The sequence below is a fragment of the Melitaea cinxia genome, chromosome 10 (genome assembly GCF_905220565.1).
Source record: "Melitaea cinxia chromosome 10, ilMelCinx1.1, whole genome shotgun sequence".
Lineage (NCBI taxonomy): Eukaryota > Metazoa > Arthropoda > Insecta > Lepidoptera > Nymphalidae > Melitaea > Melitaea cinxia.
In genome coordinates, this window is record NC_059403.1 from 3,197,621 (window position 1) to 3,327,812 (window position 130,192).

At 34.2% G+C, this 130,192-nt stretch overlaps 3 protein-coding genes across 3 annotated transcripts; 2 read left to right on the forward strand and 1 right to left on the reverse strand.

Annotated features, from left to right (window-relative positions):
* The first annotated feature begins 2,530 nt into the window (after nucleotides 1-2,530).
* Nucleotides 2,531-3,412, forward strand: LOC123657169 (pollen-specific leucine-rich repeat extensin-like protein 3). Its single transcript, XM_045592744.1, has one exon. The coding sequence runs from the start codon at nucleotides 2,531-2,533 to the stop codon at nucleotides 3,410-3,412; it is 882 nt and encodes a 293-aa protein (XP_045448700.1).
* Nucleotides 3,413-12,584: 9,172 nt separating this feature from the next.
* On the forward strand, nucleotides 12,585-32,764 carry LOC123656979 (protein CLEC16A homolog). The gene is made up of 16 exons (XM_045592587.1): nucleotides 12,585-12,787; nucleotides 13,541-13,680; nucleotides 14,395-14,543; nucleotides 17,542-17,684; nucleotides 18,031-18,117; nucleotides 18,340-19,005; nucleotides 19,177-19,412; nucleotides 20,745-20,931; nucleotides 22,830-22,956; nucleotides 23,556-23,694; nucleotides 24,956-25,116; nucleotides 25,763-25,921; nucleotides 29,071-29,209; nucleotides 29,710-29,812; nucleotides 30,868-31,003; nucleotides 32,560-32,764. Exons 1-16 carry the CDS (start codon nucleotides 12,585-12,587, stop codon nucleotides 32,671-32,673), a joined length of 2,889 nt encoding a protein of 962 aa, XP_045448543.1. The 3' UTR covers nucleotides 32,674-32,764.
* A 10,402-nt stretch (nucleotides 32,765-43,166) lies between these two features.
* Nucleotides 43,167-104,576, reverse strand: LOC123657170. Its single transcript, XM_045592745.1, has 7 exons — nucleotides 104,535-104,576; nucleotides 102,391-102,567; nucleotides 47,617-47,772; nucleotides 46,368-46,520; nucleotides 45,077-45,216; nucleotides 44,437-44,653; nucleotides 43,167-43,304 (listed from the first exon to the last, which is right to left on the reverse strand). Exons 1-7 carry the CDS (start codon nucleotides 104,574-104,576, stop codon nucleotides 43,167-43,169), a joined length of 1,023 nt encoding a protein of 340 aa, XP_045448701.1.
* Between the last annotated feature and the right edge of the window lie 25,616 nt (nucleotides 104,577-130,192).

The following is a 130,192-nucleotide window of genomic DNA, read 5'->3' on the forward strand; positions in this document are numbered from 1 at the left end:
TACGACACCCACGAGAAGAGAGGGGGTGGCTGTATTCTTTAATGCCGTAGCCACACGGCTAACCATATACAATTATACATATAAATGTTTATCACGGACTGGGCGTTTGTGCTTGTATATTGTGTGCGTTTCCTGAGCCCCGATACAGAAGGAAATCCAACTGGGGGCAGTTGAGTGTGAAGTTTTTATTAATTAAAAATAAACTTATGGATAGGACCAAAATACAATTAATTTCTTTCTTATTGTGGTTTCTTCTACAGTCTGAAATTTTTGAAATAATATTTTAAAAGAACGTGCCGCTATATTTTATGGATGACAACATTTGCCAGTCATAAAAGAAAATGTTAGCTTCTAATAGATACACAAGTCTGTAATGTATTCCTTATAGAATTCATCGGTAGCTATATTTATAGTTTTGTAACTGGATTCAATACTCAGCGAATCAATGTAGCTTCACATGAAAAACCGGTGTGAAAACGATCGTTTTACTCCAAAACTGATTTTTACCGCCGATAAGAGACCATGCTCATAAAATCCGTCAATTAAGCGACTAGTGCAATCACCGGGCAAAACGAATCTACTTCAAGTAGCAACAAATAAACTTAAGGATTATAATTGGAAATGAAGTTTGAGAAGAATTATCTGTGTTGCTCATTGTAAACGCGCTCTTGTTGTATCCAACGTAAATGGTCTTCATCTGTAATCGGTGCTCAGATGACGCTCAGTCAATAACGAGATATATGTGATAATTACCAGCTTTTTACCTTTATTTGCAACTAATAAGTGTAAAGGCATTTAAACAAATTACCATAATATAAACGAGCTATAAACTATTGGTTTTATGAAGTAGGTAATAATTTTAATGTCAAGTAAAGTGTGCGTAGGTATTTATTTTAATCATCAAAACCATGAGGGTGATCGTTTTTAGTTAAACAATATATAAAGATTAATTAAAAACGCAATTTTAAAGATTTTAATATGAGACAGTAAATAATCGAGTATTTACACTTATACCGGTCATCGGTATCACGCAATTTATATCACGCAGTTTTACGTTGTTTCAAAGAAATAGTCAAAAAGATATTAATTAAAGGTTAATTTATCGGAAATATGCTCGTACATAACACCGCACAACGCTTGGCGTTAAAATTCCACACGATTTTTTTCCAATAAATTAACAACTATGGACAATCTATAGTAAAGCATTGCAATAATACAATTTCTTACGGACATTCTTTCCCAGAACGAATGCTAATTTAAATGCATGCGTTTTTTTTCCCGTGACAAATTGAAAACCGCATCACAAACTCAATGCCATGTAATACGCACTTATCTTGTGCACAATGTCTTATGTTTAATAATCTATATTCGGTGACGACGAAATACGTAAACTGCAAAATATTCTGCACGAGAACACTATAAGACGCTTCATTTACTAGTTATTTAAATAAGAGGACTCGGGGCGAAAATCTGAGTCCCCGAATACTGTGCCAAAGAGCCACACAATTTCTAAACTATTATAGCATATTTATGAAGATTATCTCAACGTTATGAACGACAGACGCCTAACGGTACCGAATACCGGCTTTTCAGATATTAAGGTTTTTTACGACTAACTAACTGACTAACTTTAGGACGACTTTAAACGGCCTATACATAAAACATAGTCATTAATAATAATCATATGATATAGGTGTGAAAAGATTTATATTTACGATGATTATAACAAATATAAGATAGTTGTAAATGTGAGCAACCAGAAGTCTCAATCTTCAAAGTAAGGTACTAAAAAATTGTTTAAATTAATGTAAGTTCAAAACCTATGTGTTTTATTTGTTTAATGTAAATAGCTAGCAAATAAGCAGAGACTTCATCCCATTAAGTAATTACCAGTATCTATATAAATTATTACTAGCTAAAGGAATGTGAAAGAAAAGAAAGGAAGCGCCGGAGATTACACTTCCGGGTCTCTCAATGACAATAATAAAAGCCAACTGTAGCAACTTATCTACACTGATTTTAACATCATCTACTCCGGTCGAGTCGTCAGTTTAAGAAATGTAGTGAACTACCAACAACAATTTATTTGCATTTAAATTGCTATAATACATGTCCGTAATTATTATTATACGCATTGCTTCGAACAAATCTATTCAACTAAGGACGAATCTCTTATTTATTACTAAACAAATAACTATAAATCACATTTCAAATAGTCTACAGGAGCCAGGACGTAACAGATGAATGCTTATAAGAATGCATATTCCTTTACATTCGCTTGTAACACGTTCACTGCGAAACGATTAACACTCCGTACGATCCTTCTTGTAATTTATCTTGGTCTTGTTAAGCGTTGAAAAATATTACTAAGCTAAAAGGCTTCACAAATTACTTGCGCTACCATTATCGTTTTGTTATTTTTGTATGTATTTGAACAAACATACTTTCACTCGTTAATGTTTAAAACTTAGTTATTCGTATATGCGATGTATTAAATATTTTTCTTTTTTTCGTTTTCAGATTAATCAAGATGGAATATACAATCCTGTTATCAGCGCTCGTACTTTTCGCCGCTTTGTATCGAACTGAAAGCGCCCCTTCAAGAAGATCACGAGCCATTTCAACGCCCGAAACGGTTTCAGAACGAGAAAGCAAACTCGAAGATGTCTTTAAAGAGGGTACAACATCAGCTCCGGAGCCTACCAATAGGAGAAATAAGGCTCTCAACTTATTTGGAGGATATTTCCCATCTTATTTGTCTTCCGGTCTAGATTACATGGAAGACGATGATGATGACGTTACATTCTCCGTGAATGATGATCATTTAGACGATGATGATATTTCACGGACCATTCCTTCAAAACGCCGTCAACAGAATAAGAAAAAGAATGGAAGTGGTAACACCTTTCCCAATGATAATCTAAATTCTCTCCAATACGATAATTCCCCTATCTTTTACATCAGATTGCCACCCACCCCATACATGTTTGTACCAGGTTTGGGTTATGTGTCACAGCCTCCAACTCTTGGACCCGCGATGCCACCAATGATGCCTCAGGTTCCTCAACAAGTATCAGATCCTTTTATCAACCTACCCATAGACTTTGTATCTAACGGAAAACCAACAGGAGTTTACCAATGGAGCGGATCTTCTGGTTTTCCACCAGCACCTCAAATGTCAGTTGATCCATTCGGGTATGGACCATCTCAACCCATGCCACCAGTACATCGCCCAAGTTACAGCTCACCCTCGTACTCAAAACCAAAACCACAATCTGTTTCAAGTAATTCAAAGATCACCAATCTTAAGGGACCATACGTTTTTAATGGTAAACCCGGCGATAGTGTATACGTGCTTCGGGACACCTACAACTCTATATACTCTGATGCTCTTCAAAATTTCTATCCTTAAATATTTCATGGACTCGTATCAATAGGAAATAATGATGGCTCGTATCGAGTCGCAGTATGCTTAGAAGTTTTCTAAACGTCACAAGACAGTATCCACCCATTTCCTTAGTTCTAAGCGTACCTACACGTGCTTATAAACATAATATTTGTGTAATCATAAATACACAGTTACTCATTTAAAATAATAAAAATATTTATCTAAATGTCCTTTGTCATACTCGTATGTACCGAATTAATTAAGTACAAGTTTAGTAAGAAATAATAAATTAATAAGTACCTACTACATCAGTTAAGACATGATTGTGTATTATTAATGATAATTAAGTATACTTTAATTTGAATTTTTTGCTCAACGCTCATTCCATTTATCATTAATATTTAGTTTGTAGTTGCCCGATATGAGCGACAAAAACGACAAGAACTTTAGATACGCAATGCATACGACGTAATATGCTCACAATATGTAACTAAGTTAGTAAATTAACGTGACCACAGACTAAATATGACAAAATTATGTAGATATACGACGAGTACTATAATGACTATTTAATGATTTATTGTCACGTCATGTAGCTTTATTCCGTTGCTCATGTAAGACTATTGCAATTTCATACCTGATATAAATTTTTTAAATAATTCTAGTAAACATAAAATACTTTAAAATTTTAATTAAAAATTAATGAACATGTTTATTTTGTACCTCTTTTACGTAAACTGTAACTCTAAACCTTCTCGGTGAGTTATTGTCATTTTAGTAAACGTATAACAAATGCAACAAAAATATGTATAGCTAATTTAAGTATTTTAAAAGTAATTTTAAAAAATGTGATGAATCAATAGTAAAAGGATATATTTGTTAATAAACATTGATACAATTAAATTTTTAATCATTGTAATTTGGCTGATATCAATATGTCTACTTTTTAAAGTTTATTGAAACACACAGATAAGACTTTCTAGCCTAGGATTTAGTCACGTTAGTGTTTAAAAATAATCATTTTATAGTAATTTAAGATGTATTTATTTTATTATTTAATTTATTCTTTTAGAAATTAAGCTTTGTAAAATTTAAAATGAAAACATTCCGTCCCCTAATTATTTAATAAAATTAAATTAAACCAATTATTTAGGTATAAATCAAGTATGATTGTGCTTATTAAATTGTCAAAACAATGTCTTATTTATAAGAACAAATTGTCAAACCAAGAAGTTAAAAATTATGATGTTAAAATCGATCATAAATCAACTCTTATATGAAGTTTAAATTAATTCTCTTATATTTGAATGCTCAATTGTGTATATAAAATACACATATTCTATTTATTCCGTCCAATGTGCTAATTTTTTTTTAATTACATTATAATTGTTCGGTTTTTAATGTATGAAAGAAAATACTCTAAAAATAATTATTTATTTACACATAGGTACATTAAATATTGTAATATGAAGGCTCAAGCGGTCTAAGAATATAGTCTTTTACATTATAAGCTTCGAATAGGATAACAATAGGTAGTAAGATATAATTTTATAGCTAATTATTAAAATTCTTCTTTAAATAAAAATATAATGAATGAATAACCTTTGTTTTATTTTACCTATTAATTATAAGTTTTGTTAGGTTCATGTCTTGAAATGAACCGAGATGATGACATCCAACTGCTGGCTTTGAAATACACAGACCGAAGGCGGGCAGCAGCCAGTAATGCGGTCACCAACCCGCCTGCCCAGCGTGGTGACTATGGGCAAAACACATGAGTTCACGTTATTTTTGGCGTAAACTTGTGGAGGCCTATGTCCAGCAGTGGACTGTATAGGCTGTAATGATATGATGACGAGGATGTAATGTTTTAATAAAATATTTTTGGTTGAAATTTAGAATAGTTTGGCCCGTAGACCATTTTGAGGTATAAGTCAATGTCCGTTAGATTCCTCCCAAATAAAAAAAAAAAAGTAATAGAGTGTACTTAAGACCGTATGGTAGATACATTAGCTTGTGTTGCGAGTTATGAGAGACCAGACGCGGTAAAGCTTTAGATTAGGTAAAACCGAATTTCGGGACCGTGGGGGGATGGGGGGGAGAGGGTGGGGAACGCTACCCCTGGTACCACTATTACACCTCGGAACCCCATGGTTATGGAGATATCCATGGTTAAAGTTTTGAGGTTAGAAGAAGAATTTCGAAAGATAGAGGAACGCTTGGCTCCGGCGCTGCGGGAAGTGCAGCCCTTCCGCCCTTGCGTGCGAAAGCACGCTCACTTATGCTCCGTTTCGCAGCGGAGCTCCTCTACGCATTCGTTCGCGCGCTTTCGCACGGCGGGCGAGGGCTGCCCTCCCTCCGCGCCTCCGCGGCACAAAAAAAACACTCTAGGGGTAGGACAGACCAAGACCACGTGGACAGTGGGGTGCTCCGATTCGGTTTTGGGTATTTTTCGAATTTCTAAACCTATATTCTAGCACGCAATGTTACTAATTTTATTAGAATATTATGTCTGACGCGTTATTTTGTTTAAAAGTGTCGTTTTGTCACACAATGCAAACAGTACGAGCTCAAAGGTATTATAATAGCTTTAAATTCTTCTTCTAACCTCAAAACTTTAACCATGGACATCTCCATAACCATGGGGTTTTGAGGTGTGACAGTGTTACCTTGTATAGATTCCCCTACACCCTCCACCCTCCACACCCAAAAAAACCCCATAATTCGGTTTTTCTAATTCGGTTTTACCTAATCTAGATCTTAGCCCCAGACGCTCGCGCAAAAATTCGTGCCAAACGATTCTAAATCCAACCCTAATATTTCTTTTTATTCGATGGGTCTAATAGCAAGTTGGCTATTATTCGTTATATTAGTGCACATTATTCGGCGTCTCACGCGATGCACATTATCAATAAGAGTAAACGTGATCTGAAAACGATCCATTGTTATTCGAATTAGCCGCTCTGAGAACGATTATATACGAAGGTGGACGAAGTGCACGTAAGTTTGACGAACTGCCTTCATTACTTTCTTCAACAAATTTGCTAGCATTGCTCTGGTCTAAGTCTATATATAATGAAATATCAAACCAAACTACAAAAAACAAAGAGTATATTATAAAGGTACCAAACTAAACTAAAAGCAAATATCAGCTGTTAAATGGGCTGTCAAATAAAGCAGTGCTGCAAACTCAAAGTTGTAAAACTCTAAAAAACACGAAGAAAGTTACAAAAAGAAGCAAAACGAAACAGTTACAAAAATTAAGGTTAGATAAATAATTATTCTGTTATTATTGGTTTATAAAAACAGTTTTGTAAAATGTTTTTTTAACCGACTTCCAAAAAAGGAGGAGGTTCTCAATTCGACTGTATTTTTTTTTTTTTTTTTTTTTTTTTTATGTATGTTACATCAGAACTTTTGACCGGGTGGACCGATTTCGACAAATTTTGTTTTAATCGAAAGGTTTTGTGTGCCAATTGGTCCCATTTAAATTTATTTGAGATCTAACAACTACTTTTCGAGTTATATCTAATAATGCGTTTTTACTTGACGCTTTTTTCGTCGACCTACGTTGTATTATACCGCATAACTTTCTACTGGATGTATCGATTTTGATAATTCTTTTTTTGTTGGAAAGGGGATATCCCTAGTTTGGTACCGTGATAAGGAAACCAGAATCTGATGATGGGATCCCAGAGAAATCGAGGGAAACTCTCGAAAATCCGTAATAACTTTTTACTGGGTGTACCGATTTTGATAATTTTTAATTTAATCGAAAGCTGATGTTTATCATGTGGTCACATATAAATTTTATCGAGATCTGATTACTACTTTTTGAGTAATCTTTGATAACGCGTAGTTGCTTGACTATTTTTTAGTCGATCTACGTTGTATTACTTGTCGATGTAATTGAAGTCGGTTTTTTTTTTCGTTTGCGAGCAAACACAATTATTTTTTGTATATTTTTATACAACTAGAGTGGCAATCAAGCGTACTGAATCGGATGTGGTTGTCAGGTATTTTCAAAAATGTTCATAATGTATTCAGCCTGTAACGTCCCATTTCTGGAAATGGGCCTCTTTCTCCATGTAGGCGAAGGATTGGAGCTTAATTCACAACTCCCCTCCACTGCGGGTTCGCGGATATATTTTCTACTATGAGTAACGATCGCTATCAGGTATTTATGATAACAACTGGGAGCGACGGCTTAACGTGCTTGTACCTAACTAGGAGACCCACAAGGACTAACAACCAGACTGGAAATACATATTTGCACAAACACAAATATCCACTGCCAGCGGGAATCGAACCCGCAAACGTCGGTGTTTTAGGCGTCGCCGATACGGCACACGCACCATTACACCAGAGTGGTTTTTTAGTTAATGGAAATAATGCAGCCTTCTCACCCACAGCTGCAGGCTGGGTTTCGAAATGGCGACATCACCGTAGACTATATTCACGTTGTTCGGCAGGTTATACAAAAGACTAAAGCTACAACATGCATCATGTGAAAAATCAAAAATAAAAAACAACTGGGTTGATATTTTTCATATATTTTATTTATGTTTCTCGTAAGATTATTAAACACTTTTTTTTTTCAAAATCAAGTCGATGTGTCTTGACACACTATAGGCCTCTTTGATATCGCTAGTAGCGCTGCGTTGTGGCAAACTCAGGTAACACATGGGAGTTTGAGTGCGATCAGCTGTACGGCCTTCCAAGTACACTCTGTCCTTCGTACCGTAAGATCTAAGTTCATTTGAAAAATAATCGGTTCTTATTGGAAAGAAAAGAGGTAAATCAGGAAAACGCACACAGTAAATTTATAGTGTTTTGTAATTAAAAGTTACTAATCTTAAAGAGACGAACAGGAAGATAGCACAATAAAAATGTAGGTAGAATCAAATATAATATATGTAAGTAATAAAATTCCATTTTATTTAGATTTCTCTTGCTTTATAATAATAATTATTGTAATTCTCTTGTTCGTTTTCTTTCGACTTTTAAAAGATTCTAAATCATCATCATCATCATCATTGGCCTTAGTTCGTCTATTGCAGACGATTTAGACAGTGCTAGACAGACACTATGTTACCTAGGACACTCTTCAGGAAAACACAGAGTTGCCTAAGCTTTGCGCCACCCTCTCGACCTCACTGGCTAGGCCTATAGGAACGACGAATCGATACGTGCTCCAGTTCGGCTGCAAGAGTCTTTCGCATTTTAGAGCTATGCCACGAATGCTTAACGGATACCCCATTCCAGGTTTCAAATGAAGTTTTCCTTCTCCAGGACCCTGATGATTTTGAGCCAGGTTTATCCCTCGGTCGCCTTTTACGGCCCCCACGAGAAGAAAGGGGGTGGTGCTATACTACTCGGCCGACACCACACGGCATAAAAGATTCAAAAAAATATTTTGCATAATTTTTGTTAAAACCTTTTAAATAAGTTTTTTTTAATGAAATATAATATCACCTATCACTCCACTTCAGCCTATCGTAGTTTACTTTTGGACATAGGCGTTTGCCAACACGCCACGGCCTAAGTGTTTGTAAACGCAGTGTGGGACGCTCTCTGGCGTGCGACAAACAAAAGTGAGATTAGCTACATTTCCTATAACTAATAGGTACTACAGACAATGTGTTAAAGTTGCATAAAAATGATGCGACTGATGTCCGAAAGACAAGACTGACAATTAGTTATACAGTGATACAAATATTATTTAATGTACAAATATTATAAAAATAATAATTATTATTATTACAAATGAATGAGTTTTAGTTTGTGTTGGCTAGGTATACTTTTTTTTAAAAAAATCAGGCATGTATGTATAAACTAAAAAGGCATACAAAGTTAAGCGGTGAAGTGCAGTTGCCAGTGTTGCCAACTTTTTATGAAGTAAAATCTGTACTAGGTCAATAAAAATCCGTATAAATTCCGTATGTCTATAATATTTAATATAAAGAGGAAGAACAAACAAGATACTAAAAATTAATACCTACTAATATAGACAATTTATAGAAAAACCTTAATCTAAAAAGATTATTAACTTAGTATAATCTATACATATAAATAAATTTTAATATAAAAATAGCAGTTGCAAAACAAAAACACAAGATGTTATTAATGTTATTTAAGTACGTTTTAGTTTACATAAAAAAGATATGTCTAATGTTATTTTATGCCAAAATTAAAAGACATTTAATGCCAAAGATTTGACCTATTTAAAATCATACATTGCTTTCGTGTTCATTTTTTTTTATAATTGATGAATTTACCTCGAAATCAAAACAGTCTGCGCTGCCTAACAATTGTTTAGTATATAGCAGACCCTCTATTGTTTCAGTAGATAACTGGTTTCGTTGTTTCGTTTTTATAATATTGATAGCTGAGAAAATGCTTTCCACAGCTGCACTGGAATGTGGCAAATTTAGCAACGAAGTAAAAAATTTTGATAGTTGTGGATACAGCAAATTTCCATCAGCAGGATTCACGGTCGTGATAATTCTCTGCCAATACTTTTCCATATCTTCGTTTGTAGCTGCTTTTATCTTGGGATCATTTCTTAAATCTCTCCATTCTGTATCTAGCGCTTGCATATTTTCTTGTTCTACTAAATTTGGAAAGTGAAGCGCCATCTGTACTATTGACTCTATTCTGCGTGATGCCACTACTTCGGGGCTTAAAAATTCCAGGCCTTTAACTACCTCGTTCCCAAAATCATAGCGCATTTTCATTTGTCTTGCAGCTTCGATATAAAAATCAAGACATTTCAGTTTAAACGTTTTAACGTTGTCGTCAGTAAGATTCGAATCTGATAAATGAACAGCTACTTTAGTTCCCAAATAAATATTTTCGATCGATTTAAAATTTCGGGGGTTTTCGTTGTTAACATTTTTAAGTTCAGTTCTTGATAAATATGAATCATTCATATAACAATCTAATAGGTTACGGTATGTTCTGCATATGGTCTCGTGTAACTTGTGTATTTGTGGGTGTTCGGACTGCATAGTTTTATTAATATTGGTAAATATTTCCAGAGAGAACTCTAAAAATTCTAAATACAATTTATTGTAGGGGTTTTTCAACATATGCAAAATTGTTTCTGCTGATTTCAGTCTATCAGAAAAGGCTGCTTCTGTAAATAATAATATGAGGGCTTCATATTGTTCCAAAATACGTGAAACAGCTGCACGAAGTGAGAGCCACCTAGTTTGGCTTTGGTGTAATAGCTTATGGGGCTTTAAATCAACATATTCTTGAAATTCTTTTAAAGTTGCTATTCTTTTAGGACTGTTACTAATATAGTTGTAAACGTCTCTCATTAAATCTTCCGGTTCCCTGGGCAGTTTTAGGCAGGCGTATGATGCGCACAGGTGAAAGGAATGACAAATATATTTAACAACATATAAGTGTGGTATATCCGATTTAAATCTAGTGAGGAGAGAATTCACACTACCCATCATTGTGTTAGCGCCATCGGCAGCATATCCTATCATGTTGTCCTTATATGAAATTGCATTGTCATTAAAAAAAGTTATTATATGCTCGTAGAGCTTTTGGGCAGTGGCATCGTGGAGAGGGATTAAGCCTAAGAAGGCATCAATAACTTTACCGTCTTTAAAAAATCTCGCTATCATGCAAAGATGTTTTATACAGCCCCTATCTGTACTTTCGTCCAATAGCAGCGAAAATGTATTTAATCTTAAATGTTGTATAATTTGGTCTTTAGCGTATGCGCCTGTGACTGATTTAATTATCGCAGTAGTTTTAGTTCTTCCACACATAATTTTTTTTGCAATCTCCGAATCAGAGAATATTCTTTTAATTAATTTCGGAAGGTGTTCCATAGCGTTCATAGATATGTTATGCTCGGCCACAAAAGTTGATATCAGTATTTCGCCTTCTTTCACACGGTCCATGTCTTCTTTTTTATATACAAAAGAAGACATAGATTGTTGTGAGGTACTAGGAGTGGCATTCTGATGTTTTGCCGTTTTACTATGTTTGTAAATATCGTTTTTACCTCCTATAGCAATCGAAAGATCGGTCGAACATAGTTTGCAATAAGCAAAGTTGTCACCTTTAGTACTGCGTGCCAGCCAAGTCTTAAATCCAGCTTCTTCTAACCAACTAACATTGAAATATTGTAGGATACGTTGTCTTTTGTTCGACATAATGCACACCGTTCACTATATTAACACTTGATTATAAAGCGGATGAAAGCGTGAAAAGACGTCTCGCCAAAAGGAACAAATTAATTGAAATGAATGAAACAAAGCAAAGCTCTTCTATAGCCTTCGTTCAATTGGTAATTTCCCCCTATACTGTACCAGAACAAAGAATATTCGGGAATTCCCCGTTCACTATTAATCAATGTTGCCATATTAACGAATGAAATTCCCTAAAATAGAATACTAAATTTTCAACATGAAATGTGTTATTACCTTAAGTACCTATTGTTAATTAAAAAAATATCATTACTATTATTTTAATTCTGAACATAGAAATCCGTATAAAAATCTGTATGTGAATGTCATCCGTATGCGAAGTTCAAAATCCGTATAAATGCGGAGAAATCCGTATAGTTGGCAACACTGGCAGTTGCCTCCCCCTCACAGCATACTGTCCTGTGTTAAATTAAGTTACAGAATAATAATTGTGCTTCAGAAATCAAAATTGCTTCGTAATGATAACAAAATTAATTTTAAAAAAATAGGTACCTGCGACTAAAACATTTTAACAAAACAATTAAATTGAAAAAAAACAATCCTTGGTTTTTTGTAGCAAAAATTTATTTTAATTTTTTTTTTTTTGACAAATTTTATGAAATATTTTTAATCGTATTTTATTGTATAAATGATTTTAGTTGCGAAATCATTATAGTATCAAAACGCATACTTCACGCAAACGTCAAGCACTTGTCATGCAAACGTCAAAATTATATTAGCAGTTTAGCACGTATGAGCAGGAAGTGTAAAAATAACAAGGAGCATAAAAATAAAACAATAAACCTGTATGCAGTTGTTGTAGTTGATTGGACTTATTATTCATTTACTATTTATGAGAAGTGTGGTCTGACTGCCTTACGAAACATGTTAAGTAGTGGTAGTGTGTGGTGTTTAGTGTTTATTGCAATGTTAATGTACAATGCTCACTGATTTATCAATAAACCGTTCTATAAACTAGTGCCGTGATGTTCCGAAGTCGTAGTTGGTTCGGAGGTGGTTGGGGTCGACCAAAAAACCCCCATTCTTTAGAACGATTAAAATATTTACACAACATTCTCTGCAAAAATACTACTGTGTCTGAAAGCAATAGAGGTATATTGGTAGAATCATTGCGATGTATCGCAGAAATATTGATATGGGGTGACCAAAACGACAGTTCTGTATTCGAGTAAGTATACATAGGTATTTAACATAACATATATTTTCATACATCTAAAAAGTAGGTCTTATAAATATGTACTTGCATTCTGTTTGTAATAATTACAAGGTTAAACGATTTTGCACGGTACACTCAGACAAATGGAAATAAATAAAATTATTAATTAAGGCAATTAAGATAATTTGTGTACTATCAATATGTGCTAAAGCTAATGACTTAGGTGTTCAAACAATAGGTTTTTTTTCTAAACAATAATAGATAAAGTTCATTGTATACAGTGGCGTAGCTAGGGGGACAATGGCCCTGGTGCATAGGGAAAGAATCGGGCCCTCCTCCCCTCTTTCCGCGTTGTTTGAACTTGTATTGGCCTTTAAAATTATTGATAGGAATAAGAATAGGAAGCAGTGAGTTGAACTTATCCCTAGTAGGCTAAATCCATACCCCGTCTCTATTAGAATATCCATGTGTTTAATAGAAGAAAAAGGCAATAAATAAACAACGACGCACATGACAATATAGAATATTTATTATACAGATGAGATTAATTAAGGGAAAAAACGATTGCCTGCTCACAAGAATTTTTTTTTAATTTATTTTATTTTATTATTTTTTTTTTTCAAAGCTGAGGTTAGAGGGCCCCCTGAGCTCCGGGGCCCTGGTGCACTGCACCACCTGGCCCTATGATAGCTACGCCACTGATTGTATACAAGAAATGTGAGATGTTGTGGTTTGTTTTTGTTTTCATAGTAATTTTTCTTACAGCTTTTTCTTAGAGAAAAATATGCTATCATACTTTCTGAAGATTATGAGACAGAAGTGTGGCGGGTCTTCCTATGTTTGTGTGCAGTTACTGCAAACCCTCAATATACTGTTTGAGAACATAAGAAATGAAACATCATTATGTAAGTGTACAATTAACAAAATAATGTATCAGTATTTGAAGATAATCTTTTTAATAATTTGTCAATGCATATTTTGAAAGTATATATGAATATAATAATACAAATTGAAGTCACAGCCATTATGGTGTAAGAATGTATGTATGTGCCTAATTACCTGTGATCTTGGGTCAAATTCCTGCTCTGCATTTGTTTTCGGTCTGGATATCTGTCAATGTGATTCTTCTCACCGTACCTTGGAGAGCACATTAAGTTATCAGTCCCCGTTGTTATTATAGACACTTGACAGTGATTTTTATACTATATATATATGCAGTATATCTGCTAACTAGCAGTGGACCAGAGTGTTGGATTAAGCCCTTACTCTCCTCCTACATGGAGAAAGTGGCGTGTTCCCAATTAGTTTAATCAAAATATTTAAGTAAATATTAGGTTATTATATTCTTTAAAAAAAAATGTATACAAAAAAATATATACTTAGTTTAAATGATTTATCTCTTAAATATCAGTTATTCCTTTTTATTTTAAAATACATGATCGAACTTGTGATTGGCAAAATCAACTGTACTCATTTGGCACTATTGAAAGCCATTAACCCTAAAGAAGAAGAAGAAGAACTTGTGATACCAATCTGCCACTGAATGTTGATTTAATAAAGCTTTTGTGTTTTTAAGCGTAATTTTAATTGTATTAAAAAAAGAAAATTATATGTTTCAGATTATTTATTGAGTAATAATCACGTCAACTCTATAATAGTTCATAAATTCGACGTCTCGGATGAAGAAGTGATGGCATACTATATATCATTCCTCAAGACACTCAGCCTCAAATTGAACAATCATACAATTCATTTTTTCTATAATGAGGTAAGATTTAATTTTGATTAATCAAAAATCTATCTGAAATCAGGTTTCTGGTGTTATAAATTTGAATTTATACTCTATAAAAAAAAAAAATTATCAATAACATTAAAAGTAGTTATCATTTTATAAATATTAAAAATAATAATTATTATTAGAAACTAGTTCTTGACCCTGTTTTATTATACACGAACTTAAAAAATAAATGTCTCTATTATCATAACTACTTCGTAAGTGACAAGTGAGTATTAAGATAAAGCATAACATACTAAAGATAAAATAAGACTTGCTAAATTTGAAATCGTCAACTGTGTATTTGACGTTTTTTTTTTTTGAGCATTTAAATAATTTAGGAATCAACATAGACTAACAATTTTATTTTGCCATTAATTGATTAGTTACTTTTTATATTATTTTTCTTAAATGTATTATGAATAATAAAATAAAGTATTAATAAGAGAAAACCATTTACTGCATACCCTTATGTATTTTGATGTATATTTCATTCATTTTTATCACAATATGCACTTTTATTTCTACATCAATGTTCTGATGAGTGTGCATCTATCGGATGACAGTATAAGGCATATTCAAGTGATGATAATAATAACATATATATGTATTTTATTGGATTTACCTGTTTCTCATAGTATCCGTTACAATATTATAAATCTTAAATTAAATACAATAAAAACGATTATAAGCGAGTTTTAGGGTTTCATAGTGGTGAGCGAGTAGTACTTTTATCATATGTTTTGTCGATTAAAGACAAACTACGAGCAGTGAAACGATTCCTCACCAGCCAGCAGTGTGAATGTCCAACGATAAACTAGTTGAAACATCTCTTTTATTTACATGGAGTGTATAACTATTGGAATTTCCATGAGCAAGAAAATAGTAAGTAATTTCCTCACCGTCTGCGGGCCAACTGCCTATTTTAACGACGAATTAAACGATTCTTCTATCGCACATTAAGTCGATAATTTGTAGACAATTGACGTGCCCCACGGTTTTATTTTAGTCTAGTCTATGCATATGTTTATAATTCCCACGACTGTATCTATTTTATTATTTTTTGGTTTTTAGTACATTTATCTTAAACATTGCAATGTATGTTTAACATAAAACCGTTTAACTTAAAAGGTTTTTTTACCTATTTTTATTTTCTAGTTTTTAGTTTTTATTTCGCATTCTGTTTAATTCATTTAGTGCTTCATTATTGCAAGGCCCATCTTAAATATTGAGGTTGTATAGTGCACTGTATTCTTCTTGTCAAGCCCTTTTATTTGATACCCATATTGGTGGGATTGATAAAAAATTGTTATCAGACATTTGGTAGCGGCGGCCAGCTTAGATTTCAATTTTGCATAGTAAATTGTATTCTACTTGTTGAGACCTTTCATTTGATACCCATGTTGATTGGATTGATAAAACCTAAGTTATCCGCCATTTTGTAGCGGCGGCCATCTTGAATTTATAATGATAATGAATAAACATAATTGTATTGTCACCAAAATCCAAAGTGTATACAAAATTTCAGATTAATCGGTTGACAGGAAGAGGGTGAAATTTGAATTACTAAATTTGACCCAAGAATAATAAATAAAACAAACGGGGTGAGCTAAATAAAACCGTTTAAAAAAAATACACACAACCCTAAATTTTCACCCTTCTACCACCAACCCCTTTTTTAGTGGCGTTTAGCGGCAAGACTGCGTTCGCCGAGTCAGCTAGTAATATGATAAATTTTTATGTCTGTGGCTGCAAATTACAATTAACATTAAAATTACAGCAGTTTTCTCCATCTTTTTCAGTTTTGATTCTTGCAACGGAACTTAAATTTGGTGTGTGTGTTTTAAACTGTTTTGAGGTGTTTCATGTAATAATATACCTTATTCTGAATTCTACATAAAGTTACAAGCAAGTCCTATTCATTAGTAAAGATTACGTCATTTATGTATAAAATGTGATTCAATGCTTGATTGAATTTACGTAATTAACATACATATTCTAATACATACATACTCTAATACATACATGCTACTTCGTGAAGTATAAATTTATTTTTTATTAATGAGAATTGTTAAAGAACTTGTGGACCAATAAATAAATATTAAACATTATCATAGATAAACAAAAAAAAAAAAAAAATGCAATAATTAATATTTTTTTATTTTTATAATGTGTACAAAGTAAACATCTTCCTCCTTCCTTGGGGTATTCACATGTATAATAAAATTTCACATATAATTTTGCAATTGTCTCAATATAAATTTAAAGTTTTTATTAAGTAAATAGAAATTGATATATAAAGCGAATTATTAGGTGCAAGATTACATAGTCAATAAAGATGTGTTGACTTAGTGATGCTGCTGCTTTGTTGCAGGATATTACTAATTTTGTATTAAAATACAGTTTGTATACTATTTTCAAAAGAGTAACTGCGAAGTTTCTTGCTGATTCTTCTCTGCAGAGTGTACATTCCGAATCGGTGGTAGCTTTACTTTTAAAAACTAATAATCACTAAAATTTTAATTTATAACATGACGGTTCAGAAGTGCTTTTGAAGCCTATTTGAATGAAGTTGTTTTTGATGTTGAATAAAATAGTGCAGTATGGATATGTTTTTGTGCGTGTTACTTTTACCTTTTTTTTAATGAAAACAATGATTAAACTGGCTTAAGACATAATATATATATTTTTATCATGATTACATTCAATAAATAAGTAATAAATTTTAGTTGAATAAATAATAATGTACAAACTATAGACCAAGTGATACGTCGTTATAAATATATCAATATGGATGGCAGTTTGATAATAACTATAGATAATGGTAATTTTCATAATATCGAGGCAATGTAATTAACAAGGAACTTTAAATTATAATTATTTATTTACTCTCACTAGATTTTCATTATTCATAAAGTGCGGACATTATAAAAAGATGCTCCAAAGATATGTTCACCTCATAATTTGAGTATTTTTTTTTTATTATTTACAGCACACAAAGGACTTTCCCCTTTACACAGAGGCTATAAAATTTTTTAATCATCCAGAATCGATGGTTAGAATAGCAGTGAGGACTTTAACTCTCAACGTATACCGAGTACAAGATGCCAGTATGCTGCGTTTCATCAGAGATAGGTAATATAAAATATTTTACTATCTACATATTGCAATGAGTTGCTTTTTGATAAGTTCGTGATTCATGATTAGGTATGTGTAAATACTAATTGTAACTGTTTTTGTTTGCTTCCCCCTTCTACGTCTCGTATCGTGATATTTTATAGCCTATATATGAATTCCAAATCAACACTTTAGATCCCAAAGCTAATGCATTCAAACGAACAAACATTTTTGAAAATCGGCCACGAATTTGTGTAAAATCACATATTATTTAAGTTATTAATTTAAGCGCATTTTTTGTACTACATAATAGTTTACTATAGATTAATTTTTTAAACATTGTTTTTTATTTTTTTTATTACAGAACTGCAGCCCCATACTTTAGTAATCTTGTCTGGTTTATCGGCAAACACATTCTGGAACTAGACGCGTGTGTCAGAAACGATGCTGAGTGAGTAATTTAAATTATCTCAAGTGAATCCAGACTGTCTATGATCTTTGGACAGAAATGAATCAATGTTATCAGCAGTTAAAGTAGATCACGTTTGTGTTACGAATTAGTGTAACATGATTTTATTGCTAAAATGTGACTAGTACATGACATATCGTGAGCAATAAACGTATATCTTTTACTGTTAAGCCAAAAATAATATTTTTTCTTATCTATCCTCAGTCACCAATCTCAACAGAAACTTGCTGATTTAGTGGCCGAACATTTGGACCATCTGCATTATATCAACGATATTTTATGCCTAAACATTCCTGATCTCAACGATGTTTTAACTGAGCATCTACTGCACAAACTTCTAATACCTCTATATATTTATTCTTTGACGTCTGAATCTGCAAAACGTCCTGCTACGTCATCTCCATATAACCGGGACCATTTGCAAAGCATTGAAGTAATTACAAGGAATCTAGAAGCTATACTAACTGGAAAGAGTACGGATACGCCCCCAAGAATTAATTATCCCTTGCAAAGACTTGAGTCTGAAGAGGAGACAAAACCGTCTGTGTCTTGTGTGGTCGCTTTATTTCTTTTATCACAAGTTTTCTTGATAATAACACACGGTCCAATAGTCCACGCTCTCGCTTGGATCATATTACAATCAAACTTATCAGTATTCGAAGATGGCGCCACTAAAATATTAGATATGTATGTCAGTAATGCAAAGTCAAATGTGAAATTAGAATTCTCTAAGCCCCAATTGAGTCTGGAAAAGGCGTTAGAAAATACGTCTTGCGCTGACAGGGATTACACGACTCCAGAGTATGCTGGCGCAAAATCTTTTGGTTACGATACAGACCAGTCTAGTTGCGATCTTGACCCTGAATTAGTGTCGAATTCATTACCGTCCACATCCCATATAAGTGAAACTTCAAGTATCGCTCACGATTCAACAGAAGATTTGGTCACCCAAATTCAAACGATCAAATCCGGTAGTTCGGTAACTCTTGTAAAGGAAAATATGCCGGATTCACCTTTACCCGATTCTGGTATTGAATCTAGTTCCTCAAAGGCTGTGTCGGATTTTAACAATATAACGGATGAGGAAAAACAAAAATTGTTAGGAGTTAAAGCAAGTGATCGGCTTGCGAACGTGGAAAATGTATTGGAAAGAGAAAATAAAGATGTAGATAAGAGACCATTCTTAAAAACGATATTAGATTCATTAGATTGTAGCGAAAATGACTATAAAGCGCTTTTCGCGCTGTGTTTGCTTTATGCATTGATAAATAATAAAGGTGTGTATTTTAAAATGTGCTTAATAATAATATTGTCATAAAAATATTGTTACTTTATCTACATACTACTTTGTAACATAGTTCATTCATATTACATTGTTTACTACTACTGATTGAGTTGTTTAACACATTAAAAAGTATTTTTCTTTTTATTGCTTACGTGGTTATCAGTGGGTAAGATATTAATTATTTACTATTATTTGTAGTAATAACTTATAATGCTGTGTGGCTACGGCACCAAAGAATATAGACACCCCCTCTCTTCCCGTGGGTGTCGTAAGAGGCGATTAAGGGATAATAAGGTTCCACTACCACCTTGGAACTTAAGAAGCCGACCGATGGCGGAATAACCATTGAACCGCTAGCTTTGAAACACACAGGCCGAAGACGGGCTTCAGCGTCTTCGGTGCGACAAAGCCAGTACTGCGGTCACCAACCCGCCTGCCCGGCGTGGTGACTACGGGCAACACACATGAGTTCGCGCATTTTTGGCGCGAACTTGTGGAGGCCAATGTCCAGCAGTGGACTGCAATAGGCTGGAATGATGATGATGATGATAATTAATGAATTGCAAGTAACAAAGACTTATTTGATTTTATCTTTAGGAGTAAATCCAGATTTACTGGACACATTACTGTATCCTGACATAGATGAGCCAAGTAAAAAAAGTACATCAACGTCAAACGCAAATCAAGAAGCGACATCTAGCGACGACGCGGATGAAGTTATTAGATGTGAAAAGAAAAAACTCGATAGTTTCAATACACTTTTAATTTCTAAATTAATGATTATAGCGAATTTTAGTTGTAAGCCTGGTGAGTTTTTTTTTTGTTTTTTTTTTTTACTACTGTAGTTAAAGTAATTTAAAGAAATTAAATTTATCAGTCATGAGAAGAAAAAACTTTATTGCATGAAATTGTATAAAAGAGGAAGTCTTTTCAGTTTAACGACAACCAATCAATTAGTTCAAGTTACGTTTTAAAAGTAATTTATGAAAAATTCAATCAATTAATATATTTTTAATGATTAATGCCCGTTTGAGTATTTTTTCATAGAAACATGTTCAATTCCTACAAAGATATGAACCTTGTTGCCATATTGATAGGGCACAGCAGTATATAAATGTCTTACTCAAATATTTATGTGGCCCGACTGGGGAAGTAACTCGACTTTACAGAATATCACAGCTAAATAATACTGCTTTCAAATAATGCTGTGTTCCTATGGTGAGTAAGGTGGCCAGAGCTCTTGCTCGTTGTAACCGCTTATAATCAGGTGAACCGTAAGCTTGATTGCTACGATTGTATAATTAAAACAAAACTTATTTTGCAGCGTCTAAAGTACGACTAGTAACCTGTGAACTAAGCGTTCGTCTGTTACGAACAGCGATGCAAGGTAGTACTGGTGTTGCCAGTCCGAGGCATATTTCCACTGCGGACAATTTAAGAGCCCGAGCTGCAGCTTTAGCTAGGAACTTTTATAAGTGCGATGATATATTCTTGGACATGTTTGAAGATGAGTAAGTATTATTTAACCGACTCTCAGGAGCCTAAATCTTGACGTTGTGCGGGTTCGATTCCGCCTCCAGATGGGTATTTGTATTTGTAATTTTTTTTTTTTTTATTTTTTTTTATGACAAATAGGCAGGCATTTGACCACAATCTCACCTGATGTTAAGTGACGATGCGGTCGAAGGTGGAGCATGCCTGCCTAATAACAGCCTATTCACTCTGGCCTTGAAGGCACCCAGATTGTACCGTTCGGGAAACACAGACGCGGGCAACGAGTTCCATTCCTTAGCTGTGCGCATCAGGAAAGTAGATCTAAAGCGTTTTGTGCGCGTAGGTGGCATATCGATGACATAAGGATGGAACGATCGACCGCGCCTAGTGTCCCGATGGCGGAAGGTTGTTGGGGGAATTAGATCATGCAATTCCTTCGCACACTCACCGAAATATATTCTGTAAAACACCGACAGACGAGCTACCCTACGCCGATGATCGAGACTCTGCAACTTAGTGTCTGTCAGAGTAGGGTCACCTATGAGTCTCTTAGCTCGTTTTTCCACCGAGTCCAAAGTTGCCAGTTGGTATTTGGCGGATCCATCCCAAAGATGGCAGCAATACTCCATACAAGACCGAACTTGTGCTTGATATAGTTGGAGCAACTGTTCTGGAGTGAAGTAACGCCTGATCTTAGAGAGAATACCTAGTTTTTTTGCTGCAGTTTTTGCTTTGGACTCGATGTGTTGCCCAAAGTTCAGATTGGATGATAGCTCTACACCGAGGAGCTGTAGGGAGTCGGTAATTTCTACAGACACATCCCGGAAAGTCGGAGCCAGGTGTAAAGGGCTCCGTTTAGAGGAGAACATGACATCGCCCCATTCGGAGACTGCCTGGAGGGCGACGTTCAAGCGGCTGACCATATCCTCTCGACAAGACTGGATAAAATCCTTACTAGCCCTTGCACTCAAAAAGTATCTATCCGTCACTGTGCTGTCGTCAGCATACCCAAAGGTACCGGTGACGAGCAGATCGTATTAACATATGCAGCAGGAATAGGGTAGCGGACAAGACTGATCCCTGAGGAACACCGGCGTCGATAGCCTTTTGGTCCGACTAGTACCCGTCAAGGACAACTTGAATTGAACGTTCGCTCAAGAAGTCAGAAATCCATGTGCAAAGGCCAGGTGGAATACCATATGAAGGAAGCTTGCTTATAAGGCTCGCGTGCCAAACCCTGTCAAAGGCCTTCGAGATATCGAGAGACACGGCAAGTGCTTCGCCGTGTTTGTCAATGGCCTCACTCCATATATGTGTGGCATACACTAGAAGGTCCCCAGTCGAACGGTGCTGGCGGAAACCGTACTGCCGGTCGCTGAGGAGATCGTTACCTTCCATTTCTCTTCCATTTTCACCATTTGTATACGGTTTAGATGTCTGTCCTTGTCGAAGTCCACACTGTGCCTTGGAAAGCATGTTAAGCTGTTGTTCCCGGTTGTTATCCTAGACACCTGATAGCAATAGTTGCTCAAAGTAAGGAATATAGGTAGTGGAGCAGCGTGGTAAAATAAGCCCCAAACCATCTTTTGCATCGAAAAAGATAACAACCAGGACCGACAGCTTAACATGCTCTTTAAGGCACGATGTGGAGATCCACGTGGACATACATCCAGACCATAAATAAATATTTGTCTGATTACAAATATCAAAACCCGAGTGGGAATCGAACAAAAAACCCCCATTCTTAACAACAGAGCCGTTTTCAAAAATCAACAATACCTATTAAAATATATATAAATAAAGTAAAACTGGCGTTATTTTTGCTTCATAGCGATATTTTCCAGACATCCATACGGTATAAATTGGTTTAGATAAAAATTTTCATTGTTAATAAATTATCAATGTTTCTTAAAAGGTACTGCGAGATGAGTAAACGACCCCTAAACGTAGAGTGGTTATGTATGGATGCAGCGATTCTATTGCCCCCGACCCGCACACCAATGTCTGGAATAGCATTTGAAAAGCGAATACCCAGTGGAGAAGTAAGACATTAATTAATTGTTATGTATATTGACATATACCTATGAAATAATATGTATTTTACTGTACTTGTAATTTATTAAGTTTTGTATAAAAAGAATTAGAACAAGTAGTGTTACAACTGATAATCTATGGGAGTGGCGTAAGGCGAGATCGGTTTCCATGCGTTCGGAAATCCGTACTGAATAGACGTCTAACATTAATAATTAAAAACAATAACATATTAACTTAGTATTAATATATCCATCGCGTAAATCATACTGGTCGATAAGCCTACAATCATGCAGTTAGTTTGATAATTTCTTTTATTTTTAATCTACCTTCTTGTCAAAAGTGATTCTACTATTAATAGATCACAATAAAAAATATGTGTATTTATCTTGTCATATTTAGTATTTTATGTTGTTACGAGTAATAGTAAACATTTTGTAAACTTTGATAGGTGATTGTTAGCCTCATAACAGTGATTTAAATGTTTGACTTATATTGTTATACATTTATTATACTATTGTTACATTAAATAAAAAAATAAATAAAAATAATAATAAAATAATAATAATAATGTAAACTCATTTTCATGTTTTTTTGATAAATATTCCAGATGGAAAGGGCGCGTCGTGCTATTAGGACGTTCTTCCTTATAAGAGATTTATACCTTAAACTAACCGGAAAGGCTGAAACACAATTACCTTTAGCAAATCCCGCACCTTTTGTACAAGTCGGAGACACATTAGACCTTAGTAAGTAATCACAACCTATATACATATATACGTTTTTTGAAGTGAAAACTTCTATAGCCGCGTTGGCCACTTTTTGGTAGGGGAAACTCTTATAGCAGTATATCTGTAGCTATACAGCTGACGCATTGTGCATAAACATAATTTTCATTCAAACATTATGAAATTTGCAAGTTTTATTACTAAAAGTTCTAAGTTTTCACTTCAATCGTCAGTTTCTATAACTGCCAATATTTTTTATTTATTTTTATACCATATTTGCTTTGCTCTTAATTGCTTGAATAATTGCAAGGTTCCTGCTGTGGACAAAATTTAAATATGTCGTACATCAGTAAGAGCATAATTAGCATATTTAAAAGCTTACCATCTAGTAAGTATAATAGAATGTTCGCGAAAGAATACAGTGAGTAAGAGAAATTTGTTAAAATATGTTTGCTTGTACTAAAAAGTTTTTGCGTTGTGCAGAACATTTCTTTAAACTAACTGATGTGATTGGAAATTTTAATAATAATATGTTTTTTATTCGTTAACATATAGAGCGTTCAACTCCTAACTACGTTCCTTCAATGGGGGGTTCATTAGGCGTAATAGATCACATTTCACGTGAAAAAAAGAACTCCTAGGCCCCTTTAAATTTTAGTCGTCTTATAATACGAGCTACTCTGGCAAAGTAATTCAGCATAACTGTTAAATGAGCGCATAGACACAGCTATAATTTACAATAAATATCATTCTACGAGGAAGAGGAGAGTTTTGTCCAATAAGCAGTTCTTTAATTGTATTCATCGGTTAGTAATTATTTTCCTTTTAAAGGCGTGTGCGGTATCATGCAAGATGAGTCTATCAAAGTATCTCGTTTATTTAAACGAAGTCAAATTTAAAAATGGGCTGGATTTTTTTTTCACATGTCTATATGTCTAATGATATAATACATCTACAGATCACCCCATTTTAAGGAACGCAGTTAGGAGAGTTGATTGCCCTGTATAAGTCGCTAACAGCCTACAACCTAGCAATTATATAATATTTTACAGTAGATTGTTTTATGGCTAATCGTTTCCCTAACTAAAAGCATAAATATATATTGAATTAATCCATTTAGACCATGGTTTTTGTGAGATATCTTTATATATTGCTATTGATAATACAAGTACATCTTTTTTTAATGTTATCTAAATTTACAAAATTATTTTATACGTTAACATAAATTTAACGTTGCATGATACTCTTCTATAAAAAATGTTAGTTTATTTCATTTTCACAGACGATTCCGACCTGATATCGTGCGATATAATACAAAAGGATGGAACGTGGCATCACAGGTTCCTAGCCGTGGATAATATACAAGTGATCCTCGTTGAACCGGATAAGCAGAGGTTGGGGTGGGGGGTGGCGAAACTTGTGGGTAGCTTACAAGATTTGGAGGTGAGTATAGTATTAGTGTACTGTGTGGCTACGGTACTAAAGAATATAGCCACCCCCTCTCCTCCCGTGGGTGTCGTAAGAGGCGACTAAGGTATAACACAGTTCCACTACCACCTTGGAACTTAAAAAGCCGACCGAGGCGGGATAACAATCCAACTGCTGGCATGACCGAAGACGGGCAGCAGCGTCTTCGGTGCGACAAAGCCAGTACTGCGGTCACCAACCCGCCTGCCCAGCGTGGTGACTATGGCCAACACACATGAGTTCACGTTATTTTTGGCGTAAACCAGTGGAGGCCTATGTCCAGCAGTGGACTGTATAGGCTGTAATGATGATGATGATGATGATGATAGTAGTACTAGTGATTTATCTTAATATACCCGCGAAACCGCAGTGGAGTAGCGTGATGGATTAGGCTTCGATCCATCTCCTACATGGAGAAAGAGTCCTATGCAGCTGTTGGATATTACCGGTTAGATAAATCTATCAAGCTAACTTAAGCAACTCTCGTTTAATTCACTATTATGTAATAACTGTATAACTTAATCAGGAGTAAGCTCTTTTTTGTAATTAAATCTAGCGTCATTTCAACTGACTACGATATGATAAATCTATTTACATAATTAATTGCTAAATTCTCCCGTAGATACAAGGTGACAAGGAAGATCCACGTTGTTTACATTTAACAATACACAAACCGCGCGTAGGTGCTAGCGGTGCTTTACCACGGACGGTACTATTAAGGGCCAAATTCAAGTTCGACGACCACATACGAAGTATGGCGGCGAAACAGCGACTGACCAAGGTGCGTTTATCATATTTATTGAATAGAAAAAAAATATTATCTTCACTGTATTGCATTGATTAAAAATATATATAGAATTTGGTATTTTATCATGTTAAATAATCTACAGAATGATTGTTTGCGCGCAAGCGAAAAACAAACTGACTTACCATAGTACCTATGAACCGTAGGTAGTTGAAAAAAGTGTCAATTAAATACGCATTTGGGCGGGGACTAAAATGTGAAAAGCCGTGAGAAGGAGTCAAAAAAAGTCGTCAAACTCGTGTGACGACGTTCATAAATCAACTTTATTTATATACCAATTTATAACCCCTTAGTTAGTTGTGGGCTCGATTTTCCGCATTTAGACCCAAAGCTGGTCCGTTATGCGTGAAAAGAGAACTGACTAGTTGAGCCAGCCCAGCTTCTTCCAGAAGCTCAGAAGCCTCCTGGGGCGTTCACAGGCTTTTCGGAGCGTCCTTATTTCCCTAAAGATGGTTGCCCGGTGTGTGGCCACTCCCTCTCATTCCAGGATCACGTGGTCAGCTATTTCTTCAGCAGCCAGACATCCCCTACAAAGGGGACTGTCCGTTGCATTCATAATGAATAGTTGGTGATTGAGTACTATGTGGCCGGTAATCGTACCAACAACTATTCTGATGTCCAGACGGCTTAGACTGAGCAGTCGGCTCGATAGGTGTGGTGATACTTCCGTGAGTATCATTTTGGACTGTCTACCTGCCGGTTTGGTTTGCCCAAAGGGGCATTTATAACCCCTTACAGCGATAACTCGAGAACTACATTACAAGCGCCAGCTTTCGATTAAAAGAGAATTATTCAAATCGGTACATTCAGTCAAAAGTTATGCGGTTATCATTCATAGAAAAAAAAACATATAGTGTAATTGAAAACTTCCTTCATTTTTGAAGTTGGTTAGTAATACAGTTGAATTAGGATTTTCCGTTTTAATTTTTTTTTTCTGAAGATATTCACAGGCCATTATTATCATTTTACACCATATATAGTATATACGTGTAAATGTACAACGTTTTATTAATCTGGCGTTCTTTCATTTAACTGCGATATCAGAATCGATATTATAACCTGAATATGCAACTTACTTGTCCCAACGCTTTGTAAAAATAATAAAATTAAGTATTAATTAATAATTACGAGTATTTATAAAATTATCGCCGTGTGTACGAGTCTTCTTAATGATCGAAGTCACCTAAGTTTTACAGTTACTTATAGCCAATTTTTCCACCAATTAAGTAGTAATGAGCTGTATTTCCATTCATTTCCATCCATCAATTTTATTCACGTATACCCATAGAGGAAAGTACCACGAGGCCAAGCCTTTTTTTTACGTGGGGGAAATCCTCATGACTCTGGGGACACCCTCCTACGAGGGGGCACCGGAGGGGAGTCAGACTCTTACTGAATAAAAACCATCCACGTGTGAGACCTCCGTCTAAGTGGGCCGAGATGAGGTCGCGCTAGCATGCACCACCTCGCCCCGGCGGCCGACCCGAATGAAAACATCCGGGCCCCGGCACCCAGAGAGGGGCGGCACCCACAAGACCACCCATCCCGACGATGCGTGGGGTCTCAAGCCAGCCGAAGGTGCCCCGACCCCCCAGCCGACCACCCCACGTAAGGGACGCTCAACCGGACCAGTCTACCGTCTGCAGAATGAGGACACATGTCCAGGAACGTCCCCCTCCAAGCCAGGCAGGCCTGACCTCCAAAGCCTGACTTCACGGCGTTGGGGATTAGGCCCGCCCGACCTCCAACGCCGGATCGTACCGAGCAACCGAGCAAGCTCCAGGAAGCCCAGCGCGACCCAGCAACTACCCACGGGTCCGCCGGACTGCACCGACAACCCAGCTAAAAGTTCCAGGGAGCCAGCACAGCCTGGCCCTCACACAACTGGTCTACCGGATTGCACCAGCAACCGAGCAAGCTCCAGGGAGCCAGTACGACCCGGCCGGCATACCGCGCCTTAGCGCTACAGGGTGGGTGACCGAACCACCTGCCCCGTCCGTCCGCCGGTTTTTGGTCCACGGGGATCCAAGACCTAAGACCCCTACTACTCGTAGAAACCAGGCGAGTGGCGTTCCCCCATCTGCCACCTAGGGGATGCGCCCAGTAGGAGATCTGGCAACTTCTCCTAGGACCACGGGGCCAAGCCTGGGATAGGCTTGGCCCAGTCCTGGTAGAAGTCTGGAATGATAACGATGGGCCAGGCTTGGTTGCCAGAACTGAGCCATGCTTAATTGCCAAGACCTTCCGCTTGACGCAGGTGTTTACCGGTCACGGATGCTTCGGTAAACACCTGCACCAGATCGCGAAAAGGAAAGTTACCCCTACCTGCCACGAATGTGGCGCCCCGAACGATACGGCGCGCCTCACACTTGAAGAATGCGCCGCCTGGGAACCTCAGCGGAGGGCCCTCGTGGCAGTCATCGGCGGAGACCTCGCGCTGTCGAGCGTAGTCCGCTCCATGCTCGGGAGCGAGAGGTACTGGTCGGCCGTAGCCTCATTCTGCGAAGAGGTTATCTCGCTGAAGGAGGCCGCGGAGCGTGAGCGCAGCTCACGCCGACGCGCTACGAAGGAGGCGACCGGCGTGAAGGAGGAGGCGTCGCTACGCGCTCCTCCACCCTCTGCATCGTGCTTGACACGAGGGCACTCCGCGTGCCCCTCTCCTCCTCACGATAACGCGAGAGCGCTCTCGGTGCCCGTGAGCGCCCTACAATCGGAGGCGGCTTGCCCTGCACTGGCAGGCCTACCGTTGGGTCACGGTTGCGTGCGTTAGCGATCCCGTGACGTCCCACACAACGACGATGAAGGCACCGCTGGTTTTTAGTGGGTAGTCCGACATTGCACCTACCGCCGGGAGCCCCATACTCCCATCGCCCGTAGGCGAGTGAGTAAATGCATTTTCCAGCGATAAAAAAAGGTTGGATAATCATTGACATGGTTGAGGCTGGGTTAACCAGCCTTGGCCCACGCTTCGATCTACATTGAATGGCCAAGGCTGGCTTAGCCAGTCTTGGCTCAAGCTTGGGTGATCATTGGCAGGGCCAAGGCTGGGTTAGCCAGTCTTGGCCATGCTAGGTTTAATATCACGTACATAATTAGGAATACATATATTTGTGTTACGGCGCCAGGGTCGCACGAAGTCCCGCCAGAAGAAGATGCAGCAGATCGGGCGCCTGCTGGAGGTGTGCGGCGTGTCGGCGCCCGCGCCCGCGCCGCGCCACCGCCCGCTGTTCGCGCGCCCCGCGCTCGCCGCGCGCCGCCCCTCCGGTAGGCGACCGCCACTACTGACTACCGACTGCAGACTACCGACTACTGACTACAGATTACTGACTACTGACTACCGACTACCGAATACTGACTAAATACTCGATACTAACTAGTAACTAATTAATATATACTCACTACTACGTACAATCTACGCCTTTGCATACATTATTTGTTTTTGTATCTAATCATTCTAAAATGTATCTTCTTTTTTTTGTGTGCAATAAAGTAAAATAAAAAAATCTATACAATGTGTATTGACGAGGCTCAAGCCACGGGGAGTGAAAGAAAGATGGTCACTGTGTCACAGACCCTAATGATGGCGTTTGGAAATAGAAATAATTTTTAACAACTACCTAACTACCCTGTACTAGAAAACAGTTTATAACCACTGAAAATTGCGCAAAAGAGCTGATCGAACTATGAATAAAAGTATATATGATTTATATTTGACTTATTCATTTACGTCACAGGAAATTTAATATTTTTTACATATTATATAGGTATCGACGGCGAGCACTCGGAACGTCGCCTGAGGCGTCCGAGCGGACCTGTTCTCAAAGACGGCATTGTGATTTACCGCGAACGAACTACCAGTCGAGAAAGGTACTTTTTATACATGGTTTCGGATTTATTTCTTTTTGAAGTGAAACTTCCTTGGTACCGTTGTGATTTGATACTCGATGAAACGAAAATGTATCACGTTAGAGAAACAAACACATAAATGTATAGGATAGAGTCAGTGAGGGAATAAGATAGAATACGTTACTCAGTATTCTCGGTGAAAGAAGAAGAAGTTTTTCGTAGGCTACTTTTCACAAGATTCACTTCCGTCGTGTATGAATTGCACATACAATTTTTTCAATTGTCAGATTAATTAAAGAAATAATTGGAGCAGTATAAATTGACGCGTTGGTGAAACGGTCACAGCAGTGGTTTGTGGCTTTTGCGATGGCGGTTGCGGGTCCGATCCCCGCACATGACAAACATTTGTATTAGCCATACAGATTTTTGTCGTGGTCTGGGTGTTTGTGTAGCCCTTGTGAGTCTCCCCACCGTGCCTCGGAGAGCACGTTAAGCCGTCGGTCCTAGTTGTTATCATGTAACCTGATAGGGATCGTTACTCTTGGTAGGCAATATGTCCCCCAACCCGCATTGGAGCATCGTGGTAGATTAAGCTCTGATCCTTCTCCTACATGGGGAAAGAGGCCTATGCCCAGCAGTGGGATATTACAGGCTGAAGCATATATAAATTACAGCTTGATATGACCACCTTCAATAAACAGATTATATAAACAAAAAAGATTGTTAAATTAAAGCAGTTGAACTTAAGGTTTACTATACTTTATACAAACGAAAGCTTCTGTATGTTATCTATCTCTTCTGTATGGTATAAATAAATAGTTACGTTGTGTAGGGAATTACCGCGATTATTATTATGAAACCCCTGTTATTTCGGTGACGCCTGCAAAGGCGCTAAGGTCGAAAGTCAATTGGGTAAGTCCCGTAGATTTAAAAGTATAGACAAAAATAGTTAGCGAGGGTGAGGGGGAGGGGAAGAGGGAGAGAGACATGCACTTCTTTAACCATTTTATATTATACAAATGTTGAGAATATATTTTTTTTCTTCTAGAGTGTCCAATATGTTTAATTTCGTTCAGTAGCGTTTCGCGAAGCAGTAGCACCCACGGCTCGAGGGAGAATTCGCCGCGAGCCAGATCTGAAGAAATACCATTAGAAGATATAAGAAGAAGTTCTGGTTTAGCTGCGGCCATACCGTCTACTAGCTCACAACAGGTAGGATATTGAGGAGGCTGTACCCAGCAGAATATATCCCGCTCAAAATCTACCCACCTCCTTAACCTTAAAATAATATACAACAAAGCTCTCAAGCAGTTTTGTTCTTGCGGTGAGGTGGGGGTCCGCGGGTACGGTCGGCAACGCGCTTGCGATGCTTCTGGTGTTGCAGGCGTCTATAGGTTACTACTGTAACTGCTTACCATTAATTGGCCGTACGCTTGGTTGTCGACCTACTCGTATATAAAAAAAGAGATGCAGGCATTAGTCCTTAAATTTAATGTTATATCATATGATGATAATACATTGTGGTTGCATAACAATAACAATTCGTGTGTGCGTCAAACATTAATTAATAAATTACTAATGCGTTTATTACTTTGAATGATAGTTTCAAATTTATTTTCATTGAATATTTTATCTAATTGAAGCTGTGTTTCATTACCTTTGGTTATAGAAAGAAATACGAATGGGTACATGTTATATTTCACTAAAATAACAAATTAGTTCAGTAAAATATTAAATATAATACTTTATCAGTAATTTATTTTTAATAATGTATTTTTTCGTTTCTGATTTTTTTTAAACGCTTTGTGACTGTCTGTTTCGAAATGTCTTTTAAAATGTCTAAAGACAAATATTTATTGTATTTATATTTGCCTTACAAATATTAATACTGTAACCATCTCTTAAGAAGTTTAATTTACTACGCAGCTCTATAGAGGACTGGGTATTTATTAGTAAATATTAATTTAAGAGAAATGACTTTTCGCCCACATGCTATGAATAAAATGATAAATAATAAGGGGTAAATTATCGACTAGATTAACCCATATCTCTTTACTAACTTACGTATGTTACGTAACCCTATCTTAATAATAAAACCATGTCATTTACTTGTGTGTGTCAAACAACTATCATTTTACAGCCACTAGAGGGCGATACTGGAGAGTGAGGTAATTAATTTATTGAATAAATTCATGCTTTACCATTAACATTTTAATTTATAATTATGGTGCAATTCGATTGTTTTTGATATTCGTTATTTTCATTATATTAATACCACCCATTAATCATTATTATTAAAATTATAATTATAAAAATACCTCAAATCTCAGTATATCCATCTAAGAGGCGCATGCGCTAAATTAATTAATAACAAAATGCCAAGCTTATCAATAAATAATAAGAGTCCAGAATTCATTATCAACCATAACTTCATATTTTAAGTAATTAATTATTATTATTAATTAATAGTTACACATAAAATAATTTGTGTACGATTCGTTGTTACATATTACATACAATCATTTAAACGATTTCTATGTAAGCACACTGCTTGTCTTTGGTAAAATGTTACAATAATAGAATTTACTTATTGACCGCTTTAATTTCTATCAAATCGGTCTTGAGACTATCTTTATAAGTATTCGTTATTCCCTATAAAAGTTTACCTAAAATATCATTATATATATTTCTAATATATATAATGATATATATATATATATATGTGTGTGTGTGTGTGTGCTAAAATAAATTGTCTTTATTATTCACAGAGTACACCAAGCACACCTAAACACCAGAAAGTAACCGCCACATCGTCAGAAGAAACATCGTTCATATCAAGCGAACCGCGATCAAAACGGAAAGGAATCGTCGAGACGATATGATATTAGCCTAAATTTTTAGACCTGTAATAAATTACAAGGTAATATCTGACACTAATCTCTGTACACTTGACAGATGTAGCGATATTTTTTAAAAAATGTCGAAATCAATGACATTAATTTTCATCCGTATCCGTTGTTTTCAAACCGTCAAATTATGAACTAACACATACTAGCTGACATTCATAGGAATTCTGAATGTTTCAAATGGCAATTATGGACACACCATGTATATATGTCTATATGTCATATGTATATGTCTACTTTTTTTCTTCTCAGTTCTGTGAAATTGGCTTATTTATTGCAATTTTGGCACTATGGGAAGCGATTAATCCAAAAGAACGTATGACAATCAAAAAATAACTGTCCGATTTGTAGATATCAAATAACTTTCCGATTTGCAGATATAAAATAACTGTCAAATTTGCAGATATTTCTTGGTAAAAAATGTTAGACATTACAAACAGAATTCTGTAATTTTTAATTTTTCATTAGAACATTTTTAAATATCGCCGCCGTCCCTACTCTCGACCCTTCCCAGGAGCACTGGCCACCTTACCAACAGGAACACAACACTGCTTGAAAGCAATATTATTTAGCTGTGATCTTCTGTAAGGTCGACTTCCGCAGTCGGGCTCAGTTAAATTCTAACTTCAAGTTGATCCTATTCATTCTCATCATGGGATGTTACAGGCTGAAATATTCATATTTTAACAATCGGTTCATAATTTCGACGTTTACTTATACATTGTAGTGTGTAAACTCTATTAAAGTTCTAGCTGTTTTGTAAAGAAACAAAGGATTCCAATATTTGACGTTACACTGTTAATAGACATTTTTGAAAGAGTGGTGTACGATGAGTACGATCGTTCCTTTTGATTGACTCTTATAAAAAAAACTAGATAATTTGTGTATAAATTAATGAATTACAGTATGATGTAAGAACTATTAACTAAAAAGTTAATCAATTTTTTTTAGTCTCATGTTGTTAAATTTGTGGTATTTAAGGGCAAGGCAATGTTTAACAAAAATAAATTTCGATATTTTATTTCAAAATATTCTTATTTTAGTAAAGAGACTAATGTATAGTGCGCGTGCTGTGTACGCGCCTACCCACCAGCGGTCGCGGGTTCTATTCCCGCTCGGCTCTATTGGTTCGGTCTGTGTGTGTGTCCTTGTGGACCTCTCCAATAAGCTTCAGAGAGCACGTTTAGCCGTCGGTCCCGGGTAACATGTTAATAGTAGGAATATATCCGCCAACCGTTGTGGAGCAGCGTGGTGGATTGAAAAGAAAACTACATGAAGAAAGCCCATATGCCCAGCAGTGGGATATTACAGGCTGAAATAATCAAACAATAGTAAAGATAAATAAGTGAGACTAAATTATTATAATTTGGAAATGAAATTGTATCTATTTGGAGTTATAGGTTAAGATTTCCATTTCGACCCCTATAGTAGGTTTATTATTAATTATGAGAATTTGTGAAATGGTTTAAAACCACTGCATTGTGTATGTATAACAGGAATGTTTTAAAATAAGTGGCGTCCATATAAAAGTATTCGGACGTAATGTCCCTTATATATTTTTTTTTACTGACTAAATAAATTAAATCTCGGTTCCTATGTTCAAAGAAATGTGTTTGTTCTTAAACATATAAAAAACTGACTTCAAGTACGCATAATTAGGGATAACTCAAAAACTAAGCGTCAGATTTTGATCAATAAATGGGACAAAGCCCACCCCAATCAAATTGAAAACTTTCTTCTATTTTGAAGTCGGTTAGCGGTATTCGTTTTGGTCACGAACCGGGCTATAGTTTATTTGTTCTGTTAAAAAAACTACGGCTGTTAACGTAACGTTACTAAAATATTTAATTTTATTTTAAATGTTTAATATTTTTCGGTGGATGAATGATATTTCTAAATATAGTTATTACACTTTATCCAAAAAAAAAAAAAAACGATGTTAAGTTTTTTACAAATATAAATGTGTTCGACTCCCTAACTACGTTCCTTCGAATGGGGGGTTCTGTAGGTGTAGTAAATCACGTTCTACGATATAGACGAGCTACCTTGATAGACTCGTTCCGAATGATACCTTTTGTGAGAACATAACGGCTATAATTTACAAAGAAAAACATTTTATGAGTAAAAGAATTCAAAGTTGTCTGGAAGAAATCGCTTTTTAGCGACAAGGCCTAAAAGGCCCGACAAGTCCCTTTGTTAGGTACAATGAATATATTGTTAAAATTTTCTTTGCTATGTAATATTTCTTTTTTTTGTTTACAATAAAGTGTATTATTATTATTATTATTTATCGATGATTCTAGGGTGAAGACTAACTAGACTTAAGAGTATTGAACAGTTATGAAGTACGTTGCAAAGTAGCTCGTATATTAAAAAAGGGCTAAGAACTTTTTTTCATGTAGAACGTAATCCATAACACCTAAAGAACCCCCCATTTGAAGGAGCGCAGTTAGAAATCAAACATCTTTTATAATTTATTGGTGTTACATGTTTGTTTTGATAGTAATTGGTTCGTAATAGGTATTTTTTAAATGTGCTTTGAGTGATATATTGAATAAGTGGGGAAAATTGTACGTGTTAAAATTATTTATTATAAAATATTTTTACCATATTTTTCCTTTTTTTTTAAATAAAACTTTCCATCCTATATTCACTAAACCTCCAGTCCGTCTCGACAAATTCAACTAATAATTTTTTTATTAAAATTTGTATGTAAATCATGCACACATACAAGCATCGATGCCTATATATTTGATAGATATTTGTAGAAAAATATAATTTAAGTTGCTTCAAAATATATCGGTTTGAATATTATACAAATATAAGCGTTACTAAATACAAAAATGATGTACCTTTTTTTGGGATTTTCAAAATGAAGATTTTTTTTTTACCAAAAATAGATTTCCTGCTACCACTAGGGTATAATTCGCTTAATGGTAAGCGGTCGCCATAGCCTATAGATGCTTGCAAATCTAGAAATGTCACAAGTGCTTTTTCGCTGTCAACATATATCATTCTTAGGATAATTTGCTTATATCATATGCATTTTGATAATTTTTTTCTGTGCTTTTATCGCTAATACGTATATTTTCTTGTACTGCCGTACATTACTGTATTATATATTATATGTACTTTGCGTACTATCGCGTTTTTTTTTAGTGTTTTAGTAATTAAAGAAGAGGTCAGGATATTTATAAAAACGTAATATTGTATGTGTTACAAACAAAATATCTTTTATACATTGTGTTATAACAGGAAATATTGTAGTTAAATGTTAACTAAATGAACTCATATGTATCAACGAATCGTGTTTATTAGATATTCCCTAATCTGTTTTCCTTAATAGTCCCAAAACCCTAAAATTGCCAAAGCTAGCTAGATAGCTTATAATTCATATCATCTAGCATGCTGGTATTTTTCATCGCACACTAGTCGTATTTTTCCAGTTTCTTAGATTTGCCTTAAGTGCTTTAAAAGAATATGTATAGATTAGCTTATGTTTAAAGCGTAAAATCAGAGGAGTTTCGAGAGGGTTTATTTTAGTTTTTAAACTGTATGAAATCATTCTTAGAGTTAATTTTTTTTACATATATATATGTATATAATATTTATTTACGTAGTGATTATTGTTAATAAAAATTTATAAGAAACTAGCTGACCTGGCGAACTTCGTATCACCTTATTTTTTTCTGAAATATAATAATAACATAATATATCAAAATAAAATATAGCCTATCTTTTAAGTTGGATCGAACTGCACATGGTGTGCGAATTTTATTATAATCGGTTAAGTGGTTTAGGAGTCCATTGAGGACAAACATTGTGACACGAGATTTATATATATTAAGATTGTAGAAGTATATTTTTGATGTTACTTGAGTTTGTAAAAAACTTGTTTTAGTTAAATATTTTTTTATCTCATTTTTCATATGAAGCCATATTGAAAAAAAAAAGTGTGTGCGTCAGCTCCGATACACGACTGGAGTTTACTCCTTCAGGTCGACTATCTAAATAGGCACAAAAAGCGTTATTAGCAAACTTTGTTTACGCCTTTAGACTTTATCGATAGATGGCGTTACGAGAAACGTAACGAGGTCATACATTCAGTAAATTTTATCTCATTATTTCTTTCATGCCGGGGGCCGTATATGAAAATCGCTTCTTAAGAAGTAAAATCCAAAAAAAAAAATTGGTAAATTTGTCTTGAATTATCCTGAATGGATGAAAACTGTTGGTACGGTATTCTAAAAAATTGTTTACTAAATTGAAATAATATTATCTTTATGTACTTTAGTAAGTGGCAAAAAAAGTGTGATTTTCAGTCTACCATTAAATATACATATTATAAATTATATATTATGTAGCATTAATTTGGATTCGTTCAACATCATAGTTAGATACACTGGCCAAGATGATATTAGATGTCATCGATATCAAATAAATACTAAAAAACGTAACTTAAGAATGTTCAAAACCAACATTTCTTTTAATTACGTCAACTCGCATTGTGATAAGGTTCCACACAAACGCACTACATTCGTGGGTTACCAAATGTGGGTTGGAATGACTTATACAAAACTAACAAGTTACTATTGTCTGTGAATTAATGTGGGCTGACGATTCCATAATAGCAATAGAGGTTTAGTTAACTTATTTCGTATAATCATAATAGTAATAAAAATATATTTTATTATTATTTTTTAATGTTTAGTATTTAACGTGAAAAATTAAAAGTTAATTGTAAAGATAATTTATTTTATTTTAAAGGTGTAAATAGTTAACTATTAATTTTTGTTGTGATCTTTTTTTTTAAGATTTGTAATGACTGTAGACAATGTAAATAAATATATAACGTGTTACAACTTGTTTTACTTTTAAAATTCATTACTTACCAGCATATTTTTATATAGTGTCTACAATGGCTCAACGTTGGCAGGGGATTTAAGGAAAAACATACTTCAACTATATTTTGTTCTAATTTATTTGATTAATCATCTGCTCTATACACATGATATGCACCAATGCTTATAAATAATATAAACGATGTATGACCAATAATGGTATGACAAAACAATTATATACACACCAAAACAAAACAAATGCATTAAATTTTTTACCATATAAAAACTTTTTATATCAACTTGTGTAACTTATTGAGCGCAATGACAAACATTTTTTTTTAATTATTACAAAAAAGGTTTACTATAATTTACATATCAACACGTCATCGCCTTAATGGTAAACATTTCATAATCAACATTAAATCACAGAGATCATTCCATAGTATCGATTTCACTTGCACCGTAATGACTACCACAGACCGTCAAGAATGTTTTAAGACACTATGATTTTGCTGCAACAGTGATCGAAATTAAAATCTTAGTGTCCCAAAGCAATTTTGCGGTAAGGTACTTAACTACGCAGGACGTGTTCAAAGGCAACGACTGCTTAAGATGCAAGAAAATATATGATACAAAAGATTTACATAATAAGGACAATAGACAGATAAAGAATAAGAAATTATTTGTAGGTAACAAACCATTTTGTTTTAGATTTTATCGAACTAAACATGGTGAAGAAACTCGAACCTTCTGTCTAGACTACATATAAAACAATAACATTCAGAGGTATATATAATACTCGAAAATTTACACCTTATCGAAGAATTTTTGATGATTCAATCGTTTATCTTATTGAATATTTGAATAGGTTTATGAGATTTGTCTGCTCATCAGCAAATAAAGTTGATTGAAATTTTAAAATATTTATGCGTAAACTATAATCTTACAAAACTACAACTGATAAAATGCATCACGTAAAGGAACGTTTGTACAACTATCGAGGAAATCTTAGTCTAAACGAATTATAATAATTAATTGTATATTGAACATTTCCTTGGTCTCTGCGCAACTTATAATACTTAGTCGTCAATCGTCCGGCTACAAGCAGCCTTAGTTAACTTGTACAATATATTTATTACATAGTTATTTAAAACAATGTCAGCGACTCGTTAAGTATATAGTTTTTCCTACTATCAGATCTAGTTTATTATTTAATTAAAATAATTAACTAACGATATCTAATTTTAATCTGTCGCGAACGAAATGCTTAAAATTATAAGTTCTAATCAGACCATTCTTCAATCAAAACACGAGGATGTTTTAGGCCATGAAATTCCCAACTAGCGTAAAATATTTTATAATTATAAGCTACAGGCGAGTAAGAATAGGATAAGCGACGTCGCGAGCATTACGTGGAAGCACATATTTTTTTGATAAACAGATTACAATAATTTTGTCCTATGCCACATGGTAAACAAAATTTAAAGATTGGTGCATTAGTTCTTAAATTAAAATAAGTTTCGTAATGAGCATATTGATTTTTTAAGAAATTCTATGCTGGTACAGGTGTAATTCCAGTGAAAATTGTGTTCAAGACAGTCGAAGCGAAGGTGTAGATAAAATTTTTCCTATAAAAGGCTTATACCATTCTATAAATAAGCAATTTTTGTAAAAATACTTTCGATAAATGTGTGATATTCAAAATTTCAGAGTCGAATTAAGTTAGGTTTATAGTGTGACGACTCTATAAAATTTAATATTTGTTCGGTGATGATTCAGATAAAAGATTTATAGATCCAAAATACGCTTATTTGACCCTGAATACTATTTGGCGTCTGCTGGTAGACAAATATAAAACTTCAAACCCTGTCACCAGTTATGTGCGCTTGATATTAATAATATATAATACATATTGAAATTTCTTTGATGTGATAAAAGCTAAAAGCAAGAGACAGATAACGAAAATTTAATGTAATTTTAACATGGCAAAGATGTAAAGACGTATGGTGACGCTCTATGTACACAACACTGTTACACAAGCCAGTTAGTCTAAACGAAGCTCATAATTTTCCTTAACATCTATTTACGTGGGTATTTTGATTTACAGTTCGTGTTTCTTTTTTCAAAATTAACCTTAGTAACACACACTTAATATTAGCCGACCACACCGACATAACCTACTCACGTAAAATATTTTTTAACTGTATTGTGGTAGGAAATACCTACTTCGAAATATTTTCATGAAAATTTAACGTTGTTATCTTACTTAAAAATACAGATTTCACTTGTGAAAAAGTGATACGAAAGCTTATACTTTATAAGTTAATATTAAACAAAATAATGTTGGTAACTTACTGTACTGTACTGTGGAGGAATTGAATTAGACAAACAGAAAACGCTTTATGAATGTGAGAAGTGGTCCTCTTTATCTGTATAAATATATATAAAAAAAGAAAACGATGATAGACCTAATTTATCATAATTATATGTATTACCAAAATACCAAGATAGGGTAATTGAAAAAATCTTTGAAAATAAGTAAACAATGAGAATAACAATATTATGTTTATATATCTGTGGCATTTGGATCTCTAGGATTATTTTTGTAATATAGGGTATTTTTAAAGAGTGTTACATACAGGTGTGATAATATCATTAATGCAAACAAAAAAGAATATATTGTTGGAAATATATAGAAGATTGATTTGGATTAAAATCATAAACTTAAAAAAAATATAGTCACGAAGAACCGATAGGTATACAATATTGACAAAATCTTAGACATGAAAACAGTTCACACAAACACAAGGAAGCGTTAAAAGTTAAAACAAGCTAATTATCGAGTCTTATGCCAAAAATAATCAATAAGTAATTGACAATTCTTAGATTTAAATAATCCAAAACAACTACACATCTGATTACGAAGTTATAATTGACGAAACTAATCAAAATGTTTTACCACACGAATATTTCATTGATTTATAGGAATTTTAAAATCAAAGATATACCATGGAACCATTATTGTCGCGTTCGTTCGAATTTGATTCTTCCGCTCGTTTTATAGAGAAGTGTCCAATGAGCATCTAGAATTCTAGACGATGACAGTTCCATGACAGCTCTGTAGATAAGTGTAAACACTCGTTTCAAAGTGTTCCATCATAAGTATGTACTAGCTAAATCTGCTGATATACATTTAAGTATCCACTACTAAAGGTGCAAATATTTCTAAAATATATAATATATTAAGTATATAAACAGTATTTGACTATACGGTGCCATATACAATGCACACTTATTGTTCAATTATATTGCTAATACGAATTATTTTTTAATAAAAAAAAAAATATATTGAATAATTTCAATCAAATCTGTCATAATTCGTTTTATCTTTTGTAAAACGTATAAAAACTTAAATTTTTAACAGACTTCAAAAAAGGAAAAAAAAGGTTCTCAATTCCACAGTGTTTTTGTCACTTTTAAAGTTTTTTTTATAAAGAATAGTATTTTAATAAAATTCAAATGTACTTGAGTTTTTCAATACCAATTTCTACGTAGTTACAAATTACTATTACAAAGTATGTAAAACACATCAGATGAAAAGGGGGACATCCATTAATTACGTGAGCTCAGAATGGGCGAGGGGTTCAATGAAATCTCACCAAATCTCATTTAAACCGAGGGGGGATAATCGAAAATCTTACATCAACTTCAAAAAATATAAAATATAACACATATTTAAAAAAAAATGCTGAGTGTTCATTTTGCCCGCTAAAATAAATCTCATGGCTATTAAAATCAGTTAGTTCTTGCTTTGAATTTCATTTAATTTAAATAAATGAACTATAGTATACGTAAACAGTTCATTATTTTCCGTCAATCTCAACTATATTCAAGGTCAATCTCACATAAGGAGAGATTCCAGGCAAATCTCACTAAATCTCACGTAATTAATGGATGCCATAAGTAAATATTTGTTCTTTTTTATTTTTATATTGACTACAAACCAGACCTTACAAATTACGTTACATTAAATTAAATTATTATTTTTTTTATAATTATTGTTTAGACTGCGATGATGTGTCACTTGAATTAAAATCAGTGCTAGAGTCCTAAAGATTCACGAACGCTATAATATTAATAAATATACATTTTTCATATTAGTAATATAATTACAACGTATATTAATGTACATTCTAGTAAATTACTGGATTCCCTTACAAATCGTAACGTTTCTGTCAAACAGTATCACTCACTATACATCGATTAATTTATTAGCTAATTTTAAATAATTATATACATATATATGTATATTGGTGTTTCGTAGTTCAGGCGCCAAGTAGAAATAAATTATTTTTCTTCTCTATAATCAACTTTCTATTATAGGTAGGTACTTAGTAAATATATCTAATGCAAGAAAATATACGTCAATTCCATTTAAATAGGTTCGCGTTCTTTATATGAATATTTTATACTCACTATCATAAAATTAGATGTGTTCGATATTTTTTTAATAGAATTAGAACTGTAAGAAATTTTTGTAACTTTTATAAATTTTAGAAAATATTATAGCAGTCAAATTTAGATATATCGGCGTTTTTTGGATTTCAACAGATGACAGGTTTGATTTCCTGTGTTTAAACTTTAAGAGCTGGATTTGTATTCCAAGAAAGATTATACAAGGAATAATTTAATAACGTAACGAAAATAGACTATGTGTATGAGCTATTTATTAACGGTAATCTGGAAACAAGTGGGTACAACTTAACGATAGTATCATATTTTTCTTGTTTTCAATTTTCTCATTTTTATTTTAAAGGCTTACAGGTAAATTATTAGGTACAAGTAGGGAAATATTAATATAATATTTAGGTAATTTAATTTCTTCTAAACGACATAATATAAAATTTCTAATTTTTTTTTATAAAATAAATATATGTTTTTTAAATATATTCAATATTATATACAAAACACTTGGCGAATGAACTACTTTCGTTTGTTTCACGTAATTAATTAAATAAAAAAAAAAAACGCACATACGCCATAACACTTTATACATCAGTTAACAATCATTATTGTCAGTTATATATCTAGTTATATCCTTTATATTAAATATAAATTCGCACTAGTACAGGCAGTTTTAAAACAATTATGTTTATACCATATATTAAATATTGAATCACGACAAGGTGCGGTTTTTGACGAAAATCAGACAAGCATTTAGTTTCAATGCATTAATCGTTTCGGTTCGAATGATATATTTTATATAATTCTACTAATTTTATAAGTGAATAACCACAGAGTTAAGTAAAACCGCACCTCGTAGCGTCTAACAGACGTCGGCGTTGAGACGGATGGAACTAGCACATTCAGTATTAAAACTCTACGGATTTACAAACAACGCTTATATTACGACACGATTACTATAAATTATCAACTACAATATCCGTCGCACTACGAACTAGGGAGCTCAAACACTCGTTGCAAAACGCAGTCGAAATAATCGTAACTTATAAATAATAATATCAAACGTGCAAATCGATATCGCTGTCAGTCGACGCCGTCACGCGAGATCGTCGCCCGACCGAGTGTCGGTTCGTATAAAAAGTATTGCGAGTGTTTATTGCTTGGTTAGGAGCGCAACTGCGCGGGGCTGAGCACGAGCTCGCCGTCGGCCGCGCCCGCGAACGACACGGTGCGCGGCGGCGGCCGCTTGCCGCCGGGCGGCGCGGACGGGCCCGCCGCCGGCTGCGGCGGGGGCGGCTTCGGCTGGGGGCTCGCCTGGAATTATCAACTCGTTTCAGCCTGTCATATCCCACTGCTGGGCGTAGGCCTCATTCCCTATGCAGGAGAAGGATCTTAATACACCACGCTGCTCCAATGCGGGTTAGCGGATATATTCCCTACTATGAGTAACGATCTGTTACACCTTGGTTTAATTCGCAGTTAATGCTGACGCCGCTATTTTAATTCCTTTTAAATATTCCATTTTCCATGCGGTCGAGTCAGTTGCCGTTTACCATCCAGCGCGTCACTACCTATATATTTTATCCAGAAAAGAAAAGTGAGGTGTTTTAGGGACAGTTACTGTTAGTGTTTGGACGATATAATAAACTATATCAATATTCAAAAAACTTGTGTTTTTAAAGACTACCGGGAGGTGCCGCGTAACAGATCGCTATCAGGTGTACACGATAACAACCGGGACCGACGGCTTAACGTGCTCTCCGAGGCACGGTGGGGAGACCCACAAGGACTGCACAAACACTCAGACCACGGTAAACATCTGTATTGCCAATACAAATGTTTGTCATGTGCGGGGATCGAATCCGCAACCGCCAGCGCAATAGCCACAAACTATTGCTGTCACCGTTGCGCCAACGCGTCGTCAATTTCGCGAATTATCAATTAATGACGAAAATTTAATTTGAGCCTTTGACTCAATTTGCACTGACCCTACGTTCTGCTTCTAGGGTTGAGTTCCATTTTCATTTCGAGTTTGGGGGTAAACATACTTACACTTAAAAAGAATATAAGGGCCGTGGTATGAAAAAATTTGATCGCATCGAGTGGCATGTTACAGAGCGCTTAGCCGGTTATGCAAGACTTATGTATCATAGTACCCATATGAATAGCAAACGTCAATTTACGCTTTCGTTTAAAGTTTTCTTTAACTATTCTCTGTGTGCAATTCTTGCAGGAACCCCGCACTAACGCCAACCGTTTAATATCCAGACCACTATCTATACTTTTTTTATACAGACTTACTATCAATCGAAACCTCGTTATAATGATTATAACATTTTATACAGTGTATTCAAATAGTTTCCGAGTGTTTTTATTCAAAGTGATGAAACACCCTTAGTAGTTATAATATGAATGTAAGTATATGTAATCTTACCGGCTGCACATGCACCGTTTGCGGTTGTAGATGTGTAGTGGTCGCGCTGGCCGTGCGGTACCTTCGGAGACGCTCGTCTTCCTCTCCGCTGGAGAGGCTCGACACGTCGCAGGAGGACGTGTCGAGGCGCCTCGCGGGCGAGCACTGCGCCGGGCCGGCTCGCGCGCTCCCGCACCTCGCCAGTGGCATCTCTTCGCCTTCCACGCAACCGGACAGTCTGGAGTATATTGCATGATTATAGTGAAAACTCAATGTTATTGCAAGTTCCAAACCAAGCCTACAGTTGAGACTCATCGCTGTCATCGTATGAATCTATCAAGATACTCACTGATACAGTGATCACAGCAACTGGCTGTGTCGGATTTGTTTTTGGAACATTCTGTTGTATTTTTTCGGACCCTATTGGATTCGTTCCTATTCGGAAACGTTGCGTGTTAATTTTTCAACTTTTGAAGGAAAATCTGGATGTAACAGCAATGAAATAAAATAAGTGGTCGTTTTGTCTGGACACAAATAACTTTTTTTGTATAATTCCTTTCAATATTTTTCTATAAACCTATCATAGGATAATGTTTCATTATTTTCATAATAGGTCGATTACATTACAGGTAAGGTATAATTAAGAAGTTTAAATATGCACCTTCTGCTCTCCTTGTGGTTGGTCCTTCGTCTGCAGCAAGGCTTGGCAAATATACAGAACATAATACGTAGCAAGCAGCACGCAAGGCCCGCCACGATGAGTGATGGACCCACGAGTCGAAGTGCAGGTGTCTTGAAACCCTGGAAAATCAAACACAATAATTGTGTTTGCAGGCAAACGAAGAAAAACCGCCTTCAATTATATCGACAAGTATAAATACAACGTAGGTAGACAAAAAAATTGTCGAGTAAATACGCATTATCAAAGATTACTCCAAAAGTTGTAATCAGATCTTGATGAAATTTAAATATGACTACATGATGAATATCGGCTTTCGATTAAATTAAAAATCATCAAAATCGGTATACTCAGTAAAAAGCTATGCGGATTTTAGAGAATTTCCCTCGATTTCTCTGGGTTTCCATCATCAGTTCCTGGTTTCCTTATCATGGTACCACACTTAGGAAATTTCCTTTTCAACAAAAAAAGAATTATCAAAATCGGTTCATAAACGACGAAGTTATCCCCGAATATACATAAAAAATGAGCATATTCGGCCTGTGCATTTCAAAGAAATGCACAGGCCGAAGACGGGCAGCAGCGTCTTCGGTGCGACAAAGCCAGTACTGCGGTCACCAACCCGCCTGCCCAGCGTGGTGACTATGGGCAAAACACATGATTTCACGTTATTTTTGGCGTAAACTTGTGGAGGCCTATGTCCAGCAGTGGACTGTATAGGCTGTAATGATGATGATGATGATACATAAAAAATATATACAGTCGAATTGAGTAACCTCTTCCTTTTTTGAAGTCGGTTAAATAAGAAATTATTGCACTAAGGTCGTGTACATTTTATAGGTCTTAAAATTTAGACTAAATATTTCAGAACGCATGTTATCCAATTCCTTTATTATAACATACCTATTGTAAATATCTGCTGTTGGCAAAAGGTCATCTCTATTATTAAGGCCTGCAATTGGAGCTTAATTCACCACACAGTTATATTTGGAATAAATGGAATATTCTATTGCGAATGGGCATACATACAAGGCTTTGAATATCTAACGAGACATGCAATTCTTTTTATGATATTTTATTTCAACGCCAATCTCGTGATGTATGTACTTTCAAATAAGCATTTCTTGTCTTCAATGTTCAAAAATGCGTGTCTTGTCCAATTTGGATAAACCTTTTGAAAGGTGTTCAGTATTCTGTTGTTTTAATCAAGATTGCCCTCGACTTGGTTCAAGCGGGATTTCGCTTGTTTGGAAAAGATTATTTTAAAACAGACCTTGTCTCCAGTTCCGACGAAATACACAACGAGGCCAAGAGCGAGTATCGCGAGTCCAGCGTACAGGAGTCGTGCGACCCCCCAGGGCTCGCCGATCGCGCCCTCCCCCTCTCCCTCTGAGTCCGACGATGAACCGTATGATGCATCTCGGACCTGGAAAATTATGGAAATTATTTATTTCTGGTGCAAAATCATTCGCACAAAATTTCTCAGAGCATAGACCCACTCACAATAAGAAATTAAGTAATCTTTATAATCTATGTCGTTGTGGGACTGCCTTCCGTGCCTCAGAGACCACGTGAGGTTGTCGGTCCCGGTTGCTATCAAAGACACCTAAGACAAATCGTTATTCAAGCTTCAAAAATTCTCCTACATTTGTGGCTATTCAGCTCTTAAAAAGGTGAAATAGGGGTTGGAAGTTTGTACCGAAAGTCCGTAATTTTCATAGTAGGTACGTGAAAATTTAATTTTGAGCTACTGAATGAAAAAATATGAAAACGTATTTCAGTGTTTGTGGAAATGCTATCTATAAAGGAGTGAAATGGGGGTTAAAAGTTTGTATTTGCATACAAACTCGTCGATCGTGATTTTTGATAGTAAATTTATAAAATTTTGATGATGTGGAAATTATATTATTAAAGGGGATGAATTAGAGAGAGTTTGTACAGAAGCGTATGGATGTAGATGGATGACGTACAATGGAGTGAGATAACGGACGCTAAACGAAGTACTAACAATAGCGTTAAAATCCTTGAAAAATTTAATTTTGAATGCATATGTTTCGTGCGTTACCCATTGGAACAGACGACCGTGTGTGTATGTGTGTGTGTTATATCATCATCACGATGATCATTGGCCTCAGTCCGTCTATTGCAGACGATTAAACAGTATCAGACAGACACTGTCTCGCCTAGGACATTCTTCAGGAAAACGTAGAGTTGCCTAAGCTCTGCGCTACCCTCTTGACCTCACTGGCTAGGCTCATAGAAAGGACAAGTCGATACGTGTGGAGCCAGTTCAGCTGAAGAAGTCTTCGCATTTTAGAGCTATGCCACGAATGCTTGACGGAGACCCCATTCCGGGTTTCAAACGAAGTTTTCCTTCTCTAGGACCCTGATGATTTTGAACCAAGTTTATCCCTCGGTCGTCTTTTACGACCCCCACGGGAAGAAAGCGGGTGGTGCTATTCTACTCGGCCGATACCACATGGCGTGCTATATATGTATTTATAAACTGATCTGGTTCCTACCCGATTGGTTCGGTGCCACTTGCCGCGTGGGTCTCGCCTCGCGCCGGGGTGGTCGCCGAGCACGGAGCAGCGGCGGGCCGCGCCGCCCGCGCCGGCGCCGCCGCCGCCCACCGACAGCGCCGCCGCCTCCTGCCAGGCCGCCCGCCCAGCTGCGCACTGGAATTCAAATAACAAACGTTCATTATAAAATATACCTTATATTATTATTTTATTAGGTTGGCGTTGCACCCGCAACCTCTGATATTGCAGATGTCCATGGGGATGGGAAACATTTAATTTAATTCATATATATTCATTAACATATATATATATATATATACATGAATGTGAATTTATAGTCGCGTTACAAGCGTGGATAATATTAAGGATAAAAAAATGTCGGTAATTTACAGCGTAATTTCATTTATGATGATGCATTTTTTAATTCGCGTAGATCGTTTGTTGTATTATATATATATGTAAAATATGTTTTACATACACATAAGGTCATATGGTCGAGTGTAGGATACTTACGGCCTGTATTATAATTTGGTACTTATATTATTTTTGTATTAAACTATTTACTTTCTTATTTTCGACCGGTAGTTGGAACGCAATACCTTCTATATATGGGAGAGTGTATTTACCCAAGGGCTAAAAGGGCCATGGCCTGGAGGTCGGCATTCTAATAGGGGCGGGTCGAGCCGAGCGTTTTATATTTAATAATCTATCTATCTAATCTATTTATATAAAATAATCGTTTTTTAGCTTAGGTTGTCTGGAAGAAATCGCTCTTAGCGATAAGACAGCCTTTGTACACCTTTCTTTGCTTATATCACTTTTTTTGTAATGTTTCTTTGAAGTGTACAATAAAGAATATTTACTATTATTATTATCATTATTATTTCTATAATGGAGTTGTACGTAAAAAAAATGGAAGCCGAAATATAATGGGTTTTCATATATTGTTAGTTTCATCTAGTATTATTAAAATTATATTATGAATTATGCTATAAAAATAACAAGGAATAAAGCTTCCTATAAGAGTCAGCCGAAAAATATATCGACAAGTTTATTAATCAGTTATATTAATCGATTTATTTTACCGAGAAAATATTTTTTCCGAAAAGTCATATCCCGCTGCTTTTGCCATTTTCTCTTAATTTATGGGACGGTAAATTTTATTTACCCGGGGCGCTAAACTTCAAATACGCCACTGCTTCTATATGTATTCATATACTTACTTATGAAAGTTAAAAATATCTTTATTAGTATTTACAGTGCCATTAAGGGCTTTAAAGTAAGGGGAATCCCCCTTACTTTAATAATGTTTTAAAAGTATTCAATTCATGTCATAGTTTTACTGATTATAAGGTTTATGTTTATATATTTTTGACATACTGTATAATATGATAAGGAACAAATTCTTCATAATATTTACATTTTTCTAAACATAGTAATCGTAATTGTTTGTCATTTTGTTTTAAAATTAACCATTCTATGGTTCGTAATTAATATCTAACTCCAAATTACATATAAATAAAATCGAAGTCATATTTTTATTAATTGAAAAAATAAGAATAAAGTAGTCATTATTATTCATTAGCAGCTTTTTTAAATTATTATGTCTTCATTTAATGTGATAGGATGTCTGATAGAGATTGCTGATAGCAATAAGACCGGCTTTGCGCACTTAAATTATTATATATACCTATGTTTGTCTCGTTTCTATCTTATTATTCACTTTAAATGTACTGACTGCAATAAGGTTTCTATCTGTTTCTTATATTATAAAATGTCTGTAATTACATGTTGAAACATAATTTATAAACTAATTAGACACCAGGATCAAAACATTCATTCATATAATTCTATGAAAAATAAATTATTATCACTTTCCTATATTGTCGCTTTTCATCGTAAAAACAAGTCACGATTTCGATAAACAGGCAACGAGGACATATGGCCAATAAGCAGTGGATTTGAGACATTACTTGCCTATTGGCTTACGATAATATTTCATACTTATTTTTGTGGGTATTATAGAGTATATGTAGGAATGAGGAGGTCAGGCTGGTTAAGAACAATGTACCTAGGTTAACACAAGATAGTTATTAGTTGCCGCGCTGCGGTCTGCGCAGAGGATCATTGTGGTGAGAGTGATCCGGGGGTACCGTACAGTTTCTGGGGCTGCAGCTACTGTTGTAGCCGGCGACCCCCCGTAGGAGCTCGTGGTGGAGGTTACTCATACGTCTCGGGTAGGAGGGCTCTCGGTGAGAACCCCACGTTGGACAGGATCCTACGAGTGCGCCGGATGGGGCAATAAACGCTAATGCGGAGGTGGCGGGAGGATCTAGCGGAGCAGCCGTATGGCACACGTGTAACGACTGCCTTGCGCCCGGTCATTGAGCGGTGGATGCGCCGCAAACGCAAGCTCCTCACCTTCCGTCTGACGCAGGTTCTCACCGGACACGGCTGCTTTAGTGACTACTTGTATCGGACGGCCCACAGGGAGCCGATGACTGGATGTCACGATTGTAGCGCGGCGGTAGACTCGGCCCAGCACACCGAGGTGTGCCCGAGATGGGCGGCGATGCGTGGGTGCCGGATCCATCGTGTGGCAGAGGGAGAAACTCACAGCAGTTCCTAGGATTTGCAAGCTAGGTGTAGGTTTAAAGAGGCCCCCTTTGAGATGTATATCAAAACTCACCTTCACTGCTCGAGTTGCTCGCCCCGCCTAGTCAAATTATAGTATAGATAGATCGTAATATAATATCTAACAATTAATTCGTTTGCACAAATTAATTATTGAAAGTCTAGGTTAAGCTACTAGCAGGATACAACAAGTGCATCGTGCCAAGCCAGAGCCAAGACTGCCTTAGCCGAGCACCGATCGTTTTATACACGTCAGAATCGCGTAATAGAATGAGTGAGGGTAGGTGTCTATCGAACGATGTGCTCGGTGGCGTGATCGGTGCATCACAGTTTATAAATCTCTTGCTTAATTGCTTTCGACAGCACAGGTTCCGACATATATATCATGGGTAGCATAAGTTACTTTTTTATATTACTGTAGTTATTTTGATCTCTTTAAATAATAAGGTTTACCATTATGGACATTGATGTCAACATTGAAACTAATTTTTGTATTAAGCTGTTAATTAGCCCATTAGAGCACATGTGTTGTAACTAAACTAAAGTTCGGTCGAGTAAAATTTAGTTATATCGTGTTTTCCAGACTGAAAAACGGGATGGTTATTTGTTCAGATAAATGCATAAAAGAAGAGTGAGGTGTAGGGAATTTTTTTTACATACTGAAAACACAGTAAAGATTAAATTTTAGACGTAAAAAATTTAGAAAAAAATTGAAATAATTTAGTTAATAAACCTTTTCACACCAACACAAGTACTTATTTAAAAAAATATGTAAATTCAGAAATATTATACATACTTACATTTTTTTTATTATGACTCATTAAATTATTAATCTATATTCTATATATCTATCTATCTATATATATCTATAATATATATAAACGCGAAAGGTCATTCATCACGAAATCTCCGAAACTATAACATCTACAAACTTGAAATTTGGCAGGTAGGCTCCTTATAAAACGGAGGCATCCGCTAAGAACGGATTTTACGAAACTCGACCCCTAAGGGGGTGAAATGGGGGTTGCAAGTTTGTATGAACGTCTTATGATTTTGAAGTAAGAGACTTGAAATTTAAAATGTATGCTCTATAGATGATGAGAAGGTGTTCAAATAATATATCTTTAGAAATCAACTCCCTTTTGGGGTTGAATCGGGGGATGGTAGGTTGACTCACTCATCACGAAATCTCCGAAACTATAACACCTACAAACTTGAAATTTGGCAGGAAGGCTCCTTATAGAATGTAAACATCCGCTAAGAACGAATTTTACGAAATTCAACCCCTAAGGGGATAAAACGGGGGTTGGAAGTTTGTATGAAAGTCCCATGATTTTGAAGTAAGAGACTTGAAATTTAAAATGTATGCCTTATAGATAATGAGAAGGAGTCCAAATAATCTATCTTTAGAAATCAACTCCCTTTTGGGGTTGAATCGGGGGATGGTAGGTTGACTCACTCATCACGAAATCTCCGAAACTATAACACCTAAAAACTTGAAATTTGGCAGATAGGCTCCTTATAGGGCGTAAACATTCGCTAAGAACGGGTTTTACGAAATTCGACCCCTAGAGGGGTAAAACAGGGGTTGAAAGTTTGTATGAAAGTCCTATGTTTTTGAAGTAAACGACTTGAAATTTAAAATGTATGCTCCATAGATGGTGAGGAGGTCTCTAAACAATGTATCTTTAGAAATCAACTCCCTTTCGGGGTTAAAACGGGGATGGTACATTGACTCATTCATCACGAAATCTCTGAAACTATAACAACTACAAATTTGACGTTTGATAGGTAGGTTTCTTATAAAGCGTAAACATCCGCTAAGAACAAATTTTACGAAACTCGACCCCTAAGGGGATAAAACGGGGATTGGAAGTTTGTACGAAAGTCCTATGTTTTTGAAGTAAAAGACTTGAAATTTAAAGTGTATGCTCTATAGATGGTGAGGAGGTGTCTAAATAATGTATCTTTAGAAATCAACTCCTTTTTGGGGTTAAAACGGGGGTTCGTAGGTTGACTCACTCATCACGAAATCTCCGAAACTATAACACCTACAAACTTGAAATTTGGCAGGTAGGCTCCTTCTAAGACGTAGGCATCCGCTAAGAACGGATTTTACGAAACTCGACCCCTAAGAGGGTAAAACGGGGGTTGGAAGTTTGTATGAAAGTCCTATGTTTTTGAAGTAAGAGACTTTAAATTTAAAATGTATGCTCTATAGATGGTGAAAAGGTGTTCAAATAATGTAACTTTAGAAATCAACTTCTTTTTGGGGTTAAAACGGGGAATCGTAGGTTGACTCACTGATCACGAAATCTTCGAAACTATAACACCTACATACTTGAAATTTGACAAGTAGGTTTTGTATAGGACGTAAAAGATAAAACGGGGGCCGGAAGTTTGTATGAAAGGCCTATCTTTTTAAAGTAAGAGACGAAATTTAAAATGTATGCTCTATAGATGGTGAAAAGGAGTCCAAATAATGCATCGTAATCTATATATATATAAAAGAGAAAGGTCACTGACTCACACATCACGAGAACTCAAAAACCGCTGGATGGTCCATCCATCCAGGATGGACAAAGATGAAATTTAGCAGGGAGGTAGATTATAGTTAGTAAACGTCCGCTAAGAACGGATTTTTTGATATTCCACTGCTAAGGGCGTTTGATTGGGGTTGATAGTTTGTATGAAACATATACAGCAGCTATAAGTTCGCCTGCTAGGTTATTTATACTGCAGCCTGAAAATAAAACTAAAAATGTGGTGTAAAGAGAGGTTTGATACAAATAACTAATAAATTATACTAAATTGTGCCTTTTAAAAAATTACTCAGCGTGATAAGCATTTCAAGTGACTGAAATAAAAAAATAAGTTACTTAAACATCTTGATAGTAATGCATATCTTCATAACCACGCGAACGTAGTCGCGGGCAACAGTTAGTGTATTATAACAATAAGTCCCCAAAAGTGTATGTGATCGATTCCCTCAAAACTTACTGAACGGCTTTTCATGCGGTTTTACCAATGGAGAGAGGGCTTCAAGAGGAAGGTTTACGGAACGACTAAGCCGATTTTGATGAGATGCCGCGGGCACAGCTAGTAATTATATATAAATATATTGTTATATTGCGGAAAACCGGGATGTCTTGCGCGAACTCAGTGAGGCTTTGTCCAGCAGTGGACTGACTGACTGACTTGATATAACGCTTAAACAGATAGTCGATTATCTTAGTCGTCTCTTACGACACCCACGGGAAGATAGGGGGCGGCTATATATTTTATTACCGTAACAACACAGATATTTTATCCAAATGAAAGTCCAGTAATAAAATAAAAAATAAAAAATAAATAAAACAACTACCGCAGGTTAGCTGGAAGAGACTTCTTCTAGAGTTATCTCTACCGGCTTTCTACATATAAATTATATAATGTGTATAACGCCTGACTGAGCGCAGTAGTCAGTGGTCGTCGTCCGGGCTACATCTGACGCCTGTTAGCAATAGTTTTCATTCATTAGTTTTGTTTCATTGCATATTGGAAAATTACTAAAATCGGAAACATCGACATTTTTTTTATTGTCCGCTTAACTTAAACACGCCAATACGCGCCAACACGCCAACATGCCAAAACTCCAACACGCCAACACTCCAACATGCCAACACGTCAACACGCCAATACGTCAATGCGCCAACACGCCAACACGCCAACACTCCAACACGCCAACACACCAATACGCCAACACGCCAACACGCCAATACGCCAACACGCCAACATTCCAACACGCCAATGCGCCAACACTCCAACACGCCAACACTCCAACGCGCCAACACGCCAATACGTCAACACGCCTATGCGCCAACACGCCAACACGCCAATACGCCAACACGCCAATACGCCAACACGCCAATACGCCAACACGCCAATACGCCAATACGCCAATACGCCAACACGCCAACACGCCAACAGGTCAACACGCCAATACGCCAATGCGCCAACACGCCAATGTGCCAATACGCCAACACGCCAACAGTCCAACACGCCAACATGCCAACACGCCAACACGCCAACACGCCAATACGCCAACACGCCAACATGCCAACACGCCAATACGCCAACACGCCAACACGCCAATATGCTAACACGCCAACACACCAATGTGCCAATACGCCAACACGCCAACAGTCCAACACGCCAACATGCCAACACGCCAACACGCCAATACGCCAATGCGCCAACACGCCAACACGCCAATGTGCCAATACACCAACACGCCAACACGCCAACACGCCAATGCGCCAACACGCCAATGCGCCAACACGCCAACACGCCAACACGCCAATGTACCAATACGCCAACACGCCAACACGCAAATACGCCAAAACGACAGGACGCCAACAAAAATAACAAACCTGTTTAATAACGAACCGTTATTTATGATATTATATCTGTCCCGGTCCGGAAGAAGCCACTTCGCCATCTAAGGACATCGTGGCAAGTTTGCCGGGAAAACTTTGTGACACACTAATTTCAACGCGGGCAAAGCCGCGGGCACAGCTAGTAATTATATATAATTTTTACAACAGTTCAATCTATTCACATGACTGACGATGGTATGAACGTCACTGAAATATTTCGTTTCATTGACTTTAATAATCGCTTAATTTTTGCATTGAAATTTCTCAACAATACTAATTGTTGTTATTAACTACATCAAAGATAGTTAATTATCCAGGTTAAACTTTTCTGTGCGAGAAGTTGAGATAGACCTACCCCTTTAATTTCGCTAATGATCTCTACGTATATTTTGTTTCTATTTGACGAATAGAGTATAAGGATATTTAGTTTCATTCAATTTAACATTAAAGCTTAAACCATGAAATCATTACATTATTCAATTGAAATTAATTAATAATATGTGGTGAATGCTGTAAGTGCCTGTAAATGACCGGAATAAATTAATATTCACGAAGCTTTCCATTAGATTGTTCACTTAGATTCATTAATAATTTTATTACTAATTGAACGTATTTATTAATAACAATATAATTTAATCGAATGTGCATATTTATTTTAATATTTTTACCAAATCAGATATCATTTAAAATATTCTAAAATTTTAAAATTTGTATATATTACAAATTTCTAAAAAGTATCAACTTTGGGAAAATTGTTTCAATCGTGGCTTATCTAATTAAAATATTATTAGAGTAATATATTTAAAAAAAAACCTATTTCTACAATCTTAAAAGGTCTAATAAATACACACACGATTGTCTGTTCCTATGGTAAACAACATGATGCCTGTGTTATAGGCAACAGCCGACTGGTATAGCTAGTTTTTTTTTTATATATATATATAGATATACATAGAAAGTTGCCCTGTGGTCACCAACCCGCCTGCCCAGCATGGTGACTATAGGCAACACATGAGTTCACGCCATTTTCGGCGCGAACTTGTGGAGGCCTATGTCCAGCAGTGGACTGCGTTAGGTTGAACTGATGACTGATACATAGAAATAGAACAAATATAATTTTATGAATACAAATATTACACCCAGACTCAGGCGGGAATCGAACCCGTATCCCGCAGAGTAGTAAACGTAATGACGATTTAAAAGTATTTTTGTATCTTACTTACATTAGACAATTTTTGCTTGATTGAATTTCCTTCATATCTTCTCCGTTTTACGTGACGTTGAAGAAATAATCTGTACTAAATTGGCCTATAGGAAGTCATAAATCCAAAGGAATTAATGAATATAAAAACGATGATAACGTAAAACCGTGTCACGTGTTCGTTGAAAAGAAATACTGAATTTGGCAGTCTATTCTTATTGTCATGTCAATCAAATTTGAGACTCACTTCTAGTCAAAAGTGTTTGAATCAGTCTTTTTACTATACACCGTCGTTTTTGTAGCAATGATTTATATTTAGATAAAATTTCTAATACAAAGTTCGACGATTTGTCAAATAAGTTTATAACAAATAAACTCTTTTTAGTATAATTTGTTTTTTATTTATACACATTGTACCTAGTATGATGTCGTGTCTACTACGGAACATTAACATCTGACATCTACACCTATAACAAAACTCTAACTCGGTTATGTCTGTACGTAAAAGATATTTGTTTTTTTTTTATGTTGGTAGACACTGGGGCCAATGACGCCAAAATTGTTATTTTAGAAACTGTTTTCTCAGTTGTTTTGCTGGATACCCTAACTTAAAAATTGGTGCATATTTTATCTTAATACGCTGCTTAGAATAACTATACAGAAGCTGCTATTTACATAGTTACACGCAAAGTCACGACTGCAGCTAATATTCCAATAAGTTACAGTTATTTTGTGAATATCATACAACAATTTATTATTCTAAAAATTCATGAAAAATGTACAATGGGCGCGAATCACGCTACCGTTCGAATTAAATGACTCCTTAAAATTTATTTTATGTTCAAAATACTTATAAAATAATTAGAATACGTAGATTGTATGTGTAGTTTAGATTACTTTCGAGTCTTTCATACGTTTATACGGTGTTCTATAATTTTTCTAGGTGATGAAAAAGTGACAAATTACTTTCATGCGCTCCTCCATTATCATGTCACAACAACTTTTTGATTGCTCTTAAAGTAAATTGTGTCTTAAGTTATGTACAGAGATTTTGAGACGATTATAGACCATGTCATTTTGTATGGTTTTTGACGCAGGCATATCCGCAGCACAGCTAGTAGTAATACATAAATCTACATATATATATATATATATATATATATATATATATATATATATATATATATATATATATATATGTATATCTAAAATATGATACTGTTCTTACAGAAATAATAGACAAACACACACATTCAAGTTGCAATTGACAACTAAATCAATTGCAATTTGAATTAATTTTGATTTTTTTTTTAATATTTTAACACAAATCAAAATAGAAAACTAAATATTCAAGAAAATATTTATAATTATTTATGGTTAGTGAAGGCTTTACTATACTACTTAGGTCAAGTCAATTATGCGCGTTGTCCATATTATTAGTATCACTTAAAAAATGTACTTTAGTCATGCGATGGTTTTATGTTATTTTGAATTAAGGAAACGTTGGTAATTATTGGGGACTGAGTTTGTAAAACCCATTTTCTAACCAATTTCTAAAAATGGAGTTCTTTTTAAGATACATCTATCGATCTTGACGATAGCTACGCCCATTGTAATCAGCTTTGAGTACTTTTTTTTAATAGCTTGATATTGTATAAGTTTAAAATTAATACCTATCAATTCATTTGTGGTGAATTCCAGATTTTTTTATAACTTAAAGTCATGACTTTACTTTTTAATTTTAAATATATTTTTTAGCATTCTAGTGATGTTTTTAATATTTTTTTATATAATTTTTTATTGTCTAAATTGTAGGTATTATAAGTATTACTGGCATCAATACTTGGTACGTAAACTACTTAAGAATAAAAATAAATAACAGAAATTATTTTAAACATTTTTTAATATCATATCAAAAATCGACCGTTCCAGCGGGGATCGAACCTGCATCTCCGACTGACCGTGTCGGTGCTCTAGCCAATTAAGCTATGGAACGATGTACCGAAATAGATGTAGATCGAAACTATTGATATGATGATTTTATATTCGGTCTATGCGACCGTGGCGTAATAAATATAAATATATAGAAATTATTTTATTTAATGATTATTAAAAAATGTAAAGGTGTATTGACTAAACTATATTCATAAATCGGTCAAAATAAATATATAGCGATAAAATTTATTGTATTCAATGTTTCATTTAATTGTAGATAATTTTGAGTTTGAGAACCTGAGGTTTAACCTAACCTTAAGTTACTGTCTCATATTTCTCAATGTACTAAAATGAAAAGTCACGATATAAAAAATATAACTATTTATATTTTTATTAATATCATTTTTTTCTGTTCAGTATTTTTTTTTATATGACAGTAGTGAATTTGTTTTAGATAAACGGAATTTGCACAAACGAAAAGTGTAGACACGGAATATGAATACGACAACACTGTTTTCATACAAAATACGACAAAGTTGGAACTTTGTTGTATTTTGTATGAAAACAGCGCTGCAAACATCGTTGTCGTGATCAAAGAAATTGCACTTACGTACGATACGACTCTAGCGGAACCCTGGCCAAATATTATCATGTTATCATGGCAGGTAATATTATGATACCACGCTGAGGAAACTTGTAAGTAAAACAGCATAATTTTAAAATATGTTAGTAAACAATGTAATAGTGGATGTTTATTTTTAAAGTTGTCTTAAATAAATACTTGTGGTAATAAATAATCAAATGAATAAACGATGTTTAGTCTGGTCTCTTGTAACAGCGATTCCTTTTTGGGTATATTATAGAAACTATGACTAAATCATAAATTAATCTTTTACATTTTTTTTATATTTAACTGTTTTTGTTTATATTGTTTATTGTATATATAGTAGATATTATTAAAATATTTACATAGTGCTATATTTGATTTAGTTTTTTCTTATTCGTTAATTTTTAATTTTATTATTTTATCGTTTTAAATAAAATTTAATTTATTATTATTTTTAGATCTGTAATATTATATAATTAATATTAATATAGATATTAATATTACACACTAGCTGTATACTGCGTGCGTTGCTACCCTTTTTTTTCATTATAATTTTTATTTTGATCGGACCAACTCAGATACAACACTTTGCTGAAGATCATGACATGATAAAATGTATAGTTTACGATTCTATAAAGGAAATACAGACAAACATTATATATATATATATATATATATATATATATATATATATATATATATATATATATATATATATATACATATATATATATATATATATATATACATATATATATATATATGTCAACATAAATAGTTCTGTATAGTTACTAGATTGTGACAAAAATTTCAAAAAGTAAAAATTATCACAAAAATAAAGTTGAATCCAATCGTTTTGATTTAACCCATTGCACTTGTCAAACGAAATTTTTACTTGTTTTTAGGTAAACATTAGCTACAATCAAAGCAGGCTCAAAGGCCGTGCGGTACAACCTTGTGTTTCACTGTTTCAAAAAGATTTAATCGCATTTGAAGCAATCCAGCGTGTTGCTACGTGATTAAAGACTTTACAAAAAGCTTAGTAAATGAATATCGTATAATTTATCAATTAGATTCGTATCTTTACTCATACTGTAAAGTTAAAGATTTGTGCCAACACAGAGCAGCAATCTTTCCGCCTATTAGGAATTCGAAGCAATGTTTCAAGATCATCACCATCATCATCATTTCAGCCGATCACAGTCCACTGCTGGACATAGGCCTCCATAATTTCACGCCAGAATTGGCGTGAACTCGTATGTTTTGCCCATAGATAATACAAGATCAGGATAATACACTTAAAACTTCTGAAATATACTTATTCATTATCATTTGAAAATGTTGGTGATCAAATTTAAATTTACAAAGTAGTACATCAACATTGAATATAAATTACGCTTCAGCCTGTAATATCCCACTGCTGGGCATAGGCCAATTTTCCCATGTAGGAAAAGGATCAGAGCTTAGTCCACCACGTTGCTCCAATGCGGATTGGCAGATATATTCTCTACTATGAGTAATGATCGCTATCAGGTGTACATGATAACAACCGGGACCCTCCTAGCCACGGTGGGGAGACCCACAAGGACTGCACTAACACCCAGACCACAGTAAACATCTGTATGGCAAATACAAATGTTGTCATGTGCAGCGATTGAACCCTCAGCCGCCAGCGCAACAGCTACAAACCAGTGTTACCACAAAACTTATTAATCGTGCAAATATCTGTTGCTTATTTTCAAGTGCATTTTGCTTGTTTTATTAGTAGATTTTTGAATATTCTGACCTTAGTGTTTCGATTTTAACCGACTTCCAAAAAAGGAGGAGGTTCTCAATTCGACTGTATTTTTTTTTTATGTATGTTACCTCAGAACTTTTGACCGTGTGGACCGATTTCGACAATTTTTTTTTTAATCGAAAGGTATTGTGTGTCAATTGGTCTCATTTAAATTTATTTGAGTTCAACAACTACTTTTCGAGTTATATCTAATAATGCGTTTTTACTTGACACTTTTTTCGTCGACCTACGTTGTATTATACCGCATAACTTTCTACTGGATGTACCGATTTTGACAATTCTTTTTTTGTTGGAAAGGGGATATCCTTAGTTTGGTACCATGATAAGGAAACCAGGATCTGATGATGGGATCCCAGAGAAATCGAGAGAAACTCTCGAAAATCCGCAATAACTTTTTACTGGGTGTACTGATTTTCACTATTTTTTCGTCGATCTACGTTGTATTACTCGTCGATGAAATTGAAGTCGATTTTTTTTCGTTTGTGAGCAAACACAATTATAAGATGTATATTAATAAACGTTATATTTTTCCATGTTACAATTTAAATTAGTGTTAAAATAACACACAAAAACACATAAAGTTTAACTTAGTATCATTAGTTCGTTTGTAAACCAATAGATTTTCCGCCGTACCAGCTGAGCGCGGTTACTGATTGTTGATTGAAGATAAACAAGTATTGACTTACGGTACATACAAAGTAAGTATTCGTTATTTCGTTATTTAAAAGTTTTTGGAACGCTCTGAATTAAATGAAACGAAACCTCGGTAGGTTTTCTTTGTTCGAGGAATGAAATCAAGTTCGAATCAGACTGTAGATGAAACAAATTTTTCTGATTTTGTCGCGGTTTATTAACTTTTTAGATTTCCGACATTTTGGATACTTTACAGCAACCATGGTCACGGGAGGACTTACCGGACGGAGGACTTTGCGTAAACATTAGAAAACAATATCAGACTGTAGGACATAGTTCCAATATTCAATTACATTTTTGATAATAACTACACTTACAGTTGATGAGATATGACAATTGTTGTGTGTCTAATAAAAACTTAATACAATTTATATAATAGCATAGAATTCATTGTTACAAACTGCAACGTCCAACTTTTCGTAGTAAATCTGAGCAAATTTCATTCTATACTAAACGTACATAATTTCTATGCAAAAAATAATTAAGCTTATATCTTTACTATTTCTTTAATAGGGACAAAAAGCTTGTATATAAAACTAACTTTATATCGTTAACTAGCTTTTTACTCCCTATTTGGCCTGCGCAATTTTGGTTGTACAGTCATTTTTCGTTAAAATATAGCCTATGTTACTCAGTGATAACGTAGCATTGACCTGGTGAAAACTTTTTTAAATGGTTCCAGTAGTTCCTTATCAATTACAAATATTGAAATCACAAAAATATAAATATTTTTCTTTATAATATTAGTATAAATTAAGAGGTTTTTATAAGAGCAGTTTACTGAAAAATTCGATAAATTAATTAAATATTCATATTATTTAAACTTATTAGATAATAATAAAACACTGTAGAAGCTAAAATAAAAGTCATATGTAAAAATGAAAATATATATTTTTTTAATGATGTGTATTTTTAGACCAACAGCAGTCATTATAAAAAAATCAATAAAAAGTACGAAACTTAAAAACTTGTACTATTTCAATGCAAAGTCTTGAATGCCGACGTTAGCCGTAACGTTTTCATAGAAAAGTTGTGTATTATTTTAAATGTGTACGAAGCAAACAAACATATGCCTGATTTAGTTGCGACTCGACGCCATTTACCTGTCTTTTTCTAGGTACAAGCGTAGAGGATTACTTTTCAATCTGTGCCTTTTGAAAAATGAATTTTTCCTCTCGGGGAACATCAATAGACGTAATCAGTAAGCTAGGCGATGAGTTCGCTTACTTGCCTCGTATAATATGCAGGCGATGACTTCAAATTCCACAGAGTACTTATATAAATGTACGTACTTTTGACCTTCGTTTTACAAAACCTTGATACTTATTTAGAAACAATATCACAATAATAAAAGTTATAAATATGAATTCCAAACTATAACATATTATTTTTAAAAAATTATGACACAAATATTTATTTAATTGTAAAAAAGGTTACTTATCTCGAATCGAAAAAAAAAATACGAAAAAAAGCTTATAAATAAAGATAAACAAACAATTTCTTTCTTGAAATTTCGAATAAAAAATTTGTCCCTAGTAAAAATACTATTTGTTAAAGATTTGCATACATATCGTTTTTGCATTGAAAAAAGAAGTTCATAAAGAAAAAAAAATATATATATTTAATTATTCAAAACTATGTCAAGCTGTTGTTATCTTGCATCAAGGTTATGGAAATGACACCTATTTAAAAACAGATGTTATTGGATAATACTTAGGTGCTATGTATTTAAACACTAAACTAAGTATTAAAATATAGAATTTCACTTTGGTTTTTCTAGCGAAAAATCTTTTTCTAGTACATATTTGTAAGGCTTCCAATTAACCGAGAGCCGCGCCGTATTTACCATCACTATTTGCTGTATTCGCTTCGAACTCAGAATTCCCGATGATATTTTCCTATACGTATGCACGGAATCAGATATTTTGCTTGCATATTACAGTGATGCGCATCCTATCGATTTATCAATGTCAACACCTGAACAAACTGAATATCGAGTATTTTAAAATTTAAATTTATTTTAAATTTGTTTAACAATTTATTCGTTTCATCGACATTTCAAAAGCTGAACTAGTACATTGTTTTTTAACCTATTTTTTTGTGTCTTTTAACCCAACTGTGAGTAAAAATGAATCCTTATCGAGTGTGAATTGAGTATGTGACAGAGTCCTCTAAATTACTGTAATATAGAGGATATATTGTTTTATTACATTCGTCTAAAATGTACTAATCTGTATACTTTAATAGTTGTACGCGTGATAAATTCATTCAGACATATTTTAAATTATTTTCAATTATTCGTGTGATCAGTAATTGAAGTGTTAATCAAACACAATATTGTTCCTCTTGACCTGCAAGCGAACTGAAGATCAGTAGAGACGTCCACTGCCGTATAAATCCTCTATAATAAAAAAGATATAATTGTAATCGTGATGGTTGATACTGGCAGTTTCGGATTTGTATAAATTCAATCATTTACCAGCAACAACCTATCAATTAATAATTGTCTTTAAAATAGGGACGGTATAAAAAAAAATCAGTGCACATAGACACCATGACTATACCATAAACTATTGAAATTAAATAATTAACGACAAATTCGAATTACACAGATTGATACATATAAAAACATATTTATTTTACATTACGATACTTACATAAATAAGTACGCAGAGATCGAATGATGAAAAATATTGATATGTATATAATATATCATGTCTCAAAATCAAATCGTTAACTGTAATTATTGTTTTAACAGCTTTGGTATTCGACGAATTCATTCATTTATGACAGCCATACACGGCATTTTGTATAAACACTAGTGTTTTCTTCAAGTACTATAATAAAAAACGTATTTCACATGTTCGAACAAAAATATTACTTCGTATTCACCGCATTCAGCCTGTGATATCCCACTGCTGGGCATAGGCCTCTTTCTCCATGTAGAAGAAGGATCGGAGCTTAATCCACTACGCTTTTTCAGTGCGAGCTGGCGGATATGTTCCCTACTAGGAGTAACGATCGTTATCAGGAATTTACGATAACAACCGGGACCGACGGCTGAACGTATTCTCCGAGGCACGGTGGGGAGACCCACAAGGATAGACATCCAAAACGGAAGGAAATTATTGTTCGAATATAAATATGCCGACTGGGAATCGAACCCGCATTACCGTCGGTCTTTTAGGCGACTACTCTCACCACTACACAAGAGCGGCTTTTAATATACTAGTTAATTTTTTTTTTAATTTGACGACGCGTTGGCGCACCGGTCACAGTACTGACTGTTGCGCTGGCGGTCGCGGTTTCGATATTTGTATTGGCCATATATATGTTGTCGTGGTCTGGGCGTTTGTGCATATGTATTGTGTGTATTTCCGGACCCCCATCATAGGAGAAAATCCTACTGGGGGCCGTTGACTGTGAAGCGTTTATTAAAAATTAACTAATTTAAATTTTAATATTTAATTCGATAAATATTTTATTAAAATTTTTATCGAATTAAATATTAAAATAATTTATAACTTTTTGTTCAGTTTTTTTCACTTTATCACAAATGCGCTTATGAGTCCCGCGATAACATCTTCTCTCACCACCATAGGTAGACTGGTAGAGATCTCTTACAGAGATAAGTTCGCCCTTGCCAACATTCTTTCCAAAATTGACTTGTAATTATGTTTTTTTTTTTAAGTGCAATAAAGAATATATATATAAAACCATTTCATTAAAATTATTTCTAAAATATAACCTAACGTCCAATTCATTAATTGTCTACGTTAGTAATTAATTAATAATATCCATTAAAAAAAAATAGTAATATTTGAAAACTTAATAATAAAAACTTTGTAATAATTTGAAAGTCGAACACGAAAAAAAAATGTAAACAACTTTTTTTATCAAACTGCACTTCATAATTTATACAAAATATGTATTTAATGAAGTAAGTAATTTAGGTCAGAGGGCGTGAACCGTCAGGGTTGAAATCGAACACTCTAGTGGCATTTATGCAAATGTCCTTAGCTATTTTATTTAAATTTACTTAAAATTATACGAAATTTTATCCGTACTATATACTTAAATAATTAAATAATATGAACGGTATAGAGTTGAAAAATATTTATAACTAGTATTCTGATGTGGAGACTTAAACATTTTTTTTTTAAATATTAATTATATTGAATGCCTGTTTTACATGACTTCAAATATTTTGCAGTGATTACATTTATGTCGAAATATTTGTTGGATTCTGGATTATATAGAGAAGGAGTTCAGAATGCTAATATTTCTTTTACAATTATGCATAAAAATAAATTAAATCAATAAATAAATTATAGTTAAAAAAAATTAAAAAACCACGCTTTTATAGCTAATCGAAAAAAAAGTAGAAAATATTTTTTAATTACAAAAAGTTTATATTACAGTAGTAGAAGATCGAACAATCTAATGACTTCAAAATAAAATTATAATAAAATTTAAGTTATTAAGGGGATAATTCAGAGTTAAAAATGTCGGGTGCATTTTACTATATTTTCACAACTTTTTTTTACTATGTTTTTATAATTCTCCGCACATAGATAGTTGCAAGTAGAATAATTGTTACATTTAATATATCAAGCACCCCACGCAACATTAGCTATAAAAGCGTGGTTTTTTAGTTTTTTTAAACTATAATATATTTTTTATTTTTTAGTTCGATTTGTCGATTAATTATTTGCAGACATGGCATGCGCATATCGCGCGCTAGCTTTATCTCTTTTACTTCCTTACAGAGGATCCACGAAAGAATTTATTAATCCTGGCGGTCCTAATAAGGTCCTTGATATGTGTGCAAAGGTTCAAATTAATAATAAATATATAAAGAAATTGGTGAAAATTATGCTCAAAGATTCAATTACATACATACATACAACCCAAGCTAATAAAAGCGTGGTAAAAAGACATTAGACACACTACCACGTATTTTACACACACACACACACACACACACGCATATTATACTCTTATGTAGATTGTCAAAGTCTATAATCAAATTGAAAAATTTGAAAAAGTTTCTTTATTTTCATAACTTTTTCGTTTTATTTAATTCAAATTTTTAATTTTGGTCGAATGTCGACCCCCGGGCGACCACTTGTTATTATTATTCTGTAATAAAGAGTCGGTGGAAATAGCGAAGATCTTATAATTACTTCGACCGTTAAATAGCTCATCATGCCCTAAAAAATTAATCAGGCTATCAGCCACAAACAGATATTATTACGCTGTTTAATTACGTTACTTGTTTATTTGATGAGGGCGAAAAACAAGCACTCGACCTTCCTGATGGTAATCAGTAACCTTAGCCTAAAGGTGCCTGCAACACTAGAAGCATTGAAACCGCATTACTGACCCTACCCCTGAACCTCTCCAAATCCTCTCCTCTCAATTTCGATAATTTTTAAGCATTGAAACAGAGAGAGTTTCAAATATTTTGATTTTGAATAGTAGAAGGGATTTTTTGTAATTATTTCCACCGCGTTTTGCGTCGTTAGTCTAAATCAATACATTTCTAAGTACTTTACAAAAAAGCTCTTTTTTATCAAGTATTTTTCAAAGAATAATTTTTTTAAAGAATATAGCCACCCACCTCTCTTCCCGTGGGTGTCGTAAGAGGCGACTAAGAGATAACACAGTTCCACTACCGCCTTGGAACTTATAAAACGATGTTGGGATAACCATCCAACTGTTAGGCTTTGAAATACACAGGCCGAAGACGGGCAGCATCGTGTTCGGTGCTGCCGTCGGTAAAACACATGAGATCCCGCCATTTTTGGCGTGAACTTGTGGAGACCTATGTCCAGCAGTGGACTGTGATAGGCTGAATTGATGATGACGATGATGAAGTTATCATTCACTATGATTTTTTATTTTATAAATTTGACTTATGGCTTCACGTTTCATCATTTCAAGATTTCAACTCTCTAACTTTTCCGTTAATCTAGTATATAAAATTCTCGTGTCGCGGTGTTTGTAGTTAAACCCCTCCGAAACGGCTTGACCGATTCTCATGAAATTTCGTGTGCATATTGGGTAGATCTGAGAATCAAACAACATTTATTTTTCATCCCCCTAAATGTTAAGGGTAGTCCACCCCTAATTTTTTTTTTTAATTTTTAGATAAATTCTTTATTTTTTATTTTATTATAATTTGGCGGTAAAAAATACATACAACCCTAAATTGTCACCTTTCTACCACCAACCCCTATTTTTAAATAGCGATTAGCGCCAAGACAACGTTTGTCCAGTCAGCTATATATTTTGGTTTTATTAAATTATTAGCATTACAAATTAAAATAAAACACAAAAATGAAAAAAAAATTGGAGTTTAAATACTTTTATTTTATTTTTTTTTTCAATCTTTTTTTACTATTTTAATATTCGAATTTAAGTTAGTAATAAGCACGGTTTCGATTTGCGGTTAAATCTAAAATCGAGATAAAAGGCAACGAATATGAGTTCCGTTTTCTTTTTATTACTTTAACCTACTTTTATAGGTCAGTCCTAATATGTGGTTCACATTATCGCATGTTATTCGTTTATAAAAATGACTGCTACATGTGCTTTACGCCTGCAATGTCTCACAGTAGAACAAGGCTTTGAGAGAGTAACTGTGGAATTTTTCGCTTATTTTTACAATAGAATCTACATTCATATTTAGATGGTAGCTTTAAATTATCGAAATTATCTATTAAAATAACGATATCGTCTGTAAGCGATTCATTGTAATCTTCAGCAAAGAGTTGAATTAGGAAAGGTAATTATTGCATTTTTTAGCGATTTTGATTTGAAGAATCTTACAGAGAATTCGGAATAAAAATATTTTTCATGTGTAGGGAATCGGGGATCGAATACAAACCGCCTTATATTTTTAACAAATTGTAAAAAATAATGAAATTTTGACATCGTTGCTGATACAATTTTATGTTTGAGTAGGAAAAATTGTAAGAGCTTGGGTATATCACGATGGAATATTCACTGTAAAGTTGTGGTACGAAGTGACGCCGCGTATACACTACGTGATTAATGACGGACGTGATTTAACAAATGACCGTGACGCGTCATTTAAGTTCATGGATCATTTTCAACCAGTTCGAATGTTTGCTGTGTTGCAGTTGGGGATCATATTCTACAGACTAATTCTGCTCTGGTTTTAAAATAAAATATTGGACCATAAATATACGCATCACTTTTAGAAATTATTATTTTGGTTATTTTGTTAGTAGATGATATGCCATTAGATTACTATCAACTCATGTTAATAATGTTGCTGGTCCCTTCAAATCAACAAAATAAGTCTTCTATTTTGTAATATAATAAACGTAAGCAGTGTAAAAAAAAGAATAGGGGTAATTAACTTTAATAATGAGTTATTTAAACTATGTCGACCTAACTTGAAAAATTACCTCTTGGAAGACTATAAGAAGAAAGCTAGTTTCCGTACTCGAAGCCCATCAAAGTTTACTTTACATAAGATTTTGGAATTGTCTCAACATAAATTTAAAGTTTTTATTTAAAAGAAAATAGATAAAGCCTATTATTCGGTGCAGGATTACATAGTTGATAAAGATGTGTGGGCTTAGTGACGCTGTATTTTAAGCAAAATGTTACTAATTTTGTACTAAACACAATTTATATATTATTTTTCAAAAGAGTAACTGCGGAGTTTCTTTCCGATTCTTCTCTGCAGAATCTACATTCCGAATCGGTGGTAGCTTTACTTTTACAAAAATAATAATTTATTTTTAAAGTTTTAATTTGTAAAATGACGATTCGAAAGTGCTCTTGGGGCCTATTTGAATACAGCTGTTTTTGATTTTGATTTTGATTAAGAAATACGGATTCGCTTTTTATACAAATACAGTATTTACTATATTTAGTTATTTACGTAGATCGGTACAGTAATAAAAGAACTAAACGCAAATTGCGCTCCATTAAGCTTGCTCATTGAATTCGATCAGTGCCGTGGCTACGTCATACGCTAAATGTCAACGCCACCATTGTTAACCTTTGGCGATTGTATGGAGCAGAAAGTTAAGCCGAGTGAGCCATAATTTAACTAAAGCGTATTTTTGGACCGAAACCATTCATTCGTGGGGATTCATTCATTTCAACCTTAAAAGCCAACATATTAAATTTTTGTAGTCTTAAAAATTAAAACGAAATTATTATTTATTTAAGCTGAATTATGATTTTATAAAAATATTATTACAATAAGCAGTTTACATCCTTATTCCGTATGCTAACAAGATCTAAGATAAACTTGCTAATCAACCCAGCACCAAGTGCACGAATTTTTATATACAGTATGTGATAACATCTACCAATATAGTTTATACTATAGATGGCATCCGCCTTCGCCCAGTGCTAGAAATTGGTTTGAATAAGTAACACCCGAGAAAATACATGCAATATTTATTTTTATTTCTATATTTTATTTATTTTGTTTCAGACATAGTCCATATCTTAATGTCAGTATTACAAAAACAACATATGTTAGTAAATCAATATAAATACATATAGAAGCAAATAAAATATATATTCTATTTTAGAAATGAACGTACTACTAAACTCCTACTTAGGATTGTATGATTCTTATCATCAGCAACGTTGGAATTGATTTAATCGTTCTGGTATAACGATATTCACGCAATTTTAGAGTAAATTTGTGAACCAACATTATTTTCCCATTTGACCTCAGACTTGGACGTTCAGCTCTGCAGTGTTCGCGGTTAAAAATTCCTTAACTAACTGACGTTGGTATTGCTCGATTGGTGTATTTCAGCTACTTTTATATTGTCATGTAAAGACGACGGGTTGGCGCAACGGTCAGAGCACTGGTTTGTGACTGTTGCGCTGGCGGTTGCGGGTTTGATCCTCACACATGACATTAATTCGTATTGGTCTGGGTTAGGGTGCAGTCCTTGTTGCTCTCCCGACCGTGCCTCGAAGAGCACGTAAAGCAGTCGGTTCCGGTTGTTATCCCGGTTGGCATGTATACCTACCTGATAGCGATCGTTACTCATAGTAGGGAATATATCCGCCAATCCGCATTAGAGCAGCGTGGTGGATTAAATTTTGATTTTTTTCCTACATAGGAAAAGAGGCCTATGCCCAGTAGCAATAAATAATAAAGTAATAAACATTACAGTAATAAATATTACAGGCTGAAGCGTATGTCAAGATTGATGCTATAAGGTTCTGATGTTGAGAATATCAGAACCTCACAAGTTGTAATTACAGAAAAAGCTATTCCTCGCATACTTAAAATTGCTTTAACAGTTCATTTATAATAATATTATATATATTCACAAAAATATCTATCTTCTTATATTTTGATACAAAATGTAATAAACGAAGTATAAACACGAGAAGGGATGATAAAATTGTAACGAAATTACTGACTGCACAAAATAAATGTAACTTTTTAAGAAGCCATTTTTTGCATTTGAATATGAAACACACGTCATCATAAGTCGTTATAAGGTGTCCGCAAAATTACTGAAGACATTTATATAATTCATTACTTTTAAATGGAACACAATATTTTTAACTACATTAGTAAAAATAGCCTAAAAGCCGTAGTTGTTTCAAATGGATCGCTTGTTCTGTGACAAGCTTTAATCCTCTGAGGTTGCTTTTTGTCGGCGTCTAATTGAAGACTCGAAAGGCAGTTTTATTACTAATCCGTTTTACTGAGTTTGAGTAGTGTTGGCTTTTTGTGATGTGACTTTTTGTATTTATTTTATATGTATTAAATTATTGTACAAAATTATCGCTAAGTGAATATTTTATAGTTGGAATAGCTGACCCCGTAAACGTTTTTTTCTTTGCCATGTATGTTATTAACCCCCTAACCAAAGGGTAGGGCCCTTTATAACTTAAGGGTATGAAAAATAGACGTTGGCCGATTTTCAGACCTACCCGATATCGACACAATTTCATAAAATCGGTCCAGCCATTTCGGAGGAGTATGGTAATTAACATTGTGACACGAGAATTACCTATATATACATAAGATTTTATCTTTTCTATTGCAAAAATGAGTCTATATGAAAATTATAAAAGTAATTTTGAATAATATTTAGTACTTTTCTAATGTATTGATAGCTAAAACACTAGGGTTCGTTCAAGATTCCACAAATACTCTTAATAAATCTATATAATTTTAAGCTCGGTTAAGTAGGTTTTGTAAGTTACATGTCGCTTCAGCCTGTAATAATCCCACAACTGGGCATAGGCCTCTTTCCCCATGTAGGTGAAGGATCAGAGCTTAATCCATCACGCTGCTCCAATTCGGTTTGGCAGATAAGTTACATATATTAAAACCAAATTTTAAGGATTTATCAAGAGCTTAAACAGAAACTAGTGTTCGTCTCTTACTAGATTTATGCTATCCACCTTAGACTATCTATTCTAGAGCTTCATGCAATTTCTTAAGATCTCGTACCATAGAGCCGTAGAGCAGTTATACGATTTCATCTACAAATTAAAACAGGTTTCACGTACAACCAGTCTCAATGTATAAGTCTCTCAATGTATAAATTAAAAAAAAAATTAAATATCAGATGTTATCTTTTTTGTTACTTTGTATGATATTAAGAAACATTGTTATAAATTTGGTATATTTAACTAGCCGTGCCCGTGACTTCATCCGCGTGGAATTTAACAAAAAATTTATTGATACAGCGTTGTTCAGTTCGCAAAGTTATTAATACAGCGGAATAGCGCAGAGCTATAAAATAAATAAACTTCTAAAATAAAAGTAAGCTGTAGCTCTTGATTACATAAGTTATCTACCAGTGAAAGTCCTTTCGAAATCGGCACAGCCGTTTCAGAGTTCAGCCGGATCAAACACACAGAAAGGCGATAAAAATTGTAGAAAATGTTATTTTGGTATAAATAACGCAGCAGTTAAGCAGCAATAATTAGTAGTTATTTTAATATTGTAAACGAAAACAACAATTTTATTTATTTGTATAGATTTTTAGAATCACTACAAAAGTCAGGTATTACCTATCTTTGTTATGTTCAAGTTAAAAATAGAAACAGAGAAAATAAAGATTGTTTTTAATGTTTTTACTTATGTATATCACTAGGAAAAATGCAGTCTGTCTAATATATATAAAATAACGTATAGACCTTATAAATCCCGAATTTTTGATTTTTTTAAAAATTTTGATCCACGGGCTCAAAATGCCCATGCCTTTTGTTATATTTACTAAAGGCGATTTTTCTTTATTACTACAGATCGACAGTCCTGTGACTGCCTAGTAAAACTAGGACGTGGTCCGACGTTGACGGTTTTTTTTTCCTTACTAAATACTGTTTATGGAGAAGTATACACATAATTCCTTTCTAATTTCTGAACATTATTATTTTTCTCTATGTCTATATTTACACGTATTTGCTAGTTATCATGTATGTACACTTATTTCCTTGTTACCATATATGTACACTTATGTTCTACTTACAATGTACACTTAACCTATGTTACTGTTAGTAAGGGGTTTTTTTCTTATATATATATTTTTTATATATAGTTATTATTTATTTATTTTATTTTATTTTATAGGTACATCCACAGAATACATATAAAACATTATATATGATTCACTATTACATTATTATCTAATATGTATCCCATTACGGGGTACACAACATTCCACAATCCTGTATTGTAAGACTAGACAATTATTGTAAGTTCCTAGGCTTGGCTATTGAACATGCACTCCACGTGTGGCGTGCAAGCCAAGCGTTTAATATTTAAAAAAGACTGGCTACTAGCACTCACTTATTAACTTCAGTATATTTTAAGATTCACTATTGATTAGATTGACTATTGTGTAAGATAAAATTCTACAAAGGTTTTGTAAATAATTTCCTTCAAATCCCATAGTATTTAATTAGTCTTTAATCTTAAATTTGAACACTTTCAATCATTAATAGTGACATATAAACACTTTATTCACACACATGCATATACATATATACACAGTACATATATGCAGTATGTGCACCGATTAACTGTTGAATAAAAATAAATTGGTTGTCTGTAATGTTGGTGTACGGACAATAGTTTAACATGACAACGTCAGTGGAAGAGAGATAGATGTAGGGCAAGCGTACACTGAGCGTAACGGGACAATGCGTCATCCTTTTTCGTACATGCAGCCGGCGTTCATCGATTAGCCGTTGTTACGTCAAAATGCCTCTCTCTACGTCGCTTACGCTCTACGTTCCTTTTTTAAAGTTTTAGTTGGGTAGTTTTCACTTGTTGAACAATGGCGGCGCTGTTATTATACTCAAACAAAGCAAAGTAAACTAAAGTGTATGTGAACATAAACATTGTAGAAAATTAATTATTTGATATAAACAATGCAAATGTTTTTCACTCACTGTACATAATTTCGATTACAGTATGGATTTGTAGTCGATATTAATATGATAACAAGCATGCAAATCACTTATCGATTTATTTCAAATAATAATTAAATTAAACTAGTTTGTATTTTGCTTTGTTTCGGTTGCATAATAAATTAATAATATAATTAAATAAAACGTTTGGTTAACTTTTAAAGCGCTTTTAGCGATTGCTGTAATTTCGTATTTACAATTGGAAAATGTTACACTGTGTTGTTCAAGTATTGAAAACTCAAATTGGTTATTTTCAAATTTATAGTTACCGGTGCGCTTCTTTTAGTAGTAACTTGATGTTTTATAGCCTATTTTTTGCTTATAAAACACGTTTTCTGGTGTGAAAGGATGTAAAAATCAAATATTGCGTGTTTAATAAGAGTAATATATCATGTATGTGCAAATCTTTAGTTCTAAAAAAATTTTCAACCCTTTCATGGATTTAGATTATTGGTATTTAGATACGAGTGGCGTTAGACAATCGGAGATCTAGCTACGTGACTCACCTCAGAAACAATATTATTTTCTGACTTAAAGTGGCTATTTAATCTCGTTACTCTTACCACTGGCATTTGGGTGATAGATACGCATGTCACCTTGTACTAATATCATTTCCTGACCCTAACCTAAAATTTGTATCATATAAAATTGTAAGTGTACAAGATAGTAAAACATAATCTTGCGTCCAGTAATGTGTAAAGATTTTTTAATACAATGCTTATTATTAATATCATTATCATCACTATAACTTGGGTATCTTTAAATCAAGAGTGAATAGGCATCTTCTAGTCAAACGCGAACCATATTAGGCTGCATCTTCACTTACCATCAGGTGAGACCGCAGTCAAGCGCTAGTCTATATATATAAAAAAAAATGCTAATCACGTGTCATGTTTGACGAAAGCATTATGGAAAAAATTTGTTTTTTTCAATGAGTAATTGCGGGGTATCTTTCCAATTCTTTTTTGCAGAATCTATATTCCGAATCGGTGGTAGCTTCACTTTTAATGTAACTAATTTGTTAAACAAATATAATTTTAGTTTTTAATGTGAAACTTCTTAGGCGCATGATGGTAAAATTTTTACGGATGAAACGGCAACGTTTTAATTGATGAAACGGCAACGTTTTGATGAAACGGCAACGTATTTGTCGATGGCGCTAGAACGAAATCTAAAGCTTTAGATTTGTATAAATATAAACGAGACTTAAGAATTAGTTTGCCAAAGAAGTTTCACTTCTGATATGTGTACTTTCTACGCACGCACTTTTTTTTAAATAACTGATTAAATGATTGATGAACTAAATTTGAAATGATTCAAAAGTATTTTGACGCCTACTTGAATAAAATACTTTTTGATTTTGATTATTTTGTTTTTATTAACACATAACAGTATAAGCAGTACTTTCCATTTCTAACACACTAGCGAATATAATATCCCCAGAGATATCCCCAGAGGTTACTCATCCTTCATAACGAAACAGCGACTTGGAGCGATGCTATTTGGATTTCAAATAATTGGTGAATGGGAATTCTGACCCCGATGAGCCTGAGACTGGTGATTGGGTATTATGACCTTACAAACTTTGAGCTGAGATAGTACTCGTAGACAAAATTCAATACGGAATATATGGTATTTATGTTTTTTCTTATTGTTCCCCTTTGGTTTGTCTTTTAAATTATTTCATAATTTTCTTAGTTTTGGTAATAAAGGTAGCATTCTGGTATTTATTAGTATATTTTAATTAGTAATCTTATCGTATTTTTTATTTGTAGCATACGTCACTTTTCTCTAATTACGTAGTTTGTAGTCGTTCGTATTTCGCGCGATAGATGTCGCCACACGTTGATACACACGTAAAGATCCAAAAGCGTTCGTCGATTCTCAACAAGTTTATTTTATTTATCTAAATAAATATAAAAAAATAGTGTGTCCAATACTAAAGAAAATAAACTCTATAATTTCTATAATAAAAGTTAAATCGTCTTGAACGGTGATACGCAATCATTTTTAGCCTTTTAAGGTTTTAGTTCAAAGGGTGTTAACGAAGCCTTATCGCGCCTCGGTGCATGTAATTTGAAGCGAAAGTGGGACAGCCTGTAAACGTTCCACTGCTAGTTCAGGGCTTCCCTATTCATAAAGCAGAAGAATTAATGTTTGATCCTTCACGCCGCTTCACTGCGAGTGGATTATTTTTTCCTAGCATGCGTAACTATCACTATCACGTGTTGATGGATATTAACTCAGACCAGATATATACATTAGTATATGTGTAAATATATGCTTCGAGCTAAAAGCGAACCCAGGGCAACCTGCTCTAAAAAAAGCTGTTACAGCAAACTTACCAAAGAAAACCTATCCATATCGTAACGTTTTATAGCCTTAGAATTTCTCCAAAAGATTCTATCACAAATCTTACACATCACGCATGATATAAGCTCTTTGAAACAGTTAAGTTATCCTTCATTATATTAAAACAGATTACGTTGAAATTTGATAACAAAACTTATTATGAGGGTCGTATCATCGTTGTCTAGTCCTAAATAATTGTATTCTATCAATCAACTTGCTTAATATTACCTTACAGTTAATTAATTCACGTATCTTGTCACGTACGCATTTTGTAACTGGTGATAAGTGAGACGACCCACTTTGCGGTTAAATTAACTTATTTATATAACAAACAATCTATTTAACTACAAAAGTAACTCAACTATTTAATACTAAAGTAATATCAAAGCCTAATCAAAACTATACTTGTCCTTCGAGCTGGAAATGTTTCTACTAATATTCTACTGATATGTGTAGTCAATCAATCTATTAAAAATTTCTTTATTCGAATACTTTTCAAGAACATTGTATAGTAATGTTCTCTACTTAATTTTTTACTTAAGTTTATATGAAGTTACCATGATCCGGAAGGGATTTTTTTTTTTTGTATATATATATTTTTAAATATATTTTTATCTTCATTTTACGTTCATTGCTTACATTATTAGTTTATAATAAAATAAATATTATATTTTTATTCTTCTTTTTACCGGTTTAGGGGTGTGAGTAGAGAGCCTCCTCGAGTGACGATACATTACTGATCGTTCGGCGCACCCTGGGCAGTCAACTTTAAATCCACCATGTTGACTGGCTAATCCCTACACCACGGCATGAAGAAGATGCATCACGATGATCATTTCCTTGCCCATTAAACGCAGTGACGCGCCGCATCGGCCCTCACGGTGTAATGCGCTAGCGTAAGCGTCCTCCGGGTGACGGACGGAGGAAAAAGTCGGTAGTACAGCTTAGCTACGCTTCCGGCTAAGTCCGATGGACTCGCTGTCTTCTGACGGGTGTGGTCCTCCAGCAATATGGGGGTTGTGCGGCGGGTTAACGCCCCTCCCACGCAAAAAAGACCAAGTTACGAAACCGAAACCAAGAAAGAAACGATCCGATCCCAAAAACGACGACCAATGGCACGAATTAAAGGACTTCCGAATTGCTTCGTGGAATGTGCGTTCCTTGTATAGACTCGGGGCTATCTACCAAGTTAATAAAGAGCTGTATCGATATAATATCGGAATAGCAGCTCTCCAAGAGGTAAGATGGCCGGGCCGAGGAGAATGCAATGTTGACAACCAATCAGTGCTCTTTTACAGTGCTGGGGAAGAAGGAGAACATAAATACGGTACGGGCTTCATGGTCGCTAAGAAATTCATGGGTAGTGTGCTTCGGTTTGATGCAATATCCGATAGAATATCAATACTACGAGTAAAAGGCAAATTTTCAAATATTTTAATATTGAATGCATACGCGCCCACTGAACTTGCTGAAGATGAATTTAAAGACAGCTTTTATGAACATCTCGAAGCGGTTTACGACCAGCTACCCAATTATGATATTAAGATAGTCCTCGGTGACTTTAACGCAAAAATTGGCCGGGAAGAAATTTTTGTGCCTACCATCGGGCGACACAGCAAACACGACCAGTCTAACGATAATGGTCTGAGACTAATCAGTTTTGCTACAGCAAAATCAATGGTTATAAAAAGCCCAATGTTTCCCCATAAAGATATATACAAAGGTACCTGGCGATCTCCTGATGGCCATACCGTTAATCAAATAGACCATGTTGCAATTGATGATAGGCACAAAAATACAATCCAAGATGTTAGGTCGTACAGAGGCGCCGACTGTGATAGCGACCGCTACATGATTGGTATTAAATTAAAATGTAGAATAAAATCAAATAAGATAACTACAAAAGTACACACACCATTATTAAACATAGACAATTTAAAAGATAAACGACACAGAGAGAAATTCCACATAGAACTAAGCAATAGATTTAAAGACTTGATGATTGAGGACATAGAGACGGGGTGGGATAGAATAAAGAACACGGTAAAAGAAGTTGCAACATCGGTAATTGGTACAAAGAAGAGGAAGAGAAGAAAGAAATGGTGGAATCAACAATGTGAAAAAGTGGTGGAACAAAGAAGAAAATATAAAATCTTAGCAAACCAGGAAGACAGATGGCAGACCAAATATGACGAACTGAGGATAGAGGCCAAAAGACAAATAAAAAGGGCTAAAAGACAACATCTTAACGACATCGTTCATGACATGGAGCGACTTATAAAGGCAGGCGAGACCAGAAAGTTCTATCAGGAGATTAGAGAAGTGAGGAGGGGATATCAGCCGGATACACAAATTCTAGAAGACGATCATGGTAACTTAGTCACAGACAAAGATGCCGTTAAGTGCATGTGGCGAGATTACTTCCAACAGCTGCTCAATTGCCCCCCACCGACAGAGCCGATTATCCAACTAGCCGATGACAATCAGGAGGGACTGGGGCCGCTCACCTTCTTTGAAGTTCGTAGGGCGATAATGAGGCTTAAAAACAACAAGGCCCCAGGTGTGGATGGAATACCAGCTGAATTATGGAAATATGGTGGAAGCGCTGTACAGTCCAAAATGTTCGAACTCCTGGAAAAAGTGTGGGACCTTGGAGTACAGCCCCAGGAATGGAATTTGGGTATTATTTGCCCAATTCATAAAACGGGCTCCAAAAAGAAGTGCGCGAACTACCGAGGTATTGCTATCCTCCCGACTGCTTATAAGGTCTGGTCATACATACTGCTGAAAAGGCTAGAACCATATGCGGAAAAAGTCTTAGGGGACTATCAGTGTGGGTTCAGACGCAATCGTAGTACGGTTGACCAGATTTTTCTTCTTAAACAACTCATGGAAAAGAAATGGGAATACGCTCAGAGCATTCACTCATTGTTCGTGGACTTCAGGAAAGCATATGACAGCGTGGATCGAATTTCCTTGTATGCCATTTTAAGGAATTTTAATATTCCAAAAAAGCTAGTGGACCTAGTGGTGGCGGCTACCGGAGTGAGCAGGATGTGTGTAAAGGTTGGCGGCGAGCTGAGCGACGAATTTCCTGTTATTACAGGTCTAAAACAGGGCGACGCCCTGTCACCAGTGCTCTTCAATATTGTCTTAGAGCATGTAATTAGAGGATTGATGACACTCGATCTGGGGCTTGACCTGAATGGAAGGCATATGGTGATAGGCTACGCTGACGATTTGGCCCTGTTGGGGGAGCACATTAACGATGTTGCTTTGGCCGCTATGACACTCGAAGAGCAGGCAAAAAAGGTTGGTCTCTTGATCAACCATGACAAGACCGAGTACTTCCACATGAAGCGATATAGGAATATTCGCGAAGCAAGACAAGACCTCCATGTTGGAAGTACCACATACAAGGGAGTGTCGAAATTTAAGTATCTTGGCTGCACTGTAACCGATACGAATACACGTGACGAAGAAATACAGATCCGTATACAAAACACCTTGAGGTGCAGTGCAGCCCTGCACAAGGTCTTGGTGTCCAAGCTTCTTAGTAGGAAGACAAAGATCACAATTTACAAAACCATCATTCGTCCAATCCTAATGTACGGTTGTGAGGCTTGGACACTTACGCTCAGAGAGGAGAACAGGCTTCTGGTTACGGAAAGGAAAATTTACCGTAAGATCCTAGGACCATCTAAAGGGCAAGATGGCAGCTGGCGAATAAAAACCAATGCTGAAATTGCAAACCTGGTGTCAGAGCCAAACATCATTGGAGTTACCAAATCCCATCGGTTGCGGTGGCTCGGTCATGTCGAACGCATGGGGGAGGATCGAGCAGTTAAGAGAGCGTATCTGGGTCAACCAACTGGACGTAGACCGGTGGGTCGCCCCAGGTACCGCTGGAGGGACATGGTTGAAGCAGACTTGAGTGAGATCCAAGCCAATAATTGGCGGGAAATCGCGCAAGATCGTTCAAAGTGGAGAAATCTTGTTTCGGAGGCCAAGACTCACTTCGGGTCACTGAGCCAGTTGAGTTAGTTATTCTTCTTTTTATTTATTTCAGTATTAGCACGTAGACATCTGTATGTAAGTTTATTATACATCTACACCACCTACCCAATTTAGATAATAAGTTCCCTTTTGATGTGGTTATGTGGAAGAAATGGTTAATTACCCATAAATCCGCCCATTGTACTTCACTGTCTGTTACTATCTATATGCTTTGCTTGTGATATATTTGTGATGTACAATAAAGTATATAAATCTACACTCGGTCTTCTGTTCTTAAGGACGGAAACATATACCTGTGCTATAGGTAACAGCCGATCGACATAGATAAGTGTTATTGTTTTGTAATAAATGAATAATACATACATACTTATATAAATGTATATTATATTTAGAATCAGAGCGGGGATTGATCCCTAAACTCGGAGTAGCACTGGCACTGCATACCACACAAAAGGGCTAGTATATTCTATTAAAATTAATCACCAAACCCTCAAATCTCTGATGTTGTATTATCTTTATTGTAACTTATAATTTATACTAGTAATTATGCAAAACAAACAAAACATATTATTTCCAGTTCTTAATTTGATACTAATAGTTATTCTTTGGTATTTCTTTGGCAGTTCAATGGTTAGCGTGACGTCCGCAATTCATGAGGGGTTTTGAAGGTCAAGAGGTCAGATGGCAATTGCTGCGTCAAAATATTAGTAGCTTGTCTAATTTAGACTAGTATAAAATATAGGAAAAAAAGTGTGTGTGTACTAATGTACGCACGTAAGAAGCTATACTTCGTTGACTAGCTAATTTCAGTGTGTCGGTTTTTTATTACAGTGTACGCGCGCATCTTAAAGATTTACTCTCATCATTTCCCCTAACACGCCAAAAAAAGTATAACTTCAAAAATGTCATCATCATCATTACAGCCTATACAGTCCACTGTTGGACATAGGCCTCCACAATCTTACGCCAAAAATAGCGTGAACTTATGTATTTTGCCCATAGTTACCACGCTGGGCAGGCGGGTTGGTGGCTTTGTCGCACCGAAGATGCTGCTGCCCGTCTTCGGCCTGTGTATTTCAAAGCCAGCAGTTGGATGGTTATCCCGCCACCGGTCGGCTTTTTAAGTTCCAAACTTCAAAAATGTATAATAAATAAATGTGTCACACTCAACGGCTACTAGGATTCACTCCTGAGTTGGGAGTTCGAAATCACAAACAGTGTACCCTTGTACACTAATATTTGCCTACTAGAATCGACACCGCAACTGCCAGCACAACAGTCAATGCTGTGACTGTTGCGCCAACACATCGTTAAAAATAAAAGAAGATGAGTTAAATCATATATACGTATGTATGTTACTAGAAACTTACCTCTTAAGAAATTTTATAAGACCTGTTGATTCAATTAACAAAATATTTTAATTTTTAATTTTATAATGGTAATCGATCTTAAAGAATTAACTCCAGTCGTGTGACGGAGCTGACAAACACATTTTTTGTTTTTTATTCATCAAGATATCGCCGTAATTTCACCCATAAGACTGACTGATGAGAAAGTCCGACAGATGTATACAGCTCAGAGTAACCGTTATAAGTGATTACAGTGTAGGTAGGTATAAAGCAAACTCTAAGATCTTAGCTATCAACTCGGTTTCTTTTCAAATGTAAACCCTGAAAGTTAACTGAAGTAGGGCACAGCAGGAATTTCCTGCTCGAAATATGGAGCAACCCGACTAGGGTAGTACCTCGACCTTACAGAAGATCACAGCTAAATAATACTGTTTTCAAGCAGTATTGTGTCCCTGTTGGTGAGTAAGGTGACCAGAGCTCCTGGGGATTGGGGATTGGGTCAGCAACGCGCTTGCGATGCTTCTGGTGTTGCAGGCGTCTATAAGCTACGGTAATCGCTTACCATCAGGTGAGCCGTACGCTTATTTGTCGATCTAGTGGTATAAAAAAAAAAGAAGCTTTAGAGTTTGTCATACGATATAGCAATACATTCCAGTGGCGAGTTAGAAAGACTGGACTCTCTGGACGGCTTTAGTTCAAGTTCATTTCTTCATTATTTTCCTTAATTTTCAACTATTATAAAATTGTTGCTGCAATTGTAACACAATATAAAAAAATACTATAATAATAGGACAGTAGCATTCATGTAACAACGTAAAACATGCCAGTAAGGATTGAAGCGAGTCAAGCAAAGTCAAATTTGGTCCCCAATCGTCTTTACAAACGTATTGATGGCAGACCTTGACCTTTATGTAAAAAAGGCGTCTATTTCCTACGTATTGTAATGATGAAATAGTTAGTGGATATAACGAATCTATAATAAGGAATATTAGACATCACTTTTTGGTAAAGATTTAATGAAGAAAAGACTGATTATTGTTAATTTCTTGATTATGGGCTGTAAATAACCCGTAATGTGGTTCCGGTATCACGGACTGAAAACACACACAAGACAACCTCAAACTACAAAAGCCAGGTGTTTTTATGGTCTATGCAAATATTTGTTATGTGCGAGGACAGAACCTACGACAGCTAGCGCATCGGCCGATTATAGCGACCAACGCTACATATTTGTTATGTGCGAGGATAGCACCTATGACAGATAGCGCACCAGTCGGTTATAGCGACCAATAAATATGTCGTCATATTTATAGAGCGTTTTACCCCGCTTTATTTAGTTTCTAAATAAGGAACCTATTTTAAATGAACGCTTAAGCGCGACCCGCTAAACGGCCTCCAGTCGAATTTTCTCCTGTGTTTGGGAGTCCGGAAACACACAGCACACAAACACAAATGCCCAGACCATGACAAATATCTATAAGATCAATATAAATGTTTGTCAAGTGCGGGGATCGCACCCGAGACCGCAAACGCAACAGCCATCGCTGTGACCGCTGCGCCAACGCGTCGTCAACTCGTCAGATTTAACTACAAAGTAATTGGTTCCGATGTTACAGCTTTCAAAGAAATAAAACACATAATTTATTTAAATTTATTAGTATAAATTCTAAACTGGAATTTACGTACGAATATCGTTGTGATATTTAAGAAAAAGTATTTACTAATAAGTCAGGCGACAGGTCGTTTATACTGAGCATTTGACCGAGTAACTAGGCCACGACCCCAGTAATAATTTATATTCTTTCGTTTTTAATAAGAATGCATTTTTTATTGTTATTAATTAAGTATGTTTATATGCACGAGTGTATATAAAATGCTATGTAACTATTGATATTAGTTCGTACATAAAAAGACATGTACTTTACTCGCATAGAAAGAAGCATAACATAACAATATTTTAAGGAATGTAAGTAGGTAATTGAAATAATCTCAGATATAAAATAATAAGAGATACTTCTTATTATCGCCGCTTAAATTTACATTGTTGCATTAACACAATAAACGTAAATACAGTAATATTAATAGAGGCCGTAATATTTCTGTAATACAAGTATTTATTTCAAATTCTTTTGAAGTTTAGATTATATGCTCAAAGTCGTAGAAATAAAAAATATATACACACACACACACACACATTGCTAATTTAATTAGGTCTTCTTTCAAATAAGAAAATAACTTTCTTTTGAATATAAAATGCGTGTTACGATTCGTGTTTTAATTTACTCTCTTTGAGAATTTTAAGCTAGTAAGTCTTGATAATAAAATATTGATGATTGATGCCGCCTGGAACATCTTACTGCTGGGCATAGACCTCTTTCTCCATGTAGGAGATTGGTCAGGCAACAAAAAGCCAAATATAGTTCGAAAGAGTAGCAGCCAACTTTCAAAAATTCAGACAAATTTTACCGTTTTAATATTTACACGGACACACGCAACTACACCCTCTACCGTATATCATCTTAACTGTTTGGATGTTGAATAAACAACATGGCTCTTATGCAGTGTTTTGTTTTTGTGGTGAGTCGATCACAATTCAGCCTGTAACATCCCACTGCTGGGCATAGCTCTCTATCTCCATGTAATGCAATGAAAATTAAATGAAAATATTTATTTCGCCATTAGGCGACTACATACACTTAACAAACGCCGAAATAAAATTTCACTCACAAAAAAGCTCAACAAAAAAAGATCGTACATCGGGTACATTACAAGCTAAGGTAATGTACCTAGTGTTATCTAGCAACCTTAACTTAGTCAAAATATTTAATCAACACAAAATCCTAATGTCACGGTACACATTACCTTTCTATTAGATCTTCGGCTTTATTAAATATTACAGTAAATAAAATAATGTCCTAGGGCGAAATAAAAAAGCTGGAGATAAAAAACTGTCGGGACATCGCATTCCACCTGCACACAATATTTGTAACTATATCGATTAACAGGGCGGGTCACAGACATAGCTTGGTCGAGCTTAATTCAATACCATAACTGAGGTAGGGCCCAGCAGGAATTTCCTGCTCAAAATATGGAGCAGCCCGACTGGGGTAGTACCTCGACCTTACAGAAGATCACAGCAAAATAATACTCTTTTCAAGCAGTATTGTGTTCCTGTTGGTGAGTAAGGTGACCAGAGTGAGGGGATTGGGGATTAGGTCGGTAACGCGCTTGCGATGCTTCTGGTGTTGCAGGCGTCTATAAGCTACGGTAATCGCTTACCATCAGGTGAGCCGTACGCTTGTTTGCCGACCTAGTGACATAAAAAAAAGAAGCCATGCTTTTTCAGCACGCTTGCGATACTTCTGATGTTGCAGGATACGATAACCCCTTACCATCAGTTGAGCCATACGCTTGTCGCATTAAAAAAACCCGTGAGAAAGGTATTTTACTGCTACTACAGAATATTTTTAGGTACAATAAAAGGATACAAAAGCGCCTTTCACGCCACCGCACCGGTTGGCGGATGTAAATTAAAATGTAAATAAACCACGGTTTTTTTTTATTTTTTATTTCCAAAAATATCAAAAAAGCCACGAATATAACCGATACGTTTGTAATATTACAAATTAGTTAATAACGTATTATTTCAAATAAATCACTACAGCTGTTTTTGTAAATGTATGAGTTACCGGGCCAATACTTAATTGGAGCTCTCCTTAAGAACAATTACCGTGATATTAAAACATTAAAATGTTCTATGAAATAAATCAAATTATGGTTAATTAAAAAAAGTGTGTATGTACTTATGTACGCGTGTAAGAAATTATACTTCATTGGGTAGTTAACTTCACTTGCTAAATTCTTCTTCGTTGACTAGCTAACTTCAGGGTGTTGGTTTTTAAGACGGTGTGCGCGCGCCGTAAAAATTCACTCTCATCATTTTTCCCTAACGCGCCGAAAGAAATACAACTTCAACAATCATCATCATCATTTCAGCCTAATACAGTCCACTGCTGGAAATAGGCCTCCATAAGTTCGCGCCAAAAATGGCGTGAACTCATGTGTTTTTCCCATAGTCACCACGCTGGGCAGACGGGTTGGTGACCGACTTCAACAATAAAATTCTAAAATCAAAACATAAATTGTCACTTGCTATTCTTGGATATATGGAACAACTAACGATCATCTTGCGATTTATCAGACAATTGTCACTTTTGTCCAAAAGAAGCAGAAGCGTTATTTTTTTATTTTGCATCAATGTCACGAAATATTTTCTTATTTTCCGGAGAAGGATTAATTATTTTTCTATAACCTCACTATCCATTTATAGTAATTGGTTATGTAATATCACTCATTGTTTCAAACTGAGACCGTGGCTGACAAGTATCGATCGTAGTTGCAGCTCATTTATAATATGTGTATATGCAGTAACCTACTGACATAGAGATTAAAATTTTAATGTTCTTCTTAACCTTTAAGCTTTAGACTATAACGCCCATGTGGGTGGGTGGTATTGTCTTTCAATTAGAAACTCTAAATATATGCAGTTATTTCGTCAAAGCAATCGAGGGGTCGGATTCTTGTTGTAGATATATGGCATATGCATTTTTAAAGGCGATAGAAAGAAAGAAATATCTTAAATTCGAGCGTCTGAACATTTTTCCGTTTCTTTTTTGACAATTTAGTACTAAACGATTGTCTTTCATTTGCTATCACTAAAGTATCATCGAATTATTACCAGGTGATACATGAGCACTACCATGTCTTTTAAATAGTACAAACAATTGCAAAATAGGTATAATCCGGTAAAAATCTAGTATAATCGAATGGAAGTCATAGAAAAAATTTTTTTATCATACAACGAGGTCAGCAAATAATCGTACTCACCTGATGATAAGCGATTACCGTAGCTTATAGACGCCTGCATCACTAGAAACATCATAAGCGAGTTGCCGTCCTTACCCCAAACCCCCCAGGGCCTCAAGTCACCATACTGACCACGGGAACACATTGCTTGAAAGCAGTATTATTAAGCTGTGATTTTCTGTCAAGTCGAGGTACTCCTCCAGTCAGGCTGATTCCTGATGTGCCCTACTATTATTATCTATTAGATCTAGTTTACGAACTTCAGATAGGTGAGTTTGCAACATCCTCTTAGCCCTACTTATACTATTTAGTTAAAAGGTAAGTTTTCCTTTATGTTCTCTAAGTCTTACCGGTAAGTAATTAAATGTAACTCCGAAGAACAAGGAAACAGATTTTAAGTTCATCTGAAGTCTGTATAGTTTGTTATGTAAATAGACCGTAAGAAACGCAGCCGCTGTATACAATTTTGTTTACACAGACTGCAATATTTATAGGCAAGAAATCTTAGTAGATAATTATAAAATATAATTAATAGATTGAACTGTTTCATATGCCATATGCAAATAATTAAAGTTAAGAAGTTAATTTTGTATTCGAAAAATGCCTATACTATTATTTTAGTCAGATAACCTTATGTCAGAATAATTTAAAAAACATTGTTTATATTATATTATTACTAGCTGACCCCGCAAACGATGTTTTGCCATATATGTCATTAACCCCCTCAATCCCCCCCCCTTATAACTTCGGGGTATGAAAAATAGATGTTGTTCGATTCTCAGACCTAGCAAATATGCACACAAAATTTCATGAGAATCGGTCAAGCCGTTTCGGAGGAGTTTAACTACAAACACCGCGACACAAGAATTTTATATATTAGATTATGGCGCGAACTTGGGGAGGCCTATGTCCAGCAGTGGACTGCAATAGGCTGAACTGACTGACTGACTGATTATAAGGTACGTGTCTGAAGCTGAATAATAATTGAGATATTATTAGGCGCTTCTTGCATTACGTTTGGACTTTTGAGTAACAGTCTTAAAAATAGGTTTTATTTTCGTAAAAGAAAATGTAGCATCTACCAATATTTAACGGGAACATTATCCGTACGTTAGTTACCACTGATAATTTAGTTAAGATGTTATTTTTTAATGTATTAATAAATTGACTATACTACTCAAATATTGTAAAAAGTTTTTCTTTCTTTCTTTGAATGAATTAATCTAAATATTCATAGCAAATCGTTTGTTTAGTGATCTAATCAAAAAAATCATATATTTTTTACAGTAGGTCCCTATATTAGGAAAGATAAAAAAATACATTATAAAGAAACCGCACGAATCACTCGTGTTGAGATATGTAAATGAATTAAAAAATTTAAAAACCTTTTCGTGCTAAAGATATAATTATTACACGAAAACAGCTCTTCAAAAATATCTAAGATTTTTATTTTTGTGTTACCCACATTAGGAATTCTAAACATTTTTGAATATCATATCAAAAATTGACCGCTCCAGCGGGGTTCGAACCCGCGTCTCCGACTTGCCATGTCGCGTTGTGGTTTCGCTTAAACCGAAAATTAAAAATTATCATATCGAAAATTTCGCTTGAGCGGGTGCATCGTTCCATAGCTTAATTGGCTAGAGCGCCGACACGGCAAGTCGGAGACGCGGGTTCGAACCCCGCTGGAGCGGTCAATTTTTGATATGATATTCAAAAATGTTTAGAATTCCTAATGTGGGTAACACAAAAATAAAAATCTTAGATATTAAAAATAGCACGGTGTCGTCTCCTGTCAAAGATTTTCATTGTAATATGAAACTTTGAATAGTTACGGGTTTCTGTAAAGAGCTCACTATAGACGGCGCCACGGTTCGCTTAAACCGAAAATTAAAAATTATCATATCGAAAAAATTTCGCTCGAGCGGGTGCATCGTTCCATAGCTTAATTGGCTAGAGCGCCGACACGGCAAGTCGGAGACGCGGGTTCGAACCCCGCTGGAGCGGTCAATTTTTGATATGATATTCAAAAATGTTTAGAATTCCTAATGTGGGTAACACAAAAATAAAAATCTTAGATATTAAAAATAGCACGGTGTCGTCTCCTGTCAAAGATTTTCATTGTAATATGAAACTTTGAATAGTTACGGGTTTCTGTAAAGAGCTCACTATAGACGGCGCCACGGTTCGCTTAAACCGAAAATTAAAAATTATCATATCGAAAATTTGGCTCGAGCGGGTTCATCGTTCCATAGCTTAATTGGCTAGAGCGCCGACACGGCAAGTCGGAGACGCGGGTTCGAACCCCGCTGGAGCGGTCAATTTTTGATATGATATTCAAAAAAGCTCTTCAAAAAGTTTAAAGACCCGTGAGCGTAGGGCGATTTTTTACATCTGTTAAGTTGTCGCCCTCAAGTTTGTCTTGTGGAATTTCACTTTCTCCTTTATCTTATTTGTAACCGTAATCTCGTATTATTCTACATAATGTTATGTTCTTCACTAGCCTAAATATCTAATATATAAAATTCTCATGTCGCGGTGTTTGTAGTTAAACTTCCTCGAAACGGCTTGACCGATTCTCATGAAATTTTGTTTGCATATTGTGTAAGTCTGAAAATCGAACAATATCTATTTTTCATCCCCCTAAATGTTAAGGGTAGTCCACCCCTAAATCTTTTTTTTTTAATTTTTAGATAAATTATATATTTTTTATTTTATTATGATTTGGCGTTGAAAAATACATATAACCCTAAATTTTAACCCTTCTACCACCAACCCCTATTTTTAAATAGCGTTTAGCGGCAAGACAACGTTTGCCGAGTCAGCTAGTATGTTATATATTAGTATTATTAGTATTAGTATTATTAGTATTAGTATTATTAGTTGTTAGTTATATATTAGTTATGCAAGATTGTTTGTTACATTTTCACACGAAAACTACTTAACCATCACCACGAAACTTTGTACACATATTCTTAGAGATATTAAAAACAAACAAAACAGGATACTTTTTAATTAAAAAAAAAATTCAATGCGAGCGAAACTGCAGGTAAAACTAGCAGTCTATAATTAGTTTATTACGTCAAGACTAATGTACATGTAGCGCAATGCAATTGAACAATACCAACATTTCTTAAGCATTTAATTAGACCCTTCGTAAAGGACGCCTACGTCACCAGTCAGTAATCGATCGACCACATTGATATCTGCATAGCGTAGAGCCTTGACACGCCATCGGCCAAACTATCACACTTCGACTTAAAACTTAATACTATATTTATAATATTTCACTGATTACTGGTAAAGCTATCTGACGCATAAAGGTATCCAACAGATTATAGATTGATATAGATTTTTATTCACCGTCAAACTCTTATTTTTTCCGTTCGATATTTATATTGACAATCTACAAATCTAATAGTTGTAGTTTGGTTCAAGTAAAAGGCCTGGGAATGTCCTGTTTAACTTCCTGCTGATAAAACCTATGCCTTATATGCGAGATTAATTTTAACAGTAAGCGGTGAAACGGCTCTTAGGCAATTTGTTTGGTAATATTAACTTTAATTAAGTTAAAAGGAGACAAGATGGCGTACCGGATAAAACAGAATCGATATTAGTTAATCGCGGGTCCTAATCCGAGCTGGCACCGCTGAAATCTCAAGTGCTTAATTTGTCTTTAAATTTCATCTCGTACTCGCCGTTAAAGGAAAAAGCTTTGATTAAATCGGCATGTTTTAGAAAAAAAAATCTAAGGCTTATTTGCTCGTCAACCAGTAAATTGGATGTGGATTCGATCGCTGTTTATGAGCGTTTTATTTGTTTTCTATTTATATCGTCTGTGTTTTCTATTAGTGTACAGCTACTAGCTTTGCAAGCAAGCAAAAAAACTATGTATTATTTAATAGTATTACTTAAACCGTTAGCAAAAACGCTCATTAAAATGTTCACTCAGCCAAAATCGGTCATTTATTGGTTAGGAATTATGGATAGCTTATATTTAAACGAATTAACAATCAATGTAATTCTTAACTTATAAATATACAGTAACAATTTGTTTTTGGCGTTAATTAAAGTCATTTTTCCCGGATTGTCTTTCTAAAATTAGCTTTGGATAAATGGAATAAAAAAAATCCATTTTTTTTTATATATAGACTAGCGCTTGACTGCGATCACATCTGATGGTAAGTGAAGATGCATCCTGAGATAGTGCGCGCTTGCCTAGAAGATGCCTATTCACTCTTAACTTGAAGATACCCAAGTTATAATTAGTTTGAAAAACGGAAGCCGGAAGGGCATTCCAAATCTAAAACAACCCGCCTGCCCAGAGTGGTGACGTGGGCAAAATACATGAGTTCACGCCATTTTTGACGTAAGCTTGTGGAGACCTTTGTCCAGCAGTGGACTGTGATAGGCTGAAATGATGATGATAATGATTATATTTCAAATAAAGTTTTGTCAAATATCATACTCGAAAAAAGTTCAGTAGTTTCATGTTATAATAAAAATACCTACATAAAAACGAATATATTTACAATTTTTTTTTTAATATCAAGGTTTTTTAATAGACGTGTAGTATTGTAGAGATTAACATTTTTTCTTTTCGGTATTAGTAGCAGGAAATTAAACCAAAGGGGAAAAAATAAAAGCGCCAATCCGCACCTAAAACGACTTTTATTTTTCCTTTTTTAAAACGTCCATTCATTTTCCGCAAATATATCTGACGCTATGAACTGCAACTTGTTGCACGTTTTATTTAAAAATATAAATAAAAATGTAAATGGAGATAAATTTATCGCGACAGTCGCGTCTGCTTTTTTGCTTTGTATATTTAATGGCTTACTTAGTAGGTAACGTAAAAACGTTTTATCCTTGCTATCTTATGAATCATCAGTTCAATGGGCCGTGACTTTTCAAAGTTAGAGGTAAAATATGATGTCTTGCGCTTTATTTTTATCCTCAAACACTCTTTTTTTTCTACAGATGGCTTTAAATTATGTTTCTAGTGTAGTGTTGTATACGTTTTTTTTTTCTGTCGTAATTTTACATAAAAAACCTTATATATATTTAAATTGCTTATTTAATCGAGGCTGAAGACCGTTGTCCTGTTTTTCTCTTGGGACGTTTAAAAATAAATCAAAGTTAAATTATATTCGAATTATACTCCTCAAGGTGTAACCAATAAAAAAAAAATGTTTTTATTTAAATAAGTATAATAAAACCCTTTTTTGTAACCAAATAAGCTAAATAGTTGTTAATTAGTCTGTAAAAATCCTAATAAATTGATCGTGCACATTTCACAAAAAAAATCTGCTATATACACAAAAAGCCAGAAAAACGCAACAAAAAGTAAATCTGAATTTGTTGCTAATTTGTTGATTCTCAATAAAAATTGGAGAAACCCCAACGGGTTTTTAGGAAGGTTTTGCAACTAGGCGTTACGAATTTAACGTTATATTAATTCATTTTCTTGTGGACTACGAGAAAGCCTTCGACTCCGTCGAGACCTGGGCTGTCCTGGACTCTCTGCAGAGATGTCATATCGACTGGCGATATATCGAGGTACTAAAATCTATGTACGACGCGGCGACGATGACCGTTCATGTCAATGACCAAAGAACAAGACCTATTTCCCTCCGGCGCGGGGTAAGACAGGGGGATGTAATATCACCGAAACTGTTTACCAGTGCGCTAGAGGATGTTTTTAAGACCTTGGATTGGGGGGAACGGGGCATCAACGTCAACGGTGAATTCATCTCTCACCTTCGTTTCGCCGACGATATTGTCATCTTTGCGGAGACGCTGGATGAGTAAGGCCAAATGCTGGCCGGCCTAAACGAGTCCTCTCGACGTGTCGGTCTCTGTATGAACTTGGATAAGACGAAAGTTATGTTTAACAACCAAGTCATACCGATACCGGTATCGGTCGATGGTACCCTTCTCGAAGTTGTTCAGGATTATATTTACCTAGGCCATACTATCCAACTAGGCCGCAACAACTTCGAGAAGGAGGCCGATAGGAGGATTCGGTTGGGCTGGGCGGCGTTTGGCAGACTCCGTCGAGTCTTCACTTCGAAGATTCCGCAATGCTTGAAGACAAAAGTTTTCGAGCAATGCGTCCTGCCTGTGTTAACATACGGAGCCGAGACGTGGACACTGACCAAGGGACTGGTCCACAAGTTTAAAGTCGCTCAACGTGCAATGGAACGGGCTATGCTTGGGGTCTCTCTCAAAGACAGGATTAGAAATGAGACTATCCGCGAGAGAACGAAGGTAACCGACATAGCCCACAGAATTAGCAAGTTGAAGTGGCAGTGGGCTGGTCATCTGTGTCGCAGGACCGATGGCCGTTGGAGTAGACGGGTCCTAGAGTGGAGACCGCGTCTTGGCAAACGCAGTGTGGGACGTCCTCCGGCCCGTTGGACCGACGATCTACGTAAGATTGCCGGTGTAGGCTGGATGAGGATTGCGGAAGACCGGGATGTGTGGCGCGAACTTGGGGAGGCCTATGTCCAGCAGTGGACTGCGATAGGCTGAAGTGAGTAATTCATTTTCTTAAACAATAATCCTATATATATTTATATACGCTATATATATTTTTTTAACCGATTTCAAAAAAGAAGGAGGTTACTCAATTCGACCGTGTATATCTATAATATATATAAAAGCGAAAGGTCACTCACTCATCACGAAATCTCCGAAACTATAACACCTACAAACTTGAAATTTGGCAGGTAGGCTCCTTATAGGACGTAGACATCCGCTAAGAGCAGATTTTACTAAATTCGACCCCTAAGGGGGTAAAACGGGGATTGGAAGTTTGATGAATTTTCATGCGGTTTTACCATATGAGAGAGGGCTCCACCATTGGCAAGAGGAAGGTTTAAGAAACGGCTAAGCCGATTTTTCATTGGAAGTTTGCCGGGAAAACTTTGTGACACACTAATTTCAACGCGGGCGATGCCGCGGGCACAGCTAGTATATTATATATGTATGTTCGGGATAGCTTCGTCGTTTATGAACCGATTTTGATAATTCTTTTTTTGTTGGAAAAGAGATATCCCAGGCGTAGTACCATGATGAGGAAACCAGGATCTGATGATGGGATACCTGAGAAATCGAGGGAAACCCTTGAAAATCCGCATAACTTTTTTTTGGGTGTATCGATTTTAACGATTTTTAATTTAATCGAAAGCCGAGCCCGCCTGCCCAGCGTAGTTACTATGGGCAAAACACATGAGTTGGCGCTATTTTTGGCGTGATTTTGTGGAGGCCTGTGTCCAGCAGTGGACTGTGATAGGCTGAAATGATGATGATGATGATGAAAGCCGATGTTTATCATGTGGTCACATTTAAATTTCATCGAGATCTGATTACAACTTTTGGAGTAATCTTTTATAATGCTTATTTACTTGACTATTTTTTCGTCTACCTACGTTGTATTACTTGTCGATGTAATTTAAGTCGATTTTTTTCGTTTGCCAGCAAACAGAATTATTTAAATATCAATTATATACAGACCAAAATCTGTTACAGTTTAATTATAGTAATAGATAGGATTTACATATTAATTTATGGTATATAGATTCAAAAATTATTAATTATAAACTATTTTACATAGCGTAGAATGAGTAAATGGACACCTCTTGAATTTATCACCTTCTACAAAAACTAAATTTGCTGATCCCCGTCATAGATTATAAATAATCACGGCATAACATTATTGATATCTAACTATCATTGTGACAATTTTTCACCACAAGTAAAATGGCGAAGAGTATATATACAAACGCTCGATGCATAATATAGCAAAAAGTACCTTCAGTTCAATTATTTGCGTAGTGGCTTTTAGTTTCGCTAATTAAGCAAAAATATCACGTGGAAAAAGGGATTCATTCCATTGTAAGACATCACAATACCCTCGTGAACGTTTATTGTTGACTGTATATCATTGTTACTGTCACATTTTTTTTAACGATAAGGCTTACGATATTTATTTATTTTTTTATTTTTGAAGTAAAACTTCTTTACGCGCGCTTGACTTGGAGAGTAAGCCGGTGAATGCGTGACGAGAGAGTTACGAAAAGTGTGTTCGGGCGACGCGAACGGAAGTTGAGAAGGAGATATAAGTTAGTGAAGATAAAAAGAGAGATAGAGGGAGAGTTACATTTCGTATAATTACTGTATGGCAACTAAAGAAGTTTTACTTAAGTGTGATCCAAAACACACTCGTGTTTTTTTTTTTTTTTTAGAAAACTTAACACCTATAGGATGAACTTTTGACAATTTTGTGAAGAAAAAAAAGGTTTCGAATATTGTCTGTATGGCCATACATCATTTGTTAGCAGTGGATTCAAACCTATTATTTTAGAGCAATATGGAGTTTGACGAAAATATAAATACTTCGGTTATATAAGTCTCCAAACTGCTTTCACTCCTTGAATATATTGTGTTTTTAAGTACGGCTGCATTTTAAATAAAACTTATTTGTGGATTAATAGTGCTACGTTTGCAACAATTTCCCTAATAAAAACATTCTATCAACAAGTCATGTAGAAGTCTACTTCACGTTAATCACATTGCGATATCGCGTAATTAAAAATATTGCACCGTGGATATAAAAGTAAATGTATGTTATTCGATTTTCAGCTGTAACATATTGATTTACGACACAATTTTGTTTGCGTTCACCAGAAAACCTATATCTAGTAATTCGTAAAACATAGAATTTTTCACGTCGACGCTTTATTATACAGCTACAAATTGTTTTACCATATTAAATGGAGATATCTATTATTAAATATTATCTGCATTCGATTTTATACCGTACCATATGATACATTAAGTTCAAAATAATACTGTGGTTTTTATTTGAGATGTCAGTACGGATATTGTGTTGTATGTGTACATTTCGCGGCGGCAGGGTGGTAATGGTTTCCGCCTGATAGCTGAATAGGGGCTGTCAGCGCTCTTTTGCGTTGAATATACTTTCGCTTGGTAATTGATTAAAGTATCGTTGGAAATGATACAACGTGTATGTTTTTACGTCTTTCCAATGTTGAAAGAATTTTGTTTTTGATTATTTAATATATTATGGAACTTAGAAACTGGGAACTTAGAATATTATACTTATATTTAACAGATAATTAGAGTTGTAATGATTAATAAACCTAACTATGATATTTTTTTAGGGTTTGATGAGAAGTATCAGTCATAGGATTTTATCACTGATACTTCTCATCAAACCATTTAATCATAAATCTAGCTTCATGATGACGGTCTGGCCGCCATTTCAGTTTTCTTGTTGGTCAAAGGTCAATAATACTATAAGTAGTATTGTGTCCTTATGGTAAGTAAGATGGCAAGATCCTTAAAGAAGGTCAGAGGTAGGATTGGTATAAACAAAAAATAACCATTTAATATAATTTACCAAGACAAATTCAGGGTGCCTAAGTCAAATTAAAAGATAAGAATTTCAGGAACGCTTAAGAATAACCTATCGCTTCATAATAAGATCCTATCTCTTTTAAGTTATACAGTAAAAGTCAAGAGATCCTTAAAGCCTAAACAAGAATAAATTACTATTATGCATACCTTTAGTACCTACTTCTAAAGGTGTGGTCAAGATAATTTTAATGCGATCAACGGCTGAGTTGGGTGACGTAAGAAATTTAAAATAGTATAATTTATTTACAGCAAGGTCCCAGCTTGATCATAAAAGACCTGTGTATCACGAGATTGTATTATCAAAAGTGAAAGGTGTTCAAAAGGGACCAGCAGAAAAGGGAACGTGAAATTGCCCCCGTGATCAATTCGTTAGAAAATAGGTCCACTTTGGTCTCATGGTCGAGAGCGTTTTGATAATTACCTTTTAAAGGATTTTTTCTTAAAAAATAAGTAAATATTACGATGCTAGCAAAATAACCAAAGAATCTAATTTTTATTTTTTATTCTTGCAGATTTTAATAGCGTTAATTGTAAAGTAATTATTAAGTAACTGTATTTAAGAAATAAATTTATCAAAAAGAAAATATTAATATCAAATATTTACTATTTTAGCGGTTTGGTCGCTTCTTTTGCATTTCCCTATTTTGTGCAATATAAATCTATTTTAGTTTTCAATAAAGAGCAGGTACATACTACATTTAACTGAGGTAGGACACGCAAATATGCAATGCAAGTAACCGAGTGTATAATATGAAATAATTTTATGTACTTTTTCCATACAAATCACCTACTGGTAAGTAATTACCACAGCTTATAGACCTCCTATCAACTGTTTGTACACTTCCCTCCCGCTTCTCTTTTTAACCGACTTCAAAAAAAGAAGGAGGTTACTCAATTCGACCGTATATATATATATATTTTTTTTATGTATGTTCGGAGATAACTTCTTCGTTTATGAACCGATTTTGATAATTCTTTTTTTGGTTGAAAGGAGATATTCATAGTTTGGTACCATGATAAGGAAACCAGGATCTGATGATGGGATTCCAGAGAAATCGAGGGAAACTTTCAAAAATCGTAAGGGTGACTAGAAAATTTAATCATGTTTTCATTAAGTACTATAAAGCACTACTATTTAATAAAGGTCTGGAGTCGATCTGATGATGGAGAAGAAAGATAGTCGAGGGAACTCTTCAACAATTTATAGCAATTACCTGCTGTTTGAACTTAATTCGTTTCTATTGATGAGAACTTTGCATATGTATGAGTTATAAGTGCCATTTCAGTCTGATGATGGCGACGAAAGATAGTCGAGGGAACTCTTCAATGACTTATAGCAATTACCTGCTGTTTGAACTTAACGACCGCTTTGATATAATGGTGCATGTACCGTGTCGGCGGCGCCTAAACACCGACAGTCGCGGGTTCTATTCCCGCTCGGAGTGGATATTTATTTTTATACAAATATTTATTTTCGGTCTAGTTGTTAATCCTTGTGGTTCTCCCAACCTAGCCTCAGAGAACACGCTAGGCTGTCAGTCCCGGTTGTTATTACGTACACCTGATAGCGAACTTTACTCATAGTATGTCGACGCGTTAGCGCAGCGGTCACAGCACCGGCTGTTGCGCTGGCGTTAGTGAGTTCAATCTCCGCGCACGACAGACATTTGTATTGGCCATATAGATGTTTGTCATTGTCTGGGTGTTTGTGCTTGTGTATTGTGTATGTTTCCGGACCCCCGATACAAGAGAAAAAGCATCCTTGTTAGGTCTACCCATCACTAAAAATTGTAAAATAAAATAATTTTTAACAAAAAAAAACCGACTTCAAACAGGAAACTAAAAAGTGAAAAATAAATTTACTTAGTACAAAGTAATTCGTATTTTGATTTAGTTAATCAGAAATGATTAAATAAATATTTTATAATTTTGAAGTTGGTGCCATTAGGGAACTAATTAAGGTTTAAGATGATTATAATAAATTGTGCACAAACTTTTGTTCTAAATAAAAGAAAACAAAAATTGGTCATAGATGACGTATATTGCTGGGATCAAAATTAAACGGCTTTCATTTCAATTCCCTGCACAAAAATGTTAGCTTTCATCTTTATGTCTATCACACAATTGTCTGTATCTTTACCTTAAAGGAATCGTAAAAGGCCATTAATCACTTATAATTTTTAATCAATATGAAATACTTTATTCACTATAACGAATGTGCAGTAAAAAATAGAAAATTAAAGAGTTACATCTTTTTACTAGTGGATTCAGCCTGACACCGATAGCTTTACGTGTTCTACGAGGTACTATTGGAAGAACCAAGAGGATATCTATTCATATGAATATATATATAATATGAAGTTAAAAAAAAATCAGATAAAATGCATTTCATTTCATATGCCTTAATAAAAATTTTAAGTTCTTTTCAGTGTACCTTTATCGCTGTTATAATTAATTAGTTGTAATGTCTGTGTCATGATAGAGCACGAGGTCAGAGTTGAGCTCGCTCTGTGAATTATTAAACGTGAACTGATAGTTTTATTATTTTTTAAAGCCTTTATTTCCGCGGCTCTGTTTGTTCGTAATAAACGCAAATGAGTTTTAGAATAGGTCTTCCAACTGAATGAGTGTAAGAACAATAAAGATTATAAAAAGTGCCCGCAACGCTTTAGGTATATTACACGCTTTAGCTTATCGCAGTCCACTGCTGGACAAGAGCCTCCACAAGTTATATGTAAACCAGAAATTTGTGAGGTACCGCTTACGTTAGTTACTATGTTGGCTAAATATCTTCGCCACAAACTTTATTTGAACTTTTTTTTTTTTCTTTTTAGCGCCATTCTTATTTTAATATATTTTTAATGGAAAAGACCATACCCCAAAATATCTTTAATAAGTATTAGCTATTGATTTCTTTTTACAACAAACTTTAAATTTATTTTTTGGAATTTTTTAAAATAATATTATAACTCAGAACTGAGTCATATACTTTGTACTGCCGGAAACTTGGAGTTACAATTTTGTCATCCTCCTCGTGTTTAGTGTAGTGTGTCAATCGATCCATGAATTGAATTAAGAACAGAGGATTAAATTATTGATAAAGATCAGTTGATTTTGTATCGCTGTATTTCATGAAAGACATTACCAACTTTATATTAAAGTTATTTTTTTTTTTGTCAAAGAGGAACTCCGCAGTTTATTGCAGATTCTTCTCTGCAGAATCTTCATTTCGAATCCGTTAGCTTCATTTTAATTGTTATTCGATAATTAAGACAAATATAACTTCAATTTATAAAATGACTCAAGTGATTTTGAAGCCTATTTGAAAAAAGTAATGATTGCTTTTAATTTTGACACACGCTTACGCTTGTTAGCCGTCCTAGTTGTATAAAAAAATAGATTGAAGAAACAAATAGGTACTTTATTGAAACAAATGTTAACTTGAATTGAAGCTAATGTCACTAACCAAACTTTAATAACTAAATCATAGCCATGCAGTTTTATTACAACATCAGACCGCCTTGGTGTAGCGGTACGCCTACGGTACGGTAGTCGCCTAAAACACCGACGATTTGCTGGTTCGATTCCCACTCGCGATAGATATTTGTATTTGTACAAATATATATTTCCGATTTGGATGTCTGTCTTTGTGGGTCTCCCCATCGTTCCTTGGAGAGTACGTTAAGCTATTAGTCCCGTTTGTTATCATAAATACCTGATAGAGATCATTACTCTTATAATAGGGTACGTATCCGCCAAACCTCCATAACAAAGAGAACTTGAATGTGATGTCATTTTTTGTATTTTTATCTTCATATGACATGTATTTAATACGACAACGACACTTACGCATTAGGATAATATCCTGTAATGTTAGATGTATGATGGAATAAATAAATAAATAAATAAACTTTGAGCCTTCATTGTGGTGGTCCTTAAATATGTTTGGAAAAATTGATCCAGTAGTTTGATCTAAGGCATTTCCTTCATAAAATATTTTGCATTGGATGTGTTTTAAAATTGGAATGTAATAGCTGTTATTACAATCCTTTCCCTAAATGGAGAACAAGAGGTCCAGCAGTGGGCTGCTTAAGGTTAAATGCGTGCGTGCATACATGGTCCGATATTAACGGTTTTTTGGTCTGTTAGCAATTTATTATAAATTTTTTCCAAGCAAAATTATTTCATTTGAAATGTACTTAAGTGTAATATAAATAAAAGAATCAAATCGAGGCCACTGAACTATATTTATATCAGAAATAAATTATATTACGTGTAACAATGAAACCTAACAAGAACATTTAAGCTTACGATGAGATTTGCATATTTAAATAGGTTATTAGTGTTTGAGAAAATTTTACATGAAAAATTGCATTTTTTCTGTCGCGTGGATTATTAATATCGAAAATTGGAATATCCAAAGTTACTTAAGAAATGTATAAGTCGAATGTCATTTTTAAAAAGTTTTATTCGCGTGTGAAGGAAAAATTAAGGAGTAGTTATAAAACGTGAAGGCACCAGTTTTTAATACTTCACTTTGTATTATTTTTGAATTGTAAGTAAAACTTTGGAGACCTTGGTGAAAATTTATTGTCTTTTGGCTAACTTATGGCTTTATTGATTTTAATTATAATGTCTTAGTTTGAAGATAATGTATGACTTGCAATGCAATCCAATGTACCACATGATGATACCATATGATTGAAGAAATTAATAGGTATTCAGAATGAAAGAGAATGGATAAGAGATTGTCAAATACTCAATACTTGTAATCATCATCATCATCATCATTACAGCCTATACAGTCCACTGCTGGACATAGGCCTCCACAAGTTTACGCCAAAAATAGCGTGAACTCATGTGTTTTGCCCATAGTCACCACGCTGGGCAGGCGGATTGGTGACCGCAGTACTGGCTTTGTCGCACCGAAGACGCTGCTGCCCGTCTTCGGCCTGTGTATTTCAAAGCCAGCAGTTGGATGGTTATCCCGCCATCGGTCGGCTTCTTAAGTTCCACGGTGGTTGTGGAACCTTGTTATCCCTTAGTCGCCTCTTACGACACCCACGGGAAGAGAGGGGGTGGCTAAATTCTTTAGTCCCGTAGCCACACAGCACAATACTTGTAATGTATGATAAAAATTGTAATACGATCGACAAGATACTCAATTTTCGACTTGTGTCAACACGTGATTTTAGCAGGCTCTAAATCATTCGCTTCAAATTCAAATAGGTCAAAATCTAGAACACTATTATCAAAGCACGTGTTAGATGCAAATCCATGTTTCTGTCAACAGCGACATACATCTGCTGAAATTCATGAATCGTATTTCACGTGACGAATATGCAAGAAGCTGCCACGAACAAGTTGTCATAAATATTCTGATACAATGGCTGTATAGAATATTGTATAGTATTGTTATATGGAGGGAAACGAAAACAATAGCGCGTTGAATGTGGCGGACAGCGAGAGTAACTGATGAATTACATGAGCGAGAGAGCATTTGCCGAACATTGAATGTAGAAACTAGGTTGAAGTTAAGCATTTTTTTTAATATAAATACAGTCAGATAGGGCAATAGTAACACAATAGACTAAACGTTGACTGCATGCGGTCGGTTGCCATTTGAATACCAGAATTTTAACGAAAGAATTGCTCGCAATAATAGGTCCGTTACAGATGAACTGCCAAAAAAGTTGACAGTTTTTAACAACTAACACATAATTACACAGTTGTTTACACATAGCAAACACATTCAAATCGCGTTATGAATACTGAACAGACGCATTCATTTCATCTATCAAAGCACGTCGACATCAACGAGCATAAGTTAGCATGCAAGATCATTAGCAAATGCAAATCTAGTACATACCCAGGAGGCCGGAGGGTATCTTGGGAAGGGTGCGATCGACTTCGTCGCCACATTGCTCGGGAGTTCGTGCTTGATCCCACGCTTCAGTCGTTGTTTTCTTCTCTCCCGCGATTTTGCTCTTAGCATAAGAGCTGCCTGCATACTTGCCAGTTTTGAGGCCGTGTATGAACGCGGGTTAAAAACTCCTTAGCTCTTTGGCTAAGATTCGAACACGTAACTCACAGCTCACTACGATTCGATTTCCGCGCACATTTATCGTTCGACAATTTTCAATTTTATTTTAATTCGAGCGATTTTAAAAATTCTATATCTAGCGTGACTATTCTAACTTTTAAATGTATTTAAAATAGCAGAAAGATTCACGTTTACGATTCGAATATTTATATCACTTAATATTAATTCTGTCACAGTACGAATGATTTACTCTCACTAGATATGCTTTAGAATTGGATCGAAATAGGCACAAGAAAAGGCGCGAAACTATATTTAATTGTTACTCTAATTGAACTTTTTTTACCCTAAAATACGATATGTTTTATTGTGAGAATATGATTTTGGAAGCAAGCGCAATTTGGCGTTAATGTTATAGTAATGTCTTTATTTAATTATTTATCAGTTATATGATACACTCATGTCTCGTTCCGCACGTCGAGTCGCAGTCTCTGATTCTTCGACACCTGCCACCGAACACTCTCCGATAGATGTCTCTGTTTCATGGCCGGCCTACTTTTATGACTTCGCGTATCAACACTGGCCCGTTACACATGTCACTGAGGTTTTTACGAAACAACCTGCAACTACTTTACTCGTAACATCGATAGGATTACGCGTTGTCGGTTATTAAAGGTGACCCCAAATATTGCATTGTCTCACTTGCTCATGCTTACACAAATTAAAATAAACGGGTACATCGAATGCTATATTTACCAAACTTATTACAAGAAGCTCAATACTTAATAGTAAACACAGCACATGAACCGTCGAAGCTACACACGCACTCGGGCGGCTTAATCTTCTGCAAATGCATGCAGTTTATACATCGGCTAAGCCGCCGATTAGTGTCGTGTGCGGCTCTTTTACATGACATGCTTAAACTAGATAACATCGACACGTAGGCACAGGCACAACATACAGGCAGTACCTCGACGACGTCGCATGGCGACTGCGGCTCGAGGGCGGAGAGGGTACGGGGCGGGGGCGCGAGGAGCCGCGACTCCCAGTGCTGGCAGGAGTAGGCGCGGACGCCGGTGGGCGCGGGGTGGACCGGGCTGTGCGGGTGCGGGCTCGGCGGCGCGGGCTGGCGGCCGTGTTGGCGCGCCTGCACAACAACAATATATCTGTCCCTTTCCTTCTTCCTGTAACGTCTATATTCATCCCTTTCTATTAAAAACACTACTGCTTTGACAATTCTAGTGCTTCTGTGGTGGTTAATTACGTTCTCTTGTGATTTGAACGGTACAACGATGAATGATGTTCCAGTTCTCGTGGTTCAATGACACTACACCAGCAAAAGATTAATAAGTGGTAAAGCAGTTACAACAGGATTGTGTTACTTTATATGACATTCTTTTATCTACTTTGGAAAGGGAAATATGGGAAGTAAGTAGAAAAGAAGTAAGTAGTCAAATCGACTATTAAAATAATATAACAAAAATTTACCTCCAATTCGCAATACCACAATACACACCGGATAACAATCTTGAATAAGGGTTTTTGAATTAATAGCTTCCAAAAAAATCTTAAAATGCTATTATTTCCATTTTGAAATACGATTTAAATGAACGACAGTACTCCCTATAAAACATAAAATCTATTATTATTTATAACTGTCTAAAATAAAATTATATACTACATCATTTTTCCATGCGTATAATTCATTTATTAAAACAGACCAATGTTTCACGATCGTAATCAAACTTTAGCGGTTCGTTATTCAATTTAATATTACTACGAATTAAAGAAATAAACATTTTTAAAGTTACATTTATCAAAGTATTTAAAAAGTTCCTTGATAAACAATGGTCTACGTAATACTAAATAAAGAATAGCAAGGTGGCTTGTATATTGCATCGAAATGATTCTACTTAAATAATTATTTATATTTTTTGTACTGCATACAGTAAAACACGTACTTACGTAGTTAAATAGAGCAGCAAAAGAATGCGTACATTTTGCCCGTTCGATTTTTAAAATGAGCTCTTTCCTACAGTTTTAAATTCTCTAATTTTATTGTAAATAACAATAATAAACAAATTCGATTACTGCAACTTACCGTTGGCAATTTTTTTTTAAATATTGTTTGCGTAAACTAGAATAGCCCATGCGTACATTTGAATACAATCATTGACTGTATTGAAATGATAAAAAGACGCGATCTTTTAATTTTTCGTCACATGTCTAGGATAACACGCCTTAAACCTTAAGAAAAAAATCAAAAGGTAAGTTTGATTTAATCACGCTAATATCACGTATTTCAATTCTTTAAGTAATTTAGTATCAGAGATTCTTACTTGTTAAATGTATGTTTCGAGATTCTTTTACGCCAGAATTAAGACAAAAAACTAAAAAAGTAGACACAGTGAATATGACACATTGTGAATTAACGCGAAAGGATCAAAGATTATACGATCAGGATTAAGTTTTCACAGGTTTTTCTTGAAATTTTTTAAAATAAATATGATTGCAGACATGATTTATTAAATATTTATTCGTGTGTATTATCTGCATTATTAAATAACAAAATCTGAATGATAACCAGTTTCACCAAGAAAATATAAAAATTAACCAAAATGACCTTATAGAGGACACCGCAACGCATTCAGTGTGTATTGCTTGTTAAATTTATATAACAAAGGGTTATATACCGCCTAGCTTAGGTAAAAAGCAGTAACATATCAACATTGAAATCTCAGAATAATAAACAAGTAAACGGCTCACCAGATGGTAAGCAGTTACCATAGCTTATAGATGCTTGCAACACTAGATGCTTCACAAGAGTGTTGCCGATTCGACGCCCCCCGCACGATCCCCAGGAGCTCTGGTCCCCTTACTCACCACGGGAACACAAAACTGCTTGAAAGCAGTATTATTAAGCTGTGATCTTTTTTAAGGTCGAGGTATGGTAGTAGCAGGTTATTTCCTGCCCTACCTCAGTAACTTTTCGAAGTAAATATATAGAACCTATTATAATGTTATTTTACAACTATAATAATAAAAGAAAAGTAATGATGCACTGCCTTTTACCTAAGCACGGCATGATAAGTATAAATAGAAATAGATGGTCACCTTTCGGCCCGCGAGCGACGCGCCGCCCGCCGCTGCGTACATGCACCGCGGGCGAGCACGCTCACCCTGCGCGCGACATCTAGCGGACCGCGGAGCGCGCCGCCGCCCCGTTCCGCATCAGTGCCTCTACCCACCTACACCTGGAACACCGGCGACCTTATAATATTATAGCATGACAAACTCAACTATAGCGGCATGGTTATTGAGCGCTGATCTTCAACTTTACTTCAACATTATATTTGGTTTATTTTTACAATTCAGGCTTTCGATAACGGCCCACTGCTGGGCATAGGCCTCTTTCCTCCTGGAGGATAAGGTTTGGAGCTTAATCCAATCGAAGCTTATAATAAAAAACACTTAGAATATATATAATTATGTCCTAGGCTCAATTGTACTTTAAATAAATACATATAAGGAAGAAAACGACATAAAGTAAGTATTATTAAAATACAAGTAGGATGCATACATAACAGTAGGATGTTACAGGCTGAATCAATTAATATTATAAGCTTCACTTTACATTCTTTCTTGATAATATTGCTCGACATAATCTACATTGTGAATCAGTGACAGCTCCACATTTAGTATAACTAATTAATAAAATAATATATCGCTTCAGCCTATTACAGTCCACTGTTGTACATGGGTCTCCCCAAGTTCGCGGCAAACATTTCAGTTCTCCTCAATCGTCATTCAGCCTCCAACCCACTGCCACTTCAATTTTCTAATTATTTTCGTTCTCTCGCGGATAGTCTCATTTCTGAGCCTGTGTTTGAGATAGAGCCCATCTCGGAAGTTAACACTCGGCTAAACCTGCCTAACATCGCCATGCTCAACCGAATCTTACAATCGGCTTCCTTCTCGAAGCTGTTTTGGCTTAGTTGAATAGTATCTTTTAGTTGGATATAATCCTGAACAACTTCAATAAGAGTACCATTGACCGATACCGGTCTCGGTATGACTTGTTTGTTAAACATACCTATCTTTCATCATCATCATCATTACAGCCTATACAGTCCACTGCTGGACATAGGCCTCCACAAGTTTACGCCAAAAATAACGTGAACTCATGTGTTTTGCCCATAGTCACCACGCTGGGCAGGCGGGTTGGTGACCGCAGTACTGGCTTTGTCGCACCGAAGACGCTGCTGCCCGTCTTCCGCCTGTGTATTTCAAAGCCAGCAGTTGGATGGTTATCCCGCCATCGGTCGGCTTCTTAAGTTCCAAGGTGGTTGTGGAACCTTGTTATCCCTTAGTCGCCTTTTACGACACCCACGGGAAGAGAGGGGGTGGCTAAATTCTTTAGTGCCGTAGCCACACAGCACCTATCTTTCGTTTTGTCAGAATTAATATCGAAACCGACTGTATATTTAATTTAGCTAATTAAAATTATTTTTAACTATAAATAATATTAATATTATAAATTAAAAGTATTTTTAATTATAGCTAATCATAAAAAATAACGTTGTATAAAATTCGCATTTTAAGTACTATTTTTCATAGGTCAAAATGTCAAATTGTTTAGAAGCGGATTTCGTAGGGTCTAGTCGCTTGATGCTTGGAATACACAGAAAATGTAATTAGTTTTACGTATCCCTTAACCATGCCGTGATTAAATTCCTAAACATGATACGTTCGACTATGTAGGTACAAGACAACATAGTAACGTCGTCTTATAGTCTTACATGGAAAAAGGTGATTATTTTATTTTAATTTTTGTACCAAGTATTTGTGGATAAATTAATAGATGGTGAAAATATTTAAAAATTTATATTAATAAATAAACTTTATTTAAATAAAATACACTATTTGGTTAATGAAAATACATTTGTTGCAAAATGAGTTATAATAATATTAAATAATATTTGTTAGAATTGCTAATCTACAGGACTAATGGAATAACACAATTTTAAGATTTATAACAACGCGTTAGCTCAGTAACAGTTGTTTTATGAAGTTGCGAGACATATTTATATAAGCAATACAAATGTTTGATCACGTTTTGTGCTTTGTGCTTACTTCACATTCTTCTGGGGCTGTTGGGACATATACTTATTTTATTTATTAGGTGCAGTTTTCTTTTTTTTTTTTTACTATTAAAGATGAATTTTATTGAAATATTGTAACAGTCGCTGCTACGCAAGTTGAACTAAGAAAACCTTATGTTGGGAGAAAAACCAATATTTTGTTTTGTTCCCCTGGAAATCGTACGCTCAACCTGATGGTAAGCGAATATTGTGCTTCTGGGCGCCTCCAATACAGGAGCAAACAATAATAAGAGTATTTCAATCATATTGCCGATCCTACCCTCAACCCTTCCCGGGAGGTAAAGCCACCTTACTCGCCACAGAAAGAGAACACTACTTTAGAAGTACTATTAAGCTGAGGTCTTATATAAGGTTGAGGTATTACTGGCTAAATTGACAAAACAAAGGGCAAGAGGTTATGTACGAACTTAAGTTTTCCTTCCGTTTATCACATTCTCCGTATAATGTGCAGTTATTGCTAATTTATTGCGATTTTCTGCGAAAATATTGTTCTCGGTCGATGGTACTGAAAGTCAAATAAGATTTTATTGATTGAATTTTGATGACCGTAATTATCTACCGTATATTATATTTATTAATAAAGATTTCTTATAATAAGTATATATTTTAAAGTCTCAATATTAATAAAAATAATTAAATAAAAAAATATAATAAAATATTGTGCAAAATATACATGAAAAGTCCGAATCGCAAACAAATTTTTTATCAAAGTCGAAGAATTTTCCTTGAGTAAATTATTATTAATCAAATATTTATTTATTTATGTTTCCCTACAGTAAATGACATAATTATTCCATGGCAAACATGTAGCATATGTTAACTCTCGAGCAACAACACTGTAAAACGATGATAAAAATGCATTTAGATGACAATAACGCATTACCTAAATGTTGGAAAACAATTGGTTTTATTTACATTATTAATAGCCTCCAGCAAAGTTCAAATAAAAGTTTTAATGAGTTACGTTAACGAGCTAGGCCATTCTTCAGTCGGACTATCCTAATGAGAACTAGCGCACTTCTCTTATACGGGAACTAAGGTTTAAGCATTTAACACTCACGAACTTAAAACCACTGGCTATAGCTTAAAAGAAAATCGTTTTCCTTTCATTTTTTTTAAAAAGCTTTCAATGAATATATATACGTTACACATATGAGTTATTTAAATAAAAATTTGTGAGTGCAATTAGAAAAAAAAGGAAAAATAACCGATCTGGAAACATGAGGATTTGAACCGTGGTCTTCTCGGTCGATCCTGACCGGCCGATTTCCCATTTGATCTATTACAACTCTATTGACAATTGCGAAATATACCTTTCTATTCTAACGATATTGTAGCCATTTTTTCATTACCTAAAAACAGGGATAAAACGACATTTTCTTACATATATATAAAAGAATTGCTCGATTACTAATAGTATTAGATTACATAATAATATATAGAAACACATATCAGTAGAGATGTCATGTAAGTGTCAAAATATATTACATTATTTTTATTGTTACCTTGAGGAACTAACCATTTAGTTAGTCAGTCAGTTCATCCTATCTCAATCCACTGCTGGACATAGGCCTCACCAAGTTTATGTCAGGCATCCCGGTTTTCCGTAATCCTCATCCAACCTCCACCGGTGATTTTACTTAAATCGTCGGTCCAGTAGGTCGGTGGACGTCCCACACTGCGTTTTGCCAATACTCGTCTGTTCCAGCAGCCATCGGTCCTACGACCCAAGTCACCAGCCCACTAGCACTTCAAGTTGCTAATTTTGTGGGCTATGTCAGTTACTTTCGTTTTCTCGCAGATAGCCTCATTTCTAATCTAATCTTTCTCGATTAAATTCAAATCGAACTACAATAAAAGTATCAGTTTTCGATTAAAACAAGAATTTTCAAAATCGCTATACCCAGTAAAAGGTTATGAGATATATATAATACATCGTAGGTCGACGAAAAAATAGTCAAGTTAATACGCATATTAAATATACCTCAAAAAGTACCAAAAAAAATAATAACGGAATCGGCCTACCCAGTCAAAAGTTTTGAGGTAACATACTTAAAATAATACAAGCGAATTAAGAATCTCCTCATTTTTTGTAAACCGGTATAAAAATGGTAGTACACAACGTAAATGCCATTTAAAATTGCATTATCAATATCCATAACGCGTCCTGACATCACGTGATTAGCACAATTATGCAGTTTAATTATATATGAGTGATACAACACTGGATCAATATTTAGTAGAATTATGTTTGCTCGCAAAACGAAATAAAAACCGACTTCAATATTTGGATCGACGCATATTAGGGATAAATCAAAAACTACTCGTCAGATCTAAATCAATTTAATAGAACGACAGGAAAATCACCAAATTAAGAATTAAAAAAAAATTGGTCGTCTGTTTAGTTCGTTAACGGACGATAGTTTAACGTGACGACGTCATAACAAAACATCTCCTCGTACGTATAGGCCAATCGAGTGAGCTGAGCGTATATGGAAGATAGATAGATGTGGCTTGCGCCGCATCTATCTATATTCCATATACTATCACTGAGCGGAACGGGACAATGAGGAGCGTAACGCAATGAGTCTACCTTTTTCGTGAATGCCGCCGGCGTTCATCGATTTATTAGTCGTTGTCACGTCAAAAAAGAATTATTGCACTCAGTAAAAAGTAATAGACCCATAAAAATACAATTGAATTGAGAACTCCTCCATTTTTAAGTCGTAAAAATATAACATTATCAATCTAATCTATTTATTAAAAATAAGTTTAAAATATCAAAAAATTAATACAACATTAATTCAAGTTAACAAAACCACGTCACCGTGTCTATTTCGTAGTGAAACCTATTCATATATTTGCGAGTTCTTAGCGGAGTCGACGTTTCAACTTACTACTACACGAGTTCTCGACAAGTTATAAGAGCTTGTAAAGGCTTATCTAGGGGAGCAAATTTCGAGCTTTAGTTTATTATGCTCCACTTAATGTACAAGTATGTACATTACAAAATTATACTTTATTTTTTTATAAATTAGGTCACCATTTTAACATGCAATTTTATATGCTTCACGATTGACATTAAAATTTCTTTTTTATTCCAGGAAGTAACTACTTTATTTTAAAGTTACTTTTATTAATTATTATTTTAATTTGAAAGAAAAGTTGAAGAGTGGTATATAAGCCTCAATTGTATTAGATTCAGAAAAAAATTAATACTTTTTATACTGCACATACCAATTAATAATATTTAGTTATTCAAGATACTAAGGGCAGGCGTGAGGAGGTCCAGGCCTATGAAATACGAGTAGAGTGACACCAGTGTGTGTAGAGTTCTTGGATGTTAATTTTGAATAAATAAATAAAATAGTTACTGTATTATATGAGGTACTATATATTTTGGTACTTATAGTATAAGTAGTTCAATTTCATACAAATATTTTCTAAGTCAACAAGAGCAATGTGGTATTGTGATAAATATGAAAAATATAATTAGAGTATAGTTAACATTTACCAATTATCTTAGATCTGTTGTGGGTTATGATAATAATTGATATCAAATATTAACTATAAAGGAAAATTTAGCAAAAATAATGAAAACATAAATTGACATTTACTCAATACAAATACGAAGCTAGCTTATACTCCCAGCCCCATAGGTAGGGGAGACTGGGTACGGTTGTGACAATTGAGGTTTGACCGCCAATAATTTTGTTAATTTACTAGTTAGTTGAGACAAAAATTACTTAAATCGTAGCTTGTATATATGTCCACATAAAAATACTGACATTTTGTCTCAAAGTACGTTGTATTAGTTATAGCATCAAATTTGAAAAAAAAAGAAAAGTGTCACAACCGACCACACCCCAAGGACGGTTGTGACAGTGGTTGGGGTCAGTAGTGACAGACATAAATATTCACAGAATTGGTTTATAATGGCTTTTATTCTTAGAAATGTTTAACATAACACAAAATACTTTTCTTCTATATAAAGTTTTACAGTTATAAATCAAATTAAATTAAGTCTACTCTTATAATTAATAAGGCACTGCAATATCTGATGTTATTATCACCATCTTCTTCAAAATCATAAAATCAGTCAAAATGTTAACTAAATTTAAATTACCGGTAACTATAAAACTATTAAACTATTTAACGGTATTATAATAACAGCCATCTCATTCTCATCCCAAGTAGCAGGTCGGTTTATGTTGTATTTATTTGTCAGTTCAAAGGCCAGTTTTCGTACCTCTTTTTTAATAAGGCCAAATAATATTTATTTACGCGCAACGTGTGATATATATTGATAATAGCTCTTCTTACTCCTTAGAAAATACTTTATTATGAGCTGCATATCCCATACTGATGCTGTTTACATCGTGATTCGCACCGACTTCATCACGTTAACGAATGTATCGAAACAACGACATGCGATTAATATTATGCATTTCTGCAGCTCTCCGTATAGAATTCCCACGTTTTACTTCATCATAAGCATCCTACAAATATCAAACCGTGCTCTTTTGGTCTTTAGCAAGCGTTTTCTGGGCATCTAAAAGCAAAAACATAAAAAAATATATGTCACAACCGTACCCACTACATTTGTCACAACCGTACCCAACGCAAACTTCTGAATACAATAAAACACCATGAGTAACCTAAATTATCTACGTAAAAAGTAATCATTTGTAATTAACTACTAATATTCAATTGATAACAAAAAAATATTTGCTATAGTATATATGTATACCAATAAAAGTAAATAATAAAAGAATCTGAACAAAAAAACTTACTTTTGGCTGCTGAAAAGCAATGTGGCCTCCTGCTTTTTTTTACGTTGGGCACTAGCTAACGCAATACTGGGCAACATGTGTAGAGATGCATCGCGCTTCTTTTTTGTCTTACACTCTTCCCCGTATTCCGTATAGTTTCGCGGTTATAACGACTGTCACTACCGTACCCTGGCACAACCGTACCCAGTCTACCCTACAAGAAAGTAAATTTACTCCATTTATTATTTAAGTTATTTATTCAGTTCTAAGCTTACGCGCACACCTCTATATGTAATAGATATATAGCATAATATGTGGTATAAAATCAACATTTTTATTTCAACAAAGTAAGTAATAGTAACAATTAGTAGGATCTAAAGAACTTATATAGTTAGATTTTTTATCTGCTGCTGTAGTAGTGGTGATTTTAGAGTTTTACTATCTATTCGATTCATTTAATACAATATTTAAATTTTTCAGTATTACGGTAATTGTACAGGAGTATACTCCAGTCACGTGTCGTATATGACACACACACTTTTGTACTGTACTCATATAACCAAGCGATAAGGACACTTGTCGCTCGTATAACAACTAATACGTGACTGTCACACGAATAAAAAATATAATTTTCACAACATAGTACGCGATGAGATTACTTGTACCTACTTTTATTTTATTACTAGTTACCCGGACAGACTTCGTTCTGTCAAAAGTTGATAGTATTTTTTTTTTTTTATTAGTGGCATTAAGGAACATACAAAAAAATAAATTAGTCGAATTGGTCGGGCCGTTCTCGAGTTATGCGAGTAGATAAAGATGGCAAACAAGCGTACGCGTAAACGCCTGACGGTAAGCAGATACCGTAACTTAAGGGCGCCTGCAAAACCAGGACCATTGCCAGTACAAAAAAAAGAGTGTGGTTTAGACCACACGACTGAAGTAAAACTTATTTAGCTCCAACTAACTTATATCTCCCTCTTAACTTCCGTTTGCCTTCCTGATCACACTTTTCGTAACGCTCTCGTCACGTATTCACCAGCTTACTCTCCAAGTTAAGCGTACGTAAAGAAGTTTTACTTCAAAAATATCTATAGTCTGTTCTGCCCACGTTAGTTTTGAAGACTCTTCAGTTATTGATGCAAACTTATAGTACATTGACATAACTCTCAAAACTAATTTTCAGTTACCGATAGTATCGGTCCGAATATCGCCGAAAACTACCGATACTAACCGATTATTGGCATCGAATGACAAGAAAATGAAACGACGAAACTGTGATTATGCGCTAAAATATAATTTTCGAACTTCAATACAAAATAATATATTACAAGATATACCTATATAGTTAACGAATTACATACATTTTATTACAGTTGACATTTTGCATGTTTCATTTGAAACAATGGCGCTGTCTATTTAAATTAATCAATAACTTAGTAATTAAGCATTTTAATTAAGTTGTACCGTAGGTAAATGATAATTAATTTATAAATAAAATAAACAAAATATTAAATACTAAATATTACGATGATATTTTAATGATAAACTGTAATTGTATTTCATATAAAAAAATAATGTAAATAAAAATTGTGTTTGCTCGAAAACGAAAAATAAAAACTAATTACATCGAAAAGTAACGTGACGTAGATAGTCGATGAAGTCAATTAAATTTTAGTAAGGAGAGCTCAAAAAGTGTTATAATTAAATTTTAAAAGTTTATCAGATCTCAATCAAATTTATATGGGACCCCATAACAAGCTCATGCTTTTAATCAAAACAAGAATCATCAAATTCGATACACCCAATAAAAATTATCAGGTATCACTCATAAAAAATTCAGTCGTCCTCCTTCTTTGATGTTGAAACTACGAAAATCGTACTTTGTACGACTTTGACAGCTGTAGTTTTTAATAAGATAAAGCTATCTCGAATGTTCTGTCGCAAAATAAAAAATGACACGTCAGAAAGACATCGTCAAGAATAAAAACTATAGTTAAAAATGCAGGTGACATGCAATTGTAAATATAGCTAAAAATGTGAACTGATATTTTTTAATGTAATTTAATCGTATATATTTCTTTTCTTTTCTCTTTAAAACACATTGTAGCAGTTAAAAACCAGTATTTTTTGGGTCCCGGTCTTTATAACAGACACATTATAGCGTTACTCATATTATCATAATATATGAATATATCCTTAAATCAGAGCAGTTGATGGGTTAGGTCCGCTTGGACAAAAGTAAATAATATAATATCGCCTTTTTACATCTATGTTTTTAGTTACAACTCTGTTTCTTTGTGGTTTTTTTTTGTACAATAAAGAATATTAATATTATTTTTATTATAAAAAAATATATTTACATTCCTATATTCTCTATTAATAAATTAGTGGTGAAATATTGTGATAGTCAAATTTGTATGAAATGCTGGACATTCTTAGCACGCGTATACAAAAATATTAAAAAGACCGAGTAAATTGCGTCCGTCAATGTCAATGTTTCCTACAGGGAATATTTTACATAATTTAATATGTAACACAAATGAGTTAGTCCTAGGAGTAAGATACCTACTACTAACGATACTTTTTTTTTATTTCATGTATTTATTCCAAACCATATGTTAAAATGTACATATAATAATTGTGTTTGCAGGCAAACGAAGAAAAACCGACTTCAATTATATCGGCAAGTAATACAACGTAGGTAGATGAATAACTAGTCAAGTAAATACGCATTATCAAAGATTACTCTAAAAGTTGTAATCAGATCTCGATGAAATTTAAATGTGACCATATGATAAACATCGGCTTTCGATTAAATTAAAAGTCATCAAAATCCTGGTACTTTGGTACCGTGATAAGGATCCTGGTTTCGTTATCACGGTACCAAACTAGGGATATCTTCTTTCTAACAAAAAAAGAATTATCAAAATCGGTTCATAAACGACGGACTTATCCCCGAACATACATAAAATATATATATATAAACGGTCGAATTGAGTAACCTCCTCCTTTTTTTGAAGTCGGTTAAAATGGGAAAAAACAAATTAAACATTCGCCTATAACCAAAATTGCTTTAACATCAAACAGTAACTAGTAACTAGCGACATAATAAAATAGCGGTATGAATCACGGTAAGTTTAATGGAATAAATGATCAAAACCCGAGGGGTCTACGCCGCTCTAAATTAATACTGTTACAGCCTCCGTGTCTGCCAACTACAACACCTGTGAGGATTGTGAAACAGATAATTTGACGAAGTTCTCAAACGTCTTGTATGTAGTCTGTTGTAACACACTACATACAAGACGTTTGAGACCGACGTTGAGACCTACACAGTAGTAGTACCTTGTCACACTTAAGAAATACAAGGTGTATACAATTTGAAAAACTGACTAAATCAAATTGTCTTCAAAAATATCTTAATAAATTATGCTAATATTTAAAATTTCATACTTCGAATCTTTCTTATTCAGCTCATGAGAATTTAATACTTTAGAAGTAGAACTGTTTGGCATATAAAATTCTTAACTCTCCGAAATCAATTGTAGTTTATAGCGTAGTCTATTGATGTTGATTGTAGTTTATAGTACGCTGTCGTAAAAGAAAAGTTTTCTAATGGTTTTAACTAAACCTAGTGGCTTTTTATTGACGTTTTCTGTTGATGGATGTATTAATTTGTTTGACATTAAAGCAATTCATCGACATATGACTTAGTTTTTTAAACGTTGCTTTGTTTTAGTTATTTTTAAAACTAGATTTTGTTGTAGTTTTATGATTTCGGTATTATATTTTAGGGTTTCGTACCGCAAAAGGAAAAAACGGAACCCGAATAGGATCACTTTGTTATCCGTCCGTCTGTCAAGACCCTTTTTCTCAGAATCGCATGGAGATATTAAACTGAAATTCATGTCATTTGAAATTCATGTCAAATACTCAAGTCTATTGTCCCTTCGAGCTGTGAAAAAAATCGAACTCCAAGCTAACGCAATCAAAAGATTATGCTGCCAATTTTGGGAACTCGCAAGGGAATCAAAACCTACAGGGTACTTCCCGTGAACTCAGAAACGTGAAATTTGGTACGTAGCAACGTCTTATAGCACAGATAAAGGAAAAATTCCGTGAAGCATAAACTTTTTACATGTTAGTTATATGATATATCAAAAATATTTTTAATAATTTTGTTTGTACGGAAACCTCGGTGCGCGAAACCGACTCACACTTTGCCGGGTTTTTTTTAAATAGTTTTATACAAATATAATGTATGTGTTACTCATTTGAGGCAGATTATATTATTACATTTGTGTAACAAAAGTTGTTTTATTGACTCAATAATCTTTATTTTTGATAGCTTTGGTTGGCATTGTAGTAATAGAATCGTTTACATCAGATATTTATGATGTTGTGTTGAAACACTGAATGTGACGTCGTTATTACATCATTGACCACGCGATAAAATAAACTCATTCCTATAATATCAAATACATCAAATTTGTCAATTATTCCCTGAATGGATAGATATATATTTTTAACAAATTTCGAAAAAATTACAGCTTACAGCTTTTGCGTATATTTGATATAAGTTTATGTATCTGGAAATAAATTCAAGTTATTGCGCAAAAGTTCTGCATAACACAATACTACTTACGCTTCGCGATTGTATCGCCGTAACTCTCAGATCTAGTTGGAATTCTACATACCATATATTATCGCAAACGCGTTAGAAGTTTCATCGTGAGAGAATCTGAGACTAATCCATTTCTTCGTCTAGTCGTTAACGCACATACATTTGCATGTATACTTTACCATATACTTATTAAGCTTGCCGATACAAATAAGAAATAGAGATGTAAGTATATTCAAAAACTTTTTTCTTATCTTGATCTTTGATTTTTTTTTGCAGTAGTGTTTCCGCAATAATGAAATAATTATGACGAGAAAATTACAATATATCGAGTTTAAATGTTCCATACATATTTCTAATGGTATTTTAAATTTTCTAAGAATTTTGTTAAAAACCCTTAACCGAAAAGGTTATAAACATTCTGATTGACCGATAAAGAAAGTTTAATAACGTTCAAGTTGAAGGCTTCTTATGAAGTTAGTAATTATTTTATTAGCACTGTACATTAAGGTCGTAACAATCGAGAAAGTAGCTGTGAACATTTTAAATGTGATTAATAATATTAAACGTATTTTTGTTGTTGTTTTTCATCATTTTATCGCAAAAAGTACAACGTTTTTGCGTAAATTTTTAAAATAAATTTACCCATTATAATAAAAATATTTGATGTCAAAATAAAAATATTTTAAAAATTTATTTTTTATAGGCAAAAAGAATATGGAATAATCTACTCTTCAATTACTCAAAAACTTTATGAAAATATATGAGTATATATTTATATCAGTTTTAATGTAAAAGCAAAAAGAAATGAAATTACGAGTAGGTATCTGGTAAATGCATAAATTTATTTATCAACTGTGGGTATGTTTTTAATATGATTATATATTATAGTTCATATTTTAGTTGATATACTTTTTTAACTAACATAGCTAAGCTATTACTACATAATACTGAAATAGTGTGCGCGCCATCGAAGCTGAGCTACGAAGAAGCTACGTCATATTAAATGGTCCATGAAACTATGATATTTTTAATGATCAAAAAGTTTGTGTTAAACTATATTTAAATAAAAATATTATTGTTCTATAAGCAAAACAAATTATGTTGATATGTATGCACATAAAAATAATTACGTTTACTACGAAGGTTAATTTTTGATACGTAGTTAAAAGAAAAATTTAAACAAAGGATATTCAAAAACTTTTTAACATTTTCTTATAATAATTCATTAAAGAAGATAAAAAATCTTAATTCAAAACCAACAAAACACGTTTCCAAGGCTAAGGGTGCGCCCTTAAAGCTGGGTTAAATGATTTCAAGTGACGATCGAACAAGCATTCGAGAAGGCTCAAACCAAAGGTGCTGAGCGAGGCATTTCGAGGGCCGAAACGTACTTATAAAGGCCTGTCTTACAAACCTGAAGAGTTTTCACGTGAAGAAACCTCTAAGCCTAGTCTGAGACCGTTCTTGAGAGCCAAATTTAGAATGTTGAAAAGTTCATGGATAACAGCGTTGTATTATCTTAGATATCTTTGAGAAGAGATATTTAGAACGAACAGTTTATTTTTTATACGATTTTAATCGACTTCAAAATTGAAGAAAGTTATTGCCATAACTGTATTATTATTTTAATATAGACTTTTTTTCGATTAGAAACTGATTAACATATTATACTGTAACCTTTTGCCATCCAATCATTAACCGTGCTATTTATATGTTAATCTGAGTTCATTTTCGTCTATATACTGCCCTGAAAACGACCTTAAAATAAATAATATTTACATTTTAAACAAAAAATATGTATTACTATAAATCTATACTAATATTAAAAAGCTGAATTTTTTTATTATAAAGTTTCTTATTCTTGTTGTTAGTTTTCCCTAGATTTCAATACTTTTATGTATATTACGACAGAATTACAAAATTTTAGGATATTAAAAAAAAAAACCAGTTTGTTTACAATTTGTCACTGATAGAAGAAGTATTAATAAAATTTCAAACGACAAGCAGAAAGTTACACCAAATCTGTATTATATATTATTATATGTACCTATATGTATGTATGTGCTGTGTGGCTACGGCACTAAAGAATTTAGCCACCCCCTCTCTTCCCGTGGGTGTCGTAAGAGGCGACTAAGGGATAACAAGGTTCCACAACCACCTTGGAACTTAAGAAGCCGACCGATGGCGGGATAACCATCCAACTGCTGGCTTTGAAATACACAGGCCGAAGACGGGCAGCAGTGTCTTCGGTGCGACAAAGCCAGTACTGCGGTCACCAACCCGCCTGCCCAGCGTGGTGACTATGGGCAAAACACATGAGTTCACGTTATTTTTGGCGTAAACTTGTGGAGGCCTATGTCCAGCAGTAGACTGTATAGGCTGTAATGATGATAATGATGATATGTACCTAAGAAGTACATTGCAGATATATAGGTAAGTATAGTTTTTCATATTTTTTTATATATAACTACAACAAAGCCGAAACCCAACGCGATGTTTCGCAAAGATAATAAAAAAAAAATCATGTCTCAAATCTGCATAAATAAACACACGAACAAAAATCGGCGCCTTGGCATAAATAAAAATTGCGATATTGTTAAGTCTTTTGAAAAAAATGTTAAAAATAAAAAATAAAACGCTAAGCGTATATTGGGAAGTTATTTCGATTGTAATTCTATTCAATTTTGAAAGAAGGAAACAATATAACCGTCCACTTTAACTCTGATTTAAAATTAAAATTGAAAAAGAGAAGCAAAGCAGGCTTACTGTGCAGTAGAAATATTAATAGCAGATCCCGCTCGGCTCTCCCACAAACCTATTCACTGGGATCTGTATGAAAGTTGTGGAATAAACTGAGTCAGACCGGTCGGTTTTCAATAGTTTGTACGTTTAATAAAAATGTAACAATGTTTTTATAATCGCTATTCCTACCAACGCTCGCTTATATAAAAACTTTTAACTACGCATTCGAAGAGCTCTCGTAAACGATATTTTTCAAATCACTATTAAACTTTATATTATTATATTTATTGATTGGATGATATCTTAACTTTATTATACAGGTATATGATGTTTGTTATGGCGTATTTTATTTTACTAGTGGTCGCCCAGTGGTCGAAATTTGACCATAATTAAACATTTAAATTATAAAAAACCAAAAAATAATGAAAATAAAGACTTTGATAATCAACAAAATAGTATCATATGCGTGTGCGTGTCGACTACATGGTAGTGGGTGTAATGTTTTTTTTTTTTAGATCTGATACATTTTTATGCATAGTTTAAAAAAATATATTAGAATTCTGCACTCCTTCTCTATATAAACTATAAGTGTACACATACTCCTCCTTCCGTGCAATTTTCGTAAAAAGAGGTACAAAGTTTTTGCTTCACGTATTAATATATAGATAGCTCACGAATTTATTAATAGTGAATTTCCTATAAAAAATATCCTAACGAAACATTTATCTCCCTTAATTTAGAATGTGCCAATGTGTTTGTTTCTAAAAAGGTTAAACTGTTATCCGACTTTCATAAAAACTTACTTTAATTAGTTTACTGTCATATGAACCAAATTTCCGGAATAGCAATGTTTACATTAAAACAAGAGCTGACTTATCAAATTGTATGCATGTATATTTATAACTTTAATAATTTTCAACAAGCGAATTCAAAACGCTCAGAAACTAAGTTAAATCATTTAATTACTAAAATAAAAATATAAATACAAAATTAATAACACGAAAACCAGCATTTTCATATACTTTGGGATAGTATAACCTACGAGTACATGAGAATACCACCAAATATTATAGAAGAAAGTTGTTAATTACAAGTTTCTTTTACTTTTTGTAAAATATTAATCATATATTTTTTATATAATTATTACTTTGTGGTATAGTCGATACAATTAGATATTTAATTATAGTATGCGTACATGATATGACACCAGCTAAAGATATACGTAATAAAACTTATAATAAAAATGTTTTATTCTCACTAAAAACGAACATAAGTTTGCAATGACTTAAAACCTGTCCCCTGGAGTTTGCTCAGGGTCACTATTATATTTAAAATATTAAGTTATTTGTGAACCTGTTTTTATATTAAATAAAGAGGAATTTAGTATATATTAAAATTATCTTTTACTTGTGTATTATTTAAATATAACTGCTAAACGCAACCTAATGAATACCTACTGCTTGTAACAGAATAATAGGAATTATATAAATTAAACCCTTAAAAGCCAGGTGAATCGCCAGCGTTTAGTAGTATAATAACATTACAGAGTTTATTTTTTAAGAGCTAATTAATAAGAGCATGTCTCTTTACTAGTATTTTTAACTCTGCAATCCAATGACATACATATATTAAGTACTAAACAGATAGATAAATGTTCCTTATCGTGTGACAATATTTGTGCCAATTTCAATTTATTTTAACCTTGCATTGTCAAAGTACTTGCCAATAAGGGATGAAATTATTATGCCCCGCATAACTGTAATTAGACTGTCCTACATATCTATTATACAAAACAATAACGTCAAACACTGTTGCTTTGTTACATGATAGATTGAAATACTTCGACTAATATATTTCACTGCAAACGGTTTTGGCTTTGACAGTATAGAATTAGCCTTGATGTACTCCCAGAAGGATTACACACGATAACAACAAGCGCCCTGAGAAGACTTTAGAAATTAAATATCGTGTTGTAATTTATTATTACGTGCATGGAACAATTTTGCGTAATACTCGATAACTCTCGCGTTTTCGTCCGCATTTAATTCTTATGGTGCTATATAACTCGACATTTATGGTTGTTACTTTAATGAATCGTAGCGTGACATTTTACAGTGTTTAACCCTCATCAATAAAGTGGTAAAATAATCAATATTCTAAGCAAAATCATGTTTCAATTCGAACAAGTAACCGCTGTAATAAACAAGTTTCACCAGTCCTCAGCTCAGTTCTATTCATTTGGACGTAAATGTATAAACCAAGGCCAGGTTCCCATATTCAAATGAGATGAAACGAAAATATTTATTTCACCATGAGATGATTAAACACACTTAATGAACTTCAAAAATAATCTACATTTACAAAAAAAGGAAAAATAAAAAATAACTTTTAAAGGAATCAAAAATATCAATCAATAAAATTTACAGCTAAGCATCAGGTACATTACAAACTTGGGTAAAGTGCATTATTTCACGATTCGTTAAGCTTTGAGCATTCGTTTGTTAAAGTATATACAACGACGTAACTATTTTTAAATTCCTTATTTAAATATTATAATAGTAAAGAAAAAAAATGTAGCATTAAAAATACTATGGCACATAATATTCAAATGAATGTATTAACGAACATTCCGGGGCTAAAAACGTTCCACGGGTTAATTGCCGGATTCCTTCCACTGAGGCAAAAAGCGAGTGGTGTTTTATGTACAAAAATGAACTTCATTTCACTGGAACCACTAGAATCTATTAATAGCGTTAAAATATAAAGTGTGAAAATTTGTAGTTTATTGACGATTGTTTAAATGAGCTGAAAAGCAACGTAGATTTCAGATTTGCTTTTTTGTACTTTTTTTAATTTAAACGCTATTAGCTTCCGCGCCAACAGTTTGCAATTCAATCGCCGTTCGGAACAAATGTTTGTTTAGCTCATATAGATTTTTATAATGCATCGACTTAGTTCATTTACGAACTATCAATTAAAAGCTGGAAGAGCTTTTAATTGATAGTTCGTTACTTGTAATTTTTTCTTTGTAACTTGAATTCATGTAGATAATTAATAATCTATATTAATATTGTTTATGCTGTATGTATTAGCTTTATCTGTGTATTTTTTGCTTTATAGATTCATATGGAAATAATTTGAAATCAACGGAAGAAATTAAACTGGTAGATAAGTAATATGTTATATTTGTAACTGTTACGTTATCATTGTTATTTTTTCAATATAATTTGCAATAGATTGAAATCTAACTATTTTACAGTATAAATGGGATGTAGATATGGCCAAAAATATTAGAGAATAGCTCTGAACTGTATAGGATTACACTTAAAACTTTAATGTTACCTACTAAAATTCTTTAAACTTAATTGAAATGTTATTTAAGAAAAAGTTATCAAGCGTGCATTGGTATATGTACAGTACTATACGTATAAAACGTTAAAATAAAATAAAAAAAGTTTTTTATTTTTTATTTTCTCAATCTCATTTAAGGATATAATTTATAATAATTAAGTCTAGAAAGTATATAATAATGTAAGTTTATGAAGTTTTCTAAATACACAAAAAAACTGATTTGTACGTACCTGACTGAAAATTGTAGGTATTAGTTAACTGAAAAAGGTTGTATATCCCTTAACAACAGAACATGACAGTTCTCTGATTTTTATCGACTTTTAATGTGCTTTTAATAATAGTGTTTACATAAAGTAAATGTGATTGAGATTATCATATAAGTATTACTTTTAACAGGGAAATGTGAAGGTAACGACGACTGAAAATATACAGATTTTGAAATAATCCACTAATTACAGGTACTCGTAAACTATTGCTATTTCCGTATTCGCTTTGTCGATTGTTAAATCAACTACAGGATTCTAATATATTAAAACTGTATGAAATGTAAATTCCAACAAACCTTTTGAAATTCTAAGTGTAGTAGGTAATTTCATCTCTCTGCCCTTATCCCACTTATGTAGGGTCGGTACAACATGTTTTCTTCTTCCATTCCTCTCTATTATTCGTCACTTCAGCGCTTACTCCTTTCTTTCTCATGTCCTCACTCACACAACAATTACATCGCTTTTTTGGCCTACCGATCACTCTTCGTCCTTCAACATTCATCCCTAACATTCTTTTACCAATATAGCGTTCATCCCTTCTCATTACATGCCCATACCACGCCAACCTTCTGCTCCTAATTTTCTCCGTCACGGGTGCTACTTTCAAACTTTCCCATATATACTAATTTCTAATCCTATCTTTCCTCGTCACGCCGCAAATCCATCTCAGCATTCTCATCTCGGCTGCGTGCACTCTTCTTTCATCCGTCACTCTTGTTGCCCAACATTCTGATCCATACATTACGACAAGTCTTACGATCGTTTTGTAGATTTTCCTTTTAATATGTAGTTTGATTTATCTTTAAATTTTGCAACTCTTTTTCAATGTATTAATTTAATAATATTATTATGTTGACTTTTCAAATAGTAATTTTCTAATTTTTAATAAAAGTAATTTCGAAGTATTCATTTTTATTATTGTGACTTTGCAAGGAGTAAGTAGTATGAACTATACAAAAATATGTCTGCCCCTCAATCACAATAAATTTTCTGTGAATTCACTAGACCTACTAGACTGAATCGGTTAAAATATGATACATGAAAAAATCCGATCCATACATAAACATCAATATTAATGAGTGTGTATTTACTCGTCAACCAAAAGAAAACTGACTTCAATTTATATCGGCAAGTAATACCTACAATGTAGGTATAGTCAAATACGCATATTAGGAATAATTCAAAATCCTTAAAAATTATTAGAAATAACCTAGTAGTTTTCGACTAAAAAAGAATCATCAAAATCAGTATACCAAGTAAAATGTTATGGTACAAAGATTGAAAACACATAAAAAATACAGTCGAATTGAAAAATTAATCCTTTTTGTAAGTTTGTTAAAGCATCGCATCGCATTCAGAGTCTAACATCCCACTGCTGGGTATAGGCCTCTTTCTAGAAAGATTGGATCCTAATCCACCACGCTGCTCCACTGCGGGTTAGAAGATATATTCGCTACTATGAGTAACGATCGCTATCAGGTAATTTTTTTAAGAGTAGCCGCAGATTTTATTGCTGATTCTTCACTGCAGAACATACATTCAAAATCGGCGGTTTCTTTACTTTATATATAATGAAATATTTTAACTATAATTAGTTTTTACTATAATTTTTTTTATAATATATATAAATTATTTTAACTATATATTTTTTTTTTAATAATAATATCGTTCTCATTAAAATAAAGAATCAGATACATACATATATCCGCTTATTTAATACTGTAAATTCTTAATGTTAACCGTTTTATACATAAGAACATTATTTAAGCAGGTTAAAGCCACGATCACGTGTAGAGAATACCGGTTACGGTAATACGCGACTAATTTAATCCCACCTACTTATTCGTGATTTATTATTGACTGAAGCCTTCCTAGGAATCTTTTTTTACACGGATTATTTGTTACTATTATAAAATATTATTTTAAAAAGAAAATTGAAAAACTATGCTGTATTTATAAACAACAAAATTAACCGCGTTCTAAAATGAGTAACTTATTTATTTTTATATTCTTAATTCAAATATTATTCATGTTTTTAAATACTTGACAAATTGTTTACCGTTCTTGCTTAGGTATTATGGAAAGCATAAAAGCCGAATTAAGTTTTAGTTAAGATTCTTTTGTATTTTAAATTAAAAAAAAATTGATGATTAACTAAATTTTAATAATCTATAAAATTACTCAATTAATATATAGTCAAAGAATATTTTTTGTACTTGTTGATGATGTTTGTTGCTTGTTATTATTATTACTGTGATATAATACTTCTAAATACTTATACAATAAAATGTAAGAAAATGTAGTACAATACTCAAAATAAATTACAATAACTAACATGTGTTTTCATTATAAAAATATAATATCATACATATTATCCGCAAAAATATACTGAATTAAAGTTTTTCGTCAACTTTCCGCTCTCAAACAAACACGACAGAATACATCAGCATCGAAACAATGGAGTTGAGCTTTGAAAATGTGAAAATAATAGTGGAAACAGCTAAATCAGCTCGTAGAATGTGTGCTTCAGCGCTGTCAACAGCAAAACAATATCGGGACGTTTTAGGCTTCAGCGCCGCAAATAAAATCGCAGCGATTTTTTGCTTAAAACACATGTTCAATTTATGAACCATTTGTTTATAGTCAGATTTGGATGCTGTATTTACTCAACTTGCAAATCGTGTTTGAAATTTTATTTCTCTATTGAAACAATGGTGTTTGAACAATCAATAAAGATGTAGTTATAACTTTTTTTTTATTTCGGTTACAAAAATGTTCTATTATTAAACCTGTCTTAGAAACTAAAAAGCAACGAAAGAGTTTTTAATGATATTAAAAAAAAACTTACATGTCATTTATCGCTCCTTTAAACATTGTCACATTAAACCACATTTATAGCACTATTTTGTAGCTCATTTTCTCGACTGACGTCAATCCATTACATACACAAATAAGAAAATGTGGGTTCCTATACATTTCACCTTCGCATTTGACTGCTGGAATTGCTAATCGATCCTAATCCAATCTCAATAGCTTGACGTTGGTTAGCATGAATTATTATAGCATTAGCATAATTATTAAAACTCAATTTGACCTTCTAAATGACACACAAACATAGGACAACAGTTTTTATGTAAAATTAAATTGCACACAAGATTCACTATATATTGTAACACTTTTTATTTTGCAACATCACAATCTGTTTTTTTAATGCACATCACTTAAGATTAAATATAAAAACTGATATAACACATTTTTAATAGGTATATAAAAATTAAAAAATATATATCGAAATTTATTTTATTTATTTTAGTACGACTAGTACATTTCAAAATATTTCGACGAAATTTTCGTTGACGTCAAATACACTAACTTAATTGTAACAGTATCGCATTCATTGATTAATTTGCTTTAGCTAACGAGATCCACTGTTGATAAACGAATTACTGATACATCAAAAAGGTTTTATTTGGACAATCAATAAAAACACATTAAAAACTAAACTTTTCTTAGTTCTAACTTATGTTTTATTATGTGCTAAACTAGCACATATATAATACATAGTAAATGTCACGTTAAATTTACGTTGTGTCGTCGCAATAGTCAAATCTTATGAAATTCTATAACTTTTTAATTTTAGACCTTAATATGCCCTTGCCTGAATTGTAGCACATCACGATGGTCAAAGTTTAATTAGCTTTAATGCGATTAGCTTAATTATAAACTAAAACTCTAGACGAGTTTTTTCTCTGTTCATAAATTCATTTATATGAAGTACGTTCTTAACTAAAATACATGAAACAATGATTTACGACACAAGGAAAAAATAAATTTTATCTCCTCATACGAATGTCGAAACGTTTTATCGCTAACATTAATAAATTGCTTTTTTTTGCTTTTATTATTTTGTGCTATATATTATTTTCCGATGCAAAGATTTATTCCCAGTAGTTTCCACTACGACATTTTCTGCTTATTAATTATGTATTTATTTTGATAGAATATAATTAATAAAATAAAAACAGTCCAGAGTTTTATTTACACTTTACAAAGGTATTGTATTAAACTCCTTCGGTTTATATCAATGAAGTGAGACAGTGCAAGTTAATTCTTTGTTCAAAGTACGTTCAAAGTTATAAAGTTATGATTAAACAATTTCATAAGCGATCGAAAGTTTACCGCGTCAATGACGTCACCTTTTAATAGAAAAAGTACAAATTTATGTGGTAGGGCGACAAGCTGGCCCGTGATCGGGACGGCCGTTGCCAAACCCATAATCCGTTAATTAGCCCACCGATGACATCAAAAACAAATAAAAACACTGATCACTGGCCGGCAACAATCAAAAAAAAATTTTTTTTATCTACGCACAAATCTGAATTTTTTTTTGAATTTGGAAGGTAGTGCCGACCGAACACAACGCGGTGCACTGTTGGGCAGTCGGGCGCGCGCGGGCGCTGTGTGCGCGATGCTCGCGCCGCGCCGCCTCAGCCTCGACTGCCGGCATGGAAATTCGATTTTTCTGACGTTTCCTCCGCGCCTTGCTTCACCACGATCGAACTGCACGCCACATGAATAGGCACCATCACTGATTTTGCACGTCCGTTTACCGTTATAATTCTGATTATTTATGCCACTTTTGAACAAAACAGACATGTGGTATTTCGTGTGGAATTAGAGCACGCAATTTCGATTGTTTTGCATACCGAGTCATATTGTTTGACCTTGCTTTTAAAAGAAAGTTCCACGCGTTTTCTTTATGAAATTGCTACAGCGGTTTACTAAATAAGCCATTCAAAAAAGCTAATAATATGGCATCAATATAATTAAAATTTTAACGAAATTGCGACATACGCGCTCAAATGAGACACTTTTTTTGCTTTACTATCATAATTTATCAATTTGTATATCAATCTAATCTATCAATCTAAAACTTTTAGGCGTAATAAAAAAACTAAGGCACTCATTACGGGTATATCAAGTAAATAGTCCACCTAACATTCGAACGCTAATATTACTGAATATAAGAATAAAATCAAAGAATGAATGTTGCTGTCGCAATAAATTACATATTTCCTCATATAAACATGTATCCAATGAATCATGAAAAATCATTCGGTAGGAAACCGACATAATTGTCTTTAATGTTATCTTTATATGAAATATTCATATTTATTTTATTTTATTGAACTTTATATAACATACATTCTTCTCCTACAAAGAGAAAGAGATATATGCCCATCAGCGGGATATTAAAGCTAAATGCGTTATATCACATAGGAACCCACTTTAAACATTACGTTAAGTTGAAGAAAAAATTGTCCATAAAAATAGTCCAAAACAAAGTAGATAAAATTAATTAATTGAAATATTAACTTTGAACCTAAGTTCTGAACCTAAGTAAGATCTTGCTTTAATATTAGATGAAATGATTGGGTGTGCTCGTAAACGAAAAAAGAAAACAACATCAATATACATCGACAAGTAATACAATGTAGGAAGACGAAATGGTCAATCAAAGACGCGTTATTAGGCATAAATCAAAAAGTACTCAGATCGTCATCAGATCTCGATCAAATTGAAATAACCAGCTTTTGATTAAAAAATAATCGTCAAATTTAATATAGTTACCCTTATTAAAAAATTAATGTAATTAGTTATTAGTAAAAACTTATGAGGTAACACATGAAAAAAAAACAGTCACACTGAGAACCTCCTTCTGTTTTTGAAATCTGTTAATACTAAAAATATAGTTCTGCTATCGGAGTAATTGTTTTCTTTTTTTAAATCTTAAGTTAGATGTCCAATCTTCGATATCTGTCACAGACAGTTTTTTCATGTCATTTCTCAGACGTCCAGACGTTTCAATAACACCTACTTCTTGATTTTTACTTAATCATCATTTTTTTTAGATTTCTGTGAAATTAGATCTGATTTAGATTATTGATTTTTTAATTCATTTATATTACTTAGAACAATTGACCAAAAAACTTATTACCAATATATTCTACTTATAAAGAAGCATTAAATATTGTTTATTCTGTCATACACCAATATATGTGATAGTTCTTCAATTTTATTTCCACTACAACTAAAATTGACAAAAAGACATTCCATATCTTTGTTTGTAAAAGATTTTGCTTAAAATTGATCTCATGACGAGGCTTAAAGGAAAACTTTACGGAATAATAATACACGATAATACAAATCTAAAAATACAGGAGTATATATGTATCAAGAGGAAATAGAGATTCAAAGGACGCGTTGGCGCAACGGTTATAGCACTAGTTTGTGGCTGTTGCACTGGCAGGTGCGGATTCTATCCCCGCACATGTCAAATATTTGTATTGGCCATATAGATATTTGCCGTGGTCTGGGCGTTTGTGTTTGTGTATTGTTTGTGTTTCCGGACCTCCGACACAGGAGATAATTATACTGAGTCCGTTGAGTGTGAAGCGTTTACTTATGTAATCCTAGTATGTGTTAATATGTAATTGTTTTGTCTCTATTTGAAATTATTCCTCTATTTGTGGTTGTACAACGTCGCTCTCGGTAATAAGACCTGTCAGTCGTGTAAATTCGTATTAAATAATTTAAAATGTTTCATTTCGTAATGTACACAATAAAGATTTAAATTAGTACATAAAGCTAGCTCTTGTTCCTCAACGTATCGGTTTAGACCATTAAAACTTGGTAATGCCATCTTTGTAATTTGCACAAACACGTCTCATACATACATTCTTAAATACAAGACAATGCGCAAAAGAAGAAAATGTATGTATCATAATTATAGTTGCTTGATAATTTCCTCACATTAAACTTGACCACAAACGAATTAACGTTTTAATCATTGCAAGAATTTTATATTGTCACTTAATTTTTGTTGTTGTACGTTATTGTTGTTTTTAAGTTATTGTTTTAATACAAGTAGTAAGTAGTTTGTATAATAATATTCGTAACGTATAATAAAGTAATTAAGTACATAATAATAATGACATCTTAATTATATTAAAAACTAGCTGTAACCCGCGGTTTCAGACGCGTTAATTTGAAAAAATAGCCTAAAGCCTTCCTCGATAATCTAACACTGAAAGAAGTTTTCAAATTGGACCAATAAGTTCCTGAGATTAGCGCGTTCAAACAAACAAACAAACAAACCCTTCAGTTTTATAGTATTAGTCTAGATCATTGTTTATATAAAAAAGAAAACACAATATCCTACTTACTACGAAACTGCCTGCCTACAAAATTTATATAGGTCAAATGCTGTTGAGCTGGTCTGACCCTACTATTGTGGTGTTATAATAATAGCTGTCTCTGTTATACGTATCAACCTAGGGTATGAATCTGCTAAGCGTGACATAATGATAAACTAGTGTTCGATCAATAACTTTACAATGATTTTTTTAATACTTCAATGTTATCGTTAGTCGTAAAGTTGGTTTTTTTTTTTTTACTAGTAAACATTTTAACAAAAATTTCGTTGAAAACGTTAAACAATGGATTAAAAAAAATGATTAGTACATTTTCTTGGTAACCAACAACTATAATAATATAAGTAAATTTTTACAGCTAAGTAAAAAGTATTTACTACCTAATTAGCTTAATATATAATTAAAAAATATCCCTCGCAAGATACCTTCACCGGCGTTACTTATCTAAAAATAATAAAATTATTCATAATATAAATATTTATTTACTTTCCCATAATAATATTATATAAATATTTCCCAATATAATTAATTAAATAAATATCTTATTTACACACAGTCATCTGTCCCTTAGATTTTAGCAACTAATGCTTGTGTTGTATAGATAACAGCCGGCTGATATCGCTATTTTTTTAAAATAT

Excerpts from the sequence above, each read along its gene's own strand:
- LOC123656979 (XM_045592587.1), top strand. The coding sequence starts at position 12,585 with ATGTTCCGAAGTCGTAGTTGGTTCGGAGGTGGTTGGGGTCGACCAAAA. Across the intron at positions 18,118-18,339 it reads TGTGTCAGAAACGATGCTGA|TCACCAATCTCAACAGAAAC; the intron begins GTGAGTAATTTA and ends ATCTATCCTCAG. Across the intron at positions 25,117-25,762 it reads GTAGCTTACAAGATTTGGAG|ATACAAGGTGACAAGGAAGA; the intron begins GTGAGTATAGTA and ends ATTCTCCCGTAG.
- LOC123657170 (XM_045592745.1), bottom strand. The coding sequence starts at position 104,576 with ATGTACGCAGCGGCGGGCGGCGCGTCGCTCGCGGGCCGAAAG. Across the intron at positions 47,773-102,390 it reads CGCCATGCGACGTCGTCGAG|TGCGCAGCTGGGCGGGCGGC; the intron begins GTACTGCCTGTA and ends TTTGAATTCCAG. Across the intron at positions 44,654-45,076 it reads AACCACAAGGAGAGCAGAAG|ACTGTCCGGTTGCGTGGAAG; the intron begins GTGCATATTTAA and ends AATATACTCCAG.
- LOC123657169 (XM_045592744.1), top strand. The coding sequence starts at position 2,531 with ATGGAATATACAATCCTGTTATCAGCGCTCGTACTTTTCGCCGCTTTG.